At 39.1% G+C, this 129,463-nt stretch overlaps 4 protein-coding genes and 1 long non-coding RNA gene across 8 annotated transcripts; 4 read left to right on the top strand and 1 right to left on the bottom strand.

Moving 5' to 3' along the window:
- Positions 1-16,133: 16,133 nt before the first annotated feature.
- Positions 16,134-16,851, top strand: LOC144285339 (keratin-associated protein 3-3). Its single transcript, XM_077850450.1, has one exon. It carries the CDS (start codon positions 16,185-16,187, stop codon positions 16,479-16,481), a length of 297 nt encoding a protein of 98 aa, XP_077706576.1. The 5' UTR covers positions 16,134-16,184; the 3' UTR covers positions 16,482-16,851.
- Positions 16,852-31,603: 14,752 nt separating this feature from the next.
- LOC144286576 (uncharacterized) lies at positions 31,604-112,447 on the bottom strand. 4 transcript variants are annotated; one of them, XR_013354597.1, is made up of 11 exons: positions 112,367-112,446; positions 70,459-70,547; positions 49,440-49,655; positions 36,964-37,152; positions 36,429-36,575; positions 35,092-35,204; positions 34,804-34,937; positions 34,484-34,657; positions 33,501-33,747; positions 33,267-33,340; positions 31,604-32,652 (listed from the first exon to the last, which is right to left on the bottom strand). It is a non-coding gene; the product is annotated as an uncharacterized LOC144286576 (long non-coding RNA). The 4 variants fall into 4 exon arrangements; XR_013354598.1 differs by having other exon boundaries at positions 33,267-33,747; positions 36,988-37,152; positions 112,367-112,447; XR_013354595.1 differs by having other exon boundaries at positions 33,267-33,747.
- Positions 32,292-37,464, top strand: KRT40 (keratin 40). Its single transcript, XM_077853171.1, has 7 exons — positions 32,292-32,772; positions 33,270-33,352; positions 33,612-33,768; positions 34,574-34,735; positions 34,815-34,940; positions 36,237-36,457; positions 37,004-37,464. Exons 1-7 carry the CDS (start codon positions 32,326-32,328, stop codon positions 37,101-37,103), a joined length of 1,296 nt encoding a protein of 431 aa, XP_077709297.1. The 5' UTR covers positions 32,292-32,325; the 3' UTR covers positions 37,104-37,464.
- KRT39 (keratin 39) lies at positions 44,587-56,648 on the top strand. Its single transcript, XM_077853169.1, has 8 exons — positions 44,587-45,102; positions 45,962-46,044; positions 46,816-46,972; positions 47,608-47,769; positions 47,882-48,007; positions 49,539-49,759; positions 51,137-51,398; positions 52,137-56,648. The coding sequence occupies exons 1-7, from the start codon at positions 44,653-44,655 to the stop codon at positions 51,387-51,389; spliced, it is 1,452 nt and encodes a 483-aa protein (XP_077709295.1). The 5' UTR covers positions 44,587-44,652; the 3' UTR covers positions 51,390-51,398; positions 52,137-56,648.
- KRT23 (keratin 23) lies at positions 73,536-89,450 on the top strand. The gene is made up of 8 exons (XM_077853164.1): positions 73,536-74,013; positions 80,591-80,673; positions 81,995-82,151; positions 83,255-83,416; positions 83,503-83,625; positions 86,396-86,616; positions 87,629-87,660; positions 89,069-89,450. Exons 1-8 carry the CDS (start codon positions 73,618-73,620, stop codon positions 89,152-89,154), a joined length of 1,260 nt encoding a protein of 419 aa, XP_077709290.1. The 5' UTR covers positions 73,536-73,617; the 3' UTR covers positions 89,155-89,450.
- Positions 112,448-129,463: the final 17,016 nt, after the last annotated feature.

Raw genomic sequence — 129,463 nt, 5'->3', positions numbered from 1 at the left:
CCAAGCTCAAAATGCAAACGTAATTTGGGGAAGAACATATACCCATTACTTGATATATGCTGTCTAGAAAAGTCAATTCCGAAAAAATATTCATATTTATTGGCTATTCCTTGCACCCTCAAATGAGGCTTGTTTTACTTGTAAGAATTATCTTTAGAAGTTTACTAGTCCAGGGACACCTGGGTGACTCAGTGGTTGAGTGTCTGCCTTTGGCTCAGGGCATGATCCTGGGGTCCTAGGATCAAGTACCACATCAGGTTCCCCACAGGGAGCCTGCTTCTCCCTCTGTCTATGTCTCTCTCTGTGTGTCGCTCATTAATAAATAAATAAAATCTTTAAAAGAACAAAGAAGTTTAGTAGTCCAAGTAACATATAGTATCATGGTGTTGAAATAAGCTGAAAATGCCAGGCTATAGCACAGTATTATCCATCCACCAGAAATGGCACACAATTCTGGAAGCAAAAACACAGTTCCTGTTAGAATAGAACTTTTATGATGACCATTAATTCATCTCCTCAGTTGTCCTGGAAAATTCCAAATGTATAAGGTTTTTACAGGAAATATCCAAAGAACAATCTCATCTATTTTCTTGGACTTGTCTTGGGACTTTGGGCCATTCACTTTTCTCTCAACCTTAGTTTTCTCGTCATCACAGCAGAAATAATACTCCCACCCCTGCCTGTATCCTGGCCTCAGGATTATTGTGAGACTCAGATGACCCAACATGTCAACAGCCCCATTCTAAATGGTGACAGACACTCGCCATTACTGCCACATAATGGTTCCCAGGTTTCGCACCAAAAGGCATCCTCTTATTCTTTGAAAAATATTATTTTTTCCACATACCTTTGTAAAATAACCCATTTCTTCCTTCATGTTTGTTCATAAATACATTCATAAGCATTGGTGAGAATTTTAGGATTAATATGCCCAAGTTTCCTTTTTTTAGTCATAAGCAAAGAATTTTGACATTTTCATATATGTTTGTAAGGGTTAAATATTTAGATTTTATTTTTAATACTGAAAGTAAATCTGAGTGTCCTAGAAATACCACTGTGGACCTTTAGGCACTCAAAGACCCTTGGCACTAATTTAAATGACCCAGATGGAACACAGATGTGTGGCTCTGCTCCTAAGCTGCCTTGTGGCCCTGAGCCAGTCACTTGAGTTCTGTGGGTCTCAGGTCTTAAATCAGTCAAACAGGCTTGTTGACCAGAATTTCTCTAGAGAGACTTTCAGCTTTAACATTCTACGGTCCTAGGTTATCCAGAAGCATTTTAAGTAACAAGTATACTCCATACCACTAACCAACTGCATCCCACCTGATCACTTTTAGTGCTACTTTCATTCATAATAGCTAACATTTGGTGAATATCTATTGGGTATTCTAATATGTGTTTCATGGGCATTATTTCATTTATTTCTAAAAAAAAAAAACCACGGACAGATAGCTACCATCAATCTCTCCACCTTACAAGAGAGAAAACTGAGACTCGAAAAAGTTACACAAATAGTAAGTGATTGAGTGGGGATTAAACCTAAAACTGCCTGAATCCAAAAGCTGCTTCTCTTTCCTCTACACCAAAGCACACACTTCCTTTGCAGACAGCAATATGCCCGAGATAAATGGATTACATGTGGCTCTCTTTATCCAGGAGAAAAGTATATGCCACTTAACAGTACATTTTCTTCTGGCCCCCTAAATTGTATATTTGGTTGTATATAGTAACTCACTTTCTCTGGGGTGATTACAGTCTAAGGCAAAATGAGTACATACAATGAGTCTAGGAAAAGCTCTTTGTGTTTCTAAGGTGAAAACAAATCATCTTTTTTTTTTTTCAGCCAGACTTTAAAATACTGATTAGCAACCTTCACACAGGTTAATGGGTCATTAACCTTGCGCTGAAATACAAAATGTTTGGCAACTCAAACACATTTTTTAATTTTCTGAGGAGTTTCAATAACCCAGTTCAAAGTGAAAACAAGCTACCTGTAAAGTTAATAATTGTTTTCATTTTTCTTTCAAATATATCCTGGCCTCCAGGCCTTTATTTCCATCTTCACTAACTCTAGCCTAATTTAGCCACTGATCACAGCCTCCTAGGTAACCTTGGTTCAATGATCCCATGCCTCTCCCTTCATCCAAACTATACCTTTGTCAGGCCAAGCTTTTATCCTTCTATAAGCATTGGTTAAATTGAATTGCTCAAAACTCTAGGATAACTTAAGTTTTGTGCTTTTTTGTTTTGTTTTGTTTTGTTTACTGAATAACCTGGTATAGTCATTTCTACCAAATCTTATCTACTACTAACCTTGGGGCAATGTATAGCCTACACTCTTGTCAGAGCAATGCCCCCTATTTGACAGGCAAGAGAGAAGTATCTTGTTTTAAATCATATCTCTGGCACATATTAGCTATGTGTCCTTGGTCATGTCGTTAACTTCTCCTGGCCTCAGGTTCCTCAACTGTCAAATAAGATTAAAAACAGTTTGTACCCTACCCAACCAGTGCACCACAGGACTGTTAGGTCATGAAAAACTAGGAAAGCCTAAGAAAAAAATTGTCACTGACCAGAGGAGACTAAGGCATTGCTATGACTAAATGTAATGTGGGATCTCAGACTGGATCCTGGAACAGAAAGAGGACAGTAGTGGAAAAACTAGTAATATCTGGATAACCCCTGAAATTTAATTAACAGCGATGTACCAATGTTGGTTTCTTAGTTTTGATAGATGTGCAATGGTGTTGTAAGATATTATCATTAAGAGAAATCAAGTGAGGGATAGATAGGAATGCTGTACTATCTTTGCAAGCTTTCTGTAAATCTAAATCTATTCAAAAACAAAAAGCGAATTTTTGAAAAGTATGTATAAATACAGAGAACTGGTGGTTTCCAGAGTGGAGGGAGTAGGGGGATGGGCAAAAGGGGTGAAGGAGAGGGCAACGTAAAGGCTTATAGTTTTGGAATGAACAAATTATGGGGATGAAAGGTACAGCAAAGGGAATACAGTCAGTGGTATTGTAACAGTGCTGTATGGTGACAGACTGTAGCTATACTGTGGTGAGCACAGCTTAATGGACAGATTTGTCTAATCCCTATGCTGTACATCTGAAACTACTGTAACATTGTGCCAGCTACATTTCAATTTAAAAAAGTATATACCCCCTAAAACTGTAGTGAAGATTAAATTAATTAAAACACGCACAGCCCTTCAAACACTGTGTACTGGCTGTCAACATCTAGGTCCACCTTTTAATATTGTGATGCTGGGGTGAGTTTCTAGTAGATTCCATCAATAGAGGGCGCTAGAAGGAGCCTGCAAGGCCTGAGGAAGAGAAGGTCTTGTTGCCCCAGCGACAGTCCTTTATCCCATAGCCACAGTAGATTCTAGTCTCCAGCTTCCTTCCACACTCCAAAAACAGCATCACTGCACCTCCTTAGAAACACCTGCACCAGCAAGGTGGTGAACCCCTCCCCCCAAGAAGGACACACCTGGCCCCACGGGCCCTCTCCCCTGAGCTTTTGAGGCCAGAGCACCAGCTGGGCAGCCCCTGGGGTCTGTACGCAGCTCAGTAGGGCCCCTCTTCCCAGCATCTGGGTTCAGTTACCCCCAAACTTTACTCTCTCATCCCCATCCTAAAGCTGGTAACCAGCTTTTTGTGTTTGTTACCTCAGTTTTCTTTTTGGCTTTTTCAGTCCCCTGAGCCTATTTAGCCAATACTTGATCTTAAAATTCTCTGTTGAAATACTTTTTGTGAGGGTTTTCTTCTTTGCTTGTTTTCCTGACTAAACTTGGTGCAGAAGCATCTGCAAATGCTAGTTGTCATTATTTTCCAACCTTCTTCCCTCAACCATTCATTCCATGTGTTCCAGCCCTGAGACTCCACCCCATGATCCAGGACCTATGGCTAGGTACTGCAGAAACCAAGAAAAATAAGACATGGTCTCTGCTTAGAAGGAGATTACATTCTAGTTGAGAACCAACAAGTGTACCAGAACTGCAGCCATTATTTACGGGTAGATAAGGAGTACAATCAAGGCAAAAGAGGGTGTGGCCAACTCTATCAGGGGCAGGGGCAGAGCATAAGAGCGGAATGTAGAAAAAGTCATTGTTTTCTTGACCCAAAGGCACTTACCTCTTTTCTAAACATTGGCTGATCAAAACCCTGCAGGTGTCTCTGATGACAGAGACTTTCCATCATATTTCCTCTTGTAGATATTCTCACAGTGTCCATGGGAGAAACCGGACTGTGCCACACACAAGGCTGATAGATTTGGGGTTTTTTGTTTGTTTTGTTTTAAAGATTTTATTTATTTATTCATGAGAGACACAAAGAGAGAGGCAGAGACATAAGCAGAGGGAGAAGCAGGCTCCCTGTAGGGAGCCTGATGTGGGACTCCACCCAGGGACCCTGGGATCATGCCCTGAGCCAAAGGCAGACATTTAACCACTGGGCCACCCAGGTGCCCCAAGACCAAAGGATTTGTATAAGCAATCCTCATTTAATCTTATTTAACTCTTGCAATAAGACTACGGTTAGTGGTTATTATTTTTCCCAAATTTGTAGAAGCCTAAATAACTCGATCTAGGTCTCACAACACGTAATTTATAATCTGGATTCAAACTTAGTTCCAGAACTCCTCCTTATTACCTTGTCTTGTACTTAATTATACATTGTTTGGATCATATGCAAAGGGATTCCTAGCCTTTTCCATTAGACCTTGTACCCTTGAAGGATAGGCACCATGCCTTCTATTTTTCTATCTCTCCCATACTTTTCAGAATATATGCGAGACTGAATAAATATTTGACTTAAAATTAATGGATTTGCTGACCAGTATCGTTTACTGTATTTATGTATGAGCTTTGACCATGACATATTAACACTATCACTGATTTAAAGTGGAAGGAATTTTTTAGATGTTTGATAGGAAGTGACTACCAGCTTTGGCAGTCAGCAATTTGGTTATTCTGAAAAGAAAGAACTTTTCATGTTGTTTTGCAAGGAGATGCAAGCCCATTTTTCAGACCATAGACAGTCTTATGAATCTATGTTTTAATATGTTCAGGCTTCTGGTTAAAAAACCAATATCCTTTGAGAGATTATTTAAATATTTATACATAATTGCATACATATATAATGTAGTGGATTGGGACAGAAAATCATCTAACATGTTCTGAGCTTCCCAATAAAGATCATGGTATTGATTTCTGATATTCATTTATTCCCTCAAATCCATAAAAAGGTAGCAAGGTAAATCTGGTAGGAAAAAGTCCCAGAGGTTTTGACTTCCCAAATATATCCAGAGCACACATTTTGAGAAGGACTATTTCTTACTTCTCAGGGAAATCACTTTTGATTCTTTACACTTAGTAGTGATCACTTGTAAGAACAAATTCTGGTTGGTAAAAAAGAGGGAAGCCAGAAAAGACAGTGAAGTATTTACCTGTGATTGAGTAAGTGAAGAACTACACTGATACCATTTTGAAATGGCAGCAGGAAGCACGTTTGAATGTAGCAACACAACCAAATAAAACTGAAGGAGAGCTTATTGCTGATAAATAAGAAGTTAGTGAGTTATTTGTATGGGATTATACAAACAACAACAGGGAAACATTCTGATGGGCAGAAGCCATGGTCCCTGAGACAGCTGGATATAAAAGACTCACAGAGAACAACTTTGCAGACAGCAACAAAATGTCTTACTGTGAGTCTTGTCTCCAAGGCTGCTGCAGGATCCCCACCACCGGCCCCACCACCACCATCTGCTCCTCTGACCTGTGCTGTCAATGTGGAATTGGCCTGCCCAGCACCTGCCCACACCAGCTCAGCCTCCTTCAGCCCACCTGCTGCGACCCCTGCCCCCCACCCTGCTGTGTGCCTGACTCCTATGTGCCATCATGTTGGCTGCTCAACAGCTGCCACCCTATTCCAAACCTGAGTGGGATCTCTATCACCACCTGTGTCCAACCCTGTGCATGTGAAGCACCAGGTGCTAGCCAAAGATATGGCTATGGGAGCTTGCCCACATTGCCCCAAGAGACAACAATAGTCATTAAGGGCTGCTCAGCAAATGGTTTTTAATTAAAAGCTCTGGAAGAAAACGTTCTGACACTGTGCTTTCAGTTTTGCAGAACTGTTCTTTCTGTGTTTTGAATGATGACTTACAGTGAGAAGTCGAATAAACACTGTCATGAGCCTCCTCACCTTAAAACTAAATAAGCACCACTGTGCCCCAAACCATGTACTGTCTCGTGTTTAATGCTATAATTACTGCACAACTCTTAACGCATGTGCACATCATAAACCTATAAATACGTCCAGCAGAATGACATTAACTGATGACATCAACATAAACCACATAAGCAAAAAGAGGCCTCACAAGGTTATGTAAATACTTGAAGAAAATTGCCTGAATGGTCAGATATATTAAGATGTAAGCTTAAAATCATTTTAAATTCCAAGGTCAGCCCCTGCTTTTAATTTTAATGTTTTCCTGTCTCTCTAAGTAAGTAACTCACATATGTCTGTTTAAAGATTCTGAGAAACTGACAATCAAATATCAACATACAGAAGAGACCCCGAAGACTGAGCTGACCCATATTTTTTCATTGACTCATTTAGGTGAAGCTTTGAATGTAAAACTGTTTTGACAAGTGTAAAGCACTTCACAACTGAATTGTTCTGCTTATGTAAATTATTATTATTATTATTATTATTATTATTATTATAAGGGTATATTCTAAAAATAAATACATACCTTTTTTCATTCTAATCTGTAATTTGATCCAATTCAATATACATTTATCAAATGCCTACTATGTTCCAGGCACTGAATGAAGTACTTGAATAGAGACAAAGAAGATGAAGACATAATTCCCATTTTCAGAGAGTTTGCACTGGAGTGAGGAAGACAGATATAAATGATGAACCATAATATATAACAGACTAACACAAGGTCTAAATATAAAGACAGGCAGCACACTTTGTGAAAGCAAAGAATCTAGAAGAACCACCTAAAAGCTACCGTGAAGGAGATATTTGAATTGATGCTTGAGTAATGAGTAGCATTTGAAAAGTAGAGAATCAGGGAAGGACTGCAAGAAACAGTATGATCTTGGGATCCCTGGGTGGCTCAGCGGTTTAGCACCTGCCTTTGGCCCAGGGCGTGATCCTGGAGTCTCAGGACTGAGTCCCACATCATGCTCCCTGCATGGAGCCTGCTTCTGCCTCTGCCTGTGTCTCTGCTTTTCTGTCTCTCTCTGTATTTCTCATGAATAAATAAATAAAATTCAAAAAAAAAAAGAAACAGTATGATCACAGTCACAGAGATGTTAAGTACCTAGAAGGCTTTAACCACTTTTATTTGATATGCTTTGTGATACGTATCAATATTTAAGCAAAAATCAAGCCAACTTCATTAACGAGTTCTTCCTCTCGTAAAATGCATGAGGTTTATTTACCAAGGACATTTAATATTTTCCACTGATTTGTTCCAGCTGGGCTTCTTCCCTTTTAATCAGGCCAAGTTGGTTTTCAGTAATGTCTCCTCAGAAACACCCAACCAAAGAATCTGTACTTCATGTTTACTCAACAGCAACTTGCTATCCAACAAATTATGTAATTTAAATTCTACTAACTGAATAGTTTTGTGCTGATCAAGAGGAAGTATGTGAAAATGCTGGAATCTGGATGTTACATATTAGAGATTATTCAGTCCAAGTTCCTCATCTGTCAACCTACAGAAAGGCAAATCAAGGCCAACTAAGGTGAAGAATGTTGTATAAGGCATTCCTCAAAAGAATTTACAACCCAATTGAAGATCCAAGGTGTGAAAACATTCACAGTAGGAAGTCAGTGAAAAAAAGGATTTCTATAGCTCTAAATCACATTGGATTGGATCCCCTTCCAGAAGTCACTGTTGTTTTATGAACCTATGACTTCTCTTTTTAGTTCTTGTTTCAATTTATTTTAAATTAAGTATAGCATTCATTTGAAAATGAATAAAGATGAAGTGATTTTCTTTTACTGGTACATTTAACAAAGGTCAGCAACCGGGTGCATCTTTCTTCCCAAAGAATTTACATTTTGACTCACTATGAGATTGGCATAACTTTGAGAATAAAATTCTTAAAAAAAAGTATAAGGGTAATACAACCTTTGGAAACTTGCAATAGATTAAAAATAATGAAAGGGGTTTCATCTTATTCCATTGCTCAATGGAATCACCCCACTTGCTCAATAGAACCTGAATTATATCCTCAATAAATAAGGTAAATATGTCTGAGGTGCATATAGCCATATGTAACATTCATCTGTAAGTAGCCATGTCCTTACTGACTTTATTTAGAGAATGGTCCATTTAACCCCTTGAGTTACATGTACCAAAATTAGTAATTAAAGATGATATCATGTTATGCATACTATTTTAAATTAAGGGGGAGGAAAACAGGGAGAAGAATATAGCCTCTGAAACTATAGCTAAATTTTCTCTCAGACTGATTATCCATAATCAAGTTTGGCATTCCAGACCCTGTGAAGATAAAATGCAACCATCTTATGACAAAAATGACAAGTCAATGAGTCAAAAACATGATTTACCTTAATAAGGGCAGGACTCTCAATGGACAAGTAAATACCAAACTGATTAGAGAATCTTAGTGAAGACAGGTGGGATAAACAAAAATGGGAGGAAGCTTTCTGGTTGGACCAACACCCACCAGGGAGCATATATAAGAGCCTCAAAGCAAGAAGAGACATTTGTATCCCAGAAACCTCATCTTTGCAAGAAACCAGAAGCAAACCAGATTCTCAACACCATGGCTTGCTGTGTTCCCTGCTGCTGCAGCGTACCCACTGGCCCCGCCACCACCATCTGCTCCTCTGACAAATGCTGCCGGTGTGGAGTCTGCCTGCCTAGCACCTGCCCACACACGACTTGGTTACTGGAACCAACCTGCTGTGACAACTGCCCCCCACCCTGCCATATTCCTCAGCCCTGTGTGCCCACCTGCTTCCTGCTCAACTCCAGCCACCCTACCCCAGGCCTGGAGACCCTCAACCTCACAACCTACACTCAGCCCTCCTGTGAGCCCTGCATCTCAAGCTGCTGCTGAATGATGATTGCTTTGCTCCATGGCTGACAATGAAGAACCCAGAAGCTGTCTATTCAGTATTCACTTGCCTGGGCAGTTTATCATTTGTTGAGGTAGACCAGATGGCCCAGATATGGAAAGCCTACCTTTCATTTTAATGGGAAAAAAATTGAGACATTTTTTATGGTTATTCGGCTGAATAATCATTTGGATCATTTGGGCAGGTGAACATCATCTATTATCAAAATACTACTAAAATCTGTCAGAGCTCTGACTATATTTTCTTGGTCATGTTGCTTCTTGGATCCTATTTCTTATACTGGATATTTTCATAGAGAAAAAAATTCTTGATGGGTTTTCCAATAAACTATTTCTCTGGCAAGATATGTTGTTTGTGTACATTCATTTTTTGGTATATTTCTTTAATTTAAAAAAAGGTAAAGATAAGATGATTATTTTATTTTTTTTTAACTGATTAGAAGAATGATTGGAACTAGCTAGCTTCCTAGGCTTCCTAACTTCAAATTGGTTATCTTTTATGTTCTCCCCTTTTCCTCACCCAAATACAATTTGGAGGTGAGACAGTATTTATTTACCTATATTTTGCTGCGTAAATCACATTATTAATTCACATAATCCTTAAAACATCACTCATAGATGAGAAAAATGAAGCTGTAAGAATTGCTCAACATTCTCAAAGTTACTTAGTAAGAAATCCAGAATTCAGGTCTTCATATGTTTGACTTTAAAGCCCAATTCTTTCTACCAAATGACAGAGCCTCCAATACTAAGAGCCAGAAGTTGAGTGAACAGGTAGGACATCAACTTAAGACATGCAAGAAAAAATTTTAAATGTAAGAATCTTTAGCAAAATCATCATATCTGATTGTAATAAAAAAAGGATCTATTGGCTCACAGATTAAAAGTAGCAGATATTGGGCAGCCCAGGTGGCTCAGTGGTTTACCGCCACCTTCAGTCCAGGGCATGACCCTGGAGACCCAGGATCAAGTCCCGCATCAGGCTCCTGGCATGGAGCCTGCTTCTCCCTCTGCCTGTGCCTGTGCCTCTCTCTCTCTCTCTCTCTCTGTGTGTGTGTGTGTGTCTCATGAATAAACAAATAAAATCTTAAAAAAAAAAAGTAGCAGATATTCAGTTCTAAGATCTGGGTCATTTAGTGGGCCTACCAATTTTGACTTCACTTTTTGACTTCACTTTCCCTTAAGGAGAATTTAAGTGGAAACTCTAGAATCAGGGCACTAGGAATATATCTCTACTTGCCACCATCCTCTGCACAGAAGTTCAACCTCAGTGATCAACAAAATGCCAAAACTCTTCAGGTCATGAGCTAAGAAGTAGAGCTAGAGTCTTGATTAAACATGATTTAATCTATGCCTTAATTTTACTTATTTTTACCAACCTACTTAATTTTATCTTGAGCAGATTATCCTTTTTCCAACCTTACTTAGAGAATACCTATATAATATATATTTAACACATATCATGATGTATACATGTATAATACATGTATAATGTATATATGTGTCATTCATATACAAAAGCACAAGTCAAAATCTGAAAAACATTGAGCTAAAACTGAAAGAATATATGCAAAAAAAAAAAAGTCAGGGCAAGGAAGCAAGGAAGGGACGAAGTAAATGCCTTTCAATAAACATGTTTCTAAATGCCCTTAGTGTGCCTGCCAGTCTCTCCAGAGAGGGATTTCTCAGAGGATCTCACAGGCTTGTTAGTGGTCTGAATGAAGAGAACTTAGCAGCCACAGGGCACATGGAACACAACCTACAATACTGCCAATAAGGGATTTAGTATATCCACTCATTTGTTTGGCCAATATTTCACGAGTGCTTCCCCTATGCCAGGCACCATATCTGTGCTAGAAGTATAAAGATAAAAGAAATGTTATTACCTAGAGTGCTCTCAAGTTTCTTTCATATCTGGTGAGAGACAAGTAAGTTATTTTTTTTAAGATTTATATATTTATTTGGGTGGGGGGCAGAGGGAAAGAACCTTCAAGCACACTCCCTGCTGAGCACAGAGCCCAAAATGGAGCTCAATTTCATGACCCATGAGATCATGGCTTGAGCCAAAACCAAGAGTCATATGCTTAACTGACTGACCCAACCAGGAGCCCCAAAACAGATAAGTTGTTATAATCACAACACATGTGTTCTACATACAGTGTATGAATATATTTATAATGCCATGTGGTTCCTGCCGTGACAAGGTGTGAGCAGCAAGGCATGCAAGCACACAGAGGAACTAATCCCAGATTTGGTGATTCAGTGTCAGGGGGAGGGAGAGTTATGGAAAGCCTCTGAGCTCTCCAGGCTAAGCATTGAAAGATGACAAGGCAGGAGAGGTGGTGTGTGTGTGTGGGAGGGTGCTGTTCCAGACACAACAGCAGCTTACTAACTCATGGATTGAGTGCACTGAAAATGGAGAGAAGAGGGTAAGGGGAGGAGGAAGGAAGAAATGCAGAGACCCTAAGGTTGGGGCTCCCTAAGCCAAGGGCTTTAAGACTAAAACCTATAAGCAAAGAGAGATTTGAAGCAAGAAACTAACAATCATATTTTGTTTCTTCTTATTATCAACTTTCAATTTATGTCTTCACTATCACCGATACCCCTGTAGGGCTAAGGGCAAGCCACCCCGAAATGTGTCACATTGGCATACTGATTTTTTATACTGATTATTTTAAATAAAAATTACTTAAGAGACGGCCTATGCAAGGACATCCAACCCCTCTTCTGTCTCAGTGAAAGCAGGAAATAAATCTCCCCATGTGAAAGGTACCCTCCCTGTACGAGGAGGTAAAGACAATCTTCATTATCACCAGTTAGGCAATGTAGAGCTGAGAAGGATGTATAAACAAACCTTGCTACCTTTTACTAATTTACTGCCATAGCCCAGTTTCTGTTTACCATTCCTTACTATTTGAAGCTCCCAAAGTTAAGTTTTCTTTGACCTGTCAATTTCTCACATCTTGTCTCTTTGCTCTCAAAGTATAAAAATTGCCTGCTTTGGGGGGAACCCTGGGTGGTGCAGCGGTTTGGCGCCTGCCTTTGGCCCAGGGCGCGATCCTGGAGACCCGGGATCGAATCCCACGTCGGGCTCCCGGTGCATGGAGCCTGCTTCTCCCTCTGCCTGTGTCTCTGCCTCTCTCTCTCTCTCTGTGTGACTATCATAAGTAAATTTTAAAAAAAATTTAAAAAAATTGCCTGCTTTGGTAATTCTTTTAGGTCTCAATTTCATTATTTGCCTTCCATATGCACATAATAAAACTTTGGTGTTTTCTCCTCCTAATCTGTCTCATGTAAATTTAATTCTTGGGCCAGCTAGAAAACCTTTAATGGTAGAGGAAGAATTTCTCCTTCCCCACACTCCCATTGACTATAGACAGTATAATTAAAACTGGGCAAGTTCTTGTGTGTGTATGTGTATGTAGATTTTCAGCAACTTGAAAATCTACCATCTAATCAAGAATCACCATGCTTTTCCTGCATTCACTTAAAGGAAAAAGGGGCTCTTTGTTTCTAAAAATAAAATGTTTAGTATCTCTGACACATACTTTAAACTTACATGTTAAACCACAAAAAAAGGGTAGCTCAATTTCAATAGGTTCTATATTTATTATATAACAAGTTAGTCACCAGGCCATCTAAGGCAAATTAGCTCACCTCTCTAGGATTCACTGTCTTAATTTACAAACAAAGGAGAGTTATTCCCAGGTCTCTTAGACCATGGCAAAGAGAAGAAATTTTAATAAAGTGTTGCAAATCTTTTCAATAAGAGAGATGTTTATTATCATAAGCTTATTATTTTACAACTGTTTCTAATCTATAACTTTACATATTATTTGTAATTATGGAAACATAACATTCTACACAGAACAGTAACAATTTCTCTAGCCTTATAAGCCTGACTCAAAGTAACACTGCATTCTAAATAAGAGAGCGATTTCTTTCTGCCATGGAATTATGTGAGAATCTGCAAACTCCTCTGTAATGTTTTTCTTAAAATGTCAAAATAATTTCCTTCTGCTTATAATTTTTATACTCTTGAAACTCTTCTACCATAATGTATAACAACAGTAACTTATAATAATATGTGCATAATAAACCTTCCATCAGACTCCAAGTTCCATGACAGCAAGAATGATGTCTATTTTGTTCACTGCTGTGTATCCAACATTTATCACAGTGCTTGGCACGTGGGAACTGCCCAATAAATGTCCATTAAATTATTTTTAAAATACTGAAAATGTTAATCAGTCCTAAGCAAAAGAGTGAGCAATTTGGCAGGTATTCACTCAAAGATAAATCTGGTTGAAATCAAGCAGAGATTACAAATCCTTTCTTCCAAGCAGAGTCATAGAGAACTTTTTTAAAATTTGAAGTTTATTAATTTCTGTGCCACTATTTTATTTAATTGTGGGTATGAACCTTCAGATAAATGTTTCCTATTTTCTATAAGGTTGCTATTTTACTATCTACAGATATATTTTTTCTTCTTTTTTTTTTTTTTAAATGAGTTGGCATCAATTTTTTTTAAATTTTTTATTTATTTGTGATAGTCACACAGAGAGAGAGAGAGAGAGGCAGAGACATAGGCAGAGGGAGAAGCAGGCTCCATGCCGGGAGCCTGACGTGGGATTCGATCCCGGGTCTCCAGGATCGCGCCCTGGTCCAAAGGCAGGCACTAAACCGCTGCGCCACCCAGGGATCCCATATTTTTTCTTCTTTAAACTATTTCTTTCTCCTTTCTCTCACTTTGAATTTGATCTGCAACTTACTTGGATAATGATTATCTTTGTGTAACACTTTATGGTTGTCTATGGACAACAATCTCCTGAGTAGAAGAATGTAGATATTATGATCCTTATTTTGCAGAGGCGAAAGATGAAAATCTAAAATGTGAATGACTTGCCATAACAAGAAAGGCTATCAGCTGGACAGGGACCAGTAAAGAGCTCTTCTGAGGCCTAATATGATCATAATGAATCTATACCCCTTCCAGAAAAACACACAGACATGCTCCTCCATCATGCACAGAGACACAGGTATACTTAAAGTAGGAAGTGGGAAGCAAGTGAGAAGAATCATGACTTGAAGAATGAGTGAATCAATGTTAAGTGTAAATAATGTGAGGGTCAGGATGATCCTGCACAGAAGCCCACTCCATGTTCCCTCTTAAATATTGAACCATGCCTGAAGCCTAAATGATGTATTGGAATGAAAGAGTCCAGGTGTTTCCTACCACAGATACATTTGATTTAGGGAGAAAATGCACTACTTGAAAAAAAAAACTGAATAAAATCAAATGTAGACAGATTAACTTAGGCCCTTAACTTCGATTTTCTATTGGTAGTAATTTCATGTGAATACTAGTAGCATGGTTTTGAATTTTTCTTTTACTTAGGATGCAGATATAAGCTACAAATTCGACTTTCCCACACTTAGCAGTAAGAGAAGGAAACAAAGCAAGCCAGTTCTCAATAGAGAAATAAATGGCTAATGCACATATGAAATAATGTCTCAACCTAACTCATTATAAAAAGAAATACAAATACAACAATAACAAAATTTCATTTTTCACCCAACAAATTGGCAAATAAAATACCCATCAAAAGTACAGGGAAATGGTAATTCTCAAATATAGCTTGTGGGGATACATAAATAGAAAGAGGCAAAGAGAACCATTCTGGAGGGCAGTATGACAATGAATATCAAAGGTCTTAAAATATTGTTAACTAGCATTTGCTCCAATAATTCTATCCAATAATTATTTCTGTTCCTAAGATGATCAGAAATGTGCATAAAGATTTCTATCCATAGTTGTTACTACTGCCACAATTACCACCTTGCAAATAACCTAAATAATTAATCATATAAAATTCTTAAGTAACTTAGAAGTATAACTATATGATGAATGCTAGGAGACATTAAAAATAACATTATCAAATATACTTAAGAATTCAAGATAATGAAAATATATTATGTTTAAGCAAAAAGGCAAGATACAGAATAGTAGGTATAATGATTCCAGTAACATAACAAAATAATAAAAAAATGTATAGAAAAAAATACTAGAAATATCAGAAAGGGAGACAGAACATGAAAGACTCCTAACTCTGGGAAATGAACTAGGGGTGGTGGAAGGGGAGGTGGGCGGGGGGTGGGGGTGACTGGGTGATGGACACTGAGGGGGGCACTTGACAGGATGAGCACTGGGTGTTATTCTATATGTTGGCAAATTGAACACCAATAAAAAATAAATTTATAAAAAAAAGAAAGAAAAATGACTAGAAGAATACATGCAAATATTCATAGAGAATTTCTCTTGATGATAAGATTATGAGTTTTCTTTATACTCTTCTATTTTATTCAAATTTTTAAATAAATACATAATATGTATGGTCAAAAATGGAAAAATAGCTGTCTTTTACAAGTCTGCACATGTTTCTCAAAAGCATGTTAAGATATGATCTTCAAAAGTCCCAACACTTAATACGTTACACGTTGATTATAGCTTAACAAAAAATTAAGTAATATTTTAAAGTCCCAAAGCTAAAAGAAAGTTACTAAACTTAAGTTCAACTTTTTCAAACAAGAATACATCATCAGGCCCACTGATACAGATAAAGGCAAAGAGAATAAACATTAGACCTGCACTAGAGATAAGGCTTACATAGTGCAGGTATACTATTGTGCAATATTCCCCAGAAAGTCTGGTGTTGGAATTATAATAGCAGAAGCTTTTAGTGATATGTCATAAAACTTGTGTTCCAGTCACAAACAACAAGAGTAATCAGTTCAGATTTAGCAAGGAACTCAAATAAATGTTAATTAGGAGAATAGAGACTCTTTACAAGCATCTAAATGTCAAACCAATCAAAGGATAATGGGTACACTAATATAAACAAGAACCAGGAAAGAAGCCTTCTGGTTGGACCAACACCCACTGGGGAGGGTATATAAGAGCCTCAAAGCAAGAGGAAACATGCACATCTTAGAAGCCTCATCTATCGTTACAACCAAATCAATTTAAAACACAGATTCCCACGCCATGGCTTGCTGTGTTCCCTGCTGCTGCAGCGTACCCACTGGCCCCGCCACCACCATCTGCTCCTCTGACAAATGCTGCCGGTGTGGAGTCTGCCTGCCTAGCACCTGCCCACACACGACTTGGTTACTGGAACCAACCTGCTGTGACAACTGCCCCCCACCCTGCCATATTCCTCAGCCCTGTGTGCCCACCTGCTTCCTGCTCAACTCCAGCCACCCTACCCCAGGCCTGGAGACCCTCAACCTCACAACCTACACTCAGCCCTCCTGTGAGCCCTGCATCTCAAGCTGCTGCTGAATGATGGGCTGTTTTGTTCCATGCCTGACAATGAAGAACTCAGAAGCTTTAGTGTCCACCTGTCTCAGTACCTACAACTAATTGACTCTGCTTTCCAAGTTGGAACAAGGATGACATTATCCCTGAAAACCCTCACTCAAAAAGAAACCAAGAGACTTTCAGTGGCCACGTGGTAGATATTAGTGACCAAAGGCAATTTGAATATGTGGATGCTATTGGCTTCCCAAAGTTTTTCATTTCCTTCGTATTAAAGTTTATCTTTCTTTGGTGCTTTGGGGATTGTTTCCAGTGTTGGGTGGTATCTTTCTGGGAACTAAAGATCTTTTTCATGATCATACTAATAAATTTTCCATCTCTGGCATAGCACAAATGTCTATAATTATTTTTGTTTATTCCTATTAATTCATTAAATGTATTCATCAAATGTACTTCTGAACTCTAAAAGTCAACATTTTAAGAAAAACAGAGTATCTGCAAAACCAAAAAAAAAAAAAAAAAGACTGTACAGGCAAATATTTCTTGCTTTTATTGTTCTTATTGTTTTAAGAAAACTAAATGGCCTTGCATATCAGATGGTCCATTATATCAGCACGGTCACAAGTATACTTTCCCTAACTTGTCCTACCAAAAAGTGGTTTAAGGTAAATTGGGAAGCACTGAACATGATATGAAGATATAACATATCAACTTCCAGTGACCTGATGTGTTGTTTATGTAAAAAAAAAATAGTAACTTCATAATGTTATAATTCATTCAGTAAACTTTTATTAAATATCTAATTATGTGCCCTATATTTTATTATCACTGCTCAAAATGAGCAGACTGTCTAGCAGGTCAGGTAGATAGAAACATAATACTCATTCATTCCTATGTACAATTAACAATTATTTTTGAATGCTGAGTACTGTATTATAACAAAAAATATAAATGTTCTACTAGTAGTATTAGTAAAGTGCTGTGATACCATAAAATTGAGAACAATTAAGATTGTTGCCATGGTGATAAGCAGGAGAAAGAGCAAAAAAGAGAGTCAAAGACCACTAGAGCTGGTGGCCAAAAAGATTTAAAAGAGAAGAAGGTGTCAAAGAGAGATTAGACAGTGGGGTTATGTCACTAAGTAAGCATAGGAGCAGAGAAGGAAGAGAGAATTTTAAAAAGACATAATGTATTCTGCTCTGAATATGGAGGCACAACTCCGTATCTAAATGGGAATTTAGAGAGCTGGAATTTGCACAAGTGTTCTAGAGAGGAAGAAGACGTATGAAGGAAGGTGTGCAAGTCTGTGTAAAAGTTCTATCAAATACTTGCAAAGGGCTGGGTTGTATGCAGGATAAAATTCCATGAGGCTAACAGACTGGCTGCTGGGGGATAAAGAGCTGAATGGAGATACCAGAAGTCAACCAATATGAACAGATACTGAAGTTCCCAGCACATTCAGAGATGACAAAGCTCTTAGTACCTCTGGCATTCAACTGATGTTCCAGAAGGAAACACCAAAATAATAAAAATCACAACCTAGAGTAAAGAACACAACAAATTATACTTACTCTAGAAAAGTCTAACGACAGGCCTGTGAGGATCAAGAGAATCTTCCAATGATTTAACTTCTTGTGAGAACAAAACTCAACACTCAGCACTCTATCTACAACATATCAAGACTTCCTAAAATATATATGATAAAATATATCATCCAGAATGAACAATATATAATTTAAAACTGCCAGATAGGGTGTGCCTGAATGGTTAAGAGTCAGTTAAGCAACTGACTCTTGGTTTTGGCATGGGTCATGATGTTGGGTTGTAGAATTGAGTCCCATGTGGAGCCCTGCTTGGAGCCCCATTTTTGTGGCTCTGCACTTAGTGGAGAGTCAGCTTCCTCTCCTTATGCCCCTCCTCCCATACACATGTTCTCTCTCTAATAAATAACTAACTCTAAAACAAAACAAAACAAAATTTGCCAGACATATGAAGAAGCAGGAAAATGTCATCCATAATAAATAGAAAAATCAGCCAATAAAAACAGGTCCATAGATACATAGATGTCAGAATTAATAGACAAGAATTTTATAATAGTTATTATTATAAAATTTATTGTAAGTATTTTCATGAGAATAGGGAAAGATGAATATAATGTGAAAGGAAAAGAGAGTACGAGATGAAGAAACTCACCAGAAAAGTGAAATTTTAGATTTTTATTTAATAAATTAATAACAAAATTAAATTTGAATTATTTGAATTAAATAAGAGAGAAGCAAATAAAAACTAGTTTTGGTTTTGGAAACTAAAGAGTGCAATCTGAAATAAAGAATTCAACAGATGGCCTTAATAGCAGATTGTAAATTGCCAAATTGGAGTGAGGTCGGTGAATTAAGCTAACTCAAAGTAATCGTAAGACAGATCAAAATTATAAATACTAAAAGAAAGAAAAATGGAATTGAAAAAAACTGAACAGGGATCCCTGGGTGGCGCAGCGGTTTGGCGCCTGCCTTTGGCCCAGGGCGCGATCATGGAGACCCGGGTTGGAGTCCCACGTCGGGCTCCCGGTGCATGGAGCCTGCTTCTCCCTCTGCCTGTGTCTCTGCCTCTCTCTGTGTGTGTGTGTGTGACTATCATACAAAACAAAACAAAACAAAACAAAAAACAACAAAAAAAGAAAGAACAGAACCTGAGCAGCCTCCTGTGGAACAGGACCAAGTGACCCAGCAATTACTGGCTAAAACCAATTAAGCACACTTTTAAAAAAATTAAAGGAGTAAATACACATTAAATAGAGGGCAGCAAAGAGAAAAGAACACCAGACTTCTAGTCAGAAAAAATGGAGGTCAGAGGACAATCAAATCTCATTTTAAAGGTCCTGGAGGAAAAAAAAAAAAAAAAAAAAGGGCGGGGGTGGGGTGGAAGCCTGGGTGGTTCAGCGGTTGAGTCTGCTTTCGACTCAGGGTGTGATCCTGGTCTGGGGATGGAGTCCCATATCCCACTCCCAGTGAGGAGCCTGCTTCTCCCTCTGCCCCTGTGTCTACCTCTCTCTGTGTGTTTCTCATGAATAAATAAATAAAATCGAAAGAAGAAAGAAGAAAGAAAGAAAGAAAAGAAAGAAAGAAGAAAGAAAGAAAGAAAGAAAGAAAGAAAGAAAGAAAGAAAGAAAGAAAGAAAGAAAGAAAGAAAGAAGGAAAAGAAAGAAAGAAAGTCCTGGAAACTTTTTAAAAAAGTATTAACCCAGAGTTTTATAGTTGTAAAAACCACTTTCAATGGAAGAAGGGGGATCCCTGGATGGCTCAGCAGTTTAGCACCTGCCTTCGGCCCAGGACATGATCCTGGAGACCTGGGATCAAGTCCCACATCAGGCTCCCTGCATGGAACCTGATTCTTCCTCTGCCTGTGTCTCTGCCTCTCTCTCTCTCTCTCTCTCTCTCTGTCTCTCATGAATAAACAAATAGAATTAAAAAACAAAAACAAAAAACAAAATGAAAGGAAAATGAAAATACTTTTAGATAAAGCTGATTTTAAAAAAGTGTCATCTGAAAGATCACTTTTTTTGTATATTTTTATTGGAGTTCGATTTGCCAACATATATAACACCCAGTGTTGATCCCGTCAAGTGCCCCCTTCAGTGCCTGTTACCCAGTCACCCCGTCCCCCCATCCACCTCCCCTTCCACTACCCCATGTTCTGTCACCCTCTCTGATATTTCTCACTCATTTTCTCTCCTTTCCCCTTTAATCCCTTTCACTATTTTTTATATTCCTTGTATGAGTGAAACCATATAATGTTTGTCCTTCTCCGACTGACTTACTTCATTCAACATAATACCCTCCAATTCTATCCACGTAGAAGCAAATGGTGGGTATTTGTCATTTCTAATGGCTGAGTAATATTCCATTGTATACATAGACCACATCTTCTTTATCCATTCATCTTTCGATGGACACCGAGGCTCCTTCCACAGTTTGGCTATTATGGACATTGCTGCTATAAACATTGGAGTGTAGGGGTCTCAGCTTTTCACTGCATCTGTATCTTTGAGGTAGATCCCCAGCAGTGCAATTGCTGGGTCGTAGGGTAGCTCTATTTTTAACTCTTTTTTTTTAAATTTATTTTTTACTGGTGTTCAATTTACTAACATACAGAATAACCCCCAGTGCCCGTCACCCATTCACTCCCATCCCCCGCCCTCCTCCCCTTCTACCACCCCTAGTTCGTTTCCCAGAGTTAGCAGTCTTTACGTTCTGTCTCCCTTTCTGATATTTCCCACACATTTCTTCTCCCTTCCCTTATATTCCCTTTCCCTATTATTTATATTCCCCAAATGAATGAGAACATAACCACAATGAGATACCACCTCACACCAGTGAGAATGGGGAAAATTAACAAGGCAGGAAACAACAAATGTTGGAGAGGATGCGGAGAAATGGGAACCCTCATACACTGTTGGTGGGAATGTGAACTGGTGCAGCCACTCTGGAAAACTGTGTGGAGGTTCCTCAAACAGTTAAAAATAGACCTGCCCTACGACCCAGCAATTGCACTGTTGGGGATTTACCCCAAAGATACAAATGCAATGAAACGCCGGGACACCTGCACCCCGATATTTTTAACTCTTTGAGGAACCTCCACAGTTTTCCAGAGTGGCTGCACCAGTTCACATTCCCACCAAACAGTGCAAGAGGGTTCCCCTTTCTCCACATCCTCTCCAACATTTGTTGTTTCCTGTCTTGTTAATTTTCACCATTCTCACTGGTGTGAGGTGGTATCTCATTGTAGTTTTGATTTATATCTCCCTGATGGCAAGTGATGCGGAGCATTTTCTCATGTGCTTGTTGGCCACGTGTATGTCTTCTTTGATGAAATTTCTGTTCATGTCTTTTGCCCATTTCATGATTGGATTGTTTCTTTGCTGTTGAATTTAATAAGTTCTTTATAGATTTTGGATACTAGCCCTTTATCTGATAAGTCATTTGTAAATACCTTCTCCTATTCTGTAAGTTGTCTTTTAGTTTTGTTGACTGTTTCTTTAGCTGTGCAGAAGCTTTTTATCCTGATTAAGTCCCAATAGTTCATTTTTGCTTTTGTTTCCCTTGCCTTGATAGATGTATCTTGCAGGAAGTTGGTGTGGCCAAGTTCAAAAAGGGTGTTGCCTGTGTTCTCTAGGATTTTGATGGATTCTTGTCTCACATTTAGATGAAAGATCACTTTTGAGTTCTTGTTCAAGATGAAGACTGAGAAGCTCCTGAATGCCTTTCCTCCCACAGATACACTGGTCTACAGCTACCTAGGCAGCAACTTCCTCTTACAAAAACTTAATGGCTGGCTGAGTGACACACCAGGCCATGGAAGCAGGCAGGAGAGGCTGGGGCATAGCATCGCCACCCACCCCCACCCTCACCCCTCCACCCCCGCCTGCCCACAGCCTGGGGGTGGGGGTGATCCACAACCAGGAAGGAACAAAAAATCCAGAGCCTCTCTCTGAGTAGTTAAGCATTCAAATTCCACCTCAGGGATCCCAATTTTCAGACACCCACTTGAAAGACAAGCCCCCAAAACATCCAATCACGAAAACCAATGGAAGGGCTTGCATCCCAAGCCCGACATGAGAGCAATCTGAGAAATGGCTCTTAAGGGGCTTGGGCTTGGACTCACCAGTGCAAGGACCAGCTAGAGGCGTCCGATTGTGCCCAGACTTCAAGTGAAGGAGGTGCACCTGCTCATACTAAAGCGTGGGTGGCTGAGGGGCAAGCACTACTTCACACACACCTAGGAGCCTGCAGGGACAGCACTGGCCTGAGACTGGTGAGCACCATCTTGGTGTTCTCCTGCACATGCTCCACAGCTGGAGTATCTCTCAGGAGGGAGCGTTTATTAGACTTAGCTGGTGCCCGGGTTTTTGCAGCCACTGCTGTCTCTCGGTTGCATCTTGTTCGCCTGGTTCTGGTTCCTGGTCCCATGGGACTGTAATAATCTGTGTCACCCAGGAAGGAGCTCAGACCCCTGTCTGGCACCCCAATTTTTGGAACTGCTACCAAGAGACACCTGTTGTGGACAGTGGAGCTTATACTCATGTGTCCCACAGGACTGTAACAAAAGGAAAAAGAATTCTTACTCAGGAGCTTGGTCTTTCCAAGAGGCCTATAGCTAATCATCATGATTGTGCCTGAGAGGCAAGCTTCTAATTAAACAAACACAGAGACCTCAGAGGGTGGGTTCTATTTTTCACCCTCACCCTCTGCAGCACTTCAGAGCATTAGTGTCTCCTGAAAGGGAACTTTACACACGTTTAATGCCCTGGTTTTTGTTTGGTGTGTCTGAATTTGCAGCTACTGCCCAAGGAACACCCCTTGATTGCAAGGCTATTGGGGAGAGACTGAACTGTTGGGTTCCACAAAACAACGGCAACTGGGGAGACAGTTCTTGGCAGGCTGCCACCCCAAGAAAACTAAATAGACAATGTATACCCCCCAGCCTTTCTGTGAAGAAGAGGCCTCTTGCTTGTCCTGGAGCTTCAGCTGGAGAGGAGGGCTCCAGATTGGGCACACATTTAGTGTTGATCTACTCTCAAGGAACATAGACAATAGATACCATCTTGGTGCTTTCCTTCTACCTTTGCTCCAGCTTAGTGGTATGACCCAGAAAGGGTTTATAAACTCATCTGGAGCCCCTATTTTTGTGACTGCTGATCAGAGGGTACCCCTCCCCCCCAGATCACCTGGCTTTGCTGGCCAGTGCAGCTTATTCTTATGGTCCCATAGGACTATATAGTTTGCATACTTTAAAAAGCTAATGCCTAAGGGTCTGGCTCCCAGTCAGAATAAATCTAGATGCTGGCTAAGATCTTCCCCTTTGGGGCATTGACAGGTCTTGGCACATCCTCAACTGGGATGCTGATAGCTATTAAAAATATAATAGGGTCCTTGGACAAGCACAGAGGTTTGAGACATGATCAAGAGCCAGGGCAGGGCTGAAAAACAAGGCTCATCTCCTACATAAGGCCATTTCTTCAAGACAGGGAGAGGTGGTTCTTTCATCTACTATACAGAAATCAACATAGAGAGTCAAGCAAGATGAAGAAAAAGAGGAATATCTTCCAAATGAAATAAGATATAACAAAATGGATTAAAGACTGGAATGTAAGACCTGAAACAATAGAACTCCTAGAAGAAAACATAGGCAGTAAGCTCCTGGATATAGATCTTAGCTATGGTTTTTTAAATTTGATCCCCAAAGCAGAAGCAACAAAAGCAAACAAGGGGTACTATATCAAACTAAAAAGCTTCTGGACTGCAAGGAAAATCATCAACAAAATGAAAAGGCAATCTACTGAATGGAAGAAAATATTTACAAATTGTGTATCTGATTAGGGCCAAATGTCCAAAATATATAAAGAACACTTACAGCTCCACAGCAAAAACATTATCCAATTTAAAAATGAGAGAAGTTCTGGATAGACATTTTTCCAAAGAAGTCATACAAATGGCCAACAGGTACATGAAAATGTTACATCATTAATCATCAGGGAAATGCAAATAAATACCACAATGAGATACCTTCTCACATTAGTCAGAATGGCTAGTATCAAAAAGATAATAAATAACAAGTGGTGGCAAGATGTGAAGAGGAGCGAACACTTGTGGACTGCTGGTGGGAATGTAAATTGGTGCAGACACCATGGAAAACAGTATGGAGGTTCCTCAAAAAATTAAAAATAGAATTATGACATGATCTAGAAATTCTTCTTCTATGTATTTGAAGAAAATGAAGACACTAATCCAAAAACATATATACATTCCCAGGGGTGCCTGTGTGGCTCAGTCAGTTAAGCGTCTGCTTGCTGCTCAGGTCATGATCTCAGGGTCCTGGGATCAAGCCTCAGGTGGGGCTTTCTGCTCAGTGGGGAGTCTGCTTGTCCCATTCCCTCCACCCCTTCCCCTCCTACTCATGCTCTTACTCTCTCTCTTAAATTAAAATCTTTTTTTAAAAAAGATATATGCACTCCTATTCCTATGTTAATTGCAGCATTATTTACAATAGCCAAGATAAAGAAACAACCTATATACATGTACAGAATATTATTCAGCCATAAAAAAGAATGAAATCTTCCCATTGCAATAACATGGAAGGACCTTGAGGGCATTATGCTAAGTAAAATAAGTCAGACAGAGAAAGATAAATACCATATGATCTCTCATATGTGGAATCAAAAACAAACAAATAAATGAAACCAAGTTGATGGTTGTGGAGAAAAGATTGGTTATCAGAGGCAGGGAAGTAGGGAGTAGGAGAAATGAGCAGACTGTTTTGTTTCTTTACTTTAAGTAAATTGAATTTCAATAATAAATAAATCACTTTATAATATAAACAAAAATAACTATGTGAATACATTTTGAAGCTTATAATCCAGAGCAAAAATTATATTCAACAAAGACAATAAAAAAGCACATATTTTTGTCATGATCTGTCATTAGAAAAACTATCAATAAAAAAAAACTATCAATAAATTTTACCAATACCATTTTTTCAACTATCTTAGCCTATAATTAGCATGATGCTAACACTGTTAAATGTTTTCTTTTAAAGATTATTTATTTATTTATTCATGAGAGACAGAGAGAGAGAGAGAGAGAGAGAGGCAGAGACATAGGCAGAAGCAGGCTCCATGCAGGGAGCTCAATGTGGGACTCGATCCCAGGTCTCCAGGATCACGCCCCGGGCCGAAGTTGGCACTAAACTGCTGAGCCACCCAGGCTGCCCTGTTAAATGTTTTCTATAGTAATTCTTAAATGCTTTAAATTTCATTTTAATTCAGAAGAATAATATTATTTTATAAAGAGAGAGAAATTGAAGAAAAACAAAGTATTTCCAAAAAAATAAAAACCTTTCATTTATGCAATAGCATGTAATAACCACTTTAGAAAGTTTTCTTTTAATTTTACTTTTTGATAATCTTAAGCAAAACAATGATTTTTATCACCACTTTATTTTGTAGCTCCTGTGCATTTACCCTAATGGTACTTTTATCCACTGAAATAGATTGGCTCAGATTACAAAATGTTATCCCTATGATGTGGGAAACACTAAAGGAAGTCCTTTTGGCTTAAAACAGCAATTTTACCAGATGGAATCTCAGACCACAAGAAGCATGAAAGAACATTAGAAATGGTAAATTTATAGGGACAGTAGAGAATGTGTTGCCAAGGGGCATATACTTTCTCTTGGATAAAAAGACCAAGAAAAATAGGCAAAAGACTTGAATAGTTGCTTCACAAAAGAAGATATTGAAATGGCCAATAAATGCATGAAAAGTTGCTCAACATCAGTCACCAGAGAGATGTAAAAAACTATGAGAGAACACTTTACACTGACTAAACTGTTTATATTAAAATATCTGACAACACCAAATGTTGGTGAGTTAAATCTCAAATGTAGGAGTTAAATCTCTCCTACATTATTGGTAAGATATAAGGTATAATCACTTCAGGAAAAGGTCTGGTGATTTCTTATAAAAGGAAACATATACCTACTCTATGACACAACCATTCTACTCCTAAATATATACCTAAAAGAAATCAAATACATATCCACAAAAATATTTGTACAAGAATATCTATGGGAATTTTATTCATAACAGCCTCAAATAAGAAATACTCCAAATGTTCATTCAAAGGAGAATGGACACATTGTAGTATATTCATACAATGAAATACTCCTCAGCAACAGAAAGAAAGAAAGAAAGAAAGAAAGAAAGAAAGAAAGAAAGAAAGAAAAAAGAGAGGGAGGAAAGAAAGAGAGGGAGGAAAGAAAAAGAGGGATGAAAGGAAAAAAGGAAGGGAGAAGGGAGGGAAGGAAGGAAGGAAAGAGTGGGAGGGAGAGAAGGAAAGAAGGAGAAAAGAAAAAGAAAAAGAAAAAAGAAAAAGAAAGAAAGAAAGAAAGAAAGAAAGAGAAAGAAAGAAAGAAAGAAAGAAGAGAAAGAAGAAAGAAAGAAGAAGAAAGAAAGAAAGAAAGAAAGAAAGAAAGAAAGAAAGAAAGAAAAAAGAGAGGGAGGAAAGAAAGAGAGGGAGGAAAGAAAAAGAGGGATGAAAGGGAAAAAGGAAGGGAGAAGGGAGGGAAGGAAGGAAGGAAAGAGTGGGAGGGAGAGAAGGAAAGAAGGAGAAAAGAAAAAGAAAAAGAAAAAAGAAAAGAAAGAAAGAAAGAAAGAAAGAAAGAAAGAAAGAAAGAGAAAGAAGAAAGAAAGAAAGAAGAGAAAGAAGAAAGAAAGAAAGAAGAGAAAGAAGAAAGAAAGAAAGAAAGAAAGAAAGAAAGAAAGAAAGAAAGAAAAAAGAGGGAGGAAAGAAAAAGAGGGATGAAAGGAAAAAAGGAAGGGAGAAGGGAGGGAAGGAAGGAAGGAAAGAGTGGGAGGGAGAGAAGGAAAGAAGGAGAAAAGAAAAAGAAAAAGAAAAAAGAAAAAGAAAGAAAGAAGAAAGAAAGAAAGAAAGAAAGAAAGAAAGAAAGAAAGAAAGAAGAGAAAGAAGAAAGAAAGAAAGAAAGAAAGAAAGAAAGAAAGAAAGAAAAAAGAAAGAAAGAAAGAAAGAAAGAAAGAAAGAAAGAAAGAAAGAAAGAAAGAAAGAAATAGAAAAAGGAAGGAGGGAAAAAATAGAGGGAGAGAAGGAAGGAAGAAAGAAAGGAGGGGGGAAGGAAGGAAAGAGAGAGGGAGGGCGAGAAGGAGGAAGGAAGGAGAAAGAAAGAAAAAAGGAAGAAAGAAAGAAAATGCTACTGGTACAATTGACAACATGGATGAAATAAAAACTATGATGTTGAGCCAAATCAGATACAAAAGTATGTATACTGTGTGATTTTACTTATGATACTCACAGATAGGGAATATCAATCTCTGGTAACCAGAATCAGAGTAGTGCTTACCTTTGGGAGGTGGGGGCTGAGTGAAAAAGGGTACACAGGAACATTCTAGTATCGTGGAAATGTTAGATATCTTGACTGGGGTAAGGGTTACATAGGTAATGCAGTCAAAACTGCATTTCAATATATAAGGGTTACATAGGTAATGCAGTCAAAACTGCATTTCAAAACTTCCCTTTTTAAGTTTGGAAGAAAAAAAAGAATATGTACCTGGCAATAAGGGAGTTATTGGGAAGCAAGATGAGAGCTATCCATATGGTTTATGCCTTGACAACTTGATGTAGAAGTGACAGGTTATTATTTTTCCTTACAGCAAGGACTATTTAAGTTCCAAAGGAGTTGCATGACTAGATGAAGACAATATAGCTAGCGAGTTAGTAACAGCACTGGAATGAAAACGTAAACATTATGACCATGAGGACATTGCTCTTTGTCCTCTGCCAATCTTCCTTGTCCGGGCAATGTTCAATTTCTTTCATTGGCAATTATATGTCATATGTCGACTAAGCCAAGCAGTTATATTTTTAGCAAGCATTTATTAAGGGCCTATGTCCCAAGTGCTAAGGATAAGAAAAATATGTCCATCTTAAAAGAGACATTTTCCAAACAAGAAAAAGACCAATAAAGATAAAAATACTAAAAGTTTAAAGAGCTGTGACAACCGCTGTAGTGGAGGTGTATGCAGAGTGCAAGAGGAAAAGCCTCCATCTCAGCATGAGGTTGCTGAATGCCATTCTAGCTGTCTTAACAAGTAGGATCATGCCGGGTGGCAGAAGAGCAATGAATCAAGGCAACGCCACCTACAAAGCTTGAAGGATGACTACAGTCAAGGCTGTACAGTCAAAGATGACTACAGGGTTTGTGAGACAAAGTATCAGGAATTTAGCCTAGAAAAGTAAACTGGCACCAGATTGGAAAAGGTTGTTTTTGTCAAGCCAGAAAGTCTGGATTTCATAGGTGGAAAGTGACCAAAAAATAGATTTGTATTTTACTAAAGTGAGTCTAGCAGCGGTAAGTGGATTTTCTGAGGTAAGGGCATATTACAAGAAGAAACAATAATGGCATCTTCTCATGACCTTTAATGGCATCTATTCATTTTCTTTATTCCCAGTGTTCCCTCCTTTTGAGGATAATATGCGATAAAAAGGAATCTGGACAATTTCAATATTCTTTTCTTTGTTGTTTTTGTAAAGTAGGCTCCACACCCAGCATGGAGCCCAACATGGACCTGAACTCACAACCCTGAGATCAAGACCTGAGTTGAGATTAAGAGTCAGAACACTTAACCAGTTGAGCTACTCAGGTGCCCCAGTAATTTCAATATTCTAAGATGAGAACTAAAGCTATAGATCGTCATACAATACTATCTAATTAATCAAGCCCAAAATAAATAGTCCTGTGTGTTTGTTCTCTCACTACTTTTCTCTCTCTTTCTCTCTCTCTCTCCATATGTCAACATTTTACAAATAGAAATTAGCTCAAGATAAAAGAAAATATTTCTTATTTTTACTTGCAGTTACTTTAAAATAATGACACAATGCTGCATTTTAATTAGCTGAAACCTATGACAGACAACCAAGACACGGATTCTCATTCAGTTACTGTGGAAATTAGATTTTTTTTTCAGAGATTTGTAACTTTCAATTTTCAAATATGTTTTTGATTCCTTGAACTCCCGTCTATTGCAGAACAGCATTAATATACCATCAGTACTCCAAGAATGTGAAATGGGCAGAAGACATGAACAGGCATTTCTCTAAAGAAGACATACAAATGGCTAACAGACACATTAAAAAATCTTCAACATCCGGCAGCCCGATGGCTCAGCGGTTTAGCGCCACCTTCAGCCCAGGGCATGATCCTGGAGACCTGGGATCGAGTCCCACGTTGGGCTCCCTGCATGGAGCCTGCTTCTCCCTCTGCCTGTGTCTCTGACTCTCTCTCTCTCTCTCTCTCCTCTGTGTGTGTGTGTGTGTGTCTCATGAATAAATAAATAAAATCTTTAAAAAAATCTTCAACATCATGCATCATCAGGGAACTACAAATCAAAACCACAATGAGAAAATAAATTTATAAAAAAAAAAACACAATGACATACCAACTCACACTGGTCAGAATGGCTAAAATTAACAACTTGGAAACAACAGATGTTGGTGAGGATGCAGAGAAAGGGAAACCCTCACACACTGTTGGTGGATATGCAAGCTGGTGCAGCCACTCTGGGAAACAGTATAGAAGTTCCTCAAAAAGTTAAAAATAGAACTGCCTTACCACCCAACAGTTGCACTACTAGATATTTACCCAGAGGATACAAAAATAGTGATTCGAAGGGGCACATGCACCCCAATGTTTATAGCAGCACAATCCACAATAGCTAAAACATAGAAAGAGCCCCAATGTCCAACAACTGATGAATGGATAAAGATGTGATATATATATATATATATATATATATATATATATATATATATATATATTCCATTACATATAATGAAATATTAATCAGCCATCAGAAAGAATGAAATCTTGCCATTTGCAACAATGGCATGGGTGGTGTTATGCTAAGCAAAATAAGTCAGTCAGAGAAAGACAAATACCATATGATTTCACTCATATGGAATTTAAGAGACAAAACAGATGAACATGGGGAAGGGAGAGGGAAAATAAAATAAGACAAAGACAGAGAGGGAGGCAAACCATAAGAGACTCTTAAACATAGGTAACAGACTGGGGGTTGCTGGAGGGGAAGTGGGTGGGGGGATGAGGTAACTGGGTGATGGGTATTAAGGAGGGCAAGTGATGGTATGAGCACTGGTTGTTGTATGCAACTGATGAATCACTAAATTCTAAATTCTACCCCTGAAACTAATGCTACACTATATGTAAACTAACTTGAATTTAAATAAAATCTTGAAAGATAAAAAAAGAACATTTAGCATTAAGTGTTGAAATGTAAAGAGAATCACTAAAATCAAACCCAAGAGTCTACAACCATACCACCCTGAAAGTGCAATGGCCACGATAGCCAAACTGTGGAAGGAGCCTCGGTGTCCAACGAAAGATGAATGGATAAAGAAGATGTGGTTTATGTATACAATGGAATATTACTCAGCTATTAGAAATGACAAATACCCACCATTTGCTTCAACGTGGATGGAACTGGAGGGTATTATGCTGAGTGAAGTAAGCCAGTCGGAGAAGGACAAACATTATATGTTCTCATTCATTTGGGGAATATAAATAATAGTGAAAGGGAATATAAGGGAAGGGAGAAGAAATGTGTGGGAAATATCAGAAAGGGAGACAGAACGTAAAGACTGCTAACTCTGGGAAACGAACTAGGGGTGGTAGAAGGGGAGGAGGGCGGGGGGTGGGAGCGAATGGGTGACGGGCACTGGGTGTTATTCTGTATGTTAGTAAATTGAACACCAATAAAAAATAAATTAAAAAAAAAAAAAAAAAAAAAAGAAAGTGTTCCAATCCTATCTGATCTTGGAAGCTAAGCAGGGTCAGGCCCGGTTAGTATTTAGATGGGAGAGTAATACATACTAAGGGACTATTTAAGTCCATCTATTTAAGACCTCTTGGTTTGTTTTTGGTTTTGGTTTTTCCATCATCAGCTACCTAAGAAGTAGTGTTCAGAGTTAGAAAAAATTTTTTAGTTTTTTCTGGATCATGAAAATTTTAACTTTGTCAGAATAGTGGGCCTTTTCCAGTAAAAATCTTAAAGATTCTAGAGGCAATCTGTTCTGCCCACCTTTGAAAATGAAATACATATCACAATTATGCCAAGGAAAGTGAAAGAGATTATGCTACATACATAATAGAGATGAAATTCAAAACAAAATCCAAAAAAGTTATGTCTCAAATCGCTATCCATTTGGTACTGCACCAGGGATTTCATCCAATGGAACTCCTGGTCTGGAACTCACATTATAAAATTTTATTCCCCAACGCCAGTATTTCACATTTTTATGAAATTGTGACCTTAAAAAAATAAGTAAATAAGAGAAAACAGATTCTATCTCAGAAGAAAAGTCTTTTATAGCTTCCTTGCCCCTATTCTGAACTGTATCCAATGAGGGTTTAGTTTCCCAAGAAACTAAAAGATTGTAACTTAGAAATTGTATTTCACTCTTATTATCAATACAGGTGAAAATAGTATACATAATCTAAAAATGAGGCATAGGTAACATAGAGAAAGCAAGTTTCAGGAAATCAAAGATCACAACTCCAGATCTTGATAACCAGTTTGTATTTTGGCCTGGAGGCCACAGATTATGCCCATCAGTTATTTATAAAGTGACTTTTCAATTTGCACACAGGTAGATGTAGTTCATACACACACACACACACACACATATGCATGTGCACACACATTTTAAACCCAGTACACACCTCACTCCTCTACCATGTGAGCACAACAAGACCATAAAAAGCATTGCAAAGATGGTTAACTACATGGAACATTTTATGATGGTACACAAACAAATAAATGGCATTTAATGAGATGTAATATGAATTTTAAAAGGATAGATAAACAATTTACAATACAGGAGCAAAATCTGTGATAATATCATTTTTGTTATTTGTAATCAGTTGTATCTGCAATTACTGAGTGCCAAATGTCCTCTGCCTTTCCGTATTCTACCAAAAAGATAATGCATCTCATGAAGATTCTCTGAACCAAGCGTCTTATCCTACTGGCAGATGGAAATATTGCCCTTACTTAGTAACCTGAAGCTATGCCTCTTTTATGAGGCATAAAACTTCCTCAGAAAACAAACAACACTAATGAATGTTCATATGAAAACTGGCACCAACAGTGATAAACAGAACATCCGGTATGTTCTGTAAATACCCATTTGCAGGCTGTATAAAAGTCTCAGGAGGGATGGAGACTCTGGGAACCAGTCAATTGGAGTTTTGCAACTAGTCTTTGTTCCTCACTTCTAATAGGATGACTTCTGACTGTTTCCCCACGTGCTGCTCTTCTGAATCCTGTGCCCAGGCTTCCGACTGTGCACTTGCTTCAACCTGTTCCATGGAGGCCACCTGCCTCCCCAGTGCCCCTGCTACATCCAGATGCCAGACCCCTAGCTTCCTATCCAGGTCTCGCTTGCCAACTAGTTGCCTCACACCATGCTACTTTGCTGGGAATTATAATATTCCTTGCTTGGTGGGGAACTGTGCTTGGTGTGAGGATGGGGTGTTCAACAGCAATGAGAAGGAGACGATGCAGTTCCTGAATGACAGACTTGCCAACTATCTAGAGAAGGTGCGTGGCCTGGAAGAGATGAACGCAGAGCTCGAATGCAGGATTCGAGAACAATGTGAAGAGGATATCCCACTGGTGTGCCCTGATTATCAGTGTTACTTTGACACTATTGAAGAGCTTCAGCAAAAGGTCTGGTGTTTCATTGCCCTAATGCTTCACCCTCCCAATCTGTGATTTGCTTTATCTTTATACTAAAAAAAAGGCTGTTCTATGGAAGTTCCCCCCATCCCCAGGGAAAGGGGTTCTCCAGGAGGAAAGGGTGTTGGGCTGAAATTCAGCAAAAATTAGCATGAGCCGTGGGGCTGCCAGTAATCATTGAATGGCCAAAATAAACTCACTCACAACTACCTATGGAGAAAAATCCAAGTTCAACTGCCAAGGAATATTGCAAAATGTTTTAGGCCACTGAAAAACGGACCCTTTTTATTTCTATATTTATTTTATGAATGGTCCTGCTTTTTTCTTCATTGAAGTGACATGCTTAATAAGAAAAATAGGCTTCAAGCTATTTTATACTGTCTTATAAAGACTTTTAAAAGATAAATAATGGTATAGTTGTTAAATGAATAAATATTTAAGTTTCTTTCAAAGAGCCCTCTAGTATATATAACTAACTTACTTACCAGATCTTATGCACGAAGGCAGAAAATTCCAGACTTGCTGTGCAACTTGACAACTGCAAACTGGCTGCTGATGACTTTAGGTCAAAGTAAGTTAAATTTGAATTTGAAAATAATTCATGGCTGTCTCTCTCTCTCTCTCTCTCTCTCTCTCACACACACACACACACACACGTGCACACTACAAATATTCTCTACATAAGCTTTTTTTAAGCTAAGAATGCTCACAAAGCTCACATTAATTGGGATATAGCTTCCTTGAGTCGTTGTGTCATTCATCAGCATGCCCAGCATCTTGCACAGTGTCTAGCAAAATAAGCACCATCTGTATCTCTTTTGCTGTGAAAGGTATGAGTCTGAACTGTCTCTTCGCCAGCTGATAGAGACGGACATTGGTGGCCTGCGTGGGATCCTGGATGAGCTGACTCTGTGCAAAGCTGATCTGGAGGCCCATGTGGAGTCTCTGAAGGAAGATCTCCTTTGCCTTAAGAAAAACCACAAAGAGGTAAGGAAAGTGTAAAATTGCTGAATGAATGTGGAGGTGACAAAGTCAAACTGATAGATTTCGTTTTGTGTATATAAATCAAACTCGGGCAGATATTGCTAAAGCTGGAACAAAATTACTCGAGGCACTAATGTCCAGCCTGATGACTCTGGCATATCTCTGGGTGTATATGTGAAATGGGCCCTGGCTAGTACCACTTGAAAGACCAAATTGTTCACCTGCTATTGCTTTCGTGAAGGAGGTAACTTTACAAATGGCTTTCCTTGGAGGCTTTATGCCACATAACTCTAATCCATAAGCTACAAAAATCAGGCTGATAAACACAGGGCATGAAGGCCATTTCAGAAAGGGGATAACATCTTATGCAATATTTGGACCAATATTTTAAAATATTCTACATCTATAAACTTTCTAAATCATAAAATACAAAGTATATGACTATCTCATGTTGATAAAGCTAAAAAGTGAAAAACTTAATGATGTAAAATGGTATATTTTCCCTTTGAGCATGTGTTGATGATAATAGCATTTATTGAGACCTTCCTATGTGCCAAGGACTTTCATAAGTGCTTTATATGAACATCAACTCATATCTCTCACAATAACTCTCTAGGAAAGGTAAAATTATTATACACCTTTTGTGGATGCAGAGACTGAATGATGAAAAGAGAGTCAACCTAAGCAATCTGAATCTAAATCCCACACTTTTACTCACTTCTCCAGAAATGGGATGCCCTTGGGATGTCAAGGTGAATTCTTCTTCCCCACCACTCTGTGACTTTCTTTACTCCATTTCCTCTTTCAGGAGGTTGACTTGCTTCGTGGACAGTTGGGTGACCGACTCAGTGTAGAGCTGGACACTGCCCCCACCATCGACCTCAACAGGGTCCTGGAAGAGATGCGTTGTCAGTATGAAACCGTGCTGGCCAACAACCGTAGAGACGTGGAAGAATGGTTTGCTGTTCAGGTCAGTACCCAGAGCAAGAAAATGACAAGCTTCCAGACTTCTGCCTTATTTGCATCCTCTAATCATACCTGGTTTACAGACAGAGGAGCTGAATCAGCAGCAGCTGTGCAGCGCAGAGCAGCTGCAAGACTGCCAGACAGAGATCCTGGAACTGAAACGCACAGCCAATGCTCTGGAAATTGAGCTCCAAGCACAGCAAAGCCTGGTATGTAAGGGAAAGACAGCTCTGTTTTTGTCACTGAAGAATTAAGCCCTGAGATGCTAGTCCCTCTTCCATGAACCCAAGGAGAGACCCACAGTTCATGTGGCAGAAAGTCTGAATTTCCAATATGCAAGGATTGTATTCTTTGACTTACCCAAATACTGCTGTTTACTGAGCTAGAAGCAGAAGTGATAGGTCAACAGTCTGTACTGTCCCAACAGGATTCCCTGACCTTCCCTCCTGGGCTTGAGCATGATCCTGCAGCACCTTCCAGAGACAGAAAAAGAACAGGAGGGCAGGAGCAGAATGAGAGTGGAACCTCTGAGCTGAAGGCACTGAAGCATTCCAGTGGGTTTTAATTGTGCTTTGATTTGGGCCAACTTCTCAAACTCAGCATCATATAAAAGAATAATATTCAAACTTTGCATTCTTCCACTACCCTAAGCTTTTCCAGGATCCACACCTCAACTGGACCCTTCACTCCACCCCATTTCACCCAGCAATGAAAATACTATGCACTGGGGAGCCTGGCTGGCTCAGTCAGAGGAGCATGTGACTCTTGATCTCAGGATCATGAGTTCAAGCCCCATGCTGGGCATAGAGGTTATTTTTAAAAAAAATTTTTTTTAAAAGGATACCATGCATTGAAGATCACATTAGCCAGTTCCAGTCAGACACCACTGTCTGTGCCACATTGGGGCCTATAGAGACTATCTGGGTGAATAATAGCTACATATTTATCTTGTGAGAGGCTTAAACGCCTCATAATAACTTGATGGGATAAATCCTTTTACTAAACCCATTATCAGATGAGGAAGACTGAGACTCAGATTAAGTAGCAGGGGTCATGCAGTTGTTAAGAGGCAAAAGTGGAAGCTGGATCCAGCTGGTTCAATCCCAGAGCCTCTTCTCTGAACCATTCTATATGGCTCTTTCCTGCCCCAAGTCCATACTCAACTTCTCCCCTCAAATGCTGTTGATCTTCCTTAATATATATTACAGGTTGTGATGGGCAAGTGGTGATAGTAATAACTAACCCTTGCACAGTTTTGAAATTTTTTCCAGGCACTGTTCACAGTGTTTTATACATATTAATTCATTCAATCCGCACAACCATCCTATGAAATAAGTACTTTGCATTGGTCATTTTTTATAAAATAAAACAGCCTCAGAGAAGCTAAGTAATTTTCCCAAAGTCACATAGATGCACTAGGGTAGATCAAGGATTTGAAAACCAGCACTCTGGCCCCAAGGACTATGCTACACAGCCCTTCTGAATATACTCTTTTTCTTCTGCAGACAGAGTCTCTGGAATGCACTGTGGCAGAGACGGAGGCCCAGTATAGCACCCAGCTGGCCCAGATGCAGTGCCTGATTGATAACGTGGAGAACCAGCTGGCTGAGATCCGCTGTGACCTGGAGCGGCAGAACCAGGAGTATGAGGTGCTGCTGGACACAAAGGCTCTGCTGGAGGGTGAGATCAACACATACCGAGGTCTCCTTGAGAGTGAAGACAGCAGGCAAGTTCCACACGATTATTCTCAAAATCCCCCAAGTCACAAAGAAGCTCATGCAAGAGAATCTTGCCTCCTCAAGGTCTGCCCAAGGTGAAACCTCCCTCATGTGTTAAATGATCTCCTTACAAGAGTAAAAAGACAAACAAAACAAAACAACAACAACAAAAAAAACAGCTGAGGCTAATCACATGACAGTAGAAGTATTCAAAAGTATTCCAAAGTTCTAAAGCAGAATAAGTATCACATACAAAATTTCATGCTGGGCGTCCCCCTTTGTTCCTGACTTCCACCAAAGAGAAATCAGGAACATGCATAAGATGACATTTGCAAAGTGAAATAAATACACAAAACTGTGTATTCAACTGGCACAGGGGCAGTGAGCATTCCTAGTGGCAATGCTGAATCTAGGCCTGAAATAGGCTTAGGTCAAATGCTACTCTGCAAAGAGTGTTCAGAACATCATTTGCAGGGCAAATTTTGGCACGATCTTTTCTGAGTTGAAATTTTACCTGGATTTCCCTTGTTAAGCTTACTTCAAAATTTCCACAGGCTTCCTTGTAACCCGTGTTCTACAATAAGCACATCAAGCAACACTTGTGAGGCATGCTCAGCGTATCTGATTTGCACGGTCGAAAACTACTGTGCATGAATGTTCAACCCTCGGCGCAGTGGATAGAGGAGTCAAAGCCAGCAGTGTCCTGGAAAGGAGATGGGACTTCAATCAGATGCATCCAAATCTAAAAGTCAAGAAGGGGTTTCTACCCTAAATTTGTCCTCTAAACATCCTCATTATATTTCTGCTTTGTCATTTCCTCTCCTGCCTGCTTATTAGTGATATTCTAGGAGTCTATAAAGCTTTCTTGCTAATCTCCAAATAAAATATGTTTCATTCCTTTAGCATGGTAAATATAGCTTTGTGGCTTATAACTGTGGATATAAGAACCATGTGATGCCTAAACCCATGTCGATAGTTTGATTTTGCACAAACCGAGGCTGAAAATAGTTTTTAACTCCTCAAATACAAAAGTTTAACTAATCCATGCAAAATGTCATACATCTTGGAAGACAGTTGTATGTATCTTTCTGAGAGGAAATTTAAGAATAAATGTCTTATTTGTAATTATAAAAGTACAGGATTCCATTTTTTTCTCAATTTGGCACATGAAAGGGGAAAAAATTAGTTACAATTCTACCCCCAAACACCCGTTATCAGTATTTTGGGAGCTTCCAGCTTTCTTTCATATAATAGGTTTTTCCACATAATGGAAATCATACTTACATATGCACATAGTTGAGTAAACTACTTTTTTCACTATGTCATGTAAGCATTTTCAATCCAAATAAACCTATAAGATTGTCCTGTGACTGTTATTTTAGTGGCTACATAAAATACCATAAGGTTATTGGCCTGTTATTGGACATTTGGGGTATAAGAATAATTATTCATACACATTTAAAAAGCAAAGTGGAGAACTCCACCTCCAAAAAAATGAAATGGATGTACATTTCCTCATTCCTCTTCCTAAGTCTGGCTGAAAACCAGGGAAATTACATATAAAAGAAATATAAGCAGATTCTGAAAGGTGGAAGAAGCCAAACCAACTAGAATCATATTCAAGGAACAGCAAGCAAGTGAGTTCCTTGGGTTTTCTTTTGGCCTCATATATCCCATGTTGGGAGCTGAAGAAACCAACAACCCATAAATACCAGCAGGGGCAGACAGAAAAACAAAATCTCCAAGAGGAGAGTCAAGGGACATGAAGAGAGGTAAGGTTTCTATACTTCATCTGCAGTGATAAGATGTCAACACAAATAAGCATGATAAGATTTATGTATATATACAAAATATAATATATATAATGTAATATATAATATATATAATGTAATACCTTGAGCAACTACTTAAGAAACTATGCAAAGAAATACACTTAAAACTTTGATTTATCTATAACTCATAGAATGAGTTTGGAAGTTTTCTTTCCCTTTTCATTTTTTAAAAGAGCTTCAGAAGAACAGGTATTAGATCTTATTTAAATGTTTTGTACAATTCTCTTGGGAAGCCATCTGACCCTGGACTCTTGTTTGTTGGGAAATTTTTGATTACTGCTTTAATTTCATTGCTGGTTATGGGTCTGTTTAGATTTTCTATTTCTTTCCGTTTCAGTTTTGGTAGTTTATAAGTTTCCAGGAATGCAACCACTTCTTCCAGATTGCCTCATTTGTTGGCATAATGTTGCTCATAATATGTTCCTCTTTAAAAAGAAAAAATATTTTCTTTATTTGATGAGAGAGAGAGCACAAGCAGGCAGAGCTGCAGGCAGAGTGAGAGGGAGAAGCAGGCTCCCCGCTGAGCAGAGAACCCGATGCAGGGCTCTATCCCAGGACCCTGGGATCATGACCTGAGCCGAACGCAGGCACTCAACAATTTGTCCTTTCTCTTTTCTTTTTGATAAGACTGGCTAGGGGTTTATCAATCTTATTAAGTCTTTCAAAGAACCAGTTCTAGAATCATTGACCTGTTCTCCTGTTCTTTTGGTTTCTATTTTACTGATTTATGCTCTAATCTTTATTATTTCTCTTCTCCTGCTTGTTTTAGGCTCTATTCACTGTTCTTTCTCCAGCTCCTTTAGGTATAAGGTTAGCTTATATATTTGAGACTATGCTACCCAGAGCAGTCTACACTTTCAATTCAATCCCTATCAAAATACCATTGACATTTTTCACAGAGCTGGAACAAACAATCCTAAAATTTGTGTGGAACCAAAAGACTCTGAATAGCCAGAGGAATGTTGAAAAAGAAAACCAAAGCTGGGGGCATCACAATGCCAGACTTCAAGCTATATTACAAAGCTGTAATCATCAAGGCAGTATGGTACTGGCACAAAAACAGACGCACAGATCAATGGAACAGAACAGAGAACCCAGAAATGGACCCTCAACTCTGAGGTCAACTAATCTTCAACAAAGCAGGGAAGAATATCCAACGGAAAAAGGACAGTCTCTTCAATAAATGGTGCTGAGAAAATTGGACAGCCACATGCAGAAGAATGAAACTGGACCACTTTCTTACACCATTCTCAAAATGGATGAAAGACCTAAACATGAGATAGAAATGTACCAAAATCCTAGAGGAGAAAACAGGCAGCAACCTGTTTGACCTTGGCCACAGCAACTAGATAGATCTCCAAAAGCCAGGGAAACAAAAGCGAACTTGGGACTTATCACGATTAAAAGCTTTTGCATAGTGGAGGAAACAGTCAACTAAACTAAAAGGCAACCTACAGAATGGGAGAAGATATTTGCAAATGACGTATCAGATAAAGGGCTAGTATCCAAAATCTATAAAGAGCTTATCAAACTCAACACCAATAAAACAAATAAGCCAGTCAAGAAATGGGAAGATGACATGAGCAGGTATTTCTCCAGAGAAGACATACAAATGAGCAATAGACAAAAAAAAAAAAAGCTCACATCACTTGGCATCAGGGAAATACAAATCAAAACCACAATGAGATACCACCTCACACCAGTCAGAATAGCTAAAATTAACAACTCAGGAAACAATAAATGTTGGCGAGGATCCAAAGAAAGGGGAACCCTCGTACACTGATGATGGAAATGCAAGCTGGTGCAGCCACTATGGAAAACAGTTGGGAGGTTTTTCAAGAAGTTAAAAATATATAGAATATCATGTCATCAGTGAAGAGGGAGAATTTGACTTCTTCTTTGCCAATTTGAATTCCTTTTATTTCTTTTTGTTTTCTGATTGCTGAGGCTAGAACTTCTAGTTTATGTTGAATAGCAGTGGTGAGAGTGGACATCCCAGTCTTGTTCCTGATCTTAGGGGAAAGGCTCCCAGTGCTTCCCCATTGAGAATGAGATTTGCTGTGGGCTTTTTGTAGATGGCTTTTAAGATGTTGAGGAATGTTCCCTCTATCCCTACACTCTGAAGAGTTTTGATCAGGAATGGATGCTGTATTTTGTCAAATGCTTTCTCTGCATCTATTGAGAGGATCATATGGTTCTTGTTTTTTCTCTTGCTGATATGATGAATCACATTGATTGTTTTACAAGTGTTGAACCAGCCTTGCATCCTGGGGATAAATCCTACTTGGTCATGGTGAATAATCTTCTTAATGTATTGTTGTATCCTATTGGCTAGTATCTTGTTGAGAATTTTTGCATCCATGTTCATCAGAGATATTGGTCTATAATTCTCCTTTTTGGTGGGATCTTTGTCTGGTTTTGGAATTAAGGTGATGCTGGCCTCCTAGAATGAGTTTGGAAATATTCCATCTCTTTTTATCTTTTGGAACAGCTTTAGTAGAATAGGTATGGTTTCTTCTTTAAACATTTGATAGAATTCCCCAGGGAAGCCATCTGGCCTTGGACTTTTACCCCAAAGATACAGATGCAATGAAACACCAGAACACCTGCACCCCGATGTTTATAGCAGCAATGTCCACAATAGCCAAACTGTGGGAGGAGCCTCGGTGTCCATTGAAAGATGGATGGATAAAGAAAATGTGGTTTATGTATACAATGGAATATTACTCAGCCATTAGAAATGACAAATACCCACCATTTGCTTCGACATGGATGGAATTGGAGGGTATTATGCTGAGTGAAATAAGTCAATCGGAGAAGGACAAACATTATATGGTCTCATTCATTTGGAGAATATAAAAAATAGTGAAAGGGAATAAAGGGGAAAGGAGAAAAAATGAGTGGGAAATATCAGAAAGGGAGACAGAACATGAGACACTCCTAACTCCGGCATGAGGGTTGGCAAATAGATCAGTGAAAAAGAATATGAAAAAAAGAATATGGATTCTAGAAATAGACTCATGTACATGTGGTCAGTTGATTTTTTAAAATTTAGATTCAATTAGCCAACGCATAGGTCATTATTAGTTTTAGATGTAGTGTTCAATAATTCACCAGTTGCATATAACACCCAGTGCTTATCACATCATGTGGCTTCCTTAATGCCCATCTCCAGATTGCCCCATCCCACCACCCCTCCTCTCCAGCAACCCTGTTTGTTTCCTATAGTTAAGAGTGTCTCATGGTTTTTCTCCCTCTCTGATGACTCCCCATTCAGTTTTCCCTCCCTCCCTCTATGATCCTCTGAGCTGTTTCTTATATTCCAGATATGAGTGAAACCATATGATAATTGCCTCTCTGATTGACTTATTTTGCTTAGCATAATACCCTCCAGTTCCAACCATGTTGATGTAAATGGTAAGTATTCATCCTTTCTAGTGTCTGGTTATTTATATATAAATATATATATATATATATATATCTTTTTTAGCCTTTCATGTGTTAGCAGACATCTGGGATCTTTCCATAGTTTGGCTATTGTGGTCATTGCTGCTATGAACATTGGGGTACAGGTGCCCCTTCGAATCACTACATTTGTATCTTTATCTTTAGGGTAAATACTTAGTAATGCAATTGCTGGGTCATAAAGTAGCTCTATTTTTAACTTCTTTTTTTATTCACATTCTATCTTCATTATTTTTTTTATAAATTTATTTTTTATTGGTGTTCAATTTGCCAACATATAGAATAACACCCAGTGCTCATCCCATCAAGTGCCCCCCTCAGTGCCCATCACCCAGTCACCCCACCCCCACCCACCTCCCCTTCCCCCACCCCTAGTTCGTTTCCCAGAGTTAGGAGTCTCTCATGTTCTTTCTCCCTTTCTGATATTTCCCACTCATTTTTCTCCTTTCCCCTTTGTTCCCTTTCACTATTTTTTATATTCCCCAAATAAATGAGACCATATAATGTTTGGTTTCTTTATTTTGGTCCTTTTTAGAAAGGCTTTCTGACTTCAAATTTATAAAAGAACTCTCATATTTATTAGTACAATTATGATTTCCTTTTTTCATATTTGAATCTTTGATCAATTTGTAATTTGTCCTACTGTAAGGCATGAAGTATGATTCCAATATTCCCTGCCCCACCTTCGACCTCAAGTGAAATAGAATTGTCCTCAAATTATATATGATAGCCTATCTTTTCCCCACTGATTTTAAATGTCACACTTATCATATAATAAATCCCAATCTGTTTGGAGGTCTATTTTAGATTTCTTATTCTTTTTTTTAAGATTTTATTTATTTATTCATGAGAGACACAGAGAGAGAGAGGCAGAGATTTAGGCAGAGGGAGAAGCAGGCTCCCTGCAGGGAACCCAATGCAGAACTCGATCCCAGGATCCCAGAATCATGCCCTAAGCCAAGGGCAGACGCTCAACTGCTGAGCCACCCAGGAACCCCTAGACTTCTTATTCTATTCTATTCTATTCTATTCTATTCTATTCTATTCTATTCATCTGTCTGGTTATTCAGGCATGAATAGTACAGTATTTTAATTATTGAGGCTTTAAAGTAGGAAGGACTAATATCTCTGGTTTTTATTTTTTAGAATTTTCCTGGCTATTCAAATTTGATTATTTTTTTCTCATAAAACTTCAGAATTGGGATCCCTGGGTGGCGCAGCGGTTTGGCGCCTGCCTTTGGCCCAGGGCGCGATCCTGGAGACCCGGGATCGAATCCCACGTCGGGCTCCCGGTGCATGGAGCCTGCTTCTCCCTCTGCCTGTGTCTCTGCCTCTCTCGCTCTCTGTGACTATCATAAATAAATAAAAATTATTAAAAAAATAAATAAATAAATAAAACTTCAGAATTATCTTGTCTGGTTGAAAAAAATCACATTTTCGAAGGGTCTCAATAAATTTATTGGAACCTCAGTTAAATTAATGTCAAGATAATTGATATTTTTATAGTGATGAATACAGTATTTCAGCCCAAGACCATGATATATCTTTCTATTTATCCTAGTTTTCTGTTCTTCAGTGTATTTTAATATTTTATTCATGTAGTCCACCTTCCTAAATTTATTCCTGTGTATTTTATGTTTTTTGGTGCTATTATAAATTATTATGTTTTTCCTTATATTATGTGATGTACAGAATAATGGGGCCAAAAGATGTTCATGTCCTAATCCTACAGCCTTTGAATACAGTAGGCTACTTGACAAAGGTGAAATAAGACACTAATCAGCTAACCTTAAAATAGGAAGGTTATCCTACATGATATGTGTGAACCCAGTATAATCATAAGGTCCTTTAGTGTGGAAAAGGGAAGCAGAAGACTCAGTGTCAGAGTGATGCCATGTGAAAAAGATTTGCCACTGCTGGTTTTGAAGATGGAAGAGGCCACAGGCTAAGTAGCATAAACAGCCTCTAGAAGCTGCAAAAGGCAAGGAAATTATTCTCTCCTAGAACCTCCATAAAGGATCAGAAACAAATAACTTTCTTAAGAAAATGATGAGAAAGTATTCCTGAGAAAGTAAACACATGCCTTTCAATAGATCATGTTTAAACAATAAATATAAGCCAACACCATAACACATTTTTAGCTAATGTAATTCCACAAGCAAACACTGAGTGCTAAAAATGTCATAAAATGTGGACTTTAGAAAACCAAAAGGTAACCAGCCTCTTTCCCAGGAAATTTCGTGTTAGTAACCAGACCCTACCTGGCAAACTGAAACAGGAAACTAGCAACTATATTTAAAAAGATTCTTACTTAAAACTAACATTTTAACCCATACAATGTCTGAACAATGAAAATGGGAAAATCGGTTGGGCGGAACAAAATAAAACACTGGTTTCTAAGTTCACCAATAATTATTAGATATTAATAGTTTCCCTTTTCTAGAGAAGAAAGGAAAAGAAGGATGAACTCATTCCTGATCAAGCTTAATGCCAGTTGGAGAGGTCAACAAGGATTTAATGAACTTAATATACTCACACCTGCTTAATAATGGATGCTGTTAGAAATGTGACGACAGTTCCTTTTGAAGACTTCATGTGAAGCTCTGGGTCCAATGACAAGCAGTAGTGGTGATGGGTAATAACTTAGTAACAGTTTAAATGCACATTTTTATGAGACAAGTAACTCTTCTCAGGCAAGTAAAAAGCAGACTAATGAGATGTTCCTATGGGATTTGATATAAACATTAGAAAGGAAAACATCCTGCCAGCTGTGACTCCACCTAGAGCAAAGGCTATATAAGCACTTCAAAGAGGAAATAACCAAGAAGCTTGGAATTCAAACACAGTCACAGCTGCTTGAGCTTTCCATCAGGACCACAGACTGAAACGAAAACTGGGTGCTCACTATGGATACTAAAGGCTGTACAACGATTTCTTGTTCAACGCCACAGCAACGCTGCTCTCGGATTACAAATTTTCAGACCATTTCTTCTAACGCTAACTGCCAACACAGTGGTCTTGAAGCCAACAGCCGCCAACCAACTGGCCACGTTCTGTGGGCTGCCAGACCCACTCCTTGTTTTTATTTCACACCCATCTGCTTAATAAACAACGTCAATGCCTGTCTACCTCTGGATGACTGCGGCTGGTGTGGTGAAGGCATCAACAGTAATGAGAAAGAGACCATGCAAATCTTGAATGAGCGCCTTGCTAACTACCTGGAGAAGGTACGGACCTTGGAAAAAGAGAATGCTGAACTGGAATGCAAAATCCTGGAGGAGTGTAACAAAGAATTCTGTGTTGTATGTCCTGACTACATGTCCTACTACGCTACCATTGAGGAGCTCCAGCAGAAGGTAAGATTCTTAAGAATGTGTATATCAGGTTGTGTCATGATATTCTCCAAGCAATAGACATTTGCTAAGCCTTAATATATTTAGTTCATTTTATTTTGGAAAAGATATTTTGTAGAATAAGAAAATATCTTGAATGAAATTATCATCTTGAGGCAATATTCAGAGTTTTATACTTATTTGTCTTCCAGGGATACATTCTGCTATGTCAGAAGTGTGTCAACATGTGTCAAAATGTGTCACCTATTGCTGCCATTTCTTTAACAAAAATAAGAAAACAAGGATCTGAGAAAGAGCATTTTGCTCTAATAAGTCCCTTAACAGTTTAGGTTTTATCCATTTTTCAATCATCACCACTCTTTCCCCCTTTTATGCTCATTTCATCATCTCCAAATTGTTTCAATGGTTTTTTTCCAACACCAAGCCTATCTCCTTCCTAATCATAGTGATGTGCTGTTGCTACTGCACATGCCAGATTTATCCCATTTTACTTGTTCAACGACTATTTACTGAACACCACCGACAACACACTAGACATTACTCTAGGCTCTGGGAAAATATTAATGAACTAAAAAGCCCCTGCCCTCATGACGATTACATTCCAGAGGATGCAAATCAAATGCAGATTTTATATTTTAACAGTAATACACATACAGAAGTTTTTATTGGAGTGGCTTTTGCTGATTTTTTTAGGAAAATAACAAAAACTCTGACTTTCCAAAGCTTCCCAAGCTTCCTAAGCATAGCTATGAAAAGCCTAACTGGCCCTTCCCTGTAAACTGCAACACACACAAGCCCTTGGTTTTTAAAGAAGGATATCCTGGTGTTTGTCTCATTTGTGTGTACAATTTCTTAATTCTAGATCTTGTGTACCAAGGCTGAGAATTCCAGACTGGTCTCACAAATTGACAACACCAAACTGGCTGCTGATGACTTGAGAGCCAAGTAAGCCCACCCAGCACTGGCATTCACAACAGATTTCACCCTGCCTCTGACTCTGCACACTGCCATGAAGATTATCCCTAAATCTGCTAAACCTCCTGCTCCATACCATATTAGCACTAGTCCAGAAAAAAACTTTCATATTTGATAAATGATAAAGCTTATAACCACTCACATGTAAATAATCCTTGTAGTTTCTAACATACGAACCCATCTGATTACCTGCACAGTAATTCAGGAAAATAGGTAGGGCCAATCTGTAGTTACCTTGTTTAAGGTGAGAAAACTCTGGTTTAATGGGATTCAGCTATATCCAAAGACATACAACTAGGACAAGACACAGCTAAAACTTGGATGCAAATTTTCTAACTCCTAATCCACTGCTCTTTCCACTTCCACTGCATTGCTTTTGAGGGCAGGAGAAAGAGCATAAATTCCCTTATCTTAAAGACCAGCAATGTGGCCTCATGCTGGCAAACTGATTAAGGAATAAAAATTAAGTGGTTATTTTTATCAAATAATCTCACGTCTAAAGAGAATAAAACCCACAACAGAAATATAATAAATGAGAAAATAAAAGAAAATGTGGAAAGGAGTTCTGCTTGGCTTGATTTACACCATCTATATTTTTGTTTTGTTTAATTTAAATTCAATTAGCCAACATATAGTACATCGTTAGTTTCAGATGGAGTGTTCAACAATTCATCAGTTGCATATAACACCCAGTGCACCATTTACATTTTAATGCCTTCTTTTTATGTCTCATTTTTAAAGGTATGAAGCTGAGGTGTCTGTACGCCAGCTGGTGGAGGCTGATGCCAAAGGCCTACAGCAGATTCTGAATGCACTGACCCTGGCCAAGGCTGACCTGGAGGCACAAGTCCAGTCTCTGAGGGAGGAGCTCCTCTTCCTCAAAAACAAGCATGAAGAGGTTAGAGAACCAAGAGAGTCATTACAAGCCTCTAAAAAATAGCAACAATTCCTTTGGGTTGAATTTGGCAAAAGGTGTCTCCAAAAAGTTTTTCAGCCCTGACAATACCTACTGCTACCACCACTGGTTCAATGTGTTTCAAATCCATCACCAAAACACAATATCTGAAGCCTCCTTTGCCCTCTCCAGCTTTTACAAAAGGAAACAACCCAATTTTCCTGTCCTCACAAATGTCCCATCTTTTTGTAGGCATTCCTACACAGACTTCTACCACTATTGTTCTAAGTCCATATTGGCAAAAGCCCATATTTTTGTCTTAGAGACTATGGTCTCTTACTATAAATTCCACCTCTCTGCTGCTTCACCATTACCCATTCCTGGAAATGGTCTAAATTCCTTACGACTCTGATCTTGCTAATTAATTCCTTTTAATGTTTCACGTATTTGAATAGAGTCATATCTGAAATAGCTTTAAGTCATTTTATAGCATCTCAATGGCACCTATAAATCATCTATTCCTTTATTGTGAACTATATTTCAGATACGATTAAGCTAAATTATTGCTATTAGACAAACAAGAATACAAGAGTGTCATCTGTCCAATAAGTGACTTCACATTCTTTTTCTTTCAATAGGAAATCAACTCCTTACAGAGCCAGCTTGGGGACAGACTCAATATTGAAGTGACTGCTGCCCCTTCTGTTGATCTAAACAGGGTTCTACAAGAAATGAGATGTCAGTATGAGTCCATCATGGAGACAAATCGCAGAGAAGTGGAACAGTGGTTCAACACACAGGTGGGGAGGGTAAAAAAGCCCAAAAAAAAAAGTTGACATTGCATTTCCAGGTGACCTTTAATCAAAGTCATGTTTTCTTTCATAATATTCATGGTCTTTAACCATGTTTCAGATGGAGGCACTGAACCAGCAGGTGGTGACCAGCTCTCAACAGCAGCAGTGCTGCCTGAAGGAGATCACTGAACTGAGACGTACCATGAATGCTCTGGAGATTGAACTGCAGGCCCAGCACCGAATGGTACCCAGAATGCAATGCCTAACACAGCTGTGATGGCAATAGCCCTTGACAACTGCATGTTGCAATGTTTCCCAAATTGTGTGCCTCCGAAGTTCCTCTGTTTGCTGAAAGGTCTATGCCCAAAAAAGGCCCGTGGTCAAATAAGCCTGGGAAATGCTGGAATAAACATAGGTTAAATGGGGTACCTTCCTATAGGCCTTTAATAAGCTAATATACACTATGGATCTCCAAGAAGGAGATATATGGTATTCAGCATTCCAAACTTATTTGACTGTGGATCCCTTCCTTTAAAAGCATCTCATGGCAATAATGATCCATGGAGTACACTTTGGGAAACAGTAAGAGAGCTTTTTATTACATGCATAATAGTTTTACAAACTATCAAATTTATAAAAATAATCTTATAAAGGAGGTGGCATAATTATTAAGCAAATTTTACAGATGAGGCTCAGGGAGCAAATGTGATTTTCCCACACTAAATCCCAGGTGAGTTCCATCTTGCCTATTTTATAGCAATGGAGACACTGAGGTCCTGAGGCATTAAGTAACTTGTTAAAAGTCACAAAAGAAATGAATCTGAGCCAGAATTCAGGTTCCAAAGTTGGAACCACTTCTGCTTCATTGTACTGTCTCTATAAAGTAGGGAATTATTTAACTGCTCTGATATGAAGAGTATTTGGAAGACCCTGCCCCAAAGCTAGCTTTGTCACCAATTAGTCATATGACCATGGGCAACTCATTTAACCCCTTGAACCTCAGTTTTCTCCTCTCTAAATGTTGGGAAAACCATGCAAATAATAGATTATTCAAGCCAAAGATTCCATTATCCCTAGGCTTATAGAATGATGGAGCAGGAAAGAACTCTAACCATCAAAATTTCAACACTTGTGTCTTAGTTTATTTATTTATTTTTTTTAATATTTTTTTCTTTATTTATGATAGTCACACAGAGAGAGAGAGAGAGGCAGAGACATAGGCAGAGGGAGAAGCAGGCTCCATGCACCGGGAGCCCGACGTGGGATTCGATCCCGGGTCTCCAGGATCGCGCCCTGGGCCAAAGGCAGGCGCCAAACTGCTGCGCCACCCAGGGATCCCTTGTGTCTTAGATATAAAGGAATGGATTGAGTAAGAGAATTCTTTATGGCTAAATGCTGCTAACTTCTTCGCTAAGGTACAAATATTCATAGAATGAGATGCCATACTAACAGGTTCTTAAAGCCCAGGTGTGAAATAAGTTGGAATATTTTTTTGTCTCACAGATAGAAGTGTGGTAGCATATTATCAAGTGAATAATAAAGAGAAGTAAATACTTAAAGGGAGGCAAAAATAAATAAGGAGGATAAAAGGAAGTGAGCTTTAGCATAGTAGATAATTTTTGTTTTGGATTTATTTGGTTAGGAAGTAATAAGAGGGTTTGGAGACTCATTAGTACCTGTCACAAAGAAACCATTGTTTAAAATGATTCATTTCACACATGACCTAGGCTCCAAGGGGTCATCATTGTAAGTCATACTTTCCTCCTCCATGGTAGAGAGATTCCCAAGAATGCATCTTGGTGGAGACAGAGGCCCGCTACACAGCTTTACTGGCCCAGATCCAGTGTCTGGTCGATAGCATAGAGGCTCAGCTGGCAGAGATACGGTGTGCCCTGGAAAGACAGAACCAAGAATATGAGATTCTGCTGGACGTCAAGTCCCGGCTGGAGTGTGAGATTGCCATATACCGCAGCCTTCTGGAGAGTTCAGAAGTCAAGTAAGTAAAATAAAAACAGCTTCTATGAGAAAATATGTTCACATACATTTATTACTACTGTCACTGGCAACAAGGGGCGTGCACTTTGCTCTTCTTGCCAGTGATGGGAACTTGTGATATATAGTCTCAAGCTGTGCTGTTTGGAGATCAGTTGTAACCTACTCCAAATTTGAGGTCTTAGCTGAGTCATTCTGAAAAGCCAGTGTACCAGGCTAACTCCTTATATGTTGAGTTTTTTTAAGTAGAAGAGGAAAAATGGTTTCCCCAAATATTCAAATATTCCTGGCAACTTATAGATTCTCCCCCACTGAGATGCACTTTTATGAGATCCAATAGACTGACCCTGTTCCCTTTGGAGGAACATTCTGCTCAGGCTGAAATGCCCACACCTATCCAGCCACTTGTTCTTGATGCCAATAGCAGCATGTAGATATGTGTGTTTTAACACCATTTTTTAGAAAAAGAAATTATAGTGTTTTTTCAATGATAAGAAGCCAACCAAATCATAAGGAACTGACCTAGAGAGACCACAAGTTGTTTAGAGGAAAGCAACTCAGTCCAAACTAACACCCTAGGTGCAGACTTAGTTACAGTTGTTACAGAGACCTTCTTCTCCAAAATAAGCAGTGAACTCTGTTCATAGGATTCTTTTAACTGGCACATTTTAACTGCCACATTATACCAGCACAAGATTCACCCCTGCTAGTCACTTTGAGGAGCTACAATATACCAAAGTGCCTTGAATCATCAAAGAAAGATGATGCTTTCTAAAAAGAGTTCTGTTAACTGCTTCCAACTCCAATTCTGTAAAGTTTCATTTAAATACGCCCAGAAGGCACTTTGAAGCTTCCTGAAAAAACCTCGAGGACTCTTCCATAGATGAGGTTCAAGCCATCAGTAGTATTTAGGCTCTCTGATAAGAAAAATATCTGATTAACTTGCTTTCCTCAGATAATAAGCCCCTTAACTTGTCCCTTATCACTGTTGACCATGTACGTTTAGTTCTCACTATACTTATTCTGCAGGTGAAGAACTAAAGCTCAGGAGGACTCACTGATTTATCTTAGGTCACCAGCTGGTGAAGGACAAAGCTACTACACCCTGGTCTTTAACTCCTGGCAGGACGTCCTTCCACTGTGTGTGGTAGCATTCTCCATAATAGCAGCTTACATAACCTAACGCTTCTAAACCTAACTTGCTGCTTTCCCATGGATCTGGTCTCATTCTTTTTCTTCCACTAATGATAGAATAAAATTAATGAATAAGCATTTGGGAGTACTTGTTTCAAGTGATGCATGAAAAACTGCCCACCGCTATTGTTTTCTATCACCACATTACCTTCCCTCAGTCACAGGTAAAATTCTGTTTTTTTTCTAGGCTTCTCTGTAACCCGTGTGCCACCAAATGTGAGCCTTCAAGTAAGGCCAGCGCCATGGAATGCACAGCTCTGGTTTACAATACACCATCCTCAGATTCCCGCAGGACACAGGAGCCTTGCTGTGCCTACAGAGTCCTTCCCCGAATACTGGTTAAAATCTGCACCATCACTCAGGAGATTCAGGATGGCAAAATCATTTCTTCCCATGAGCATGTGCAGCCTTGCTTCCTTATCAGAATTGCCAGAGTTTGACATCCCAAGGTGAAGAAAATATCCCTCGTTCATGAAAGAGAGGTCAATACTTGTTCCTACCAGAAAGGCTTAAAAGTCCCCAGCCCCTTTAAGGTACTTAGTTTCTTATACCACAGTGGGTGTGCACTGCTAAACAGAATACCTTGTATTCTGATCCCTCCCTAAGTTGCAGCTGTCAACGTGATAATAAGATGGATGAAATTTCTCTAGGAGCACATTACCCATTTCTCTGAGAGACAGGCAGTGATTTGTAGGTGCCCAGGAAGGTTCCCTACATTACTTGACTTCACAAGTGATATGCGGTTTCTCTTTTGTTTACTCAGGTCTTGTGTACTTATATTCCTCACTAGAGCCAGTCAGACAAGTTCTAGGATTGCTTTTCGCCATGGTACATGATGTCAAAAGCTGCAACCTTCCCCCTTCTAAAATCCTTCCTTGGCCATGGAAAGAAGCCTCTATTCGAATAGCATGAATAGGGGAAAAGATCATTAATGTTCAGTTTCCTTGAAAAGTCATGAGTCTGTCTCCTGTTGAACTCCGCTGTCTGTTATCCATACTGACATACTTCATGTTCCCCAAGATATTTCTGAAGATGTCTGTGTTCTCCAAAACTTTGAAATAATTGGGCTCTCCAAATATTTTCATCATCAAGAGTCAGGAAGAGTTGTGGAGTGAATCTAGAGCATTTTGAAGGAATAACATGGATCCTTTCACTAAATGTTTGCTATTTCTCTTTCCACTCTTTAGGGAATGGGAGTTGTTTCTGACTGTTTAACAAAGAACATGGAGCTGGAACTCTCACACGCTGTTCCTCCATCTCCCTGGGACTGATGACCATGAAAACATAGCTTAGCTTCCTCCTTCAATCTATCCATCAGAGAGAAATGGATTTGATATCACAAACTTTGCAGAAAAGTAATCATTGAGTAATTGCTGCTTGCAAGCACAAGACAGTCCCAAGTGAGAATGGTATGTACATGGTACTGGCCATCATCAGAGCTTCTCACAGCAAGGTCACAAAGAGATTCAGTCAATCCCTACAAAAATTATTCAGTATTTCCAGAAGTTTTAGTAAATAATTACAAATTAAATATAGAATGTGGAGTCAAAGACCTGAAGTCCTAAACTAGTTTCTTGAGACCTTAGACAAAACATCTAGCCTTCATCAAATTTAATTTCCTTATTTGTTAAATGAGAACCTTGGCTACTTGACAGGTTTGTTGTGCAGATCAAATGAAATTGTTCATATCATGCTACTTAGTACACTGAAGAACATGGTGCAAATGTTATTTTTACATAAGCTTTACTTTTAACTACAGCCCTAGACCTGTGTTATTATCTCATGTCAAAATTCTTTCCCCATAAATTTAGTTATCCACTCATGATTTGGGGAGTTTTAATAGTGCTTGGCTTTGAGGGGTGAAAAAAGAACAGAACAAGATCTTCTTGTCATCAAGCCTGCAATTTTACTCAGTAAAGTGTTTCTGAAGTTAGGGTCTATATCAGATATCAGTTGATGGCTGGTGCCCACAGCAAAGACAAAAGTGTCATTTAACTCATGCTCAGCAGCCACTTCCTCCAGACTAGTAGCAACTTGCACTGAGGGAGTGGAATGCAGAACTCCCAGAGAGATCTCTTTCTTGTCAATAACTTCCTTCCCATCCAAATTCCCAGATTACCCCTGGTAGCACATCACTGCATACCATCTCAGACTGAATGATAGAAATGTGGGAAGAGCAGGGGGCTTGCACTCAGAAGCCATAGGAGAGAGTCTCACCCCATTCTATGTGTATGACCTTGAGTAAAAGGGACATAAAGATGTAGGCCCTAACACACTAGAGGGATTAAATGGAATAATAATAGTGAAAGGGTCCTTTAAGTTATACAAGGCCAGGCAGAAGGGAGGTTTTGTCCCCTGATTGGAAACCAGGCATTTGTCATTTCCTTACATACTTCTTCCTTTGTGTCTGGTTAAGTGATGGTCCCCAGTGGATCACATATGTACTATCAACACTAACTGGAAAACCAATTAAGGAGAGGCTGGAGTTCTCAGTCTGCCCTAAGTTTTGATTCCAACAGGATTCAGAGTTTAGGAACCTTTCTGGACTCAGGCTAAGCTTGGGCTGCTATGGCACTGTCATTCTCAGTTTATCCACAAAACAAGATCTCTTCTTCCCACTCCAGGCATGTGCCACACTCGGCCAAATTATAGGTATTTGAAACCAAAAAGACAGGATCCTAGTCCTGTAGGGCAGTTATAACACCAGGTTCCTTTCTCTGAAAGTCTATATAAAGTCCCAGTAAGACAGAATCATAAAAAAGGATTGACTCCATGGAGCAAGATGGCTTTTTGTTTGCTAGAGCCTGTCTCAGAGAGGGAAAGAATATCAAAACCCATTTGGTGGTCCATAATTTTATTTCTAAACAAAGGAGGTTTAGGGATATATTTTCTCTAGATTTCGTCTTTTTTCATGTTGACTCCACCTTAATATGACAGCTGGTTTAAACACTTCCAAATGCTTCTCTCTTCCCCTTCATCTCTCAATCATTAATTGCCTTCCCAACCCCTATACATGACTCACAATCTCTCCATCTTCAGCCTCTAGGATCAATTCCAGCAATTTCTGCTTAGAAGAAGTGGCCTGAAAATTTTCCCTCAAGAGTTCAGTTAGTGGTAACCCCTTACATTACTTGCCACGAGGATTTCTCTAGTTAACCTAGAAACCACTTCTATCCAAGTCCCCTGAGGAACCTATAAAATTCAGATTCTTGGGCCCTACCCTAGACCTCCTACATTAGCATCTCCAGGTGTGGGACCTGGGCATCCAAATTTTGCAAAATTTTCAGCCAAAGCATGTACGCCAAATTATAAAAGCCACTGCTTGCTAACTGACAAATGCTTTTTGGTTTAAAGATCTGGATGACTTGCTGCCTTCGGGGATTATCTTTTAAGCTCTGACACTAGCTTGATAGATGACCACACTCACAGACAATTCCTACTCTACATATCTATCCATGTGTTTATGAAGGAGGATTAATAAAAAAAGCTAAGAAGTAACTCATTTAATAACTAATTCATTTAATCCTTACTACCACGGAAGAGCTACCACTAATATTCCCATTTAACAGATAAAGCAACTAATGGGTAAAGCAATTCAATGTTTTCCCCAGTGTCACACAATAATAAGATTGAATTTTAAGTACTCTGATTTCCTTAAGAAAGTTAAAATAGCACGGGATACATTTCACAGTCTCCAAGAATAGAAGCAATTCACAGTAGCAACAGATTATTTTTCCAACTCTTCAAGGAACTATTCTATAGCCTGCTTGTCAATGATTCCAGTGAGAGACCATCCAAGGAATCTATGATATTAGCCTTTGTCATTCTTTTTGTCCAGAAATTCATAGACTGAGTTTTATATTTAACTTCATGTTATTATGGTAAGAATGCTTAACATGAGATGTACTCTTTTAACAGATTTTTAAGTAAACAAGACAGAATTGTTAGCTATAGGCACAATGTTGTCCAGCAGATCTTTAGAACTTATTTTATACCTTTTGATTAGCAACTCTCCCTTTCCCCTTCTCCCCAGGCAATCCCCTTCCCTGGCAACCACCTTTCTATCCTTTGCTTCTATAAGTTTGACTATTTTAGATATATCTCATGTCTCATATAAGTGGAATCATATATCTCATATAAACGGAATCATGCATTATTTATCTTTCTGTGACTGACTTATTTCACTAGTGTAATGTCCTCAAGGTTCATTCATGTTGTCACATATTGCAAGATTTCCTTATTTTTAAAGGCTGAATAATATTCCATTGCATTTGTATGTATGTGTGTTGCATAACATACATACGTATATACCTCACGTTCTTTTTTATCCATTCATCATCAAACAATTCATTTAGATTGTTTCTATCTCTTGGCTATTGTGAATAATGACTCGATGAGCACAGGAATGCTAATATCTCTTTGAAAATTAGAAAGATTTCTGATGACATCTAATAGCTTTTTTTTTTGTATCAGAGGTGAAGAAATGGGGTCCACAGACAAAGGAGATTGGTCCATGACTCATAGTCAGTAAGAGAATCCAGTGCTCTTTCTTCTACTTCTCATTCCCCACCACATCTGGAGTAGACAGCACTGGAACTGGGTTTGATGGAAAACAAAATTGAACCATCAGGCAGTGACCTTCCATTCTAGTTCTTTTTTTTTTAATTTTTTTAATTTATTTTTTATTGGTGTTCAATTTACTAACATACAGAATAACCCCCAGTGCTGTCACCCATTCACTCCCACACCCCGCCCTCCTCCCCTTCTACCATCCCTAGTTCGTTTCCCAGAGTTAGCATTCTAGTTCTTAGAAGCATCATTGACTTCTCTGCGCTTAGACCTGGAGATTTTTCTGATCTATTATCTAAATCCCTGATGTTCCTCACCTTATTGTGTCTTGCCTTCTGCAACTGTAAATAGAAAATAGCATCAAAGATAACATCCTCCAATTCCTTCTCTCTCTGAAGTCTTTTTTAAAAAGGCAATCAGATGCTATTGATAAGATCTTTAAGTTTTTTAGAAGCTAATTATTGTATGTTCTTCTTATTGATTTTCATGTATCAAACAATGGATAAAAGTGTATTGCTCATTGCATGAGTAGGTCTACCCTAATTCTGTCCATTTTGATTTAAAATGCAAGTTCTGATGATAAAGAGCATTTTATTTATTTATTTATTTTTGCCTTTTAGGCTTTTTTAATAATAAATTTATTTTTTATTGGTGCTCAATTTGCCAACATACAGAATAATACCCAGTGCTCATTCCATCAAGTGCCCACCTCAGTGCCCACCACCCAGTCACTCTCACCCCCCGCCCTCCTCCCCTTCTACCACCCCTATTTCGTTTCCCAGAGTTAGGAGTCTTCCATGTTCTGTCTCCCTTTCTGATATTTCCCACTTATTTTTTCTCCTTTCCCCTTTATTCTCTTTCACTATTTTTTATATTCCCCAAATGAACGAGACCATATAATGTTTGTCCTTCTCCAATTGACTTATTTCATTCAGCATAATACCCTCCAGTTCCATCCACGTCGAAGCAAATGGTGGGTATTTGTCGTTTCTGATGGCTGAGTAATATTCCATTGCATACATAGACCACATCTTCTTTATTCATTCATCTTTCGATGGACACTGAGGCTCCTTCCACAGTTTGGCTATTGTGGACATTGCTGCTAGAAATATTGGGGTGCAGGTGTCCCGGCATTGCATTGCATCTGTATCTTTGGGGTAAATCCCCAGAAGTGCAATTGCTGGGTCGTAGGGAAGATCTATTTTTAACTCTTTGAGGAACCTCCACACAGTTTTCCAGAGTGGCTGCACCAGTTCACATTCCCACCAATAAGCAAGAGGGTTCCCCTTTCTCCACATCCTCTCCAACATTTGTGGTTTCCTGCCTTGTTAATTTTCCCCATTTTCACTGGTGTGAGGTGGTTTTGATTTGTATTTCCCTGATGGCAAGTGATGCAGAGCATTTTCTCATGTGCTTGTTGGCCATGTCTATGTCTTCCTCTGTGAGATTTCTCTTCATGTCTTTTGCCCATTTCATGATTGGATTGTTTGTTTCTTTGGTGTTGAGTTTAATAAGTTCTTTATAGATCTTGGAAACTAGCCCTTTATCTGATACGTCATTTGAAAATATCTTCTCCCATTCTGTAAGTTGTCTTTTAGTTTTGTTGACGGTATCTGTGCAAAAGCTTCTTATCTTGATGAAGTCCCAATAGTTCATTTTTGCTTTTGTTTCTTTTGCCTTCCTGGATGTATCTTGCAAGAAGTTACTGTGGCCGAGTTCAAAAAGGGTGTTGCCTGTGTTCTCCTCTAGGATTTTGATGGAATCTTGTCCAACATTTAGATCTTTCATCCATTTTGAGTTTATCTTTGTGTATAGTGCAAGAGAGTGGCCTAGTTTCATTCTTCTGCATGTGGATGTCCAATTTTCCCAGCACCATTTGTTGAAGAGACTGTCTTTCTTCCAGTGGATAGTCTTTCCTCCTTTATCATATATTAGTTGACCATAGAGTTGAGGATCCACTTCTGGATCCTCTATTCTGTTCCATTGATCTATGTGTCTGTTTTTGTGCCAGTACCACACTGTCTTGATGACCACAGCTTTGTAGTACAACCTGAAATATGGCATTGTGATGCCCCCAGCTATGGTTTTCTTTTTTAAAATTCCCCTGGCTATTCAGGGTCTTTTCTGATTCCACACAAATCTTAAAATAATTGTTCTAACTCTCTGAAGAAAGTCCATGGTATTTTGATAGGGATTGCATTAAACGTGTAAATTGGATAAAGAGCATTTTAAAAGCAAATTTCCTCTCCCAATGAGAAAGAAGGAGAAAGAGATTAAAATTCAAGAGAAACAGGGATCCCTGGGTGGCGCAGCGGTTTAGCGCCTGCCTTTGGCCCAGGGCGCGATCCTGGAGACCCAGGATCGAATCCCACATCGGGCTCCCGGTGCATGGAGCCTGCTTCTCCCTCTGCCTATGTCTCTGCCTCTCTCTCTCTGTGTGTGACTACCATAAATAAATAAAAATTTTTAAAAAAAAATTCAAGAGAAACAGAAAGTGTCCCAGATGAGAAAGAAAGAGCACCATCCATGTTAGAAAGAATTTGTAGGCTGAGGCAACCAGCGTCCATGACACAACGCCATGCCTAGTATCAGTGCAAGCAAGCCTGGAATGCACTGTTTCAACACTGTAATCAAATGTCTTTATAGAAAATGAATCTTTTGGCTGGTTGGCTAGCTGGAAATATCTGGCGTGTTCCTGAATGATTCACAAGCTTCATGGGAACAACCCACGCACCTAGTTCAAATGCGAACAACCAATCCTATTTGGCAACATTGGAAAGGTTTATGTAGTCAAATGATCATTTCAGGTTGAGCATTATATTTGGAGGGTTTTCTTATATGATGCTTTTAAGCCACAGGCCACCACTTATATGAACATAAGAAAATATATAATATGCCAATGTTTCTAAATATTCCAGTTCAGGTGTCACCAGTAGCAAAGTTTCTAAGCACACTTTCTTGCTGTTCCCACCACCTCCCTCCCCTCTCCTCTCCCTTCTTCCTCTCTGTCTGGGACAACATAAGTGGTGGATATCAAGGTGAACATATTGGTGGTACCTGAAGTAAATATCTGAGATTAAAGTTTATCTTACTATTTCCTAGAAATAAAGCAGGTTTGTGGCTCTCTTCTTTGTGTCTTTCTATAAAGAAAAAAATAAAAAATCCTTCTTCTAAGCCAGGGGTGAACCCTCTGCTTTATAGCTCATTGTGGTAGCCCATTGGGCCCAGCAAGTGCTTGAGAGTTACCCTGCAGAGGACAGTACTTACCTACTTAATACCAACTCTACTAAACCAGAAGAGCTAGGGAGACCACATTTGGGACTGAATTTCTCCAAATCCATATAGTTGATTATAGAGAACTGCCTATCCCCAACTTGTTTGTCAGGATAGAAAGGTCTTCTCTTTGCCCCATAAATGTTTTCCACCTCATTTGCCACTGACCCATCAGAAAAAAAAAAAAAACATAACTGTGCCCTCCTCCATCACTGCCACTCTCTGAGAGACCACCTTCCCCAACACTCAGTATAGCTTTTGTGGGTGCAGAGAGAAGTCTCACAACGAAAGGCAAATAAAAATCATAGCCCATTTAAGAGAACTCTGTAACTTGAGGGAGAAAAGGAGACTAGCGTGAAAATTCAAGACAAGTGGTGCCTACTAAGGCATTAGAAAAAGCCACAAGAGAACACTGGCCACTTGGGGTCAAGAAGTACAACCACATGCTGATTTGGAACAGATTCATGAAGCCAGACCAGCTGGGTCTGATTCTCAGCCCTGCCACCTACTGTGAGATCTTGGGAAAGTTACTAAACCTCTGTATCTCCACTTCCTCATCTTTAGAATGAGGCTATTGATAATATCTACTTCATAGGGTTGGCATGATTACATTAATGAATGTATGCAGAGCTCTTAGGCATGCCTGGCACCTAGTAACATTGTGAGTATGATTTCATTGTGCTGCTCTAAAACACTTACCTCCAAACAGTCACACTCAAGCTAGTGAAGTACTTCATTGGAACTGATAATGACATTGTCAAGCAAAAGCCATCCCAATAATTTAATAAAAGCACCAGATTAAGGATGGGACCTTTCTTTTTTATTTTACTATTTATTTTTTAAGGAAAATTTGTATCTATTTAAGATGTTTTGACGTGTGTGTGTGTGTGTGTGTGTGTGTATGCGCATAGGGAAATGATTATCACATGTAGGCCCAACTTTTCTATTTTCTGGAATGTGATGGAACTCAGTTGAAAAGGACCTCCCCATAATATATCAACCTCATACTCTTTGTCAGCCAATAGTAAGAAGACGGCCCAGGAAGAGGAGGGAAAACAGTGTGAAGTCAGCCCTATGAACAGGATCACTTTTGTGGAGATTGAACATGACAGAGCAGCCCAGATAGGACTGGGGGCTCTTCTCTAAGAACAGATTCTGCTGCCCTTATCTCTCCCAGCCCCAATGTTCCCTGGAGTCAGGTTATGGGCTCAACAGAGAAAGTAGCAGGAAAGTAGCAGTAGTAGGAGGAAGTCTCAAAAAAAAACCTGTCCCAATTAACACAGAACAATCAACACATAATCAAAGCCATGAGACAGAAGCCACAGAGCCTCCTATGGTCAACAAGTAGAAAGAGTAATGCTTCTTCTAGCCAACTGAAAATCAGTTGACTATTATGCCTCAGACACTGTGCTCAGTGCTGTACCTGAGTTAGCTTGCTCAATCATCACAACAACCTTACAATGATATTATTATCCCCACTTCACCAATAAGTGAACTAAGGCTTACAGAAGTTAACTACCTTGCTCAGCATCACACAGTAAACAGTCAAGTAAAAATTTGAACAAATTCGTGTCTTCCATTTTCCAAATGCCCTGGTTCTAATCACTCAAATTTGGCAGTATTATATATTTGTAGCCCAATCAAAGGCACAAATAGTTAAAGAAATGTGTTTGTCACGGAGTTCTGAAGAAGGTGAGCTTTAAAAGCAACTCAACAGTGTTTATATCCAGCCCAATCTGGAAAGATGGGACATTGTATCCAAACACATTAGCACATGGAGTCAGGGCAGTTCCTCCTGCCACACTCCTTAAGACCCCACATCTCTCTTCTGGTTCCATTTTTTACCAACCAACTTCCATATCACAGTCTGGTTTCCCTGATACTCAGACACAACACAGATGGGAATATTGTGGTTGCAGAATGGATCATCTCTCTATGTTAAATTAATAAGTTTGCATTCTGGCTAGTTCATCCGGCACCTAAGAATTAGGTTACTGTGAGTCGGCTCCTGAGAATCCCTTTGTTTCTGGTGCACTAATAAAATGGTACTTTTGAACTCACCAGCCTAAGAAGACACTCAGACCACAGTGACTGCATAAGGGAGTGTCACCATGTGAAGCTCTTTCTCAGAGATCAGACAGTCCAACTAGATAGCACCTCCATCTAATTTCATTCTAAATACAGGAGTTAGGTGGTTCAGTTCATGTGAAGTTTACTATTTCAGGGCTGGCATGGAATGGCACAGTTCTATACTAGACCAAGAGGCCTTATTTGGAGACGCATTAGGAAAGCATATATCTCATTTTAACCCTGTTCATAGTCATAATGAGCACAAGGTCAAAACAATGGCTGCCAACCATCCATGTTTCCAACAGATAATCTGTAGCTTCAATATCAGTCATGGGCTGCTACTCTGGAAAAATGTGTGGAGGTTCCTCAAAGAGTTAAAAATAGATCTGCCCTATGACCCAGCAATTGCACTGCTGGGGATTTACCTCAAAGATACAGGTGCAGTGAAACGTCGGGACACCTGCACCCGGATGTTTATAGCAGCAATGTCCACAATAGCCAAACTGTGGAAGGAGCCTCGGTGTCCATCGAAAGATGAATGGATAAAGAAGATGTGATCTATGTATACAATGGAATATTACTCAGCCATTAGAAACGACAAATACCCACCATTTGCTTCGACATGGGTGAAACTGGAGGGTATTACGCTGAGTGAAATAAGTCAGTCGGAGAAGGACAAACATTATATGGTCTCATTCATTTGGGGAATATAAAAAGTAGTGAAAGGGAATAAAGGGGAAAGGAGAAAAAAATGAGTGGGAAATATCAGAAAGGGAGACAGAACATGAGAGACTCCTAACTCTGGGAAACGAACAAGGGGTGGTGGAAGGGGAGGTGGGTGGGGGGTGGGGGTGACTGGGTGACGGGCACTGAGGGGGGCACTTGTGGGATGAGCACTGGGTGTTATGCTATATGTTGCCAAATTGAACTTAAATAAATAAATAAATAAATAAATAAATAAATAAATAAATATCATGGGCTGCTGAAGCTGCAGGGGACTTTCTGGTTGTGACCTTAAGATTAACAGGATATAGGAAGAGGGTGATAGGATAGGATGTCAAATGCCCACTATCATCCCACACACACACACCAGAATCCCTTTTACTATAGGCTACAAATTATTGGAGGGCAGCAATCAGAAGTGGAATGAAATGTACTAGGTTTAGATGATAAAAGTGGAAGGTATTATGTTTGGCAAATTCAGGGGGGATACTGGGAGATGCAGACAAAATATGACAGAAGAAGGGTGAAAACAGATATTCTCTTATGGCCACAGAGGGAGATAAGACAAGGTCATTTACAACTCACCCAAACAGAACAGAATGTTTGGGGGCAGTGGACTGCAGGAATCATGTTCAGCACCCCAGTTATAGCACCACCTCTTCATATTAATGATATGAAGCCTATGCAGTAAACAGCAATTAGTGATAAACAAACCTGTGGTTCAGGTAGCTCTGAAAGGAAGGTCCACAGAGGGGTTCAGGAGCTGTGGCCAGAGGTAGGAGATGAGATGACAGGGGAGATACCCTTGGGTTATAATTGAAAAACAAATATTCACATCCACCCTAATGATGGTACCCACATATGCCCTGGATCTTCAAGAAAAGCCCTGTTTTTTTGTAATTTTATACCTTTCAATAAAAATCATTTATGAGCTGTTTAAGTAAATATAGTTTAAACTCTTTAATTTTGTAAGATATATAATATATTCTAAATTGCAAATTTAAAAATCTGCCTGTAATTTGGATAGTGTAGAGTTTATGAAATAGTTACTACAATCATCTTTGCTATTATGCTAACAACTAAAAATCCATGATATATGTGAAAATACATGTTTTATAAATGACATTGAAAATATTCTATTCACCTTAATTTTATCTTTAGCAAAAATCCATCACTAGAGTTCCTATTTGTATCTCTCTCTCTCTCTCTCTCTCTCTCTCACACACACACACACACACACACACGTGTACTATATTAATCTGCCATTGCCACTGTAACAAATAGCACAGAGTGGCTCAGAACAACACAAATTTATTATCTTATTTCAGAAGTCTGGCAAAGGTCTCACTGAGCTAAAACAAGGTATTGGCTCACCTATGTTCCTTCCTGGAGGTCCCAGAGGAGAACCTGTTTCCTTGCCCATTCCAGCCTCCCACATTCTTTGGCTTAGGTTCCCCTTCTACCTTTGAAGCCAGCAACCTCATCACTCCAAATCTGCCTTTACCACATTCCTTCCCTGATGGGGACTCTCTTCTACCTCTCTCTTCCACTTCTTTTTTTTTCCAGATTTTATTTATTTACTCATGAGAGACACAGAGAGAGAGGCAGAGACATAGGCAGAGGGAGAAGCAGACTCCCTGTGTGGAGCCCAGTGTAGGACTTGATTCCAGGACCCCAGGATCATGTTAGCCGAAGGCAGACGCTCAACCACTGTGCTGCCCAGGTGTCCCCTCCCTCTTCCACTTCTAAAGACACAGCCCCACCTGAATCATTCAAGATAATCTCCCCAATTTAAGGCCAGCTTATTAGCAACCTTAACTCTGTCTGCACCATTAACTCCCCCATTGCCATGTGCCACAACATATTCACAGTGTTCCAGATATTAGGGGACAGACATGGTGAGGGGAGGGTGTGATTCTGCCTGTTACACTCTCCTACAACTAAACCAAAAGAAAAATAAGAGAGAGAGAGAGAGAGAGAGAGAGAGAGAGATTTCATGTATTATCTCCATAAAACACCAAGACCCAAACTGGAGCTTGATGCATACAGTGACAAAGTCATGTGTGTTTAAATCTACCAACCAATCACGTTTTCATATTGTACTGCAAGCCTCAGGGAACACAGGTGATGTAAAGATAGTATATACTTAGGCTTATACCTTAACTAATAGTTTGAAGATGTAAACACACTCCATAACCTTCTGGGGGTCACCTTTTTATAGCAACAATAACAGCAATTAACACTTACTGAGCATTTCCAATGTACCAAACAAAGTGTTCAGTGTTCTGATGTGCATTTCCTACGCACCCACTCATCTCTGAGGAGCCTCAGGCAAGAGACATTTATAACTTACCAGAGTTTCATGGAGAGTTAGTGTCAGAGCCAGTATTCAAACCCAGGACTGTGTGACTTCAGATCCTGCACTTTTAACCATCATGCAAAACTGCCTCTTCTTTTTTTTAATCAACATACATTTTTCAATTATTTATTCACTAATTGACTTTTATGGTTTCAGTATTAAGGAAAAAGGACAACTAGCTGGAATGTTCCTGCCCCTCCAGCCAATCTGGCCACTCTCCCCTGACCTCTCCTCTCACTCTGGGAGAGAGTGGAGAGAACAAAGGAGAGAGAAAAGAGTCATGGTCCATGGGAGAAATGAGGGAGACAGAGATGGAAAGAAAGAATGGGAGTAAGATCTAATAAAAGGTGTCTGGGAATGGCTTTCACTTGCTCAAAGGAAACAGGATGCATTCAAGCCATCCTAGGGAGGAACAGTAAGACTGGTTCACTGTGCTTCATGCTACCTTAAACCCCAGTTATTATAACACAACATAACATACAGAATTCTCTGGTAATTTTGTCAGAGTGGAAAATATAAAGTGTCCATCCTAAAGTATAAATAATTTTAAACAGACAATATAGTAGGAGTAAGAATGAAATATACCAAAGAAATTGAGATATAATTAATTGAAAAGTGAGAATTTAAAAGATACCAAGGATACTGAAATAATGTATAAGTTTAGAGCATTCTTTAAAAAATATATAATTTCCCAGCATACTGTATCTGAAGCCAGAAAACAGAGTGATGTGGGCTTATTTTGTCTGACCAGAATAGACAACCATTCTAACACAGAAACACACACGTGTTTTAATAAGCATCACTGAGCACTTTTATGTGCAGTGCATCAATTATCTAATTTAATTCCTACAATAACCCCTATCCATCAAAGTGAGTATTAAGCTCAGTTCACATTTGTGGAAATTGAAACCTGTAGAGTTGGGCAGCAGATGGCAGGGTCAAAAATCTGAACTTGAGGCTGGTCACTAGAACATTCATCAGCATAAATGTACACTAACCTTCACATGGACTGCATCTATAAAATGTAAACTCTTGCAATTAATGTTTATTTCTGGGTTCATTTGGGGACAGAAGTATGCTTGTAAGGCGAGGCTTTTTTATCAAGCCCTTGTGATCTCCTGACTACTTCATCGGTCTCCTCTTTCTCAAGACCTGTGGGATCGTGGCTACAGGGCAGACAAGGAGTGTATAACAATCGTCACTATCCTCCTCTCTCAACTGTGCACTGAAACTTACGAATTACAAAGCTCATATGAATACATTATATGCCAATTACACAGCTCATGTGTGTACACTGTACAGACTACATAATTTGTCTATACACATAGCATGCAGATTACATAGTTCATGTATATACACTACATACAGATTATAGAGCTCACATATGTACGTTAACTCATTCACTCCCAACAACAGCCCTATTAATTACAGGGAAGACTGTTAGTCTCATTTCAATGATAAGAAAATTGAGACCAAGAGGTTAAGATTGCCCAGTGTGTTAATAGAAGAGCAGGGTCTTTAACCCCCAGGCCAAAGTCCCTTCCGCTAATCCACACTGTAACAAAGATATGGAAAAAGTACAGCAGCATCAGGGTGATTTTTTAAAGGGGCAGGAAATTCTTTGAAGCTAAAAGGGTAGAAAAAGCAATAATTCCTAACCAAAAGAAAGGAGAGAATGGAGAAAGAATAAATCCAGTTTTCCCAAACCAAAAGCCAAGCCATGAATAGTAATAAGGAAATAGGTAAGGAGAATATCACTCACAAATATTAAAAGGAGCAACCAAGAAATAAATCTGCAAAGATACTGTAAACATATATGAAGTCATGGTAAATACATGGATGAAATTTGAAGCCAGTGGTCAAGTAAGGGATGGGCTCCAAGGCTCCTGTGCCATTGACACTGGACAACTTCAGGCAAATCTAAAATCTTTTTACTATGTAAATTCTTTTATCTGTAACAGAGAGTCCATCATAGTAGTTAATTATTCATAAAACAGGTTAAGAGCCTTGAACAAAAGAATACTTTAGCCAACTATCTGATTAGCCTACTTCCTGCCTAAAAGCAGACTGATTAGGACATGTATCAAACATGTATAGTCTAAAATAGCATACTCAACACTGTGCTTACGATATAAGTCTGTAGAAAAGGTCAACACAGCTACATACTGTGGATACCATAAGAGTCAGTAATAAGTCGAATTTTATGACATCTTCTTTTTCATGGTAGAAAACTAACATTGTGCTACTCCTCAAATATCCTTGTATATTTCACCAAATTATTCTCCTACAAAAAAATAATGAGTAAACCACCATCATCTCTCTTCTGAGTAGGTGCAGTAGCCTCCCAGCTGACCCACACACATTTACACTTGCTCTCATGCATTTTCCACAAGACAGCCAGGGTTACCTTTTCAGAACACAAATGTGGTCATGGCATGGCACTCTCCCACTTAAAACCTTTCCGTAGAAAACTCTTATGTTTAAGATCAAAATACTCAGAGTTAGGAAAGCATGGAATATCCCAGCACTTGTGTGCATCCAGCTTCTCCCTCCTTGCTGTCTCCGCTCCAATCACTTAGAGTAAGTATTCAATAAATATTTGTTGAAGGAATGGATGAATGAATAAAAAGGAGAACAATACGTTAAGTTTTTTTTTTAATAGGAAGCATTATTTTGGTGAACCAAACAAATAAATGGTTGGATTTCAGGCACCAACAACTGTCAAGTGGGAAAGAATCCTGCAGTGCAAAGGCCTTACCACAGTCCTCCATACACTGACCCTGCCACAACATGAACCACACTGGACTAGAGGTAAAAGCTACCAGGACAGACTTCAGCAAACTGCATGACAGGATGTCTCAGCAAACCAACACCACAGATACTTCAAATGTCTCCTTAAATGGCACAAGAAAGTAACGCCCTACGAGCACTGAAGCTAATGTGCAGGTTAATTCAAGGATTATCAATGACAACAACCTTTGTATAAGGGATTTATTTGATTACCTATCATGTTCATCAGATTAAGACGATAAAAAGGAAGAAAAAATGAAATCATTTCAGTCTTGTGCTAGCACTCCCCACCCACCATCTGTTTGTCTTCTGCAGCATCAAATGAACAAAATCACCTCCACAGACCTGGTGGCATGCCAAAGGTAGTGCAAAAGGACACAGGGATCTTTCTAAAGCCAGGCTTAACCCAGATTGTCCTGGCACTCCTTTCAAAGAAGCTATCTGGCTAGAATATCTCTTACCTTCTCAGAAAGGTTCGGTGGCAAGTGGATAAGGAAACTAGGAAAAGGGAGGGGATGAGCCTCCTTTTTTGAAAGTGATAGTAATGAATAAGACTAAATTCCCAGTATCATGGGATAGGCCAATCCATTCTCCCCAAGCTCCACAATGACAGAGTGAATGACAAATGTGTCACTCAAATGAGGATGACTTCATTGCTACCAAGTGAAAAGATCCCAACAACCAGGAAAATGTGACTTTTCTGTTGGTGAAAATGCTAAACTATCATGTCTCCCTGAGATCTGGCAACTCTGAACTCAAGGTACAAATGGGTAAGATCAGTAACTGCTCCTAAGCACCCCCAGCACAGACCCTCACATAATAGGTTGGATCACTTGCAAAGTAGTGACTACAAAACACAAAACAAAATGAAACCATAGACTGAAGGCTGCTTGAAGGCAGGAACTGTGCCTTATCAGTCTAGTCCCAAGCACCTCTAAAGGAAACTCTCAATAAATAAATAATGAAGTTATTTAAATTAAATGATTTTAACCCTAATTATGTGTGATTATGGAGTTTAAGTAGCAATGGAATCAGAGACAAAATGCATAGTTTAAGGGTGGGAGAAAAAAAGGAATAGAAACATTTTAAACACAGGTGGCTATTTGTAAATGAACAAATGCACGAATTGACATCCTGCAAGTACAAAAATTTTGGTGAATCTGAAACATCAGCTTTATGGTTTTAAAAAATAGTAATAAAATAGAGAGGATAAGGAGGTGTACAACAATGTCATGGAATCCTTCTGTTAGTCCTAGCTCTGCTATTAACTGTCCAAGGGCCCTTGATCAAAGTACTTCCCTTCTTTATTTTCCTATCTATAAAGTGATGGGTATGAGACAGGTGACAAACATGGTTCATTTTGAAGTCCAGTGTTGCATTCCTACAGAACATGAAAATCTTACACCTCTTACTGCTAACTAAAGGCCAATGAGAGAAAGGCCACCTTTAAAAGTTTTACATCTTTGGATTGTAATTTTTTTCAATTTATATGCTCCTTCAACAAGCTGACAAAAGTGTGACTTCCTCTCAGAAGAGTGAACATATGAATATACAGCGACAAACTTGCACACACTTTCAGAGATGTTATTACCTTCCTAAGTCTATCTATTGAATTCCAAGAAAAAAAATCTCCGTTTAGAACAAGGCACTGTCTTGTTTTTTCACCTGGGAAATGTTCCTCTGGGATACAGAAGCTACAAGAGTCTAAGCACTGATGGTCAAGCAAGGCAAACATAAGGCATTTTGTTATAACATGAATAAGAAAAACACAACACTCCCCAGAAAGCATTCTTGCCAAAAATGTCGCACATGAATCTAATAAAGCCTACAGATCAAACTACTACCTTACAAGAAACACAGGAGTCAGGGGAATGTGTTAAAAAAAAAAAAAAGCACCGTGGGGATGTGATCAGCAAAATCTAGAATTTGGGAACTTCTAGGGAATTTGTCTTTCCTTTCCAGCCAATCTTTTTTTGAGATTTTATTTATTTATTCGTGAGAGACACAAAGAGAGAGGCAGAGACATAGGCAGAGGAAGAAGCAGGCTCCCTGTAGGGAACCCGATATGGAACTCGATCCTAGTACCCTGGGATCATGACCTGAGCCAAAGGCAGATGCTCAACCACTGAGCCACCCAGATGCCCCTCCACCCATTCTTTCTGATTCCATTACCTGGGACCTCTTGCTCCCTTTCAACCATGAGAGTCCCTCAAGTATCCACTCCACTGGAGAGTTTTTTTTAACTACACTCAGCCACCATCATCTTCCTTTTTCTTCTCATTTGTATCTCGTGTAATCTATTCCATGCAATCTATAGAGCAATAGTGGAACTTCCCAAACCAAGGTTAACAAACTATATATGGAGGGCCCACCACAGCCCTCTATAAAGTGAAAATAGTATTGAACACTTAAAGGTGAGCAGGCCAGAGCCTGGCCTTTCAGCTTCCTTACTATTAAGTGCTGGGATAACCAGGCAGTTGCTTGACTTACAGTAAATTCAGCAAACATGTCTTTTGCTTCTTATATGTTCCAAATTGCTCAGAAATATGTTAATATGGAATGAGACCCTAATAAATACTTATGGCCAGATTTTATTGAATCAGCTTTCTCTTTCTTTATTCTGCTATCTTCTCTTTAAATTTCCTAACTCTGCTTGCCCATAAGGCCCCAAATGCTCTTTGTTTGAGTTCACTTACAAGGCTCTGTCTACATCTGCATCCTCATCTAATTCTTTCTTGTTTTTCAAAATCAGATAAAGAAGAATTTCCAACACAATTGTCTCATCACCTACCATTTGAGAAAATTTCCTTCTATGATCTTGCAATTCCTTTTGTCTGTGCATGTTTTCATTATTTTTCCTTGTATGTCATTCAATATATATACATATTCTTTGGAAGCAACTTTAGGTTGACTTGCCTTCCCCTTCTAGTCTAGAATACTATATTGAATATTTCATTTAAATCTTCTATCTGTAGGCCCCCTTTTCCTGGAAAAATCAAAATATTAAAAAATGTTTTTATTTGATAAACTTAGTTATCTATAGAATGTCTGACCTGGCTGCATGGCAGGTGCTGTGTTTTACTTCTATAAATGTCTAATCTTTTTATGTAGCTCCCCGAATCCAAATCATAGTAATTTTGCCTGAAGATCTATTACTCATCTGTTCTGAAATATCATGCAGAGTAAAAATCTATTTGGGGATTGCTCTGGCCGTTCTTTTCTCACTCTAAAGAAAAGGGTGCCTAGGGAATGTCTCAGTGATGGAATGATTGTCTTTAAAAGGCATGATTGTCTTTAAAAGGCATACAACACTGTACTCCCAGTAAATGACAGTCAATGGCCACCAGGGCTCTCTTCTGATCCCTGATACACCCACATGCAAACCCCTTTATTCACTCATTGTGCAAGGTCTCCTGCAAAATACTCATCCCCTTTAGCGACTACATCTCAATTTATCAGAAAGATGAACCAAATGTGAAAATTATGAAACTTCTAGCTGTAAAGTTATGCAAAGAAGAATAATTTAGAAACAATTTGAACTCCATAAAGATACAAAAAAATTCATGAAATCAGATCATAGGTGAAATGCTCATTGACCAAAAAGATGAGTAAATGTTGGGCATCTATTAAGAAGGCAATTGAGCCTTTATCCCTTGAGTTCTTAAAAAAAAAAAAAAAAAAAAAAAAAGCTTAAAAATAAGCTCAACAATTTGTAGTTGACCTACCTAGAAGCAGAAAGCTGCAACAAATGACCTGTTCTTGCCCTTCTTTCCAGCTCTGTGATTCCACAAATGTACAGGTCATGTTTTTTCTCCTTAAAAAGTATAAAATTAAAAGAATGTGATTAAAGTTGAAAAGTCCTATACAAAACATGTAACTAAAGTGAAGTCATTTCAGCTTCTTATTTATCAACCAAATTTTTAAAAATCAATTCTTCTAAACTAGAATAAACTGTATAAGCTCATTTTTCTAAAACTATTCTAGTCATCCATATGCCTACCAATATATACAGGTAGAGAGTGTCTGAAACAATGTTCACCGATTTACCAATGGCTGTCTGTGTGATAGAATCTTTTTTCTTATACTTTCATGTATTATTTGAGTATTTTTTTATAATAAGCATGGATAATTTTACCAACCAACCAACAAAAAGAAACAAAAATCCACCATTCCTTTTATAATCCAATGGAGCTCTACAGATTGGGAGCTACGAGGAAAATCTTTGCATAATAGTTCTAGAAGAAGTGACTTCTCTTCAGTCTTCTCAGATGGCACCACCAATTTTTCCCTGCCCTGGTGCTGCTATAATACAAGAAGTATTTTGCTCGAGGTTAACTCCTATAAATCCAAACTCCCACACACTGATATAAAATGACGCATGGGCCAAATTCACAGGGCTAATAGGTCACTGCCACTTCAGACATGCCTGCAAAGCACAGGGAAATGATCATTCCCATCGCCAGTCATTGAGAGGGTGTTTCAGGAGACAGGGCACAGACTGGCCCTTGCACAACCTATGGATGGATGTTGTCATTTGTGAGTCTGAGTCCATGTGAACACAGAGCTGACCCTAACCTTGAGTCAAAACAAATGATCAGACACCATCGATGTCTAGCAGAGCACTGCTTGCCACCACACATTCAAACAAGTCTCTATGCTTCGCTCATTTGCCCTCTTTTTATCTTGTCTCCCTTTGGTCTCTTTCTCATGTTCAAAGGTGTAAGTGACCATAGAACACTTTAAACACTCCCTCTAAGCACCCCCAAAGTTTCCTTTAGTCTTGACTAAATCATTCCATCCTGCCCACAGTGAGATGAAGAAATTCCAGAGGACTTTTGTATGGTTTTGATGCCAGGGTGGACAAGCAGAGCTGATGTGCTTTTGGTAATTTTATTTGTAATTAGGAATGAGGTTGCCTTTATGGCTGGCTAGTTTGCACCTGGAAGAGGCTTTTTCCTACTACCTGGTTTTACAACTCACAATCCCAAAAGGGGCAGGAGGTGATGCTATCAGAGGACCAGAGTTAAAATCCTAATTCTAGAAAGTTCATTACTGAGTTAACACACATTTACGAAATGCCTATTAGAAGCCAGACTCTGGCACTTGATAGATGGAAGACATAATCCTGGTTTTCAAGATGCCTGCAGTCCCAGAGAAGTGTGACAGATACAGAATTATGAGTTACATGATGAGTGAAAGAATGGGGGTGGAGTCAAGAACAGAAGGTAGCTGGGCTCAGTTGGGGCCTCCCAGCTTCCACAGTGGGGTGAGGACTCTCTGCCCCTCCAGAGGGTCCAAGGATCCAGAACAGGTGGTTTCTTCATAGAAAGGGCATCCGGCTTGTACAGAAAAATTCAGCAAATGATCGTGGAAAGAGATAGCCCTTAAACTATGTCTGGAAGCCAAGGGAGCAGGTGTGGGCAGTCAGGCAGTGAGAATCCAAGCAGTGGAAACAGCAGACCAAGGCAGTGACACCTACAAATTCATGTGCTGAATTACATTGCACATGCAAATCAGCTTTAAGTCAGTCACCTCCATGAGCCCTTGATTCTTTATCTGTAAAATGGGGACAATAACCCTTGCATGAATACATCAAGAGTGGCCATGCACATTTAATAAAGACCATCAAAGGGCTGTGTAAACTGGGAGGTCCCATTATCCCATGAGGAAGAGAATCTTTACAGGACTCTGTCAAGATTCAGTGACAGTGCTGTGTGGTGGCAAGAATCCCACCGTGGCTTTGCCTCTAGCTCACAATCTGTCCTCTGCCACACCTCGCCACCCCTCCGCACAGGTCAGTTTTCCACATCTGTAAAATAATTGATTTGGATGGAGGTACACTAAAGTCCCTTCCAATGTTGCCACTTTATTTCAAAGTCCCCTTTAAATCTAATTGCTATAACCAGCACGTGGCTCCCCACCCCCAGACTATTTCTTTATTCATTTCTAACCTTTACCTTGGCAGACGAAGCGTAAGATTCATCAAGCACATTCGACAACCCATAGCACACTTCCTGTTTTTCTCCATCGCCTTACAGGTCACAGACACACAGAAGCCAGCCTTTTCAGGGCTCAGCCAGGACAGGGCTGCTGGCCAGTTACCAAAGGCTGCATTCCTCCCAGGGGCCAAGGAAGTCCTGGTGCAGGCGGGTTGTTTGGTTTTGAGGTGTGCTGGGGATGAAAGGCACCCTGGAAGTGGAAGGCTCGGTCATTCATTAATTAATTATAATTGAGGGTTTGTTCTTAAGAATGATCCTTTGAAATTACTTTCCATCAAACAGTAACTGCCACAAAGGCATCAGATATTCAGAACATTTTCCATTTCCTCAGCATGAGTATTTTTATTCTAGGACCTGAGATTCTGATCTGGTTCTTCCCTTGGGAGTCTCTCCCACCCTAGCTTTAGAGCTAGGGTTTGTTTATTTCGGGCAGGGGAGGGTGTGTGTGTCTGTGTTGTTAACGTCTACTTTTTCAAAGCAAATCTATACTACACCAAATAGCCTTTTTGTAAACTTCAGTCTGATCCTTTTCAAATAAATAGTCAAAGGAAAATTTCCACAGAAAGATTAGAAAGGCACCTGAGACTAATACCTACCTCATGTTGTGGGCCACACCTCCCGGTTACAACTAGAAGGGAGCAGCAAACTGGTATATTGATGTGGTTCTAAACAACAACAATGTGTGTGAAGGCCCAGGGGCACTTCAAGATTGGCCAAGAGGAAACACCTGTTGCACAATGATACGATCTTGTTGGTACAGTTGTCAGAGAAGGAAACTCCCACAGCAAAGGGCATAAAACCATCCAGGGCAGTCTGAGGCGGCTCAGTTCTGCAGTGCCAGGGAGTAGAGCAGAGCCCAGCCCTGCACCAAACACAGATGGGACCATGAACTCCAGCCATAAATTTAGCCAGACCCCCTCAGGCTCCCTCCGTGGCACAGGAGGCAGCTGGGGCCAGCTGGGGAGCTTCCCTCGGGCTCCCAGTGTCCATGGGGGGGCTGGGGGTGTCCGCATCTCCCTTTCCTTCAGCTCACCAAGGTGTCTGCCTCCTGGAGGGCCTTGGGGATCTAGAAAAGGCAATTCCCTCCCGGGTGCAAGTGGGAAGGAAGTGATGCAGAACCTCAATGACCGCCTGGCTTCCTACCTGGACAAGGTACGTGCCCTGGAGGAGGCCAACGAGAAGCTCGAAAGTCTCATCTTGAAGTGGCACGAGCAGAGAGATCCTGGCAGTAAGCAAAATTACTCCCAGTATGAGGAAAACATCAGCCACCTGCAAGAGCAGGTAAGATTGTGGGTGCCCCTGGAACTCAAGAGGGGGCTGCATTTCCAGAGAGCCATGGGAGGAGAAATCAGTACAAAAGACAATTTCCAGGAAAATGTCAAAAGAGCTGAAAGTAATTGTGAACAAAGGTATTTGAGGATATTTTCCTGTTATACCTTTTGGACTCGGGAAAGCCTGGTTTGTGTATTTCATCTTCTATACATAAATTATACAGAGAATCCAAAAAATGTAGGGCAACCAGCTGCTGTCCAGTATCAGTTATGACCCAGTAATGTCATAGTAATGATAAGGGCCGGTATCATGGTATTCATTCCTCATGCTCAGTGCACAAGACACAAGAGGGCATTTACTTTCTCATTACATCAGTTCTGCTCCACCTCAAAAGTCCTGGCGACAGCATGATTACCCACAGAAAGAAAGGCTGAGTTAACTCTCGGAGATCGTACCTAAAAGCTGTCACTCTAGCTTTGGCAGATACATCATTCTGACATCCCCGGATATTTCCTTTTTAGGGCTACTAGAAGCTCTGAGTTCCTCCTGCACCAAGTTCTGAAAGGGCATATTGCTAGAAAAAAATAATAAAATGAGCATAATTTTTGGAATCTTATAGTTAGGATGGGTTATGGAGACTTCTTTAAAACATAAAAAAAAAAAAATTTTCACCCAAACGTTAAAAAAAAAAAAAAGCTGAGCTCCTATCTTCCGAGACATCTAACAATACTGGAAGTGGAGGGAATCCAGTTAGCTCACAAGTTATTTTTTAAAGCTATGTAACTTTCCTCTTATGTAAAGTGGTCCCAGAAAATTCCCCATAAGATCATGATTTTACCCATCCTAGAAAGGGTTTCCAATATTTATACAGTATTATTTCTCAACCCTCAGTTGTCCTTGCTTGAATGTAGAAAAGACCAATCAAGATAACATAAATCTGTCCTCATAATGAACCCTAATTATTGAATAATCAACCTAATAACTGACTGTGTAATTACCCTAACTATATAGTACATGGTTGTCTTTATGGAAAAAACAAGGTGACTCAACAAACCTCATCATAATTTTTTTTTCATAAATAAAGTTACTTTTGTTTTAGAATGGAGAGAACAGAAGTTTTTTTGCAAATGGACAGCTGAGAACCTAACTTCCAGAATAAACATGAGGTCAAACCTAGTCAAATAATTCACTAACTGACAGGAGAGAGGAGGGAACAGAGAAGAGGGAGGAAAGTATTAATTGGGCTCTTCCTGTATACCATCCTTGATGTTGGATGTTTTAATGCACATATTGACACCATCCAAGAGCTTTTTGCACTGATGGAAATATTCGATGTTACCTTATTCAATTCTTACAATGACCCTGTAAACACCCTGGAGTTCAGAGGTGTGACGTTGCCACCAAAAGCCACCAGCAAGAGGCAGGCATGAGATTCTTTTTATAAATTTATTTTTTTATTGGTGTTCAATTTGCCAACATATAGAATAACACCCAGTGCTCATCCCATCAAGTGCCCACCTCAATGCCCGTCACCCACTAACTCAGATCTGCTTCTAATGGTCTCACAGTTTCCACACTGCATGGTGCTCACTAGCCTATCTTCTACAAAAACAGTGCTGCTTGTTAGTAGAAATAATGCACTGCTAATCCTATGACATACATTTCATACACATTATCTCATTTCTTACCCCCAATTTATAGATGAGGAGACTGAGACTGATTGGTGGCCTAAATTCTTTGAAACAGAATTGAGAAAAGTGAGTGGGGGCTTGCCCCAGGATTCTGGGTTCTGACTTTAAATTCTGGGTTATCAATTAAATTCAGGTTTGAATTCCACTCTTTTCTAGATTTATTTTAATTGCATTTTTTCATGTTTGAAGAAAACAATTCTTTGAAGTTGAGGTTATTCTATCTGTTCTGACCTCCTTGACTCACAGGCAAGAAAACAGAGGCCCAAAGAATATGATAACCCACTACAATATAGGGGTCAACCCCTTCCCAGGCCTGATGAAATGCTATCTGCAGATATAGTATCCTTTTGTCCCACCATAGGAATCCTAAATATTACTCAAAAGATCTATAAGAAAATTAGTTCAAAAATTAATCCAATCCTTTTGAAATATCGAATTAGACATGGTCATAAGGATACATGTATTTTAGAATGCTCTCAATAGTACTATATTTGGCACTGTGGTTCATTATTTAAAAAATCCTATTTTCTTTTTCTTGGAACAAGATTATACACCCTGGAGCAACAATGCTATACTAATACACCAACTCCATTTTTTTTAAAAGAATGAACTCAGAGCCTTAGGGGAGAATCCTCGTGATTAATGACAACACACAATGCAAAACCTATGCTTCACAAATTATGTCTCAATCCATCCTCATAATACATTCATTACTGTGAAGGATGTCCCAGAAAAAGTGACTATATCATAATATTATACCAAGTAAGCCTGAACAGAGGAAATAATTTTGGTTTTTTAAACGTGTTCTAGGGTGCCTGGGTGGCTCAGTCAATTAAGCATCTGCCTTTGGCTAAGGTCATAATCCCAGGGTCCAGGGATCGAGCCCCACATTGGGCTCCCTTCTTGGTGGGGAGCCTGCTTCTCCTTCTCCCCCCATTCGTGCTTTCTCTCTCAAATAAATACAATATTTTTAAATAAATAAATAAGTGTGTTCTCTATAGAGTACATTTCAGAACCCACTATTCACGTACACTGAGAAGAATGCTGACTGGGGGGAGTCAGATTCTTGGTGGGTTTTACAACAGATAAATTATCAGTTTAACTCAAAAAAGCCAAATAAGCCCACAGATTGTATTTTTTATTTTCTGATCCCATGTTGGGAATACTGTTTGGTTTCCCTGGATGTCAATCAACACCTAAGTGCACAGGGCCCCTGGGCTTTCCTAAATGGAGCTACATATCCTATGAGTTTAGACAATGGAAGAATAAAGAGCCTGGAAGGAAAAGCATTGGTATGAAAATCCTTAAGCAGCACTGCAGCAGGGAGACAAGGAAATATCTACAGAATCCTTTTTTAGAGCAAAGGAAGTAGTCATAGTACCATTTGGAATACACCAAGAGAAGAAAAAAGTTGGGCAGGGCAGCAGCCTGGTTATCTTCCACTATGAACAGCAGAAGTTTGAAGATACATCTCAATATACAGAACCTGGACTTTATCCTATACAGGCATTGGCTCTCATTACAAAAAGTGCAAGCTTTTTCCTTTTTCCTTTTTCTTATATTCCCTATACTTTTCATCCCCATGCTTTATTTATGTTATAACTGGAAGTTTGCATCTCTTAATCCCATTTACCTATTTCACCCACTCCTCTCTCCGCCTCCTCTGGCAACCACCAGTTTGTTCCCTGCATTTATGAGTTTATTTCTATTTGTCCATTTCTTTTCTTTTTTAGATTCCACATACAAGTGAAATCATATAGTATTTGTCTTTCTGACTTAATTATTATTTCTATAGTATTTTACTGTCTAACTTATTTCACCTAGCATATACCCTCTAGGTGCATCCATGTGGTTGCAAAAAGTAAGATTTCATTTTTGTTATGGCTCAGTAGTATTCCATTGGATATATATAGCACATCTTCTGTATCCATTCAGCTATCGATGGACACTTAAGTTGGTTCCATATCCTGGCTCCTACAAATAATGCTGCAATGAACATAAGGGTGCATACATCTTTTCAAATTGTTGAGTTTTTCTTCAGGTAAATATCCAGAAGTGGAATTACTGTATCATATGGCAGTTCTATTTCTAATTTTTTAAGGAACCTCCATACTGTTTTCCACAGTGGCTGCACCATTTTACATTCCCACCAACGGTGCACAGGGGTTCCCTTTTCTCCACATCCTCTCCAACACTTACTATATCTTGTCTTTCTGATACTAGCCAATTCTGACTGGTGTGAGGTATTACCTTACCATGCTTATGGATTGGCAGAATTAATATTGTGAAAATGTCAATGTTACCAAGGGCAATTTACATTTCTAATGCAATCCCTATCAAAATACCATGGACTTTCTTCAGAGAGTTAGAGCAAATTATTTTAAGATTTGTGTAGAATCAGAAAAGACCCCAAATAGCCAGGGGAATTTTAAAAAAGAAAACTATAGCGGGGGGCATCACAATGCCAGGTTTCAGGCTGTACTACAAAGCTGTGGTCATCAAGACAGTGTGGTACTGGCACAAAAACAGACACATAGATCAATGGAACAGAATAGAGGATCCAGAAGTGTATCCTCAACTCTATGGTCAACTAATATATGATAAAGGAGGAAAGACTATCCACTGGAATAAAGACAGTCTCTTCAACAAATGGTGCTGGGAAAATTGGACATCCACATGCAGAAGAATGAAACTAGGCCACTCTCTTGCACCATACACAAAGATAAACTCAAAATGGATGAAAGATCTAAATGTGAGACAAGATTCCATCAAAATCTTTTTTTTTTTTTCAAAATCTTATTATGGTTTTCATTTGCATTTCTCTTATGATGAGTGATATTGAGCATCTTTTTGTGTGTCTTTTGGCCATCTGTAGGTCCTCTCAAAAGTTCTTTTATAAAAGAAAATTAAACATTTTACATTTTTCTAAATTAATATATAGTTTCAACTAATTCTTCAGCGTCTACAGTATGCCCAGATTATACTATGTTACAACAGTATTGTATTTAATCTCTTCTAATCTAACTCTCATGAACTCTTTGATGAAGTGGCTACTATTATTATCACTATTGCCATTTTATGGATGAAGAAACTGAGATTCAGTAAGGTCACTCTGCTAGTAAGTGGGAGAACAGGACCCCAATCTCTGCCCTTTGAGTTCCAGACACAGTGTTATTATCACCTCTGAATCCTGCTATTGTGCATTCATGATACCAAATTCCAAGTAATCAATGGAGCTTTGAATAAGAGTGGATCCTTAGGGACGCCTGGGTGGCTCAGTGGTTGGGCGTCTGCCTTTGGCTCAGGGCGTGATCTCCGTGTCTGGGATCGAGTGCCTGCGAGGAGCCCGCTTCTCCCTCTGCCTCTCTCTCTCACTGTCTCTCATGAATAAATAAATAAAATCTTAAAAAAAAAAAAAAAAAAAGAGTGGATCCTTAAAAGATGCCTTTGTATTGAGGTATAACTTTGTCCTGAGGAAATCCTTTCTGGGTAGCCCGGGTGGCTCAGCGGTTTAGCGCCGCCTTGGGTCCAGGGCCTGATCCTAGAGACCCGGGATCGAGTCCCACGTCCGGCTCCCTGCACGGAGCCTGCTTCTCCCTCTGCCTGTGTCTGTGCCTTCTCTCTCTCTCTCTCATGAATAAGTAAAGCCTTTTTTTTAAAAAAAAGAAATCCTTTCTAAATAAAAGAATTATCTCTTCAAATATGATGGGAATGTCACAGGATTCTCTGCCTCCAGCTAAATCACAGAAGTTTAGAGCTAAGATTTTTAGTAGTTTCTACTACGAACTCCTTATTTAACAGATGATGAAACTGAAACCCAGGGAACAGGGTGACTGGCCCAAGTTCACACTAATGGTCAGTAAAGCAAGTAAAAAAGAAAATCTCCAGTTCCTAGTTCAGCACAATATGTGGTACAAAAGTAAGTAGTATTACACTTTTGATGTTCAGACATCTTCCACTCAATTTTCTGAAGACAGTGACATATATCAAATGTGCACTACTTGTTAAAATTGCCTAGAAGAATTTACAAATCATATACATAAGCACAGTTACCCAAGTAGAAACTTTCAACAGTATTTTTCATTTTAAGGTCCAAAAGTATATAAACACCCAATACAAGTCTTAACCAAAGGCTTTACCACAGTTAAAGTTTATTAAGCTGCCAAAAAAATATTTCAGTTAATATTTTAATAGCTACAATTAGGGCATTCTCATCATGGAATAATTTATGAACATGTACACCTATCTACAAGTTTTGTGAATGGTTATAGTCACTTTGAACAAAAAATAATTATGGCATGTGATGACTATTATAAAATTCACTCAAAATCAGTTTGACAAGCTAATATCAGTGATATTTTGATACTTTGCTCAGTGTCACTGATCAGAAACATGAATGCTACTGCAACATGAATGCTACTGCAAAGAAGAATTACGTTCATCTAAAATAACTACTGCACTTTAAGGGAGCCAGACTTATAGTCACAATAAAAACAGGATTATAACTTAAAACTCTTTTAACATCGTCAGATGTGGATGAGCTGAAACAAAACACTAAGATGTTCGCAGCACTGGAGAGTCAGAAGGCACTTTGAACAATGTCTTTCCCCCTTCCAATGTCATTCTTCTTAGAATGCACCAATCCTAGTCTGTTAAACTTAGGGTAAAAAAAGACAGTGAAGTGGCTGCGGACCATGTTCGTACTTTAAAAATCATTCTGATGGTTTGTACCTAGTAAGTGCTCAATATTTGTTGATTGCATTACTTGTTTTTCCACTGCCAGAAAAGAACAGCATCTATGCTAACAAGTGTGTACCCTGAAAGTACAGAGCAGAAATGCAGTTCTCCCATGGAAGTGTGTCTGACTTAAATGACTCTTGATGTGTGTTTTACAGATCATGGATGGCAAGCTGACCAACGCTCAGATCATTCTTCTCATTGACAATGCCAGGATGGCAGTGGATGACTTCAGCCTCAAGTAAGTTCCTTCTTCATCATATTGTGGGGAGTTTTCATTTGCTGTTTTTGTTTTGCTTTATTTGGGGGGGGTTCCTCTTGTTTTTGTTTTGCTAAAGGAAAACTTATCTCACTGTTAGCCACATGTAACATCTTAATAAAATATAATTAAAAGCATAATAGGAATGAATACTTGACTGAACTCTACTTTAAACAACCTAGATATAAAATACACCTTGTAGCATGGGAAAGTTTGAATATGAACCAAGAATTAGATGATATTAAAGAGTTATTATTAGCTCTTTAGGTGTGATAATGTAATTATGCTTATTTAGAAAACTGGGGTTTTTTTCTTATTTTAATTCTAGTATAGTTAACATACAGTGTCATATTCCTTTCAGGTGTAGAATATACTGATTCAACACTTCTATACATCACCCAGTGCTCATCATCACAAGTGCACTCCTTAACTCCCATCACCTGTTTCCCCTATTCCCCTACCCATTGCCCCTCAGGTAACCATCAGTTTGTTCTCCATAATTAAGAGTATGCCCATCACTTAGATTTAACAGCTGTTAACATTTGCTTCATTCTTTTTTTTTTAAGATTTATTTATTTATTTGAGAGAAATGGAGAGTGTGTGGTAGGGAGGTACAGAGGAAGAGAGAGAATCCCAAGCAGACTCTGCACTGAGCACAGACCCCAACTCAGGGCTCAATCTCACAACCCTGATATCATGACCAAGGCCAAAACCAAGAGTTAGACACTTAACCAACTGAGTTCTGGGTGCCCCCTTTTGCTTCATTCTTAATGAAAATTCTTGTTTTTAAAAGATATATTCCTAAGTATTTAGGGGTTAAGTGTTGTAATGTCTATAATTCAGTTTAAAATACAAAATAGGGGATCTCTGGGTGGCTCAGTGGTTTATTGCCTGCCTTCAGCCCAGGGCATGATCCTGGAGTCCTGGGATTGAGTCCCGCATCAGGCTCCTGCTTCTCTCTCTTTCTCTCTCTCGAATAAATAAATAAAATTTAAAAAATAAAATAAAATACAAAATAGAGTATAGATGAAGCAAAATGTTAACAGTTACTGAGTCTAAGTGATGGGCATAGGACTGTTTATTATTTCATCCTAATTTAAAAAAAACATAACAACATTGTTATTAACAAGTCTTCATCACAGAAAAACCTGCATGAAACAGACATATGAAAGATGTGCAACATATGTTCATTTGTTCTTATTAAACCTAAAAACTAAGAGATTCACCTCCAGACTGAAGTGAATCCTTACAAGGCCATAGTCTTCCAACAATAGGTGTATTCTTCTCTTCCTTCCAACCAAAGGTATGAAAATGAACACTCCTTCAAGAAAGATCTAGAAATTGAAGTTGAAGGTCTCCGAAAGACCTTGGATGATATGACCATTGTCACAACAGATTTGGAACAGGAGGTTGAGGGGATGAGGAAAGAGCTTATCCTCATGAAGAAGCGACATGAGCAGGTAGGGCTACCCAGGACCTCCTGGTAACTAGCACAGCTTTTAACAGGCACTTTCAGGTTATTCAATAGCCCAGAAGCCCAGAAGAAACCATCATCTGAATGCCGGTCCTAGTGTCCTTCAACCTAAGTAATTATAAGGAACCATATAAACATCTAATTTTTCCAGCTTCAGGCTTATCTATTCAGTGTCAAATCCAACAGCCAAAATATAATCATAATTAATGACAAATCAGTCAACAATTTTGCTAATACACAATGTTTACCTCGACTTATTTGTTAATATAGTACTGTAAGAATAAATGCATGAGCTTGAACTTCCTTCGTTGACCCAATGTGCAAAAAACTGGAGGACAGTAGAATAAAGAGAACTTGCCACTAACCAAGGTAAATAAAACTAGTGGCAAAACTGAAGAATCTTAATTTCCATAAGCATTTAAATGACTTTGAAAAAGTTACCATCCATCTGAAGTCCCTGAGACTCTGATGCAATAAGAAAAGCAATCCCCATTTTAGGCAAACAAAATTGCTAATGAACATCAAAGAACCTCAATTCTGAACAGTTGGTTAGACAATGATTGTAAATTAAACCTGTCCTACGGTTTCTTGATTTTCGTGATATTCTATGGGTGCCAGCCCTACAGAGTCATAATGCATTGACAAGATATTAAAAGGCTTTATACCTTTTGGCTTTGGGTTGCTGGAATGCCTCCTGAAAGCCTTAGCCTATAATCTGAAATGTTAAACTGTTGAATTGTGTCATCACTTCACCCATGAACATGTGATGAAGAGTGCTTTACATGCTATGTAAGCATAATTCTTTGTGAAACATTTCCAAACAGGGATTAATTCAATAATCACAGAAGCCATTTGATTACCTATCTAATCTAGTGCTATTTTTTATTTTCTAAGGTTATAATAGAAAAATATACAATGTTTTGCCATTAATGAATAAGATAATAACTAAGAAATCAAACCATACCAGTAAAAGAATAAAAAACCACAAGAGCTGAATTTTTAAAAGACCTGTTAACTGCTGCCAGTCAACACACTTCTGGCCTTCCGATTACCAAAGCCAGTTCATTTTCTTTCTCTATTACTAAACAGGAAATGAAGGAACATCATATGCCAAATGACTTCAAGGTCAATGTGAAGGTGAATACAATTCCAGGAGAAGATCTGATTAAGGTCCTGGAGGATATGAGGCAGGAATATGAATTTATAATAAAGAAGAAGCATCAAGACTTGGACACTTGGTATAAAGAGCAGGTAAAGGAAAGGTGCTCAAACTTCCCAAAGGTTCCATTTCCATGTGGTCCCAATGCCAATGCCTCTGCCCTTTGCTTGTCTCATAGGCAGCAGCCATGGCCCAGGAGGTGGCCAGTCCAGCAACTGTGCAGAGTAGCCAAAGTGACATCCATGAACTGAAGCGCACTTTCCAGGCCCTGGAGATTGACCTGCAAGCACAGCACAACAGAGTGAGTCTGAGCTAGGGTCAGGTACCACCTCCTCCTTGACTTCTCTTGACTCTCTTGATTTCTTGCCTGGGCCTCTCTCTCCAACTCCCTTGGGACATTTCTTACTTCCCACTTTCCATCCAGATTGTTCAAAATGATAATGGTAATAAGAGCTATCATTTATTGTGGCACAAGGTTTCTACCTTGTGCCACAGTGTATGCCAGGGAGTTCATTAAGTTAACTGCCATCAATCCTCACATTAACCTTTCCAGGCAGGTCTTTGTGTTCTCATTTTATAGATGAGGAAATCAAAGCTCCAGATAAATTGTCCAAAGTCATACAAATAGTAAGTGGCCAGTGGTATAACCACCTGGTGTTTGAGGAGAAGTGTGGGGGGTCTAGTACGTCCTCATAATCTCTACCAGTACTCTCCCCACTTACAACCAGGATGCCCCCTGAAGCCCTAATACAAAGAAATTCTGGTGTCAACATGAATTGGTGGCAAATCCAGCCCTGTCTGACTCCAAAGTAGTGCTCTGTCCATTATATATATATATAGATGTCTTATCATCCAGTAAACTATAAATTCTTATTTCTAAGTCATTTCTATAATTTTCATGGTTTTTAGTAAAATGCTTTGTATGAGTGTCACAAGCACTCAAAATCATTAAATGAAATCTGTCATTTGATTCCCATTTGAATCTTCTAATCATTTATCAATATCATTTCCAAGTGCTACTCTGCCCTTGATCTTGAGGAGAATAATTGGTTCATTCTATTGGAGATACACATGGTAAATTACTGTTATGTTTTAGGAATAAGTGATGGTAAACAGACATTTAAAAGGTACATTGTCAAGGTGATAATAATGAGCACAGAAATAATTACAGTGTTTAATGGCTTTCAAAGCATTTGGACATGCAGTATTTCACAACAACCATGTGAGGTCAGCAAGACATTTACATTCATTTTTATGCATTCTACTATCTGATACTATTCTAAATACTAAGGATTCTATAATAAGGGAATTTACATTCTAGTTTGGATGACCGATCATAATATATATGTGAGATGGAGAAAAGTGCTACTAAGAAATGAAGCATGGAGTGAGGAGGTCAGGCATGCTGAAATATAGAGCCGCCAATTTAAACAAGGTAGCCAGGAAAGGTTTTACTGTTAAGGTGAACAAAAACCTAGAAGTGGTGAGCAGGTGCATTACATGGCTATGGAGAGAGGGTTCCAGGTGGAGGGAACAGCAAATGCAAAAGCCATGAGGCACAGGTATGTCAGTTGGGTTGGAGGAATAGCAGGAAAGCCAATGTGTCCATAATGAATGAACAAAGGAAAGAACAAAGGAGAGAAGAGGAGGAAAGGGAAGGGGTGACCCTTGGGGTAAAAGTGGGGTCAGACTGTGTAGCTTGTCCCTTGGAGGGAAGTCTAAAGGAATTTGGAACAGCAGATACAGAGAAGCTGTACACTTTGAGGAGCTTTGCTATAGGTGAAGGAGAGCAGAGAAATTGAATGACAACTAAATGTAGATATGGATTCAAGAGAGAAAATTTTTAAGGTGGGAGAAATTATTCTATTTGAAAGCCAATGGGAAGAATCTGGTAGAGAGGAAAATATTAATGATACAAGAAAGTGGGCAATTGCTCAAATGACTGGAGCACAGACAGCTCATGCATTGTAACAGGAGAAGAGCAAGAACTTGGACACAGGCTCATGGGTGTGAGTGGAAGTAATGTTGGGAACTTGTTGGGATCCTCTCCTGATGGCTTTCATTTCCTCAAGACAGGAAGCAAGGCCATGGGCTGAAAGAAAGGAGAGGGAGGAGGGGATCTAAGGACAGAGGAGAAGGAATGCAGTAGCCCTCTGGGAGAACAGGAGAGTGATGAGTGCAGGCCAGGCAGCATTAAGTGCCCTGTGAAAGTTAACACCATAAGCAAATGAGATTATCCAGCATAGTTGTGAGTTTCTCCTGAAGATTTAAGTTACACACTCCAGAAAAGTGGGTGGGAAATCCAAACAGAACAGGGTCTTGATCTCAGTTCTCCGTATCCTAGTGTGGCAACTTCATTGTGCAGCTTTTAGGATTTCCTCAATAATGACAATTCATTATCATTGTCATAATCAATGAGCATTGCTTGGGACTATGGATGCTAGATTGACCAAATTGAAATATAGGCCATCCAGTTAAATTTGAATTTCAAATACAAAGCAAAGGGTGTGGGGTTTTTTTTGTTGTTGTTTTTTTTGTTTTTAGTATAAATATGTCCCGTGCAATATTGAGGCAATTTTTAGGACATACTTGTACTAATAAATTACTCATTGCTCATCTGAAATTCAAATTTAGCTAGGTGCTATTTTATCCAGCATCCCTACTTGAGACCCTTCTCTGAAGATACAAAGAGACAGCTGTCCCAGTTTCTATTTCTCCCGGGAGTTTTCTATATGGCCACAGATAAAATATAAGCATGAGGAGGTAAAGAATAAATCAGAGCAAGGCAGCGTATGCCCAACCCCAAATGAGTAGCATACTCAATAAACACTGCAGGAACATAGCAAAGCTGCCAAGAGCTCCCCAACACAAAGAAATGGGCCTCAAAAATTCTGACTTTCGTGCACTCCTCACTGCCCAAGCCCCAAACCTGTGAGTCAGTCAGCTGCCCACTTTTGCATCCCAGAAGCCACCAGAGTGATCAGTATAATCCAACTACTCAATAAGCCTACATTATTGAAGCAGCCAAGCTATCAGCCAATTAATGGAAGAAACATCATATCCTCTTTCAGAAATCTGCTTTAGAGAACATGTTATCAGAGACCCAGTCTCGGTACTCCTGCCAGCTCCAGGACATGCAACAGATCATCTCCCACTATGAGGATGAATTGAGGCAGCTGCGCCATGACCTGGAGCGTCAGCACAATGAATACAAGGTCCTCCTGGGCATCAAGACCCACCTAGAGAAGGAAATCGCCACCTACCAGCAGCTTCTGGAGGGAGAGAGTGAGGGGTAAGGCAAAGGCTGGCAGGGGAGGAGGACAAAAAGAACATTGAGTTTTTGTGTGTGCCTTCATATACCTCAGGGTTCTGTTAGCAATCATCACTCCAGAGAAAGAAAAGTTTATGTTGAATTTCTTCTGGATATTTAAATCAGGTTGTATCTCATTAAATAGCAAGTATGAATTAATCAGCTATTCCCAGGGTACTAAGATTTGAAGTCAATTGTTAAAATTAATATGTTAAAATCTCCAAAAAGAAACAACTAGGAAGGCTTGGCTATAGTATTTCCCACTGGGAATGCATACAATTTTGGCTCCAAAAACAAAACAAAACAAAAAGCCCAGAAGGTTGGAAGGATATTTTAGTCTGACAGTATAAGAAGATTCCTAAGAGGTTGAGAAGTCTGGATTCTTCAATGTGGCATTTCTGAGCAACCTGGGAAATGACAATAGTTGTCTGGGTGGAAAAAAGGACACATGCATTCTATGACCCAAGAAAAAAGTTTTAGAATTTTTTTTTTAAAAATACATAGAGGCACTTGGCTGGCTTAGTTAATAGGACATGAGGCTCTTGATTGTGGTGTTGTGACTTGGAGCCCCACATTGGGTGTAGATATTGCTTAAATAAATAAACTTTAAAAAATAAAATTAAATAAAAATACATAAATAAAAGACTATCAGACCAAACTTTGAACAGTCTGAAAAGCCCAAGGGTTCCAGGCTTCAAACCCAGACCCTGAAAAAGATCCCAGTGGAGGCAAAGCCTGCAGCCAGCTGAAAGAATGGAGGTAGTTTGGTAGACTTCCCTTGGTCCTAAGGTCAGTGGGAGGCAGTACTCACTTCCTTCTGGATCCAGGAAGGTTTTCCCATGAACTCATGAACTTGAGACTACAGAACTCAGCCAATTATCCTCATTAAAGAACTATGAATTTACAAGCAAGCAAAGGAAGTTAGTTCACCTTGAGGAATTTTTATGATTGTTGCTAACACTAGAATGAGCTGTAATTCTTATCATTTTTATAGGACAATGGAGGAATCGAAGTCAAGTGTTAAAGGTAAAAATTTCTTTCATTGTTTGAATCTACTTTTTTAAAAATGAATCAACATGTTTATTCATTCTATAGTACTCATAATCCTTAGTGTACTCCCAAATATCCTGTGTTCGATTTTTATTTTACCCCAGATGGCAAGGAATTTTTAATTAACTCAAATTAGATAAAAAAGAAAAAAGTGAGCTCTCAGTATTGTCTTCAATAATACACATGCAAGTCCTCTGCCAGCAATAAAATAGATAGCAATGATCATTCATATTATTACATCTCTGTTAAGTTATGGGGTCTGTTTAATAAACTGCTAGATTACAAGGAAATTATTTCACATAATTTACCAAACTACATTCTGTTAAACATTAGTGTTCTGTGAGACTTTAATTGTGTATTACAAAAAATGTGTCCCATGACCAGAAATGGTTGAAATGCTAGGTACCACTATCTTCCTTATGAACAGTCATGCATTTCAGTAAGTTAAAGATAGACCAGGCACTCCTGTGAGGGAGAAAAGAAACAGAAAAGAGAAAGAACTATCAAAAGTTTTACTTGCTTAACTTGGTGTTACCAAAAATCCTTGACCTGGGAACCCTACTTTCTCAGATTGCCTTTAACATCTCATGGAAAAGTTCTAAGAAACCATAGTTTGGTACAAGTGGCACTTTTCTGATTAGTTTGTGATAAAAGTGTTCTAAGGCATTAGATTCAGAGAATCAGGGTTTCAGGCACCGTCATGGGCAGCTGGTCTAACTGCTACTTCTCTGCAAGATATTGACAAATGGTCTGTTAGCCTACTTACACGTGTCCAGAAACAGGGAACCCATTACTTGATGGAGTGGCCTACTCTACTGTTGGAGAGGTTGATTTAACAAAGTTTTCCCTGTATCTCTATTAATGTTAGATCTTCCCTTTGGTCTAGAATCAGTTTCCTGGTGTGTCAACAAAGCACATATTCAAGTAAATCATAACTTTGAAAACAGTGACCATGATAAGCATCTCTGGCTTCTCAGCCATCTTTCATGCTTTCTAGATCTTTAAATGAGGTGTCCAGAATGGTATTTAGTGCTCTGTTAGCTCATAGAACCTGTGATACAAGTACAACAAAGCATGCAGAAGCCAGAAGGCCTCCCAAAGAGCATATAGTCAGAGCCTAGATTCTGTATCAGACAAACCTAAGATGCAGGTCTTGGCCTCTAGATGATGACACTATTCACACATTCTTGTTTCCTGGAGGGTGGGAGGAAAAAACCTTCTTTGGTGAGATCTCTTTAACCCCAGCAGAACCTGCCATATTGCTGTGTGATCATTTTGGAAGGGACAGGGAAGCTTCAGGTACTGAGAACAGGGAACTACAAATGACTTTTTCAGATGGTAAGAGGAGCATGGCAGTCATCTCTTCATTGCTTTTTTCCCTCAGCAACAAAGATCAAGGCCATCACACAGGAGAGCGTCAATGGAAGAATAATTCTTTCTCAAGTGAATGAGATCGAAAAGTATGCATAAGGCCAATAAAAGTTTTGGCCTATTATAAGAACTACTTTTCCCCAATGGAAATTCTTGCCCAGACAAAGGGGTGAGTCCTAAGAGGTATCCTTGAAGTTATCAAACTCAGAATCTTATTTTTTTCCTCTGTAAGACAATCTCACCAGACATTCCATAATGATCTTAATATATTGCTATACTTTTTGAATCAAAGTATGAGTTTATGAGCTTTTTAAAGCTCTACTTTCCTACTACAATCTTTAGATTGCCATTGCTACATGCTGTTTTGTAGTCAATAAAACTCTATACCAGCTGCATCATGTCTTTGTTTATACCACATCATATTCATGTGCTCATTTTTATATCAAGGTCTCATCCTAAGAAAAGATTCTTAGGGCACTGTCCATGAAAGAAAGGGACCTTAATACTTTGACCATGTCTGCGGCAGCCAAACACTGGGCAGAATTGTTACACTGCAGCCATTCAACCTAGTGACAAGATGTGGCTCATGAGGCTTTCCAGACCTCTGCCAACAGGAAGGGGAAAAACAGAGAAGGAAGGCCTAGAAAGTCTCACTGGGAATGTGAGATGACCAAAAATTATTCTAGCTCACATACATACATACATACAATTAGAGAAGGGAATTCAGGGGGAGAAAACCCTTATTACAAACAGACACTAAGACCCTAAAAGAGGAAGTGACTTGTCCAAGATCTAAAATACAAATATTAGGACCCGAGTATTATGGGAGGTGGAGTAGGGGCTGAAGCACAGAGACTTTGCACCTCTGTCCTCTCAAGAAGATGCCTTTCTCTCAAACTATAGCAGCGTAAGCCACTGTTCCAAGACTGGTACAAAGGAGCAATGTTGGAGAAAAGGAAGATGGAAATCCATATATCTGCTAAGGCATCATCAGAATGCTGTACATGGAATTATAGGATATACACAATTTTAAGGGACCACAAGCATAGACTAGTCAAACTCTCCCATTTTACAGACAAATAAACTGAGGCCCAGAATAAGAAATGCATTTAATCAAAGACTCACTGGATTGTTGCTAGGCTACATCCAGCTCTCTCAACTCTGTTAACTGTTGTTAAACTACAAGTGGTAGGATGTAGTTAGTGCCATTATTATCTAACACATTGGCAATGTCCCATTTTTTTTTTGTTTTATGTTTTAATACTTTCTTGGAAAGGATAGCTTTTGATATTTTCTGAACTCGGCATTTGTCAAAACTGAATTGGTCTTCCCTTTAAGGAATTTAAATAGTGTTTCTGACTCCTCATCCCCAAAGAATGGAAAACCATCCCCTAACATCTGAAATTAGGCAAAAGGAACCCGAGATAATCATGTCATTATCACACAATTCAAAAATGTGTTACTGGTTTAACTAAATACACTAATCATCTGGAGTAAATTTGCAAACTTATCATTTAAGATAACCTCAAAAAATAACCATTACACTAATACTTTCAGTGAATTTTCTTTGTGCAGTATTTGTGGAGACTTTTGATGTTTTGGGGAGCAAGAGTGGATCCATATTAGATTTTCTTTTTTCTATTTTTTTTCTTTTCTATTGGAGCTCAATTTGCCAACATATAGCATAACACCCACTGCTCATCCCATCAAGTGCCCCCCTCAGTGCCCGTCACCCATTCACCCCCACCTCCCGCCCACCTCCTTTTCCACCACCCCTTGTTCGTTTCCCAGAGTTAAGAATCTCTCAGTTCTGTCTCCCTCTCTGATATTTCCCACTCATTTACTCTCCTTTCCCCTTTAATCCCTTTCACTATTTTTTATATTCCCCGAATGAATGAGACCATATGTTTGTCCTCCGATTGACTTACTTCACTCAGCATAATATCCTCCAGTTCTATCCATGTCGAAACAAATGGTGGGTATTTATCATTTCTAATGGCTGAGTAATATTCCATTGTATACATAAACCACATCTTCTTTATCCATTCATCTTTTGATGGACACCAAGGTTCTTTCCACAGTTTGGCTATTGTGGACATTGCTGCTAGAAACATTGGGGTGCAGGTGTCTCAGTCTTTCACTGCATCTGTATCTTTGAGGTAAATCCCCAATAGTTCAATTGCTGGGTGGTAGGGCAGTTCTATTTTTAACTCTTTGAGGAACCTCAGTTCCTCAGTTTTCCAGAGTGGCTGCACCAGTTCACATTCCCACCAACAGTGCAAAAGGGTTCCCCTTTCTCCACATCCTCTCCAACATTTGTTGTTTCCTGCCTTGTTAATTTCCCCTATTCTCACTGGTGTGAGGTGGTATCTCATCGTGGTTTTGATTTGTATTTCCCTGATGGCAAATGATGCGGAGCATTTCCTCATGTGCTTGTTGGCCATGTGTATGTCTTCTTTGGTGAAATTTCTGTTCATGTTTTTTGCCCATTTCATGATTGGATTGTTTGTTTCTTTGCTGTTGAGTTTAATAAGTACTTTATAGATCTTGGATACTAGCCCTTTATCTGATATATCATTTGCAAATATCTTTTCCCATTAATAGGTTGTCTTTTAGTTTTGTGGACTATTTCTTTTGCTGTGCAGAAGCTTTTTATCCTGATTAAGTCCCAATAGTTCATTTTTGCTTTTGTTTCCCTTGCCATGATAGATGTATCTTGCAAGAAGTTGGTGTGGCCAAGTTCAAAAAGGGTGTTGCCTGTGATCTCCTCTAGGATTTTGATGGATTCTTGTCTCTCATTTAGATCTTTCATCCATTTTGAGTTTATCTTTGTATATGGTGTAAGAGAATGGTCCAGTTTCCTTCTTCTGCATGTGGCTGTCCAATATTCCCAAAACCATTTATTGAAGAGACTGTCCTTTTTACAGCGGATAGTCTTTCCTGCTTTGTCGAATATTAGTTGGCCATAGAGTTGAGGGCCCATTTCTCTGGGTTCTCTATTCTGTTCCATTGATCTATGTGTCTGTTTTTGTGCCAGTACCACACTGTCTTGATGATCACAGCATTGTAGTACAACTTGAAATCTGGCATTGTGATGCTCCCAGCTCTGGTTTTCTTTTTTAATATTCCCCTGGCTATTTGGGGTCTTTTCTTACCCCCACACAAATCTTAAGATGATTTGTTCCAACTCTTTAAAGAAAGTCCATGGTATTTTGATAGGGATTGCATTTGTGTAAATTGCCCTGGGTAACATTGACATTTTCACAATATTAATTCTTCCAATCCATAAGCATGGAATTTTTTCCCATCTCTTTGTGTCTTCCTCAATTTCTTTAGAAAGTGTTCTATAGTTTTTAGGGTATAGATCCTTTACATCTTTGGTTAGGTTTATTCCTAGGTATCTTACGCTTTCGGGTGCAATTGTAAATGGGACTGACTCTTTAATTTCTCTTTCTTCAGTTTCATTGTTAGTGTAGAGAAATGCCACTGATTTCTTTCTGTGCATTGATTTTGTATCCTACCGTACTGCCAAATTGCTGTATGAGTTCTAGCAATCTTGGGGTGGAGGCTTTTGGGTTTTCTATGTACAGTATCATGTCATCTCTGAAGAGGGAGAGTTTGAATTTTTCTTTGCTAATTTGAATGCCTTTTATTTCTTTTTGTTGTCTGATTGCTGAGGCTAGGACTTCTAGTACTATGTTGAATAGCAGTGGTGAGAGTGGACATCCCTGTCTTGTTCCTGATCTTAGGGGAAAGGCTCCCAGTGCTTCCCCATTGAAAATGAGATTTGCTGTGGGCTTTTCGTAGATGGCTTTTTTTTAATTTATTTTTTATTGGTGTTCAATTTACTAACATACAGAATAACCCCCAGTGCCTGTCACCCATTCACTCCCACCCCCCGCCCTCCTCCCCTTCTACCACCCCTAGTTCGTTTCCCAGAGTTAGCAGTCTTTACGTTCTGTCTCCCTTTCTGATATTTCCCACACATTTCTTCTCCCTTCCCTTATATTCCCTTTCACTATTATTTATATTCCCCAAATGAATGAGAACATGTAATGTTTGTCCTTCTCCGACTGACTTACTTCACTCAGCATAATACCCTCCAGTTCCATCCACGTTGAAGCAAATGGTGGGTATTTGTCATTTCTAATAGCTGAGTAATATTCCATTGTATACATAAACCACATTGTAGATGGCTTTTAAGATGTTGAGGAATGTTCCCTCTATCCCTACACTCTGAAGAGTTTTGATCAGGAATGGATGCTGTATTTTGTCACATGCTTTCTCTGCATTTATTGAGAGGATTGTATGGTTCTTGTTTTTTCTCTTGTTGATATCATCTATCACATTGATTGTTTTACGAGTGTTGAACCACCCTTGCATCCCAGGGATAAATCCCACTTGGTCATGGTGAATAATCTTCTTAATGTACTGTTGGATCCCATTGGCTAGTATCTTCTTGAGAATTTTTGCATCTGTGTTCATCAGGGATATTGGTTTATAATTCTCCTTTTTGGTGGGGTCTTTGATTTTGGAATTAAGATGATGCTGGCATCATAAAAGGAGTTTGGAAGTATTCTGTCCCTTTCTATCTTTTGGAGCAGCTTTAGTAGAATAGGTATTGTTTCTTCTTTAAACGTTTGATAGAACTCCCCTGGGAAGCCATCTGGCCCTGGACTTTAGTGTCTTGGGAGGTTTTTGATGACTGCTTCAATTTCCTCCCTGATTATCGGCCTGTTCAGGTTTTCTATTTCTTCCTGTTCCAGTTTTGGTAGTTTGTGGTTTTCTAGAAATACATCCATTTCTTCTAGATTGCCAAATTTATTGGTGTATAGCTGCTCATAATAAGTTTTTAAAATCGATTGATTTTCCTTGGTATTGGTGGTGACCTCTCCTTTCTCATTCATGATTTTATTAATTTGAGTCTTTTCTCTCTTCTTTTTAATAAGGCTGGCTAATGGTTTATCTATCTTTTTAATTCTTTCAAAGAACCAGCTCCTGGTTTTGTTGATCTGTTCCACAGTTCTTCTGGTCTCTATTTCATTGAGTTCTGGTTGAATCTTTATTAATTCTCTTCTTCTGCTTGGTGTAGGATCTATTTGCTGTTTTTTCTCCAGCTCCTTTAGGTGCAAGGTTAGCTTTTTTATTTGAGTTCTTTCCAGTTGTTGGATGGATGCTGGTATTGTGACGTTTTTTCCCTCTTAGGACTGACTGCTTTTGCTGTATCCCAAATATTTTGAATGGTTGTATCTTCATAATCAGGTCTCAACCCATACCAAAAGATTGGGATTGTCCCCTCCATATTTTCAGACCACAATGCTTTGAAACTAGAACTCAATCACAAGAAGAAATTTGGAAGAATCTCAAACACGTGGAGGTTAAAGAGCATCCTGCTAAAAGATGAAAGGGTCAACCAGGAAGTTAGAGAAAATTAAAAAGATTCATGGAAACTAATGAAAATGGGTCGAATCTTTTTAAGGGGAGGAGGGCAGGGGGTGAGGGTGACTGGTTGGCGGGCACTAATGGGGGCACTTGACGGGATGAGCACTGGGTGTTATTCTGTATGTTGGCAAATTGAACACCAATAAAAAATAAATTTATTATTAAAAAAAATAAAGTTCTTGTTTCTTTGGAGATGTTGTGGTTAGAATATCTGTCATTGGCAGAAAGTGCCATGTTGAAGTCTCCCAATATTAGTACATTATTATCTAAGTATGTCTTTGCTTATTAATTGATTAATCTTTAAAAAAAAGAGTGGATCCTTAAAAGATGCCTTTGCATTGAGGTATAACTTTGTCCTAAGGAAATCCTTTCTAAATAAAAGAATTATCTGTTCAAATATGATGGGAATGTCACAGGATTCTCTGCCTCTAGCTAAATCACAGCAGTTTAGAGCTAGGATTTTTAGTAGTTTCTACTACAAACTCCTTATTTAACAGATGATGAAATTGAAACCCAGGGAACAGATGATGAAATTGATTGATATACTTGGCAGCTCCCACATTAGGGGCATAAATATTCATGACTGTTAGGTCCTCTTGTTAGATAGATCCTTTACGTATGATATAGTGTCCTTATTCATCTCTTACTACAGTCTTTGGTATAAACTTTAATTTATCTGATATGAGTGAGGATTGCTACCCCAACTTTCTTTTGAGGACCATTTGAATGGTAAATGGTTCTCCAACCTTTCATTTTCAGGCTGGCAGTGTCCTTAGGTCTAAAATGAGTATGAGTCTCTTGTAGACAGCAAATAGATGGGTCTTGTTTTTTTATCCAGTCTGAAACCCTGCATCTTTCAATGGGATCATTTAGCCCATTCACATTCAGAGTAACTACTGAAAGATATGAATTTAGTGTCATTGCAATATCTATTCAGTCCCTGTTTTGTGGATTATTTCTTTGAGCTTCCCCTTTCTTTTACAGAGTCCCTCTTAATATTTCTTGCAGAGCTGGTTTGGTGGTCACATATTCTTTCAGTTTCTGCCTATCTTGGAAGCTCTTTATCTCTCCTTCTATTCTGAATGAGAGCCTTGTTGGATAGAGTATTCTTGGCTGCCTGTTCTTCTCATTTAGGATCCTGAATATATCCTGCCACCCCTTTCTGGCCTGCCAGGTCTCTGTGGAGAGGTCTGCTGTTAATCTAATATTTCTCCCCATATAAGTTAGGGATCTCTTGTCTCTTGCTGCTTTAAGGATTTTCTCTTTATCTTTGGAATTTGCAAGTTTCCCTATTAAATGTCAGGGTGTTGAATGGTTTTTATCAATTTTTTTGGGGGGGGACTCTCTATCTCCTGAATATGAATGCCTGTTTCCCTCTCCAAATTAGAGAGGCTCTCAGCTATGATTTGTTTAAATATGCTTTCTGGCCCTCTGGCCCTCTGGGTGCTCTCTGGAACCCCAATTATATGTAGTTTTTTCCTTCTGAGGCTATCATTTATTTCCCTCCCCAAATTAGAGAAGCTCTCAGCTATTATTTGTTTAAATATGCTTTTTGGAACTCTAGCCCTCTGGGTGCTCTCTGGAACCCCAATTATATGTAGTTTTTTTTTCCTTCTGAGGCTATCATTTATTTCCCTTAACTTTTTCTCATGGTCTTTTAATTGTTTTTCTTTTTTTTCCTCAGCTTCCTTCCTTGCCATCAACTTGTCTTCTGTGTTACTCACTCTTTATTCTACCTCATTAACCCTCGTAGTTAGCCCCCCTCCCCCAGTTTAGATTGTATCTCATTTAATTGATTTTTAATTTTGGGCTGATTAGATCTAAATTCTGCAGTCATGAAGTCTCTTGATTCCTTTATGCTTTTTTTCCAGAGCCACCAGTAGCTTTATAATTGTGCTTCTGAATCAGTTTTCTGACATCAAATTATAATCCAAATTCTGTAACTCTGTGGCAAAGAGTACTGTTTCTGATTCTTTCTTTTGTGGTGAGTTCCTCTTTCTAGTCATTTTGCTCAGTGAAGAGTGGTTGTATGAGCAGGCTGAGTCAAGAATATCAGCCACAACCTACGTAAATTTCACCCTAGATGATTCTGCCAAGGTCAGAGACCAAAAATTGAAAACAAAGATCAGAACAAAATAAAACAAAAGGACCACTAAGGTGAAAAACATATTTTAAAATAAAGTAGTAAAAAATAAAAGGCCAAGAATCCCAAAGAAGAAGAGAAAAAAAAAAAGAAAAAAGAAAAAGGGAGAAGAAAAAAGGGGGAGGGCTGGAAGATGGTGGTGTTGAAGAAGTTGTAGTGGAGGGAGAATGTAGTCTACCTGAAGGTTCTAGAGGGTGATCCTCTTGGTTCTGAGTATATTAAGTTCTGTATGTTCGAAGATGCTCAGTCCCAAATTTATATAAACTAGAAATACTGTAGAAGGCCCCAATCTTGACCACCAAACATAAATGAGATAAAGGAGGGGGGAAGAATGGGAATGAGGAATCTCACAGAATGAACCAGCATGGTATACCACTTGTTTCTGGGTGCATACTGGTCATGTTTTTGAAGGTATTAACTTCCACCATTATAGAACAAAATGAGGCAGAGAAAACAAAACACACACACACACACACACATACATATCTTGTATATCTCCCAAAATTAAGTTGAGCATGTCGAAGGGAATCTAGAAGTGGAAAAAATATCTAGGACCTGTCATTGTAGAAATACGAAAGTCAAAAAGGAAGAATCTTAAAAATGAAGAGGTGGTAAAATATTGTAGTTAAGGTGGGAAAAGAGAAAAAAATTGGAAATTTACAGTCTGATATAAAAACGAGTTATACTGGAAAAAGGAAGAAAAAGAAATAGGAGGGGTACCCTCTGGTTCTATATACTGTAAACCTCTCGACTTCCCCTGGTGCTTTCCAGCGCTGCTTGGTCCAGAACTTGCTCTTCCCCTGTCCTTCCAGCTGGTCTTCTGGGGCAGGGGCTGCTGTGCTGATTCTCAGGTGTGTGCACCTGAGGGTGCTGCCCTGCCCCCTGTTGACGCCATGTGGCCCCTGTTCCCTGGCGGCCCCACCCCTCCCAGGCACAGGGTGACAAAAGGAGGAGCACCACCACTGGCGGCGGCCAGGTCTCCAGCCCTGGAGTCGGCTTCCCGTAGTTACTACTGCATCTCCCACTCCACACTGGCCCAGGTGCTTCTGGGGCAGGGGTGCTGATCTGCACAGCTTGGGGGCACCTGGCAGCAGGAGAGTCCTTGCTGTCCTGTGCCCTCCCCGCCTCCACCTGTCCCAGGGGCAGCACAGGATTCTGGGCTGTGTCTGCTAAGCGCCCTGGGATCTGGATCTGGAACCTGTGCTGCTGGAATCGCGTTCTGGGAGGGGTGAGAGGGTGGCTTCCAAAGGCAGCAGGGTGCAGACCCTCCGCAGGAGCCCCCGCCTACCCACCAGCTTCTCCCCGAGGCCCCGCCAAGCACGCGCTCCAGCCCTTTACCAAGATCAGCCGGCGGTGGGTGGTGCGCCTTCCCCTGGGTGCACTTCCTCTGTTAGTGACCCCGGGAACCTGGAGGCTCCACTGCCCCTCTGGCAAATCTGCCCAATTTCCCTGCTAAGCACCTTTCCGTCCAGGAAGAATCCGGCGGGGATTTTTTAAAGTTCCTGCTTCTTCGGGGCTGGGCTCTCCTGTACCAGAGGCTTTCGCTGGCGGCCTTAGCCCGGCTCCTCTCAGGCCCCTTCCCTCCTTGATTCTTTTTTTTTTTTTTTTTCGGCCTTCCTACCTTGTTAGAAGCGAAAACTCTTCTCTCTATGGCATTCTGGCTGTTCTCTCTTTAAATCTCAGGTCGAATTTGTAGGTTTTCAGGATGGTTTGAAAGTTAACTAGGGGGGGATCCCTGGGTGGCTCAGCGGCTTAGCGCTTGCCTTTGGCCCAGGGCGTGATCCTGGAGTCCCTGGATCGATTCCCACATCGGGCTCCCAGCATGGAGCCTGCTTCTCCCTCCTCCTGTGTCTCTGCCTCTCTCTGTGTGTGTCTATCTCTATCATAAATAAATAAATAAATTAGTAAAAAAAAAAAAAAGAAAAAAGAAAGTTAACTAGGTAAGTTGGTGGGGACAGGTGACTTGGGGACCCTACTCCTCCACCATCTTGCTCCGTCCCCCTCTCTTTTTCTATTTCATCTTACTACAAGAGCTTCCTTATGTTAATAGGGTACTAGAGTCTCAAGGTAAGTCTAAAAATTAAATTTTTTCCACTTTAGCACCAATTCATTCTGCAACTTTAGACATTACCTTTTTCTTAAAATCTAGAAATTATGCATTAAATATTCTCAAGGTGAAGTTTGAGCATGGCTAGGAAAATTTTTTGAAGTATGTTCAAAAAAATGTGATAAGCTGGAGGGAAAGTTATAATACTAATCCCAGAAAATAATCACTAGTCTTCACTTACCATCATAATTTATATATGATTTAGTAATAGGAAATCATAACATATGAATAATTTTTCATTCAAGGGGCTAAAATATCCTTAAAGTCTTACTAATTTTCACCATATCAATTAAGGTAACCAATTCCCAGTGTGCCCAGGAAACCCCTCAGTCCCAGGCAAACTGAAGTAGTTGGTCACCCTATTAATAAAGAATTAATTTGCTCTTACCTTAATCCATATCACACACTGAGTGGCTTATAAGCAACAGAAACTTATTTCTCACAGCTCTGATGGCTGGGAACTTCAAAAAAATCTAGGCACCAGCTTGGTATTCTGGTAAAGGCCCTTGTCCTGATTCATAGTTTGTGCACTCAAATGGCAGAAGAGGTCAGGGAGATCCTGGGGTCTCTTTTGTAAGAAAACTCATTCATAAGGGCTCTACCCTCATGACCTAAGCACCTCCCAAATGCCTCACCTACTAAAACCATCACCTGTGGGGGGTGGGATTTCAATATATAAATTTTTTTAGGCCATACCATCTCTATTTCACCAAGTAGTGACAAGTAGGAAAATGAAACCATTTGCCTGAATAAAAAGACAATTGTGGGGCACCTTGGTGGCTCAGCTGGATGAGCGTCCAACTCTTGGTTTCAGCACAGGTTATGATCCCAGGATCATGAGATCAAGCCCTGCATCAGGCTCCATACTCAGCAGGGACTCTGCTGGAGATTCTCTCCCTTTTCTTCTTCCTCTACCCCTGCCCCTACTCTGTCTCTCTCTCTGTCTCTCAAATAAATAAATAAATAAATAAATAAATAAATAAATAAATAAATATTTTTTTAAAAAGACAATTGTGTGCTAGGCAACATAGAATAACTTCTCCTCTGTATCTAAATCAGCCCAAAAATATTTCAAAATACCCATTACAAATTGATTAGTGCCTGCATGTTTAGACGAGTTACTAACCACAGAAGTTTTCGTTTGTATTTGGTTTTGACCAATACACACCCAAACCACATAAAGGACTTGGTAATGAGTTACACTGTTTTCATTCCAGAAACATTCTAAGTAAATGGCACCTATTCCATTACCTAAGACCAAACTAAACACATAGTTGGCTAACCCAGAGATATGTAAAATATTACTTTGGAATTTAATATTTATGGCAACATATTGTCCAATAGTACCATAACATGGTTGAGTGGATAGATCCCCTTAATATGTGTTCATCCAATCAAATGCATGCCTTTAGTAAATGTTTATTTTTCCATTAATGTTTTTTGACACCTACCCTGTTAATGATGTGTAAAATTGGGAACTAAACTTATAAAAATTCATTATTGAGGAATATAGCAATTGTATGTTGGGGCAGAGATTATAAAGTTGAGAAGGGATAAAGGACTATAGGAAAATATGGTAAGAGAAAGAGGTCCAAGAAAGTTTCTTTAGAGCAGATGTTCTCAAACTTGGCTGCATTTCAGGATCTCCAGGGCAGATTTAAAGATTCTAATGGCCAGGCTGCATTATAGGTCAATTAAATAGTGGTTTTTGAAAGTTGGGACCAGGCATCAATATGTTGAAAGATCCCCAACTTATTACAACATATACCCAAATTTGAGAACCTACCACTTCAGGAGCTTCGGTAAGTACTTCTGTATTTGTTTGTATATTTTCCATATTACTAATAGTTTAATATTCTCATAAGAATTAATGACAGCTAATAGAAAAATAAGAGCTTCCAACCAATGCTTGTAAATAGAGTTCATTTTTACCAGACTAGAGATTTTTTAAAGTTTACATTGTGTCAAATGATATAACATATCATTTCTTTGGGATTAAAAGTAACTCTAAAAATACATTTTATGTACATAAAGCAATTCTGTACCATAGTTGAATATACACTTATCTATCCTTTCACAATAGAAAATGGATACTAATTAATAGCAAAATTTTCTTTCTGTAGTAGATACTGGTAGCCCCAGTGAACCCACACCACCAGGTCTCAAGCCTTTCTGTAGTCTTTCCCACATAGACTCTGAGCTTGACCAAATGACTTGATTTTGCCAACAAAACATCAGCAAGCAAGACACCAGCAGAAGCTTAATAAATGCTTACACACTGGGGCTTATATCTTCTTAGAATGTTCCCTCTAGGAAGCCAGCTGCCATATGAGAAGTTCATTTACTCTGAGCCTACCCTGCTGTGAGGAAGTCTAAGCTAGCCTAACAGAGAGGCCACATGGAAAACTGAGGAATCCAGCCAACAGCCATAACTGAAGTTCCAGACACATGACTCTGTTCTAGCCATTGCAGCCAGTTCCCAGCCATTTAAGCCAAACAGGCTGAGGCCCCAAGCATCATGGAGCAGAGATAAGCCATCCCCGACATTCTGAATCTGAAATTCTGATCCACAAAACTATGAACAAATAAAATAGTGGTTGTTTTAAGCTAATAAGTTTGGGAATAGTTTTTCATATAACCATGGATAACAAAATAGAGTATTTAAAATAAGAGTCTATTATTTGCTCAGTGACAATAGCTGGTTTAAGCCTATTAAAAAGAAAAGTCTCCCACCAAACCTTTCAACCAGGATTTCAGTCATTTTAACAGTGAAATGGATCTCTGTGGAAGTCCCGGTCCAATAACCATAGATGAAGCACCAAAGTATCCAAGAGAAAAGTCAAGATCCTCACTCTTCAGAGACAGCAGGGAGTAAAGCCATGTATGTTTGTTTAGAGCTCTCCTCCCTGCCTCTTCACAAATGAGGACCAAGCACTATAACTCCAACCCAGAATGGAGAGACATCCCCTGCTCTTCACTCGAGCATGCTGGGATGCCCAGGTAAATTCTCCTTCTTCTTCTCATTGAGTTTTGATTCCTTTTGACTTTTGGTTCCTTTTGTCTTTAAGTTCCTGATTCCAGGGACATTAACAGCTTCTCTATAAATATGCTAACAGTATCACACAGATAAAAAACTTCACTGCTGATCTGTTTTCAATATAGGTAAGTGAAGTTCTCCTTCACCTAGAAACTATAAGGCCTTTTATGGGTTAAAATGATCATAATTATCAGGTAGCTCTTAGTTATAATGTTTAAGTTTTTAAGTCATTAAGACCCTTATATATTGTCCATTTGTTCTAGATATGCTTTACTATGCTATACTCTCATATCAATAAATACTTTCAGGATTTTGGGTGTTTATATATACCCTCTGAAGTGTTCTGTTGGTTATTTGTGTACCATAACAACATTGGTTTCTCTGCCTTACTACATGACTGAGATCATTCCCATGTGGGTGACTCATCCCCATCTCATTTATTCTATCACAACATCTATATGTCACCTTCCTTCTGAAGAGGATTAGAATTTCTAAAATATATTTGCAGTGAGATCATGCAAAAAGGAAAAGATGACAGTGCTTCTGACATACTTCATGATCTAATATAAACAGACTTAGGAGTTTTACTGAAGAACTCTGAGTATATGTGTTTGTGTATGTGTTTGTTATACCAGTACATGGACTGTCCTATGCACCAAAACTTCTATTTAAAATTTAAATTAGAAACCACCTAATAAAATTATGAGTCATTGAATAAAGACTATATGTCAATTTATACTAATTTTTAAGTATGCATACACAATGTAAACTCATGAGTGTGACATATGTACACATATGTATTAGAAGAAATTTCAACAACTATTCTTATTTTAACAATAATAAAAATTGTGACCTTTGCATTCACAATTTCATTTAACATTTGTCACAACCCAGCAAGGTAGTATTAGCCTCATTCTAGGCTGAGGAAATTGGGGCTAAATGAACTAATGGTCATATAGCTAAAAATGGTAGAACCAGAATTTGTACCCAGTGTACTTGATCTTTTTATTGTATCACGCAAAGTCAAAAAATGGTTGCTAAAGAGTTATATAAAACTTTAATGCAGGCAACATGTTTTGATGAACTCTTGCAGATTTTTTTTTTAAGATTTTACTTGGACAGAGAGAGAGAGGCAGAGACACAGGCAGAGGGAGAAGCAGGCTCCATGCAGAAAGCCCGATGTGGGACTTGATCCCGGGTCTCCAAGATCATGCCCTGGGCTTAAGGCAGGTGCCAAACTGCTGGGCCACCCAGAGATCCCCACTGATGTTTTTTATATAAGGTAAGAGTCCAGAATGTACCATGAAATCTGAATGTACATTATACTAGAATACAAAAGAGTCAGAAATACACACTAGAGAGGGATAGACTTTTATGACTAAAAGCTACTCTCCCATTACCCAAACATCAAAGCATTCAATCCTCTGTACATAGAGGTCAATACCAAGAAAGGGCTTATCAAGTTCCAAAACTTAGAGGACCCCACCTCTTAGTCTGTCCAGTTAGATCTTACACTCACTTCTATCAAAGTTATATCTCCCATACAGTCAGAGACTAAGCAAGAAAAAGGACTAAGAGAAGATGGTAATGATGGATGAGCCATAGTTACACAAAATATGTTCGAGAGTCATTAATTGGAAATATTTTATCTAGAGTGTCATCACAAAAGCATATTATGAAATTTTCTATTTATCATTTCCAACATTCTGGGAAGCAGTTATTTGGGGGTCAACATCTAATCCCAAGTCTTATATGTATATCAGTGCTTCTGAAATTTTAATATGCTTATATATATATATATATATATATATATATATATATATATAATTAAAATTGCAGATTCTGGGATGCCTGGGTGGCTCAGCAGTTGAGCATCTGCCTTCAGCTCAGGTCGTGATCCCGGGGTCCTGGGATTTAGACCCACATCAGGCTCTCTTCAGGGAGGCTGTTTCTCCCTCTGTCTGTATCTGTGCCTCTCTCTGTGTGTCTCTCATGAATAAATAAATAAAATCTTTTTTAAAAAAGCCTAAACCAGTTTGAACTGGATGCTTTCATTATTGTTATTAATTTTATCATTCTTTGGATAAAGAAGATGTGGTTTATGTATACAGTGGAATATTACTCAGCCATTAGAAATAACAAATACCCACCATTTGCTTCAACATGGATGGAACTGGAGGGTATTATGCTGAGTGAAATGAGCCAAATCGGAGAAGGACAAACATTATATGTTCTCATTCATTTGGGGAATATAAATAATAGTGAAAGGGAATAGAAGGGAAGAGAGAAGAAATGGGTAGGAAATATCAGAAAGGGAGACAGAACATAAAGACTCCTAACTCTGGGAAACGAACTAGGGGTGGTGGAAGGGGAGGAGAGTGCGGGGGTGGGGGTGAATGGGTGACGGGCAATGAGGGGGGCACTTGACAGGATGAGCACTCGGTGTTATTCTGTATGTTGGCAAATTGAACACCAATAAAAAATAAATTTATTATTAAAAAAATAAAAATTTTTATCATTCTTTGTTTTCAAGAAATTCATGTATGAGCTGGAACTAAGAACCAGTCAGGAAGTATTTATTAAGCTTCTAACATATGTCTACTATGAAACCAGGCACTATTAGGAAGACAAAATAAGGAAGTTCATGAAGTCAGAACTTCTGAGAAGGAAATTAAAATATACAAAACCGTCCCTTTGCCCAACTGTAATTCCTGTCACCCATAATCATAGTAAGTAGTCATAATAATTACACGTTTGCTGCTGTTATGATAAGGAAATTGAGCTGAGAAACAAAAAGAAAGAATGTCTCTCCAGTAAAGCTCTTTCTATCCTCTTGAAATTTTCTTCCGCACTCAACAAAAACTTCTTAAAATCATCCATGACCCTTCTGCCCATTTCCAACAAGTCAACACCTATGACTGGGCCTCACACCCTTCTCAAGTATCCACATGGCCTTCCTTCATGAGGCCCAGCTTGTTTTTCCAGAGGGCAGCAGTCATTACCTGAATGGCAGGTTTGCAATGCAAGCTGCCTTAATGTAGGGCTTTGTAGACATCACGCCTGGGTTGTCATTAGTGTCCTCTGAAAATAATAATCAGCTGGCAGACCAAAAAAGGGCATTCCAAGAAAACTCATTAATTCAACTGTTTGGGGAAGCCATGGAAAATCTAAATGTATTTCTCTTTCAGTTATTCAAAGAATAGGCTAGCATACACACAAGGATAATGATCACCTAAAAGTTTACAAACTACACTTGCTACAATGCTGAGTTGGGAGGGGTTACATACCTATGGGCTGGCAGCTCTGGGGGAGGAGGTAGCACTTTTAATCATTACTGCATGGACAAGGCGCTGAGCCATGGTATGTAGACATGGGTAATTCCATTTCACACTCTGCCACTCTCTTCTTCCCTCTACAATGTTAGGTGGTTAGAAATTCTGGAAGAAGCCTCTGCACAGGAGACAAGGCATCATCATCTGTCTTCCTCCTTTGCCCCCACCTCTAGTATGAATGCACCTAGGGCCAATAGGCAAGGGAGAGATGACAGCACTCAAGTCTTCCCTCTTCCACCCCAGCCACACTGTTCCTGGGCCAGCCAGAGCTCAGAGTGACTGGGACTAGATTCTGTTCAGACCATACTGAGGCTGTCTTCAAATAGTAGATGTCCAGAGTCTGTTCTCTCCTCCAACATAGGAAGCAGAAATAAGTCCTCCAGGGACAACCACAGGCCTGCTAACTATTTTTACAGCCCACAAAGGGTTAAAACCACAGCCTCCAGAAAGGTGCCTGCAATGTCTTCCAGCAACTGGCAGAAGGAAACTGGGAGCCTGCACCTCTGGGCATGTCAGACACCCATATGGGGCCCAGACAATGGGCAGGTGGGTTGGGAGGAACCCACAGAAGACCTGAAGTGGGGGAATGATGGAGGGTAGGGTCAGGAGCTGAGTTCAAGCCTTTGATACACAAATATGCTGTGCCAGTTTCTTCCTGGTAGTGTTTGGAATTGGGTCCTCCCCCACCTCACCCACCAGAAGCATGTAAGGGGGAGAATTCAGAGCCCATTCCCATAATCCTCTAGAAATAAAACTTTCTAAGTGGCTCTACCACTTAAAGGATCCAAAAGATACCTAGAAAGTGCTCCTGTGCTGGTGTGGATCCCACGAGAGGGGGAAGCTTGGAGGCTTCTCAGATACTCATTTCCTGCCTCCAGCTTTGTGTCAGTGCCTTGAAGTAACCTCTGACATTTATGTATTTACATAAAGTCATCTTGATATAAAAGCTTCTCAGCTCTTCATGCCCTCCAGCTTCCCCTCTGTAGTGGCTCCTGATGAAGGTTTCTTTACAGGGAGGGAGACAGGTAGGTAGCCTCCACTATCTGAAGCCAGGAGGGGCAGGGGGAGCTTAAGCAGAGGTGAAGAGGACTGAGATCCCAGGCAGCAATCCTGTTACCTCTCTACCTCAAACTCGAGAGAGACAGAATCCATTCACAGAAAGAGTACAAGGACGGGTTTGAGATAAGGCAGTAGACCCAAAAGCTCCAGTTCCTAACCTTACAATGATCCCTTCTCTGAGTGCTGGCTCCCTCCGCAAAACAACTTGTCAGAGTTTATTTCCATATTGGCATCGGTGTCCTCAAAGCATCCCAGTAGCTTGTGTATCTTTCAACGGATCAAAAGGCAGAAAGAAAAATGTTCTTGGCTCAACTCCTAGAAAAACCTTAAACCAGATTTTCCTGGGATCTTTCAGGCCAGTTGGTTCCTGTTATTTTATACTGTGGCATCTTTCTTTTTAAAATGTGGATTAAATGGTGTGACAGATGAAAAGATTAAGAGTTCATGAATCCAGCATTGCTGGTTTCTAAATTATTGTATTATCTTCTTACAAAATTCTGTGGACTTTTATCACCTTCTCTGCTCTTTGGGGCACTGCCTTGCTTACAGGAAAAACAAATCTAAGCTTTCCAAGTAGAGGGCAATGAACACTGTTCACGAATGTTGTAAGGGGGACCAGGCATCAATTCTAAACAGGAGTAGAACCAGACAGCAGGCATTCGGATTTGATTATTCTCTTGTTCCTGAAACTGATATTACAGTGTATGTTAATGAACTGGAATTTAAATAAAACGTTTTTTTAAAAAAATCCTAATTATTCTCTTGTTCATTAGAAGAGTTTGCACTTAGAAGAATGTAAAATAACAGATATATGAAAGATATGAACTCGTTTTAAAGTATCTATAGATGCCTATAGGTTGGCCAAGTTATAAATAAAGTCTCATTAGTACACAGCCACACCCACTTGTTTACATATTGTATAAGGCTGCTTTGGGGGACAGCAGCAGAGCCGAGTGGTTACAACTGAGTTTTTCTCTGGCCCACGAAGCTTAAAATATTTACCATCTGGCCTTTACAGAAGAAAATCTGCCAGCCTCATCTGTAGACATTAGGCCAGGAGAAAATGAGTTGAAATTACAGCAGAAACAGGCCCAACTCTAACAACATATGTCTGCCAGGAAAAGGAGGCAACCTTCCTGACAGTTGAGATCGCTTCTGACCCTTTGCACACTCCTAAACCTGAACACGACTAACTTAAAGAATACCTGAATAATTTAGGGCTGGTGTAATAACTTAAGAGACTGAAAAGCATCTGCTCTTTCCCCCAGGTAATTCATGCTTGCGGCAAAAATAATATCAAAGAAGTCTTTCGTTTTTTACTTTTGAAGTTGTAGTTTCCCAAATGTTTTTCAGGTTGACTGGTCAACTGTTGCTCACCAATGAGCAATGCTGTTCTTTGCAAAATGCCAATTTGCACAGAGTGGGAAGGATGAGAATGGTGACTCACAAGCTTGGGTTCTCCCGCCCTTCCCCCCAGGAGCCTCGGAAAGGGTGCGGTAGCCTTTTTCAGAGCAGTGCAAGTGCGCCCCCTGCTGACCATCGAGGCAACGTAGGCCTGAACATATTCTTTTTTCTGAGCAGGGCTCTCAGGTTGGACAAGGATCAATATTCACACAGCAGGGTCCTGGGATCCAGCTCCACGTAGGGCTCCCTACTCAGCGGGGAACCTGCTTCTCCCTCTGCCTCTCATTTTGCTGTTCCCCCTTCTTGTGTGTTCTCTGTCAAATAAATAAATAAAATCTGTAAAAGATATTAAAAAAAAAAAATCCTGATCTCAGCATTGCCTCACTCTCTGAGGCTCTACAAGAACAGGAACGTTGGCCAGTAGGTAAAAAAAAACCTCCCTGGCCATGACCGTGGGACTGCAGTGGAGACTGTGCCAGGCAGACCCAGAGCAGATGAGGACTTGGGCCAGGACAGATGCAGACAGTGCCAAAGACCAACTGTGAATAGGGCAGGGACCTCTGATTTGGGAAAAAAAGAGAATCTGGGAAGCAACATTTAAAAGGTCTGAATAGGGGATCCCTGGGTGGCTCAGCGGTTTGGCGCCTGCCTTTGGCCCAGGGTGCGATCCTGCAGTCCCAGGATCGAGTCCCACATCGGAATCACTGCATGGAGCCTGCTTCTCCCTCTGCCTGTGTCTCTGCCTCTCTCTCTATGTCTATCATGAATAAATAAATAAAATCTTTAAAAAATATATTAAAAATAAAAGTAAATAAAATAAAAGGTCTGAATATTAAGCAAATTAGAACATGGACTCAATATATCTGAGTTTCACAACAGAATCAATGTGGATCTGGATTTCTTAACCACAGCCTAGGCAATCATGCCTGTGGGCCCATTTTTCAGGGCTCTGTTACCTACAAAAACCATAAGAGTTATAAGAAGCAATCTGAGTTATCTGAAGTAAAATAACAGTGAAAGGAGATGGGTAGCACAGCAACTCAGTCACACAATAATCTTTAAAGAACTTGGTAGGATCTTGAAGGCAACTTCCTAATAGACTTATTCAAAGGATCAAGTCAGGAGAAATATGAAACCCATACCCTGAGCTAGCTAGTTCAATATTTTGATACATTCCTTAAAATGTCCCTGATGATTTAAGGCAATGGTCCCTAGAATCATAGCTTCTGGTTTCTCAAATTTGAAAACACTGTAGTTAAATGCCAGCCTCCAGGACAAAACAAAACAAAACAAAACAAAAACACTGAACACAGTAAAATCCTGAATTATATCCTTAGCCTATGACGTCAAGCTCTGTGGAGATGCCAGTGTGCAGCTTAATGACAGGAACCACCGAGTTAAAGGATTTCTAAGGTCTAAGTATAGTTCAATATAAGCTTGGGAATTTTTATTTTTTATTTTTTTATAAATTTATTTTTTATTGGTGTTCAATTTGCCAACATATAGAATAACACCCAGTGCTCATCTCGTCAAGTGCCCACCTCAGTGCCTGTCACCCAGTCACCCCCACCCCCTGCCCACCTCCCCTTCCACCACCCTTAGTTCGTCTCCCAGAGTTAGGAGTCTTTCATGCTCTGTCTCCCTTTCTGATATTTCCCACTCATTTTTTTCTCCTTTCCCCTTTATTTTTTTTATAAATTTATTTTTTATTGGTGTTCAATATGCCAACATATAGAATAACACCCAGTGCTCATCCCGTCAAGTGCCCACCTCAGTGCCCATCACCCAGTTTTAATTCTCCTATTTTGTAGTCTGTACTGTTTTTTTAAATAAAAGAAAAAAAATCTCAGCTACACAATATACTCATTATAAGAGCAAAGCACAAAGCAAATCATCCAGCAGAGGGAGCAAGAGGTAAATAAATACTTCTTTTAAAGTTGCAAGGAGGAGGGCCCCCTGGGTGGTTCAGTTGGTTAAGCAACTGGCTCTGGATTTTTGTTCCGGTCCTGATCTCAAAGTGTTGAGAGTGAGCCTATGTGGGGGCTCGCGGCTCATCAAGGAGTCTGCTTCTCTCCCTGCCCTCCCCCACCCTCACCGCCTCCCTCACCACTCATGCATGCTCGCTTGCTCTCTCTCTCTCTCTCTCTCAAACAAATATATCAATATTTGAGGGGGAAAAAAGTTGCAACTTGGAATTTAAGACTTTGGAGCCCAAATTATTCATATTATCCTCAGTAATACTATTTCCTGAAAAGTAAAGAAACGTGGTCACAGCAACACAGAGTAAAATCCTGTCTCTTGACTCCAGGTCCTGCGTTCTTTCTCACAACAAAGCTAACATAATGATTGATTGTTTTATGTTCACTTACCTACAGAAACATGCAATTAAAATTCCTTCGTTGAATAAGGAACATAGTAAAATGCATGTTAATTGGTGGTGGACACCATAAAAATAGGAAAGGTTCTTAAAGAAAAATATAAAGAATTGTCTTCCTCTTTAAAACAGATAAATTGGACCCCTTATACTAATTCATTCATTCATTTATTGACTATCAGCTATGTACATACTATTAGAGATTGCATCTAGACCTCACCTATGATCTCTGCATAGCTCTATGTTGAAGTTTGGGATATTTTAGCCTTTTCTTCAGATAGGCCATTTTGTGGGATATAGCACTGGTTATTATTGTGCTGTGTCCTTATGTGACTGTCAGCATCACATTTGCAGCTGCAGGTATCCACTTGTACATTTGTACTCACAGTGGGGAAGACAGACGGGATATTTCTGGAGGAGCATTCCAGAGCCCCTGCACTTTAGACACTTAGCCATTCAAAGCACGTTTGTTGGCAAAGATCCATTCCTCAAACTTCAAGGTTCAGAAATTTTATCAGTCCATTCAAGGTTGATAAGGAGCTCAGGGAATGGAATCACATAAACTCCATTAACAGGAGAAGCTCTGTTCATTTACAATGAGAGTGCTGTTGATGTTTTACCACTATCCTGTGCACCTTGTCTCATGATCAATGTGCCTGCAAACGAAATTAGATATCAGAAAATTGCTTGGTGATCATGGAATAAAGGCAAAGGCTGTGAATAGGCTTGGAAGGCATATTTCGAAGCAATGTGAAAGCTGCTGCTTCAGTACCACATAACAATCTGTTGTGATGAAAATACCATCTCTGCCCGATGGTGCCTGCTGCACAATATTCCACTGTCTGGGCCAGATACCGTCTATGTGCCACTTTCTCCAGGTGCTTCCATATGCATCCACCTGCAAGCCCTAAGCTAGGCGAGAACATGCTTACTCACATTTGTGCCTGGATGACACCAGGCTCTCAGAATTCCTAATGATCAGATGGATGGAAGAAAGGATGGATGGATGGGGTGGGTGCATGAATGAAAGGCAACTCCAGTTACTCAGACTCTGCCTGTGTTATCAGAATGCTAAGATTCTGGCCCCATTTGGGAGGTATTAGGGGTCTTGCTCTGAATCATCACTAGTTTGTTCTGTAGCTTTATTTTCATTTCTTTGCATTCAAATCTGTGTGTGTGTGTTACCACTGATAATACTTTCCCCTCTCAAATGATTGTAAAGAAAAAGTGGCATATGGTCAATTCTGTTCATTTAAAATCAATATTTATAGAGTGAGGTCTATAAGTCTCTTTTTAAAGACAATAGGGTATTACTCCACAGGCAAAGTTCACTGGCTGCCTGTATTACACAGAATAAAAGCCAGAGTCCTTGAAGGACAATGCCTTCCTTGCACACCATAGACATTAACCTCTGGTCTCTGTTCCCATTGGTCTCGACCTTTCCACCTCTTAGCATCAGCTTGGGTTGTGAGGGGCCACTGCTCTACCCACACTGGAAGTTCCCTGCTCCAGATTTCTACACAGTTCTTCCCTCTCACCAAACTTCTCATTTTCATTCAAATGTCATTCACAGTGAGGCCAGTCTTAATTACTCCATACACAAGCACACTCTCTCCAGAACAACCCCAGGCCCCTACATTTGAACCCATAGCACCAGTCATCCTCTGACAGGTTCTCTTCCTTCTGGTCCCTGCCTCTGATTCTAAATACCACAAAATGCTCACAACAGGGGATGGCACACACTTATAATGTTTTTGTAAGTATTTGTGAATGAATGAATGAATGAATGAATGAATGAAACATTAAATTTCTACAAGGCCTATACTAAACAATAGCAGTCTCTGTCTTCCTCACTCCTGAATCTTCCTTTTCAAAATCTTTTAACTATCTCTTTTGGTATTAACCTGTATATTTCTAAAGAACATATTTATACTGCTATTTTTTATGATTTTATTTATTAGAGAGAGAGATGGAGTGAGCATGAGCAGAGGGGAGAGCAGAAGGAGAGGGAGAAGCAGACTTCCTTCTGAGCAGGGAGCCCAATGCGACGCAGGGCTCCATCCCAAGACCCTGAGATCATGACCTGAGCCCAAGGCAGCCGCTTAATCAACTGAACCACTCAAGCGTCCCTATGCTGCTATTTCTTAACAATTGAATTTAAGACATTAAAAATCTAGATTCCTGTTGTGGAAAATGACAATACAGGATTCTTATACCAGCCCACACCCCAAGTTCCCATTTATCCACCTTTCTAATAAATCACATTAACTTATATTGTCTTTGTCTGTATTCCTCTACATACAAGATACAATTGAATGTATCAATACAATTGATTGATGTAATACAATCTATTCAGATACAATTCTACCTAGTATAAAGCTCCATAATAGAAATTTTTGTGTGTTTTGCTTACTGAAGTATCCCTGAGGCCTAGAGCAATGTTGCACATAGTAGGCACTGAAGATGTACACGTAGAATGCTCAGATTTATATGTGACTTATCCGCAAGTCATTCATTATTACATTTTCAGAATGCACTGGCCATCCCCCACATCCCTTCTCCTGGTTGTATGGTTGGTTGAAGGCTGCACTGGCAAGTGATCACCTCCAGGTAAGCTTCGATCCAGTTTCATTTGGGAATCCCTACTTAGCATCCCCACAGTCTTCATTAACACTTAAAGTGATTTATAATTGCTGATTAATACATCAATATATACTTTCTCCAACAAGGCTGCAGCTTCTTTGGCATCATGGAGGTCCTTGGTCATCTCCAGACCCCACTGTCTGTCACAATACCAGACCTATCGTAATAGATTCTCAAGAAGTTCTGAATGAAGAACAAATGGCCCTGCTTATGACTTTGGGGCAAGAGTGAAAGAAATCTTTCCTGTCCTAGGTGAGCCTGAAAGACAAGGCTGTCTAGCTATTTATAGAAATAAAGTGGAAATCAAATGCTTTTCCTTCCACTCCTCACTCCTCTGGGTTCATTAACTCCAGAACATTTCATTCACTTTATGTTTTCGATCATTTCATTTCTTTCTATCCACTTTCCTTGTTCAAATCTCCCTCAAAAATAAAAACAAATTTCAACTAACAGTTAAATAAGTCTCAGAGTATCAAGGTTTCTTTCAAAGTTAGAACTGTTGTGTTGCCTTATGAAACATCTGATTTAACATTGGGATGTCCTTGACAAAACAAAGCATTCAAAACTAAGATGTCCAACCATTTGAAAGGTCTTCCTACATCACTACTACCATTACTTTCTAGCAGTGGTTCTCAAACTTTGCCAGGCATCAGAATCACCTGAAGGATTTAAGAGCCAGATCGCCCAGATGGACCTGAGCACTGATCAAACAGTGAGGATGAATAATAGTAAACTTGGTGGAAACGGTTGGGAGTATCATTTTGTCCATGAAGAGTGAAAGTTTGACTGTTACATGCCAATTTGGATCCCTGTTATTTCTTTTTGTTTTCTGATAGCTAAAGCTAGGACTTCTAGTACTATGCTGGACAATAGTAGTGAGAGTAGGCACCCCTGTCTTGTTCCTGACCTTAGGGGAAGCGCTCTCAGTTTTTCCCAAGACAGGGTCACATTTTTATCAATGATGACACTACCATTGTCATCATAGCTATTCTTTTTGGACATATGTTTTGAGAGGGGGAAAGAGGAGGAAAGGGAGTGAGAGGGTCTGGTTAGTATCCTAATTCATGGGTTTTTAATTATGTCAGAGTCTTTCTGCACAGAGTTGGCTTCATGAGCATATGACCTTAGAAGGATCTGGCACTTTTTAAACTTTTTAATTTAATAATTTAATTTAATTTAAACAGAGAGAGAGCGCACACACAAGAGTGCACATGAAGGCAGGGTGGGGATGATCAGTGGAAGAGGAAGAATCAGATTCCCTGCTGAGCATGGAGGCTGAAGTGGAGCTCCATCCCAGGACCCTGAGATCATGACCTGAGCTGAAAGCAGATGCTTAACTGACAGACCCACCCAGGTGCTCCTCTCTGGCTCTTGTTTTAATGCTTTGCTGTTGCAGTGTGGAAATTCTTAATAATTTTGAAAAAAAGGTCCCGAATTTTCATTTTACACTGGGCCATATAAATTATGTACCTTGTTCTGTGCTCCCCTAAGTATGTTCTTAGGGGACATAAGAACAGCTGCAGCTGTTAGAGAGTAACACAGCTCTCTAATAGGGTTTGGGAGGAGCTGATGCTCTCTTTCACTTCACCATCACCACAATCTCTTTATAGCCCAAGAAATAAAAAAAAGAGATAACCCAGGCCTTGAGGGGAACTGGGATCAATAATGCATGACATGATGGTGTTTTAAAACTAGATGTCAATGAAGGCTAAATGCTGTGACTATGTAACAAAATACCATTCACCATGGGACAAAGAGCAAGTTCCTAAATCAACATGTATAAATAGCCCTACCCTCCCAACCATCTCCACCAAGTTTACTATTATTCATCCTCACTGTTTGAACAGTGCTCAGGCCCATCTGGGTGATGCTGGTGAGTCAGCTGGGTCCATCTGTGTTGAAAGTTGTATATGGGTGAAAGTTAAAATGTTGACTTACTTCTATTTTGTCAGAATTTTAGTAATAAAGTATAATAATAAATAAAATGTAAAAGTACATTGGTAGTTTTAGTACTCAGACCCAAAATCAAATGCTTTGAGCCAACTCAAAGTTTTGAGACCTAAGAAAGTCATTCAGTTTTTAATACTAATCTACTTGGTACAATTTGTAATGCCTTAAACTCAGAGTTTGGTCCATGGATCTGCAACATTGGACTCACCTGGGAGCTGGATATGAAAGACCCACAGCGAATATTATCCTCAACTGGGAAGAACTGAAAGCCTTTTCCCTAGGGTCAGGAACAGGACAGGGATGTCCACTCTCACCACTGTTGTCCAGTATAGTATTAGAAGTTCTAGACTCAGCAATCAGACAACAAAAAGAAATAAAAGGCTCAATTTGACAAAGAAGAAGTCAAACTTCCACTCTTGGCAGATGGCATGATACTTTATGTGGAAAACCCAAAGACTCCACCAAAAAATTGCTAGGACTGACACAGCAATTCAGCAATGTCACAGGATATAAAATCAATGCCCAGAAATCAGTTGCATTTCTATACACTGACAATGAAGCAGAAGAAAAAGAAATTAAGGAATTAATCCCATTTACAATTGTACAAAAAAACATAAGATACCTATGAATAAACCTAACCAAAGAGGTAAAGGGTCTGTACTCTGAAAACTATAGAACACTTATGAAATAAATTGAAAAAGACACAAGAAATGGAAAAACATTCCATGCTCATGGATTGGAAGAACAAATATTGTTCAAATGTCTATGCTACCCAAAGCAATATACACATTTGATGCAATCCCTATCAAAATACCATCAACATTTTTCAGAACGCTGGAACAATCAATCCTAAAATTTGTATAGAACCAGAGAAGACCCTGAATAGCCAGAGGAATATTGAAAAAGAAAACCAAATCTGGGAGCATCACAATGCCAGATTTCAAGCTATATTACAAAGCTGTAATGGGACACACAGATCAATGAAACAGAATAGAAAACCCATAAATGGATCCTCAACTCTATGGTCAACTCACTTTTGACAAAGCAGGAAAGACTATCCCATGGAAAAAAAAAGACAGTCTCTTCAATAAATGGTGCTAGGAAAATTGGACACCCACATGCAGAAGAATGAAACTGGACCATTTTCTTACACCATACACAAAAATAAACTCAAAATGAATGAAAGATCTAAACACGAGATAGGAATGTATCAAAATCCTAGAGGAGGGATCCCTGGGTGGCGCAGCGGTTTAGTGCCTGCCTTTGGCCCAGGGCGCGATCCTGGAGACCTGGGATCGAATCCCACGTCGGACTCCTGGTGCATGGAGCCTGCTTCTCCCTCTGCCTGTGTCTCTGCCTCTCTCTCTCTCTCTCACTGTGTGCCTATCATAAATAAATAAAAAATTAAAAAAAAAAAAACAAAAACAAAATCCTAGAGGAGAAAACAGGCAGCAACCTGTTTGACCTCAGCCACAGCAACTCTTACTAGACAGATCTTCAAAGGCCAGGGAAACAAAAGCAAAAAGTGAACTATTGGGACTTATCAAGATTAAAAGCTTCTGCATAGTGGAGGAAACAGTCAACAACACTAAAAGGCAACCTACAGAATGGAAAAAGATATTTGCAAATGACATATCAGATAAAGAGCTGGTATCCAAAATCTATAAAGAGCTTATCAAACTCAACACTCAAAAAAACAAGACAGTCAAGAAATGGGCAGATGAGATGAAAAGACATTTCTCCAAAAAAGACATACAAATGGCCAACAGACAAATGAAAAAAATGTTCCAAATCACTTAGCATCAGGGAAATACAAATTAAAACCACAATGAGATACTGCCTCACATCGGTCAGAATGGCTAATATTAACAACTCAGAAAACAATAAATGTTGGTGAAGATGCAGAGAAAAGGAACCCTTGTACACTGTTGGTGGGAACACAAGCTGGTGCAGTCACTCCAGAAAACAGTATGGAGGTTCCTCAAGAAGTTAAAAATAGAGCTACCCTATGACCCAGCAATTGCACTACGAGTTATTTACCCCAAAGATACAAATGTAGTGATCTGAAGGGGCCCCTGTACCCCAATGTTCATAGTAGCAATGTCCACAATAGCCAAACTATAGAAAGAGACCAGATGTCCATTGACAGATAAATGGATAAAGAAAATGTGATATAAATGTACAATGGAATATTACACAGCCATTAGAAAGGATGAATACTTACCATTTACATCGCTGTGGATGGAACTGGAGGGTATTATGCTGAGTGAAATAAGTCAATCAGAGAAAGACAATTATCATATGGTTTCACTCATGTGGGATATAATAAATAGTGTAGAGGATAATGGGGGAAGAGAGGGAACACTGAATAGGAAGAAATCAGGGAGGGAGAAAAACCATGAGACACTCTTAACTCTAGGAAACAAGCTGAGTGTTGAAGGAAGGGAGGTGGGGGGATTAGGTTTTGGGTGATGGGCATTAAGAAGGGCACTTGATATAATGAGCACTGAGTGTTTTATGAAACTGATAAATCATTGGACACCACATCTGAAACTAAGTATGCACTTTATGTTGGCTAATTGAACTTACATTTTAAAAAAAGAAGTATCCTCAGGGGAAAAAAAAAAGTAAACTTTATTAAATTAAAAAAAAAAACATTGGCCCCATCACATCTTTGGCCCTACCCATCATTTTTCACTAAAATATCTCAATCTTCTGATTTATAAAACCTAATGAGATGCCACTGATTCCAACAAGGGCTAAAATGAACCCTACCTTTGGTCTGGTCATGATAAGATGGCTTACCTAATCCATGATAAGGAAAATGTACAGCAGGAATATGATTAGAGCATGGGTGTGGGTGATCTCAAGTAATCAGCTTTTCAAGTTATGAGGCAGCACATCTCAAGCATCAGTGACTCACCAAGGCTCTTAACATGTAGATTCTGATTCAGGATATAAGTTTAGAACCCAGGGGACATCTTTACTGTAAGGCAGCCTACTGAGGGCTTGTGCAAATGGAGAGGTGCTATGAGTTTAAGTGGATGCTACATCTCAAAGACAGTTCAAAAAGGGGGTGCCTGAGTGGCTCAGTTGATTTGCATCTGCCTTTGGCTCCGGTCATGATCCCTGGATCCTGGGATCAAGCCCCACATCAGGTTCCCCACTCAGCAAGGAGTCTGCTTCTCCCTCTCCCTCTGCCCCTCCCCTCCTGCTTGTGCTGTCTCTCAAATAAACAAAATATTTTTTTAAAAAGTACAAAAAAAGTGAAGTATCTCAATAACAATTTTATAGATTATATGTTTTGGGTATATTGGCTTAAACAAAATACATTATTAAAATTAATATCACCTTTATTTTTACCTTTTTAAATGTGGCTCTAGAAAATTTTAACTTGGATATGTCATTGCTGTTGAACAGCACTGTTCTAGGAGCACCACCAGAGCTTCCCTTATCCATCCTCTCCATTTGATTATAAAGTCCCTGGGGTGGGGATTGCCCTGGACATCATCCAAGGAGGGAACAACCTGATAGCTGAGTTTATTCCCCAACTTTTCATCACACTAAGTTTGCTTCTCTGGTTCCCTCCACCCAACACATGCACACACACACACACACACACACACACACCAGAGTGGAGCAGACTTGAAGACAGGACCTTGTCTTTTGCATCTTTTTATCCTCAGTGCTCACCACAAGAATATCTGATGTGTTGATATTCTACGTAAATCATTCACAGCTCCTTCTACTTATAATAGTTCTGAGTCACTGTGCATATTTCAAAGTTTTCACATGCTTTCTCAATTACATTTTCATCCAGAAGGTTGTCCTTCAGTTTACCTAGTACTAGCCACAAGGGCTCAGTCAGTATCAATGACACAACGCTACTAGCCTAGTGCACACTGAATGGTAAATGTTACTGGCCCTTTCCTTGTCTCTAATACCAAGTTCACAATTATTGCACCTCTACTAGTAGCTAAAACTCACTGAGTGCTTGCTACACATCAGGTATTGTGCTAAGCATTTCAAATACATCACTTCATTCAAGCTTCATAGTAATGCCATGCTAGGCATCATTAACCATTCTCCACTTTACATAAGAGGAAAGTGAGGCTCAGAGATGTTAAGAACCTTAGCCATATTCACACAGCAAATAAATGGCAGAGAGGATTCAAATACAGAGCCCCAAAGTCTTGTGCTTCCAACCCTTCTTATCTATTAATACTAGTAGCAGGTTCTGGATCAGAAAGTATTAAAAAGGCAAAAGTGATGTTGGATGGTTTTGAATAGTGCTTTTCAATATCTACACCAAGACAAAGATATTCTTTAATTCTTTTACTGAGTCTTTTTTTTTAAATGTATATGTTTCTCAATAAATAAGAAAATAGAAAGTTGGCATCAGCCTTTTATTCCCCCAAATCAGGGAATATGTAAATCTGACATCTCCTTTAGCGCAGAACGTTGTGAGCACATGTGTATACACATTTATGAATTGTGTACGATATGTGTGTGTACATATATGCTGTATTCCAAGTTTTAATATGGGGTATAGAAGAGCAACATTGAGAAAGTAGGCTTATAAGGAAAAAATGCAATAATAACTCAATCAGTTACAATTAATTGTTATATGATGAAGGCATAAGTTCTGGGATGATCTTTGAAAAAAAGATTTAAAATTTTTTAGTCAGTTTCAGATTTGCAGTCATTTTTTTAAATGACTTTATTCTTTCTTCATCAAAAGAGCTAGCTCACCCCAAAAAGCAGATTTTATGATGATAATTTTACCTTGGGGATTATTGCCTGTGTATATAAATACCTTAGTATAATTTTAACGATTTATTTATTTATTTATCTGAGGGAGATAGAGAGAGCACATGCGGAGGGAAAAGAAAAGGAAGAAAGAGTCTCAAGCAGACTCCAGGGTGAGCGTGGAGCCTGACACAGAGGTCAGTCTCATGAGCCTGAGATCATGACCTGAACTGAAACCAAGAGATGCGCGCTTAACCAACTGAGCCAGCCAGGCCCCCCTCTTAGTACAATTTTAAAATTCCAAAGCTATGAAATAATATGCAAACTACCTGCTGAATCTATTTTGACAGAACTGTAGAAAGGACAAAGTCCCTAAAGATTTCTTATAGTTCTACCAAAAGATTTCATCCAAGTATCCACGTTAAGAATGTGGGATAAAATTTCTGCAATACTAAAATTGCAAAACGATGAAGGCAAAATGACTGTAATTATTGTGACAAAGCAGATTAAGGATAGTGGCTCTATCATGAGAGCATGGCAGGCCAGAATAATTGGTTCCCATTTTAATCTATGACTAATTGATCACTGCTTCCAGGGCCAATTTTGCCGTCTGGGTATTTCCATTTTGACAATGCTAAGGCCCTACATTGGTGTGAATCTGAGATGCTAGGGCAGAGGATGAATTAGAGATTAAAAACCTGACCTCTGGCTGAATGTCATACTTATCATGTTCAATAAACATAGCTAGTGACTGAACACTCACCACAGTGAATACCGTGCTTTTAAAAAGCCACCAGGTAAATCTTTAATAAAGCCTCAAATGACTTAGGAACAAAATGAGTCCTGCAGTAGAGAACACAATGAATTATTGCTACAGATCAAATTGTCCAGAAACCTCATGTGTCAACATTAATGTCAGTTTCTCAGAACCAATATATTGCTCCTTAATTACTCCAGGCTTCCAAAACCTGTAGTCCTCCTGACAGCTCATTTCACAGAGATGCATTTATTTTGAAAAAGTGTGTGTAGCTACCAGCCTGTCCACTCTATCAACATAAGACTTGGCCATAAAATCCTGTTATATTTTGCTCTGGGCGGCAATTATTAAGTATCCCTCAACATATGTGTCAAACACATAAGAGATTGCTCCAAGCTTTTCCTGGCTTTTAGTTGCTTAAAAAGTAGAAAACACCAAACAAGGAGGCCTTTGTGGAACACGAGGCATTAAAAATATTAGCAGCGTGTGAGAGCTGAATAATAGCAACTTGCTCTTGAAAAAAATATGAATAAACCAGGTCTGCACTGACACTTAGTAAGTCCCCAGAAAGGTATAAACCCCCTGATTACAAAGCTAGGAACACAACACAGGAACAAAACGCAAAACTGTAAAAAACCTTTAACTATGTGCACTAGTTACTGTCGCTAGTGACTCTTGTTGCAACGATGGTGGTTCTCTCCCTTCACTTGTCTAAATCAGGTTAAATGGGGCTCCTCACAATGGTGTTGTTTCCTCTTGACCCTCTGACACCCAAGCAAGATTAGCTAAGAGTTTATTATCTTAGCATATAGCATATCACACCAACTCGATAATTACACATAACCTGGACCCCAGAGCCTGAAGGCTGACTTAACTCATTTATCTTCAGGGCCCCTTGGGTCTCAGGGTTCTACTTTCACATCCCACACCAGTTCATCTTTATTATCCACCCACAGTAAAATTAAAATTAAGGAGTACCTTGGTGGCTCCGACTCTGGATTTCCACTCAGGTCATGATCTCAGGGTCCTGGGATTGAACCCTGCATCTTGACTCCATGCTCAGTGGGGAGTCTGCTTGAGGATTCTCTCTCCCTCTCTCTCTGCCCCTCCTCACCCCTCTCTTTCTAAAAATTAATAAATATATCTTTAAAAATTTAAAGTTAAAATTAAAATCCATGTCAGTATTTCCTCTGCTAGAGGCATTCTTTGAGAGCAGTGTCTGACTAACTGATCATTGTTTCTAGGGCCAATTTTGCTGTGTGATACTTCCATTTTGACAATGCTAAGACCCTATGTCTGTGTGGTCCAGTGGGGATGAGGTGGGCAGAAAGGATCTGAATTAGAGATTAAAAACCTGACCTCTAGCCAAATATCATATTTATTATATTCAATAAACATAACCAGAGACTGAATATACCATTCATTTATTCAACAATGAATAAATTATTTGATTGATTTATTTTTCTATTTTTTAAGAAAGATTTTATTTGAGAGAGAAAGAGCATGTGAGAAAGACAAAGAGGGAGCACAAGCAGAAGGAGAGGCAGAGAGATAAGCAGACTCCCCAGTGAGCAGGGAGCCAGACGTGGAGCTGGATCCCAGGACCCTGGACAGACACTTAACCTACTGAGCCACCCAGGCACCCCAATTTATTTTTCTATTTTTAAAAGCCAGTCTTCATGCTTTACCAATTGCCTAGTTCACAAAATGTTGATCTTTATAGACATTTTCCTAAAACCTGTTTACAACTCCTCCTTTCAAAATTAGATGTTGAAAAAGCTTATTCTCTTTCAATCTTCCTTTCTTGTTCTCTTTCTTTACCTCTCTTTTTATTTCTTTCTCTCTCCCTCATTTCCAGCTCTATCCTATTCCCCACAACAAATTTTCAATATAAGCGTCTAGAGCTTCTCTTTTAATCAATAATCTGCTTTCTATAGTTTTTAAAACTTAAATGTGTGCACATTAAAAAGTGATGACATACCCCACCAAGCTGAAATGTGAACACATATGCTGTTTGTGTTCCAAAATACTAATTAATAATACATCTCTTCATCTGGTCTGATGTATCCATCCATGTACACTGTGCCTTGTTTGAGTGATATTCTGGTGCCAGTGATCATTGCCACATCATAGAGCATCTACTTCTACTTTGTGCTAATAGGAACAAATGAAGGAAGATATTAAAAGAGCAGGTCTTTAGCCCCAGGGTGGAAACTGAAACATATAGGGCATATAATTTATATTGTTGGCCTTTTAAGCAGTAATTCTACTAGTGAGAGTTCTATTTACTTATCAGGGTACTGTTTGCAATCAGCTTTCCTGGGTCAGGCAAATTTACTGAAAATCAATATAGAGAGCAAACATTATGTTGATTAAGTTGAACAACTTCCTATATTTGCATTGTTGCTATAGGCAACAGATGCCCCAACAAATAATCTCTGAACACCCCCACAGCCTTTTTGTTTGTAAAATGAGAAACATGACCTACATAATTTTCAAAGTTTCTTCCAGACATGAGAGCCTACAGTTCTTTGTTTTTAAAAATAAGCACCATGAAATAAATACTTATTTGAAATAAATAAATAAATAAATAAATAAATAAATACTTAAGTGAAATAAATAAATAAGCACCATGAAAAACAACACACACAGTGTGTAATTGCCACTTGCTTATTCATTTTCAAAAATACTAAGTTTGGGCTGTTCAAATGAAAGGACATTATAAAACTGAACCACTAATCACTTCTTCCCTTAAAATAAAGTTCAAAAGGTTCAGTGCTAATTGGTTATTGCCATTTAGTTGGTAAGTCTAGGCCAGACTTTGGATCATTCACAAACTGCACTTAAGCACAATAATGATTACATTTTTAATTTATGGCAACAAATGAAATGTCCAGTTGTATGGTAATGCAGTAGAGTAGTTCAGAGAATAGAAAGGAAAAACCTTAGGGCAGAAATGAGGTCCATGCAAGGTGGGGCTCCTCCCTGTCACCTGGGGTCTATTTGTACAGAGGCTTGACTAGAGTTTCAAAAAGACCAAGTGAACTAGAGTTATGCTGGTAATTTTTATATAATTTATACATACAATTTATATTATACATACAATTTATATATAGGGATAATGTGAGAACCAACAAGGTGGAGGACACCTTTCCTATGAGTTCATTATTCACCGCCAATCTAATTCTTTCCAGATTAGAGCATTCAACAATCCTCTTCATAGAGGTCTTCTCCATGTACATCTGATAGTGCAGACACCACAGACTTGGCATGTCTACAAATGAACATGTCATGCATTCCTTTGCAACAACCCCTCCCCAAACCCTCTCCCAGCTCTGTCCCAGTGGCCCCCTCTGCAAAGGGCACTATCATGGCCCAGTCACCCAAGTCAGAACCCTGAGAGTCTTCTTATCTCCTACTCCACACATCCACACTCATTCACTCAACAAAGGACTCAGGCCCAGAGGTATGTATGTATACCACAGAGGGACATGCACAAGGGAGATGAACAGTGTGACCAACGGTCCTGGTTTGCCTGCAACTGTCCTGATTTGAACATTCAAAGTCTCACATCCCAGAAAACTTCTCAATCTCAGGCAAACCAAGAGAGCTGGGCACTTGGAAAGTTTGGGAATACAGAGATGTCTTCCTGGAAGGAATGATACCCATGCAGAGGAACAGAGTGGAGGAGTATCAATGGCTTGTGTTACTGAAGTAGAATTGGAGGCACAGGGTGGGTGGGAAGGGGACTCTGCAAAGGTAGGAAGGGTTTAGATCTTAGAGAGCTATGTATTGGACTTGACCAAACTAAGTGCCAAGAATTTTTCAGAGAAGCGAAACAATCAGGTTTGCATTTGTAGGTAGGTATTTTGAGATGGGCCTCTACACTTATGAACCACTGACGGCTAGAAGCAGGAGCTGAGATGTTATTTTTAAATTGTCAGTAAGTTCTTTTTTTTTAAAGATTTTATTTATTTATTCATGAGAGACACACACACACAGATAGAGAGAGAGAGAGAGAGAGAGAGAGAGAGAAGCAGGCAGAGACACAGGCAGAGGGAGAAGCAGGCTCCATGCAGGGAGCCCGATGTGGGACTCGATCCCGGGTCTCCAGGATCACGCTCTGGGCTGAAGGCGGCACTAAACCACTGAGCCACCCGGGCTGCCCTGTCAGTAAGTTCTTAAATGTGATTCTAAGGACAGAAACTGGAATTTGCCAGGGGAAAATTATTCCATTTTGGGAGGAATTTGGTTGGTTGACTCTTACTTACTGAAGCTAATATAAAATAAGAACCTATCTGCTATCATGGTATAACATCAAACTTTGGTGAAATAATCCAGACATGGGGCCAATTGCAGGAAGAGGGCCATTCGGCTTATGGCTTCCCATGCAGAGACTTTGGAGGTTAAATTCAAATACGGTGATGCCTGGTTTCAGAGATCACTTCCAGGATTGAAAGAAGACCGTCTCGCCAGTCAAAACTGTCCCAGCACTGGATCACACAGCCTACAATGCACTAAAATAAGTGAGAGTGGGCATTTTTTATAAATCTCATATTGATACCAACATAAGGTAAAGTATCATAATACTTTTGTGTTGAAAATGGTAATGTGTAGAAAATAAAAATAAACATTACCATGTTTTTGGCTACCCTATTTTGGATTTTTTTCATCTGTTTAATATATTAGGAGCCTCAAAAAAATATACATGGTCCAAATGCCCCTCAAACTCTAACAGGGCTTGCAAAGGGGTATGTTTACAGCTTCAGGGCGATTCTGTGACCATTGTTTGTAATCTGCCACTTTATGTATACCCCTTAATCATACATTATTTAATTTTGCCTGTTTTTATAATTCACATCAGTTGAATTGACTTGGCTAAATTATTTTGTGTCATTTCTTTCACTACACACTTTTTTTAAATTAATCCATGTTAAGAATGTATTTCACCCATTTTAATTTTTTTTAAGATTTTATTTATTTATTCATGAGAGACACACAGAGAGAGAGAGAGAGGCAGAGAGAGACATAGGCAGAGGGAGAAGCAGGCTTCCCGCAGGGAGTCCGATACAGGACTCAATCCCAGGGCCCTGAGATCATGATGTGAGCCAAAGGCTCAAAGGTTCAACCCCTGAGCCACCCAGGCATCCCTACTTCATCCATTTAAAACTGCTGCATCATATACCATGGTGTGAATATCTGTCAACGTATTTATTCCTTCTACTCTTGATTAGCATTGAGGTTGTTTCAAGAGTGTGTGTATGTGTATTAGTATTACGAACAACACTTCTGTGAATATCCTTGTACAACTTTCTCTGGAATATACTCCTAAGAATGGAATTACTGGATGATAGATATGTGCATGCTCCCCGTTTGGATAACAGATCAAACTGTTTTCCAAAGCAATTGTACCAATTTACCAGCCACTACTAGTGTATATGAATTTCCCTCATCCATTTTTTTAAATTTATTCCAATTGACAGGTGTGAAATGGGCCACCCAGCTTTGCTTTCTGGGCATTCATTCATATTTTTGCCCACCTTCTCACTGGGTTTTTTTTTCTCTTTTATATTTATTTGTAAGTATTCTTTGCATATTCTGGAAACTAATTCCTTGTCAGTTACATGTATTATAAGTAACTGCTCACTGTTTGGGGACTTTCCCTTTATAATTATGAAGTCCTTTATTGAATAAAAATTGTTAAGTTAAATACCATAGTTTGAACTTTTTGTGTCTGTTTAAGAAATATTCCTTTACCCTGGTTCTTGGAGATATTATTCTGCATTTTTATCTAAACCATGTATTGTTTTTATCTAAAAACATTATATTATCTAAAAACATTAGACATTATCATTAAAAACATTATCTAAAAACATTTTATCTAAACAATGTATTTGTTTTATCTAAAATTGTATTGTTTTTACCTTTTACATTTATATATTTAATAAATCTGGAATTTACTTTTGTATACTAACTATATATTTTGCCTGAACTACAATTTTCATTTTTTAAATATGGAAATACTTTATTCCTTTCCATCTCATTTCATTTGTAACTATTTCATTAAGTACACCAGTTTTTAAACACAGAGGCCATGATTTTTTTTCTTAACTAACTTGTATGGTATCTAGAAGCACAATGCCCACAAACACTCACAGTTCCTATACACCATCCTCCTCAACCAATGAGAGCAACATAATCTGAGATATCTGTTCAAGACAACCCCCATAGCCCACCAGATACTGCAGATTCTATATGTATCCCATTGGGCCTACAGTACTTTGTCCATATTGGGGGTGGGTGGGTGGAGTTGAAAATCCTCTGGATACTGTAGTGCTTGTAATAACTCTCCAAATTCCTGGCCATACTTAATCATTAACACCCTCAGCAGAGTCTGTCTCAGAGGTCAAAATGCACTTCCTATCAGCTATAAGGAAGTGGGAATCTAATAAATATTTATAGATGCTGTCATCCAACAGGCTGGAATAGCAGGGGCTCTAAATTCTAAATGACTTGTGTATGAACAAGAGTCAACAGGATCTGTATCTAGTCCTTGGGTATAATTCAAATTAATTGCTATGAAGTACCAGCCTGGTTTCCTCTGGTCACATTACAAGTTATAATAATCTACCAGAGCATAAAACTCAACGCTGTAGAGCAGCTGGGAAATTCTCTGCCCTGACATAAACATGTGGAAGTCTTCACAGCAGAAATTTTTCCAGATTGGATGACTGAACCCCATAATGATAGAATTGTTGAATCACTATGTTGTACACCTGAAACTAACACGACACTGTCTGTTGATTATACTTCAATTAAAAATAATAGCCCTATTGTATCATATTTTAGTTTAAGTTTGAAATCTCAAAAAATCTTCAAATAGTAGCCAAAAATTTCTGGAATAGCTTAGTTATTTTTCCAAAAAGTTAAAAATGATGTTAATAATTTTAATGAGACTTTAACTCTTTCACTTAATTGTAATTGGGTCCAGTCATAAGGAATAATCGTGCTAAAGAAGAAAATAAAAATTATCATGTTTAATAAGTGCACTGATATTCCTAGCTCTTATAAGGCTAACTCTTGATTTAAATAATTCTTCTACATACCTTGATCATTTGTTAGTGTATTAAACTCTTAGCTGAAACTAACTCACTGCAAAACTTGTGTAATTTAAACAGTACAATCTTCAATGACTTTAATCGAAAGACCCCCCCCTTCTCCATTAAGCAACAACAAAAAACACATTTTGTGAAAACATGCATAAAAGAACACAGTTCATGTTTATAAAGGGTTCTTCGTTGAAGATTTTAGCTGTGACAGCTATTTACAAAGTATTTTAAAGCTTTGTAACAAATGGCAAGGTGCTTATTACATGCTCAGTTACTGGTAGTGAACACTCAGTGAGCATTGGCTGATGTGAATGAGTGGATGAAAATGTAAATAAGAGTTATCCACACATGTATGGTAAAAAGCATGAAGTAAGTTTAACTCTCCCAATTTCTACTTTTATAATGTAACTTAAGCAGAGTCTAACACAAGGTATTATTTTAAAGTATACTGTTTATAAGAGAGAAATTATATAGTCTTACCTTATTTTAGATGTTTGTAAAAAATATTTTTTAAATAACAAAAAAAACCTCAATCTCAAAAGTAAAAAGCCATTGGTTTTCAGTGGAAGAACAACAGTTTGGGCCACTAAAAAAGTAAATTCCAAATTCCTCAGAAAGAATGTACAAAGATTCTGAATGAATGTCTTTTTTTTTTAGATTTCTTCTGCTTTGGTTGTTTGCTTGCTTGCTTATTTGCTTTTATCATATATAAACCTCAATTAAAGTACCAGAATGAAAATTAATGAGGTGTTTTCTGTAACTTCTCCAATCCTTTGAAATATTTATTCTGATTAAGGAAACGATTCAAATGTTTCAGTGAATTTTTTGGCCAGGGGATTTGAACAATTTGAGGAAGAACAAATGAATAGATTCCATTTGGCTCAATAATGTTTAGCAGAGCCCCACTGGTGAGACCACACCTGGAGTTCACCATGTGTCTGGATGTCTACACACATGCAGAGGCTTCCAGCCCAACCAGCAGAGGCTGGGTGTAGTCCCAGGGCACTACACACACACCCTGACTATACATAGCTCCCCTAATGCCGTGAGCCTGCGGCCCCGTAGGAAAGATGAGGCTTCCATGAAAACCACTGCCAGTGAAATCCATTGGAGATTCTAGCAGGGAGCAGCTGTAGTTTCAGAATGGATGGAGCAAGCAATCTGTCTCACGGTGGGTGCTGAGCTGACCTTATAACAGAGGAGAGAGACTCCATGCACCAGGTCAGGTGCACAGCACTATGCTATTTATTCTGTTTTCAGGGAACAAGATCCAAAGCCCAGGCAGTGACTGAAAACTTTAAATGAATTATCTAGTCTCTAGAACATTAGAATTGGGGGTAAAACTTCAAAATCACCTAAATTCATTTAATTCACTTCCCCAAACTTCATCTCCAAATGTATAAATGTTTCATCCCTGTTTTAAATACTTGAGGTTTTCTGTTTGTACAAAATATTTTAATCGTTTTATAAAATATAACCTCTAAACAGAGATAAACTTAAAAACAAAAACCAAAAAAAAGGGATGCCTGGGTGCCTGAGCGGTTGGGTGTCTGCCTTTGGTTCAGGGCGTGATCCTAGTCTGGGGATCGAGTCCCGTATCAGGCTCCCTGTGAGGAGCTTGCTTCTCTCTCTGCCTATGTCTCTGCCTCTCTCTGTGTCTCTCATGAATAAATAAAGAAAATCTTTTTTTTTTTTTAAAGCATAAAACAGAGATTCTGAAGAGTGGTTATCCATACTTATAAATCGTTGTTATGCAAATCGAAACCACGATATCACCTCATTGTGTTACAGTGGTCATCATCAAAAACACAAGAGATAACAAATATTGATGAGGATGTGGACAAAAGGGAACCCTTGCACACTACTGGTGGGAATGTAAAATGGTGCAGCCACTATGGAAAATAATACGGAGGTTCCTCAAAAATTAAATATAGAATTACCATATGATCCAGCAAACCCACTTCTAGGTATATATCCAAAGGAGACAAAATCACTATCTCAAAAGTATCTGCACTCCTATGTTCATTGTGGCATTACTCACAACAGCCAAGATATAGAGACAACCTAAGATCCACAAAAGGATGACTGGATAAAATCACACACACACACATACACACACACATTGAAATATTATTCAGTCACAAAAAAGGGGAGAACCCTGCCATTTGCAACAACATAGATAGATCCGGGGGGCATTAGGCTATGTGAAATAAGCCAGACAGAGAAAGACAAATACAGCATGATATCATTGACGTGTGGAATCTAAAGGAAAGAAAAAAAGTCAGACTCGTGGAAACAGTGT

The sequence above is a fragment of the Canis aureus genome, chromosome 16 (genome assembly GCF_053574225.1).
Source record: "Canis aureus isolate CA01 chromosome 16, VMU_Caureus_v.1.0, whole genome shotgun sequence".
NCBI classification, from domain to species: Eukaryota; Metazoa; Chordata; class Mammalia; order Carnivora; family Canidae; genus Canis; species Canis aureus.
This window is presented reverse-complemented; position numbering and strand designations above follow the sequence as displayed.

Coding starts and splice junctions, on each gene's coding strand:
- KRT23 (XM_077853164.1), top strand. CDS start 73,618: ATGAACTCCAGCCATAAATTTAGCCAGACCCCCTCAGGCTCCCTCCGT. Junction 82,152..83,254: donor TGAAGAAGCGACATGAGCAG/GTAGGGCTACCC, acceptor ATTACTAAACAG/GAAATGAAGGAACATCATAT. Junction 86,617..87,628: donor CTGGAGGGAGAGAGTGAGGG/GTAAGGCAAAGG, acceptor TCATTTTTATAG/GACAATGGAGGAATCGAAGT.
- KRT39 (XM_077853169.1), top strand. CDS start 44,653: ATGGATACTAAAGGCTGTACAACGATTTCTTGTTCAACGCCACAGCAA. Junction 45,103..45,961: donor TTGAGGAGCTCCAGCAGAAG/GTAAGATTCTTA, acceptor TCTTAATTCTAG/ATCTTGTGTACCAAGGCTGA. Junction 48,008..49,538: donor TGCAGGCCCAGCACCGAATG/GTACCCAGAATG, acceptor CCTCCATGGTAG/AGAGATTCCCAAGAATGCAT.
- KRT40 (XM_077853171.1), top strand. CDS start 32,326: ATGACTTCTGACTGTTTCCCCACGTGCTGCTCTTCTGAATCCTGTGCC. Junction 33,769..34,573: donor TTAAGAAAAACCACAAAGAG/GTAAGGAAAGTG, acceptor TTCCTCTTTCAG/GAGGTTGACTTGCTTCGTGG. Junction 34,941..36,236: donor TCCAAGCACAGCAAAGCCTG/GTATGTAAGGGA, acceptor TTTCTTCTGCAG/ACAGAGTCTCTGGAATGCAC.
- LOC144285339 (XM_077850450.1), top strand. CDS start 16,185: ATGGCTTGCTGTGTTCCCTGCTGCTGCAGCGTACCCACTGGCCCCGCC.